The 142,852-nt window shown below is 45.7% G+C and overlaps 9 protein-coding genes, 1 long non-coding RNA gene and 1 other non-coding gene across 11 annotated transcripts; 5 read left to right on the top strand and 6 right to left on the bottom strand.

Moving 5' to 3' along the window:
* The first annotated feature begins 35,131 nt into the window (after nt 1-35,131).
* On the top strand, nt 35,132-39,255 carry LOC104581732. Its single transcript, XR_729853.2, has 3 exons — nt 35,132-35,404; nt 38,278-38,968; nt 39,041-39,255. It is a non-coding gene; the product is annotated as an uncharacterized LOC104581732 (long non-coding RNA).
* Nucleotides 39,256-60,781: 21,526 nt separating this feature from the next.
* On the top strand, nt 60,782-66,165 carry LOC100823502 (succinate dehydrogenase [ubiquinone] flavoprotein subunit, mitochondrial). The gene is made up of 16 exons (XM_003557566.4): nt 60,782-60,979; nt 61,208-61,363; nt 62,202-62,289; nt 62,496-62,642; nt 62,727-62,867; nt 63,419-63,504; nt 63,589-63,681; nt 63,770-63,833; nt 64,010-64,153; nt 64,240-64,427; nt 64,508-64,682; nt 64,768-64,938; nt 65,106-65,175; nt 65,252-65,372; nt 65,465-65,502; nt 65,835-66,165. The coding sequence occupies exons 1-16, from the start codon at nt 60,902-60,904 to the stop codon at nt 65,935-65,937; spliced, it is 1,863 nt and encodes a 620-aa protein (XP_003557614.1). The 5' UTR covers nt 60,782-60,901; the 3' UTR covers nt 65,938-66,165.
* Nucleotides 66,166-66,334: 169 nt separating this feature from the next.
* Nucleotides 66,335-70,359, bottom strand: LOC100824727 (transcription termination factor MTERF2, chloroplastic). Its single transcript, XM_003557570.4, has 6 exons — nt 69,619-70,359; nt 68,825-69,230; nt 68,229-68,444; nt 67,850-67,957; nt 66,954-67,228; nt 66,335-66,833 (listed from the first exon to the last, which is right to left on the bottom strand). The coding sequence occupies exons 1-6, from the start codon at nt 70,170-70,172 to the stop codon at nt 66,566-66,568; spliced, it is 1,827 nt and encodes a 608-aa protein (XP_003557618.1). The 5' UTR covers nt 70,173-70,359; the 3' UTR covers nt 66,335-66,565.
* A 193-nt stretch (nt 70,360-70,552) lies between these two features.
* LOC100824460 (probable LRR receptor-like serine/threonine-protein kinase At2g16250) lies at nt 70,553-75,197 on the bottom strand. Its single transcript, XM_024462071.1, has 4 exons — nt 73,431-75,197; nt 72,230-72,358; nt 71,585-71,607; nt 70,553-71,472 (listed from the first exon to the last, which is right to left on the bottom strand). Exons 1-4 carry the CDS (start codon nt 74,999-75,001, stop codon nt 70,904-70,906), a joined length of 2,292 nt encoding a protein of 763 aa, XP_024317839.1. The 5' UTR covers nt 75,002-75,197; the 3' UTR covers nt 70,553-70,903.
* A 6,324-nt stretch (nt 75,198-81,521) lies between these two features.
* LOC100823805 (leucine-rich repeat receptor-like serine/threonine-protein kinase BAM1) lies at nt 81,522-87,367 on the top strand. Its single transcript, XM_003557567.4, has 5 exons — nt 81,522-84,191; nt 84,566-85,496; nt 85,583-85,740; nt 85,862-85,958; nt 87,014-87,367. The coding sequence occupies exons 1-2, from the start codon at nt 81,605-81,607 to the stop codon at nt 85,036-85,038; spliced, it is 3,060 nt and encodes a 1,019-aa protein (XP_003557615.1). The 5' UTR covers nt 81,522-81,604; the 3' UTR covers nt 85,039-85,496; nt 85,583-85,740; nt 85,862-85,958; nt 87,014-87,367.
* A 1,278-nt stretch (nt 87,368-88,645) lies between these two features.
* Nucleotides 88,646-91,893, bottom strand: LOC112269887. Its single transcript, XM_024457350.1, has 2 exons — nt 91,261-91,893; nt 88,646-89,755 (listed from the first exon to the last, which is right to left on the bottom strand). The coding sequence occupies exons 1-2, from the start codon at nt 91,858-91,860 to the stop codon at nt 89,639-89,641; spliced, it is 717 nt and encodes a 238-aa protein (XP_024313118.1). The 5' UTR covers nt 91,861-91,893; the 3' UTR covers nt 88,646-89,638.
* A 7,761-nt stretch (nt 91,894-99,654) lies between these two features.
* TRNAT-AGU lies at nt 99,655-99,728 on the bottom strand. Its single transcript has one exon. It is a non-coding gene; the product is annotated as a tRNA-Thr (tRNA).
* A 9,615-nt stretch (nt 99,729-109,343) lies between these two features.
* Nucleotides 109,344-113,577, top strand: LOC100824422 (amino acid permease 6). Its single transcript, XM_003557569.4, has 5 exons — nt 109,344-109,828; nt 110,330-110,423; nt 111,166-111,380; nt 111,748-111,890; nt 112,516-113,577. The coding sequence occupies exons 1-5, from the start codon at nt 109,495-109,497 to the stop codon at nt 113,149-113,151; spliced, it is 1,422 nt and encodes a 473-aa protein (XP_003557617.1). The 5' UTR covers nt 109,344-109,494; the 3' UTR covers nt 113,152-113,577.
* Nucleotides 113,578-116,331: 2,754 nt separating this feature from the next.
* Nucleotides 116,332-117,420, bottom strand: LOC104582323. Its single transcript, XM_010231782.1, has one exon. The coding sequence runs from the start codon at nt 117,418-117,420 to the stop codon at nt 116,332-116,334; it is 1,089 nt and encodes a 362-aa protein (XP_010230084.1).
* Nucleotides 117,421-121,888: 4,468 nt separating this feature from the next.
* LOC104582322 (floral homeotic protein GLOBOSA) lies at nt 121,889-123,032 on the bottom strand. Its single transcript, XM_010231781.2, has one exon. The coding sequence runs from the start codon at nt 123,030-123,032 to the stop codon at nt 121,953-121,955; it is 1,080 nt and encodes a 359-aa protein (XP_010230083.1). The 3' UTR covers nt 121,889-121,952.
* Nucleotides 123,033-130,037: 7,005 nt separating this feature from the next.
* On the top strand, nt 130,038-132,140 carry LOC100825031. The gene is made up of 2 exons (XM_003557571.4): nt 130,038-130,855; nt 130,936-132,140. Exons 1-2 carry the CDS (start codon nt 130,200-130,202, stop codon nt 131,669-131,671), a joined length of 1,392 nt encoding a protein of 463 aa, XP_003557619.1. The 5' UTR covers nt 130,038-130,199; the 3' UTR covers nt 131,672-132,140.
* The last annotated feature ends 10,712 nt before the right edge of the window (nt 132,141-142,852 follow it).

Genomic DNA, 142,852 nt, shown 5'->3' with positions numbered 1-142,852 from the left:
CTCTACTTGGCTAGCTAACCCTGTAGTAGTGCCTGAAGCAGAGAATAAGCTTCGCATGTGTGTAGATTTTACTGATCTTAACCGCGCATGCCCCAAAGATCCCTTCCCTGTACCCTGTATCGATCAAATAGTTGATTCTACCGTTGGTTCTGACTTGCTGAGTTTTCTGGATGCTTTCTCTGGCTACCATCAAATCAAGATGGCGGTCGAGGATGAGGAAAAGACAGCGTTCATCACCCCGGTTGGTTGTTATTGTTATACATGCATACCTTTCGGGTTGAAGAACGCGGGCTCCACATTCCAACGCGCCCTGCGTGAATGTTTGCGGCCCCAGCTAGGCCGCAACGCGGAGGCCTACATGGACGACATCGTCATCAAATCGAACCGTGGGGACTCGCTGATTGATGACCTGCGGGAGACGTTTGACAACCTCCGCAGGATCAAGCTCAAACTGAACCCCGATAAGTGCACCTTCGGTGTCAACTCCGGGCAGCTTTTGGGTTTCTTGGTTTCACACAGGGGGATACAGGCCAACCCGAGCAAGATAAAAGCCATCGAGAAGATGGAGGCCTCCTGCAAGGTGAAGGATGTCCAGCGCCTCAACGGCTGTGTTGCGGCGCTGGGACGTTTCATCTCCAGGTTGGGTGAGCATGCCCTGCCTTTCTTCAAGGTGATGAAGAAGAAGGGTCCAGTCGACTGCACTCCCGAGGCCGAGGCTCTGATACCATCTGAAGCGACCGCCCCCGTACACGGGTTCGATCTCTGTGCTTTAGTGCTAGTCCCTGGATCGACTCACTAGCACACACAGTTTCAAGATGTAACATCATAGAACAAAGGTCTGAATATTACAACTGAAGCGATCCTCCCCCTTACTAGGGTTCGATCTCTGTGCTTACTGTGCTAGTCCCTGGATCGACTCGCTAGCACACACAGTTTCAAGATGTAATATCAAGATACAAGGGTCAAAAGTATATTACATCGCATCGATCCAGAATTTAGTAGTAACTCACATATTGCATAACCTCATAGGTTATCTCAAAAGAAAATAAAATCTTGCAGCGGAAGGCAGAAGATATAGGAGTCCCATAACAACTCCACGGTCGAAACATGTTGGAATGTAAACTCGCAACCCTAACAATTCGTACCTCACTCTTCACCTGGTTCACCTGCAACATTTAAACGTTGCAGCCACTAGGGGGTCAATACATTGAATGTATTGGCAAGTTCACAAAATGGTTATAACAGATCCTGTCAATTATATGCAGTATTTGGCTAGGTGGGGTTTGGCTAATTGCATAAAAGCATCAATGTAACATCCTATCATTTTATTAAATAGTTTTATCACTATTGGACACGGGGTAGACACACCCATGCTCCTATTAACCTAGAGCACATTAAAGTGGATTCATCAAGTGCTCCTACCCTGTTCAACCATTCATTTTATTTAAGAAATTGGATTGAGTGAGACTTTCCTTACAGGTCCACATCTAGTTGCTCAAAATGTCCGTTGCCGGGGACACGGCTAAGTACTTAGTTTTGACGCTCTTGAGAGTTTGTACACATTCCCCACAAGAGCGGCGGCGCCCGGGGCAGACGGCGACGCGCGGCTCGGAACGGCTGGAGGCGGCGGGCGGGCCGCCGGCGCGGGAGACAGAGGCAGCACGGGCGGCACGGCTCGCCGGCGAATGGTGCGGTTCACCAAAAACAAATCTAACCGCGTCACTGTGTGCGCATGGAAGAGAGAAGAGAGGGGAGGGGGTCGGCGGCGTGAGGAGCTCGCCGGAGCGGCGGTGATGGCGGAAAAACGGCGGCGGCCGTGTCAAACTTCAGCGAGAAATTAAGTTGAAACCGGGGCGAAATTGAACGTGGGGTTTGGGGGAAGTGGAAGAGGAGTTCGGGGGCTTCGATATGACGTGCGGGGTTTCGGGTTTGGAGTCGTGTGCGCGGAAGAATCGGGATGGAAGCGTGGGCGACTCGGACTGTGCGTGGCCGGGAAACCCGGACTGAGGTTGGAGGTAGGGGACGACTGCGGGGCCCACCGGTCAATGAGAGGGACCGGGCGGTTCGGGCGGGGCCGGTCCGGTACGATCCGGTTTGACTGGTTTTTCCTTTTCTTTTATCTATTTTCTGTTTTCGAACCTCAAAATTGATTCGAAGCTCCAAATCATTCCAAATAAATTGCAACAAAATTTGTAAAATCATATTTTCATATGATCTCACTTTTGAAATAAGAATTTCCTCAAAATAAAATATTTAAAAATACATTTGCCTATAAAATGGCTTTTAAGGCCCTTAGGTTATCAAAATAATTATGTTTCAAAATAGTTTCAAAAGTCAACTTATGGGATAGCTTTATATATGCATTAAATCCCTTTTTAAACCAATACCCCCATGGGTTAAAATGCAAATACTCAAAAGTAAGAATCAAAGACCAAAATCAAATAAAAGCATTTTTTGAACAGGGATTCTCAGGGTAAATTTTAGGGTTTTCATATGTGATTAAATGCAAAGGTGACATGATGCTTATGATATGCAATGCATATGAAGGGTTTTGAAAATTGGGATGTTACAAAGGAGCCCGTGAGTCTCCACGTACTCCGGGCTGCACCACGAGTCCACCAGCGCCTTCCAGGCATTTAAGTGTGAGACACACTAGTGCGAAGGGACCTAAATGAACAAGTACAAGCCCAAACACGAAGAAGTTAAGCGTTAGCCCTTATTAAGCAAGGAAATGCACTTTATTTAACTTTAGCTGCATGTACTGTTCGTGCTCGAGATGCGTCACGATACATTGTGCCTTGTCCAATTTCTCTTTCTTCACTTTGGCATAGTACTTCCTCACGGCGTAGACACACGCGTGATAGAACATCTCGGACAATGCCTTCTTCACACTTGCCTCGAAGTGCCATGCGATTGTTGCATCATCAATGCCTTCCGCCAGCTTGAAGAACCACTGCAATTAGACAAAACGAATCTATTCATGAGTTATATATTTTGCATTACAATTGTTTTGACTAATGTATGCATTGTGCGAAGGCGACTTACCCAAAATTCGCCCTTCACCAGATCGGCTTTGTTCGCATACACCACATTCTCTCTATCTTGAAAGTCCGGTTGGGCCACGTAGTGTGCCCATATCCGGGCTACCTCTGGCTCCTCCTTTCCTTCAAGAAGAACCATGCCAGGGAAGTGGTCCTTGAGGAGGACCCCAAGCACAGCCCTGGGTTGCATCGTAAAACACCCGGGTGCAACAACCACCCAGCCCCTGCACAAGGATAAGACAAGTCAATTGCAGTTAATAAATGAAACAACAATTTGATGTAAAATGAATTCTAGGATCAAGAAAGGTACATCTTGGCTGTTGGACGAATGACCGGCTTCTCAGCTTCACAAGAGGGCCGCTTGGTGGGGAGACGAGTAGGACCACGCTGGTACACTTTGTCTGTACCAGAACTGGAGGCAGCCCCCGCCGAGGCTCCCGTGGAGGTACCAACAGAGTGATCCCACAGCTCGTCCTCACCAAAGTCCCACGCCTCCATCTCCATCTCCCTCACCTCCTCCTGGATCTCCTCCTCCCTGTCATCCTCAGGATCGTACAGTGGATCGAGTGGCGGCGGTGAGGGAGAGGGCTCCCTCCTGGCTTTGCCCTTTGCTTTACGTGCAATGGTCTTCTTCGAGGGTTTTGCCTTCACTTTAGGCGGAGGGTATATTTCTTCGACATGCCTTTGAGAGGTACTACGCCCGCCCACCATGGTTCAATCACCTGCCATGAGGAAAAGTGAATAAGTTAGTATGGATTATACAAGTAGATGTAAATAAATGAAACAACAACTTGATGTAAAAAAATGAAACAACTTGATGGACAATACAAGTAAAATTGAGATTCAACGAACTAACTAATCAAGTAGGACGGATTATACAAGTAGATGTAAACAACTGAAACAACATCTTGATGTAAATAAAAGAAGCACCAACTAAATGTAAACAAATGAAACAACTTGATGCACAATACAGTAAAGTTCGGATTCAACGAACTAACTAATTAAGTAGGGAGGATTACAACTTGATGTAAACAAGAGAAACAACTAAGTATGGGCATGTGGATTGTAGTCTTCGTCATCGGGATCAACTAGAAGAGCCGCATCAAGATCACTCTCAGCATCACTATCAACATTGCCCTGTTCCTCATCATCGTCATCACCATCAACCTCGTCACTTTCACCGTCATTGTCTACTTCTGTGCCCAGAGAATCGGTATACCGTACCACGAAATCACTTGTGTCCCCGCCAGCTTCTTGGAAAAACTCGTCGCCAAGCTCTCGTTGCGGCAGATAATCTTGGTCGTTTGGTTCTGGTAGTTTACCATGTGGCTGCACGTGGTACACGACATCCAAACCCCGAAGGCGAGCCACTTTAGTGCACGGGTACGGGAGGAAATAAACTTGTGTGGCTTGTTGAGCCACAATATATACATCCTCGCATTCGAAGACACTGTCTCGTTTTACTTCGACTAGGCCAATTGTGTCATCCTTGTTAACGTGTTTCGGATCGATCCAACGGCATTTGAATACAACGAACTTCGGAGGTTTGGGGCCGCAGTATTGTAGTTCGTATATCTCCTCAACCCTTCCATAGAAGTCATCTCCACCGCATTCTATGAACACCCCAAAATTTGTTGAGGTTCGATTGGGCCGACTAAGCTCGTACCCTGTTGTATGGAATCGATATCCATTGACGTCGTAGGATTTGAATGAACCGACCTTGACATCAAAACCATTGGCAATTTGTCTCAATTGGGAGCTCATAGACGCATCTTTGTTAGCCTACAAGTTTAAGCAGAAAAGCATCATGTATTAGTCGCACGCAAGGCCTCTAGGTGTTGAAACAACTAGGAGCTAAGAAAGAAAGTACTTGATTTTGGAACCACTCAATGAAACCGGATCCGGGGCCATTTGGACCATCTCTAAGAAGGGCATCATGTTCTAGAGGATCGGGTTGTCTTGTTCGCTTCCAGTTGAGTTGAGTGAATGTGTTGACGCAATGAGAATAAGATGAGTTAGAGACAAACTTGTGATCAATTGCAAAGAGGAATTATTTTAGGCAAAAGGTGGCCTTCCGGGAGGAGACTACCGATAACTGCCATCATCACATCAAACCATTCTCTGCTCAAGTTGAACTGGGTCTTCACAGCCATTATTCTAGCAACAGCATCCAGCTTATTGACCTTTGTGTGAGCATGCAGATCTGTGCTTGCCTCCGCCAGTATATCAAGATAGGCCTTAGAGGTTGCCTCCGGTTCTTCCTCCGTTGGAACGCGTGCTTCCTCCAAGTCATCTAGCATGTCCTGGAACCCCGTATCATAGTCGTCCGTGTGCCTTCGCACGACCTCCTCTCTTCCTCTATCCTCTTGCTCACCATGGTAGCTCCATCAGGTATAGTTTGGCGTGTACCCGTACAACACCAAGTGATTGCCCATCTCATCCTTTGTGTGTCGTGTCTTGTTATTGCAACGACTGCAAGGGCACCAAGCACGCTCTTCTCCTCTAGCAAATGCAACCTCCAAGAAATATGCCGTGTTTTTCATCCAATCATCATCCCTGTCTGTCCGAATACGGCAGCCACTATACATCCACCGACGATCAGCCATTCTCTACTATTTTCGGATACCACATGACACCAAAGGGATACATGGTTTAATAACGCAACTAGCAACACAAGTAATTAGTTTCGTCCAATTAATTACGTCACATATTTTACTTGTTCATTGAAAAGGGCATGTGCCGAACTATTCCACTAATAGGTAAGGATAGGTCCTAATCCCACTCGACGGTGTGTAGAGTGGGCCATTTTCGTGCTCCAGTCTGGTCGGAGACGAAATTTTAGCAGCACCTCCCCGCTGTTCTCCAAATACACGTCTCGACAAAAAGCCAAGAGAATGTGCATCTGGAGAACAACGGGGAGACGCTGCCGAAATCACGTCTCGGACCGGACTAGAGCACGGAAACGAACCCAATCTACACCCTCGGGCTGTCCAAAAAACGTGGACAATCCGAAAGAGTTACTCTTATAGATATGCAAAGACTTGCATATCTATATACGTAACCCTTTTGGACGGGAGACGCATAGGGTTACGCAACTTTGACATTTAAACTACAAGTGTCATTGGCTCGATGGCGGGACAGAGAAAAAGGGGAAGGCGAGATAGAGGGAGATGCTCACCAAGCTAATCGTAGACGAAGTAGTCAAGGTTGAGGTCGATGTCACCTACATGAGCATGAACATTTTATAAGCATTCAAGCATACATGCATGCACATTCGCAAAGAAGCATACATTTTATAAGCATACATTTTATAAGCATGAACATTTTATAAACCCTAAACCCTAAACCCTAACCCAACCCTTAAACCCTAATCCTTGAATGCAGAAAAATTCAAGTGAGTTGAGCCTAGGATAATACGAAAACAGTACAAAACTAGATTCATGTAATTCGGCGTAGACGAACTACATGAATTAATTTAACATGGCTGACACAAACATGAGAAAAACATGAAACTAAAGATGATGTGTAACTAGGAAAGAATTTATGTGTTTGCATTTTCTATCAATATAAGCCAGAACTTCAAATGGGATAAACAACACAATAGCGGACTTACAGCAACTACAATAGGAATAAGCACTATCTTCGATTCACCATTAACATCCAATAGCTGAGTTGCATACCAACAGAAACAATCCCATTAGACTGATTATATAAATATTGTGAAGCTACTGGGATGCACATGAAATATTTCAGCATCAATAAACCATTGAACAGTAGCTCTACAACATGGTTATTGAATTTCACTTTCAACTATATTATTCTAATATTTTAACTTCACAACAAATATGTATTCCTAGACGACCGTTTAAAAAGCTTTTTATCTAATACACGTACAAATGCAGATCATTTTTTATTAGAGGAAAAATGCCACAAAGAAAATCCAAAAAAGAAAAAAAGAAAATTCACCGGCTGGGGAGGAAGGAGGCCGGAGGGGGCGGAGAGGGGAGGCAGGCCGGCAGGGGGAGGAGAGGGGAGGAGGGGGTGGCGCGCCGGCGGGGGAGGAACAAGGGAGGGGGCGTGGCGGGGGGGGGGGGATGGAGGCGGCGGAGGGAGAAGGGGGCGGGAGGCGAGGGAGGGAGAAGGGGGTGGCGGGGGAGGGGGGCCGGCGGGGCGAGGTAGGGGCGGGGGAGGGAGGTGGGTTGGGGCGGCGGAGAGGGAGGCGGGCGGCCGGATCTGAGCGGATCCGGCCGGGGGGCGAGGGGCGGGGGCGACGGTGACGGCGCTCGGGCGAGGGAGAGAGAGTGGGCATGGTGAGAGAGTCAGGGGCGAGAGAGCGAGAGAAAGAGGGGTCCGCGACCCCAAGATGCGCGAGAAACTAAGCACGCATCTGATCCAGACGACACAGGATCTGTACGCCCTGGCGCACAAGTGCGCCACTGCCGAGGAAGGGCGCTTGGTGCCCGAGCTAGCAGCCAAAGCTGCCGCGACCCCTGGCGAGGGTTCGCAGAAAAAGGGTTCCCGCAAACGCAGCGGGAAGCAAGTCCTCGCTGCGGAGTCGGGGGCTGCTGCCGCGAGGCCTGCGAAGAAGGCCTCGCCGGGTGGCGGGCCTGGTGGCAAGCAGGGCGACGCCCCCTGCTGCCCCATCCATAGCAACTCCACCCACGACGCGCAGGACTGCCGCATCCTGCAGGAAATCAAGCAGCGGCGCGAACAGCACCATGAGGAGCGCCGCGCTGCTGGTGCCTGCTTCAACTGCGGTGACATCGGGTATCTCTCCCGAGATTGCCCGAATGACCCCAGAGCGAGGCCGAGGCCTGCCGGCGGCGGCGCCGGCAGGAACGAACCCCATGGGGGACGCGGCCAGGCCCGTGCAGGCAGGGAGCGCCCTCCCCGGGGACGCGACAGCGCCCTCCCCGGGGCGGCGACGAGCCGGGCTTCCAGGAGCCTCGCAGCGTCGCCTGCATCCATGGGGGAGCCTATGCTCTCCCATCCCATGCCGCGGTGAAGCGCCTCACCTGGGATGTGTGCACGCTGTTGCCGAACGCGGAGCCCCAGCAGCCGCTGAGGTGGTCGCACGTGCCGATCACCTTCAGCGCTGATGATCACCCAACGCGGCAGCCGGGTTCAGGGGTAATACCCTTCATTGTCTCACCGATCATCAGCAAGTGGACGGTGACCAAGGTGCTGGTGGACAACGGAGCGGGGCTCAACCTCCTGTCCACCAGGCTGGTGGAGAAACTCCAGCTGCCAGTGGAACAGCTGAAGCCCACCGAGCCGTTCCGGGGAGTAAACCCCGGAATCGTGTGCAACCTGGAGCGCATCACGCTGCCGGTGACCTTCGGGTCCCGAGAAGCGTTTCGAACCGAGCACATAGTGTTCGACGTGGCGCACACCCCGTTACCCTACAACGGGATCGTTGGTCGGCCCGCGCTGATCAAGTTCAAGGCGGCTACGCATTGCGCCTACGGCGTGATGAAGATGCCGTCCAAGTATGGGGTTCTCTCCATCAGGTCCGACCTCAAGGACGCGGCCTGGTGCATCGGCGAGGTCGTCAGGGCCGCCGCTGCAACCAACGCCGGTGACGAAGACGCTGCCGGAAACGAAAGCTCGCCGAGCGACGGCCCTGCAATGAAGAAGGCCCGCGCCACCCCTCAAGAGCTTGCTGGGGGAAGTGCAGGCTTGAGCTCGTGCCCCGGCAAGGGCCAAAAGCTCCGGGAGGAGGCCGCCAAGGTGAAGAAGCTGCCCCTCCAAACCGGCAACAAGGAACGCTTCGTCACTGTCGGTGCGAACCTTACTGCCAATAGGAAAGCGCCCTCATCACCTTCCTCCGGGAGAACCCCGACGTGTTCGCTTGGGAGCCGTCGGATCTTCCCGGAGTCCCTAGGGAGGTGATTGAGCATCAGCTCGCGGTGCGCCCGGACACCCGCCCCATCAAGCAGAAGATTCGGCGGCAAGCACAAGAGCGCAAAGATTTCATCAAACAGGAGGTGGACAAGCTCAAAGCCGCCGGGGCCATCAGGGAAGTTCTATACCCCACTTGGCTAGCGAACCCTGTAGTAGTGCCTGAAGCAAAGAATAAGCTTCGCATGTGTGTAGATTTTACTGATCTTAACCGCGCATGCCCCAAAGATCCCTTCCCTGTACCCTGTATCGATCAAATAGTTGATTCTACCGCTGGTTCTGACTTGCTGAGTTTTCTGGATGCTTTCTCTGGCTACCATCAAATCAAGATGGCGGTCGAGGATGAGGAAAAGACAGCGTTCATCACCCCGGTTGGTTGTTATTGTTATGCATGCATCCCTTTCGGGTTGAAGAACGCGGGCTCCACATTCCAACGCGCCCTGCGTGAATGTTTGGGGCCCCAGCTAGGCCGCAACGCGGAGGCCTACATGGACGACATCGTCATCAAATCGAAGCGCGGGGACTTGCTGATTGATGACCTGCGGGAAATCGGGTTTCCGCAATGTGCATCACAGGACATGCAGTTGCCGGGTTTCCGGCGACGTGCATCACGAGACGTGCAGTTGCCGGGTTTCCCGCGACGTGCATCACGGGACGTGTAGTTGCCGGGCTCCCCGCCACGTGCACCCCGCAACCGTTGTGGCTGGGAAATAGAATGCTCACATCCAAGTTTGGCATCAACCCTTCCGTGCCCGAGGGCTGGGAGGCAGGAGATTACTCGTGTAGCTTTCTGTATTTTCGTGAATTTCGAAAAAAAATTGCAGCACCTCGGGCCTGGTAAGAATCTAATCTGCAGGAAAAGTGGAATCTTGCACGCTGTAATACCCGTGGGCGGCCCACGGGTCACGGCATGCGGTGGTGCCTTGTGGTGCGGAACGACCTAACCACGAGGGACTCACCGCACTCCGAGGCTCTTGACTCAGGAGGGGGCCGCCAAGTGTGCCACAGCAACTTGGCATGCAAAGTGGTGAAAACTGCACCACACTTCAAGGGGAGGGATGCCACGAGTGCTGCGTTGATCCGTCGCGCAAGGTGGCAAGCCCTTCCCCCGCGCCTATAAAAAGCACACCCCAGCCATGGAACGGCTCAGAGCGAAGCCAAGAAAGGGGCTGTTAAGGCAGGCGGTGCCGCGGAGGCGCGATGGCTGCTGTGGGGACGCCTGGCGTCCTCGTCGCTCGCATTCCGCGGTGGTGCCGAGGAAGTCACGGCGTCCCTGCCGCATCCCTCGGAACGAGCTCTTCCAGAGGCAAGGGTTGCCGCGGCGACGCGGCGGTAGCATCGTTGTCGGCGCTTGACGCCGGCGGCGATCCTGCCGCAGCTCCCCTGTCGCATCCCTCTATCAGGCGTTTGCAAAGGCGGCGAACCAGAAGGGCACCTCCGGCGAACGCTTCGGGCGTAGGACTGAACGAAAAGCTAAGTGGTGGCACCTAAATGACAAATGCTCTGAGAACTGAACGTAATTGAACACTGCTTTGCCAAGTGTGGCCTCGGAACCCGCGCGTGGCCGGAGTGTTAAAAGGACGCTTGCGGGGGGAGTGCGCTCTCTGTGTGGCTCCCGGGTCCGTCCCGGGAGGGCATGGCTTGGAGTAGTTACCCCACAAGTGGAGTGGCTCGCCGCTACCGCTTGGCCCCAGGTCGGCACCGCGGGTCCGTCCCGGGTCCCTGGTCCGGTCAAGGATGAGGCGCGCAAGTTCCCAGCAACACAAGGTGCAGCACGCAAAGGCTACGGGAGCCGCCCCGAGAGGCCGCCCCGGGAACAAAGAACAAGAATTGAGCAAATTAAAAAGCTTGATTAACTAAGTGCTGGACGATTACATGAACTAATGGGAGTGTAATTGTTAAAATGGCGCCAAGCGCCACACTTGCAGGAAAGAACAAACAAAAGAAGATACATTCGAAGGTAGCACGGGCTGGCAGGGGGCTGCGGCAACTAGTTGCCTGCATCCTCCTCCACGGGCTCCGGGATTGGCTCGGGGTCCGGCTTCCGCTACATCCACTCGACCACCTCGTCAACGAACTTGCGCACCGCTTGGGGGTGGGTGGGCTCGTCCTCGCTGTCCGACCAGGCGTCCAGCAGGGACTCAAAGGGGAACTCCGGGTCCCGGAGGTGTATCCTCGGGAGGATTGTCCCGGCAACCTCCCGGGCGCAGTTGGCAACCTCGTTGGCACCATATTGGGCGATCCCGACGTCGAGCGCCCCTATCTTCCCCACCAGGTCGGAGAAGAAGGGAATCAACGTGGAGACATCTGTGCCGTTCACTGCCGCGGCCTGCAGCTCAAACCGGGGCAGCACGTCGTGTAGCGCCTGGCGATCTTCAGCAGCATCTCAGTTTCCAATTGCCGCTGCCTGATCAGCGTGCCGTGAAGGAACCGACCGTCATGCGTGGCCTTCTTGGCCTTGCGGAGGCTGCCCTCCATCGCCGCAAGCTCCACGGTCTTGACCGCGATGTCGTTGCCGGCCTTGGCGAGCTCCTCCCGAACGGCGGCCAGTTCGGTATCAAGCCTGGCCGCTCTGTCCTTGGCGGAGCCGAGCTAGATCTCATGCTGGGCCGCTGCCTCCACCGCGCTCTCGGTGGCCTTGACCTGCACCTCCAGCTTGACTTGCAGCCCCTGGATCTTGCCGCGGTAGTTGGCGATCAGGTCACTCTTCTCGTCGAGCCGGGCATGTGCTGTCGCGAGCACCCCGGCGTGCTCCTTCTTGGTTTCCTCGAGGGTTGCCGCCAGCGAGTCCAACTCGCCCTGAAGTTCGGCATGCTGAGCCTCCAGCCGTTGGTAGCGCTCAGTCTCCGGGACGACCGGTTCCTCCGCGTCCTCCAGGGCTTGTCGGGCAAGGCGCTCCTCCTCTCCGGCAAGGCGAGTCTCCTCGCGCAGCCGGGAAAGCTCTTGCCGCTTCCCCTCCACGGCTTCCCGCACCTCGCCAAGTTGCCTCTTGGCGACAGCGTGGTGCCCCCGGCAAGAGCTGTTCCCTGCTGGGCGGCAGGCGAATCCGCGCCAGCCGCGTCAGCTCCCGTGGTCCTCGATGTCGGGGTCAACCATGGTCGCGTCCGCTCCCGATGCGGGCGCATTTGGACCTGCAGCAATAAAGAGTGTAAGAATCAGCGAGCAAAAGGATAACTGGAAACAAGAGGAAGGGGACCAGAGCGAGCAAAATCAGCGAGCAAGGCCGTTGGACATGCGGGGGGAGCCTCCCCCACCTCATTCGTCCCGACGGGAGCCTCTGAGAGGTTTGCCGTGGGCGAAGTACAGTCTGTGGAACGAAAAGGTATGGTTGTGTGATTAACTAACAATTGAAAGTGCAGCAAATGAGACAAGATGGAGCAGTACCTGTTGCCGGCGCCACCTCCATTGGAGTTGGGTCGCCGGCGGGTGCGGTGGCAGCGCTACTAGCCCCAGCGGCCCCGGGGTCGGCAGCACCGCCGGCGTCCCCACGCTCCTTCTTGCTCGGCACGGTGGGTGGGGATTCGCCCCTCCCCCTCTTGCTGGCGCTCACCAGCGAGTCGGTCTTAGGGGGGTTGCGTCGGAGCGCAAAACCCCGGAAGACCCCCCGAGCGGGCGGCGCCGTGGGTGCCCGAGGGGTGCCGTGACCCGCGGCGTCGCGGGAGGGGTCGGCGAGGCTACCGTGGCGCTGGGAGTGCCCCTGGCGTGGGTGCCGCCGCGGCCCCGGCAGCTGCCGCGGGGGCAACCATTGCAGGGCCGCTGGCGGCCGTCACCGGGGTGGCCGCCGCCGTGGCTCCAGCAACCCCCACGGGTGTGGTCGCCGTCGAGGTACCGGCGGACGCCCCAGAGGCGGCTACCCCCGTAGGGCTGGGAGCCGCCGCTGGGGTGGTCGCCGCAGTGGCCCCGGAAACCACAGCGGCTGTTGTCAGCGCTGAGCTGCCAGCGGACGTCCCTGGGGCGGCTGCCGCCGCCACTGGAGCGGACGTCAACGCAGAAGAAGATACCGCCACTGGAGCGGCGGATACCGCTGCTGGAGCGGAGGCGGCCGCTGGGGCGGGAATCGCCGCAGCCACCGATGAGGCAGCCACGGCCCCTGCGTACGCCCTTGATCTCCGCACGATCAGGGCGCGTCATCACTATCGTCGTCCTCGTTGTCCACAGGGATGACTTCCTGGGACACCGCAGGCTGGCCCGCCTCTTTGTCCAAGGACTGGAGGGAGGGCCAGCGGGTCTCAAATTCGCCCCCGCTTTCCTCGAGCACCTGCTTCCCGCGAGGTGCAGGCAGGAGAGCGCGCGGGGCCCGAGTGGGGGTATCGTCCATCAACCCCACTCGTTGCAGGGCAGGAAGGCTGCGATGATGTCGTTGAGCCCCGCGACGCCGGCGTGGATGGAGATGAGCCCCGGCGGGAACCCCGTGGCGGGGAGGTTCTCGCCGGAGATCCCTCTCACCCACACCTTGAGGGATTCCAAGTCCACGCCTTCGCGGCGGAGGCGTGTCCTGTCCTCGGCGCCCGTGTACATCCACGCAGGCCGGGAGCGCAGTTGGAGTGGCACGATGCGCCTGGTGATGAAGGAGCACGCCACGTCCACGTCGGAAAGCCCCGCTAGCCGCAGCGCCTTGATCTTCTCCACGATGGGGAGGAGATCGACGTCGCGGTGGTACCTGTCCTGCCAGCCGTCGTGGGGTTGCGGCAGCTCCGTGGGCGAGAGGATGAACTCTTGGGGGTCTTCCACTCGGACCCAGCACCAGTCGCCCCGCCACTCCTTCTCAATCTTCTTCCTCGACCGGATGATGAACTCGGACTTCATCTGGTCGCGGGCGCGGAACACCACCCCCGACGACATCGCTTTCGCGTTGTCAATTCGGGGGTAGAAATAGTGACGGAAGAGCGCCACCGACGACATCACCCCCACGAACGCTTCACAGAGGAATTGGAAGGTGGCGAGGAGGAACAGCGATGTGGGGTGAAGCTGCGCCACCCGCAGCTGGTATGATTCCATCAGCGCGTGGAGAAACAGCGAGAACAGCGGCACCAGCCCGGGGAGGATGAAGCGCCCGAACACCCGGAAGTCCTTGTCTTGGTGCTCAGCGCCCGCGGGGAAGATCAGGGTCTCCCCGTGCTCGTTGAACTTGGAGGCGACGGCGTGCCGGATCTTGTCCAGCGCCTCGCCGTTGTAGCCAGGCCGGTAGAAGGCGAGCGTGGCCCGCATCTCCCACTTCCTCCAGTCTTTGTCGGCGGCTTATTTGGACAAAAGAACACTACTTACTGGTCTGCAATGAACGCAAACAATGAGTCGTTGGGAAGCACAGACACGCTAAAGCGACAGAATGAACCACCGCTGCAAGCGATGAGCATATGAACCATGCGAGTGAGCTTTTCAGACTTCCACCAATTCCGCTGGCACCACTCGTCGATGTCAATCTCCTGCCAGCAGTAGGGCCCTGAGACCACCCGGTTCCAAGATTTGCAAACCTGGGGAACCACAGTAAGAACCTCCTGAAGTGAGAGGTTGCGAAAGATGAGGCCTAGGCCATCTGGTAATAGCTCCTCCCAACATCTGTACTCATTGCACTCTTCTCCCATCCCTCCAGCTAAGATTGACCTTACAAGTTATATGTAATCCATCTGTTTGAAGAACAATGATAAATTACTCCGGCCTTATACCAGCCGGAGATGCTCGGGCCGCACCGAACAAAGCCGGCCCACCCGACGGCAGCTCAGCCTGACAGGGGCCGGTTGGGCTCGGCGCGACAGCAACCGGTCCATGGAGCGGGCTTGTGGCAACCCTCGACTTCCGCTGTGAAATAAGCTCTTGTCTGCTGATGCCAACAGGTACATAATCAATTATTTTTCTCTGCATTTCATTCAGACACTCCGCTTAGAATCATATTCTCTCCTCTGCTATCTGCTACTCTGTTTCCAGGATATGCCAATACTATAGTACTAGTACTATTTTAACTTGGGTTCACAATTAACAGGGTGTCTAGAAAGTTCAAATTTGACATGTGATTCTCACTACGGCAGAAACCATCGGCAAAGGCCAAAAGCCCGTCGGCATAGCCTTTGCCGTGGCCACAACAACGGCCGTCGGCGAAGTAAAGTAACTTCACGGTTTGGACTTGTGAACGGCGACGCCGTCTCGCTGTGTGGGCCCCGCTCGTCAAGCCTTTTCCAGCAGCCCCGCGAAAAAGCTGCCGGCAAAGAAGGGCCATGTGGCACGAGCACGCGGTGCCGCGCGTCACCCATGCCAGGCCCGCTCGTCAGGGCTTTGCCGGCGGCCCCGAGGAAAGCCGCCGGCAAAGATTCGTCAGGGCTTTAACGGTAGCCACGAGGAAAAGCCGCCGGCAAAGAAGGGCGACGTCTTTGCCAGCGGCCGCGAGGAAAAGCCGTCGCCAAAGATTACTCTCTTTGCCGGTGGCCGTCCATCTAAGTCCGCCGGCAAAGGATCCCCGCTGGCAGCACAGGCAGCCGCCACGTGGCGGCTTTGACGAAGGGTGGCCGCCGGCAAAGAGGGTTAGCCCTTTTTTTTAGTTTATTTTCTGTTTGTCCCAGCAATTAAAATCATATATAACACGACAGCTCATTTCAAATAGCACAGCGCATACAAAGCATAGACATAATACAATTGTTCATATATTACAAGTGTTCGTCTCACAAGATATCAACATAATACAACTGTTCATCCGCCGGCATCATGTCTAATGATACTTCAACAAGTGCAAATGTAGGTCATACATCACATGCTAAACCTGGAAGTAGGTACACTTGCACTTGCACTTAGCTAGAGTGATTAAAAAAGAAAGAAAACAAGCTATATCTAATTCCTTCAAGGCACATTATGCTCATGATAAAACTATTACTCCCCGTTATGTGCCTAGGGTGAATGTTTCACCCTCCGTTTCAACTTGCATGAGACACGTAAAATCTGTCCCAATGTATAAGGAAACTCTCGTCGTGTATCTCAGTACTGGATACCTAAAAGTTTTTTATCTAACCCTAGTACGGAGATCTCGGCATGTGTTTGTTGTTTGTAGGCACTTCGCTTAAGGAAGGGGAACATATGGCTAGTGGACTCCGGTTGTTCTCGTCACATGACAAGTGATAAAAATTGGTTCTCCTCCCTCACACATGCATCTCGGGCTGAATTAAAGTGTAACATATGGAGATGCTTGTACCTCTAATTTTGTGGCAAAAGTTCTCTTATTTGTAATACAGGAACATAGGTTCAGGGGGAGGAAATATTTTTAGAGGTCATACCCTTATTGGTGCACGTTGCTTTTTAAAAACAAACAAAATGAGGATGTTGTTATTTTTCTCAACAAAGCTAGGTTTCAAGCTCCCCCACGCGCATCACATCTACAAGTTGTCAAGTTTTCAGGTATCTACATGGCACCCAATCTTTTGGCATTAGGCTTCTGTTTCCTTTAGTATTACATTGCGTGCATTTTCGGATGCTGAGTTTGGAGGTTGTAGAATTCATAGAAAGAGTACATCTGGTACATGCTTATTTTTGGGTGATTTTTTAGTACTTTGGTCTTCTAAGAAACAAAGTTCTGTTGTACAATCTACTGCTGAAAGTGAATATGTAGCTGCTGCTTGCTGTTGCTCACAGATTTTATGGATAATAGCTACAATGAAACATTATGGGGTTAACTTAGAAAGTGTACCAATTTATTGTGATAACACTAGTGCTATATGTATTGCTAAAAACCCGGTGCAACATTCTAGAACTAAGCACATAGATATAAAATATCATTTTCTTAGAGATCATGTTAAAAAGGAAATGTTGTGCTACCCTTTATAGATACTGAACGTCAATTGGCAGACATTTTTACTAAACCATTGGATTCTTCTCGGTTTGCTTTTCTTCGAGGTGCACTTGGAGTAATCAAACCATACGGGATGGTTTGAGGGGGAGTTTGTTCTTTTGTACGATATGTAAATTATCTTTTCAGTTGCTTCTTTTTCGTTCTTTTATCTTTAATAAATAAATAAAATCTGAAAAAGTAATGAGCATTGTATTCCATCTTGAAATGACATTTTTGCAACCACGTTTATGTTTTGAAGACATTGTCATTTTATATGTATGCTCGTATGAAGTAGTCTATCACATGACTTCTAATACGAATGATAACTTGAACTAAATCTTGTCTTGGTTAAACTTTGTTAGCTATTTTGGTGTTGGATACTTAATTACTAGCAATGATGAAAATATAATGGTATCAAGTTCCAAATATACAAAACACCTGGTGTCACACAATTTTTACTAAATAAATATGCCAATGTCGCACTACATCTTCACGAGACTGTTTATTATTGCACTTTGGTATGAACTTGAAAGTTGCTGTGTTTATTGAAACCTTTGTCTTAAGTTTCTAATTGCTTACCATTTGCCTTAAGCTTCTGATTGGTAATCATTGCACTTTGGACATAGGCTTGGCATGGTCTTTTAAATATAGGCGTGACAAGGTTGAATTGACTTGGCATTTAAATTCAATGAAAATAAATATTATGCTTTTATAAAGTGCTCTATTTAATGTAATGTGCTGCAAGTTATTTTGTATTCAAGTATTGGTGTAGTTGACAGGGGGAGACCATGTCTTGCAATAAATCGTAACAATACTTGATTTTTAGTCATGTGTAGATTACATCATACTTATATACATGTCGAGTACAACTACTTTTTACATGACTTGGATGCACAATTATCATGTTCATGATGTTTCATAATGCTCATTACAACAACAAAAAATGAAATATGACAAAAAAAATCACTTTTAGTTTAAAGAAACATTTTTTGAAGCGGGGGAAAAATATTTTTGTGTGGTTTTGATGAAATCATTGTCAAAGGGGGAGAGATTTCAACACATATACATACCATATTTTACCAATATTTTGTTGTTTATTTGTGTTTCTCCAACATTTTGATGTTTTTCGGTTTTTTTTCAAATCCTTGAAAATCTGAGAGTTAAGTGATTGTGTGTGCCCATCAATGTTCAATGTCTAGTGTTAAGGAGTGTTGCCAATGTTTTCATCAAGGGGGAGATTGTGAAATCATAAGTGATGTGTAACATTGGCAAGTGTTTGACGTGAAACATTGATGTGGATACTTCGGATAATATGGATACTTATATGATGACTTGTATCTTGTTTGGACTTAGTGCTTTGCTAGTAGTGCGTTCATTCATTAGTTTCTTATGTGAAAACATGGCGTGAGTTGTGTGGAACTTACCCTGAGTCAAGTCGTGGACTTGTGCTCGTACTGGTTATTTGTGTGTTCGCTTTCAGGTGTTGCCGGAGCTAGAGGAATGTGGTCGATGACGGGATCGAGGGACGAAGCTTGGGAGGAGCTGAGGTCGATGGATCAAGGTCATGCGGGATGTTCGTGCGAAGGAACAATGGAAATGAAGGCTATGATGATCCGGGAGGGCACCGGTTTGTCGTACGTTGTTTATACCGGAAATGTACGGTATTGGAGATATTCGACACGTGATGGTCGAGTTTTGAAGACATCACAAGAAGAGTTGATGGCATGGAGTGGCACCGACGTGAAGACATGTAGGTCCAGCCGTGGCTGGATGAGAGTTATTTAAAGATGAAACAGTAGCATCATCAAGATGGCGTCCCGTGGAAAAGTGGTCCACATGCAAGTTGTGCGCGTTGTCGAGATGAACAACTTTGCTTTTGGAGTCGTCTCAATCCGAGGTCGTCTGTGTGCCCCACGGGCAGAATAACAACCGGGACAGAGGAGTTCGTGTTGGATTCGGACTCGGTTTAGGGTCGCGAATTTTTCCTTATAAATAGAGGGCATACTAGCTAGGGTTTTAGCAATGACGTGAGGGAACTCAGAGCTTTGGATCTAGATCAATTCTTGGAGAGTTCTTGGATGCATGGTTGCATCTTTTGTAATCGATCGACATCGTTGCAATTAAGAGATTCGTTGGCGGTGTCATCTTTGTTCTTCTTGGATCTTCGTGGATTATTCGTGCTAGATCTTTCTAAAATGAGGGGGTGAGCTCCTTTATAGACTTTGGAAGTTGACAGATTACAATATTGCGCCTAGGAAATTTATGGTCATACCCTCAGTCCTTATGATTGTCTAAGGGAGATTATGTCTTTCCCTTTCTACCTCTAGGGAACATTCCTAGGTATCCTAGGGATGAGGGGGGAAGTACATCTTTGGCTCTTATCTAATTAAAACTATGCCACTCTGGGAAGTAATGTACCGGTGCAATGAATGTTAGATTAATCAAGAGTTGAGTTTGTTTAGAACATGTATGTGTGGTGATGAGCACGTCGTGTCCGAGTCTAGATAGGTTAGTAGTACGTGGCTAATTAGTAGCGATACTAGTAGGTTACGATTGGAGTCCTAGTAGTGTTAGGAGTTGGTTTTGGTGTGCATATATATACATGCACCAGGATCAAGCTTGTACCGTGGGATTTGAGAAGAAATAAAGAGATTAATAGAGGGCACGATACACGCCGTTGGTCAAATAATTGTGTGAACGTTTCTGCATGTGCGTCTTCATGTGATTGATCTTTGGGCAAACCCAACATTTGGTATCAGAGCGAGGTCAAAGATTGAAGACGTGCTTGCCCCGAGGAGGCGATGTGCTAGCACCTTGGGGCGGGCAACAGTGGTGAAGCTGCATCCGCGGATCAAAGCGAGAAATCAGCGGCGGAGCGGTGTCCGCAAATAAGAGCGGGCAAACTGTGGCAGTGCGCAAAGAGGTGTTCAGCAGGTTGGATCGGGCAATCAGTGGCTGTGCAGTGGAGCGACGTTCAGCAGATCAGATAGGACTATCGTCGCAGTGGACCGATCTCCTAGTAACGAGAGATCATCCTGATTGTCGGAAAGTACTCGACATCGGGTCAAGCTGCGTATGTACGTCCATGTCAACGTCTGTAAGTCGTGGTTGTGTCCAAGTGCTTGTCTGTGTGAGACTCTGTTGCAGCGGAAGTGCGTCACAGTCAAAGGGCTGTCCTGTGAGGTGTATCACTTAGGGCGAAGACGTGCGTGCAGACAAGGTGGCGGGTGTCATCTGTGTGTCTCGACGAGAAGACAGAAGCTCAAGCGTATAGTGGGGCGTTGTACCAGTGAAGGTGAGTCTCTTCAATGAGGACATGTCTCTACATGGAGCTATGGGTTTAGCTAGCCGTATTGCGCTAGGTGTGGGCGGTGTAGTCCATGCGGGAGCTAGCGTGACTGGGAGTCTGGATCATACGTTGAGTGTAGTCGACGAGTCGTGAAGCTGCGGATGAGTCAAGATCCGGGGAAGCATAAGGAAGACAACAAGTCTTGATTAAGGGAAGATTGTTAGATTAATCAAGAGTTGAGTTTGTTTAGAACATGTATGTGTGGTGATGAGCATGTCGTGTCCGAGTCTAGGTTACCATTGGAGTCCAAGTACTGTTAGGAGTTGGTTTTGGTGTGCATATATATACATGCACCAGGATCAAGCTTGTACCGTGGGATTTGAGAAGAAACAAAGAGATTAATAGAGGGCACGATACGCGTCGTTGGTCAAATAATTGTGTGAATGTTTCTGCGTATGCGTCTTCATGTGATTGATCTTTGGGCAAACCCAACAATGAGACGATGTGAGACATGGTGTCGTACGAAGCCGGGTGCCAGGACATGACGAGGCCAGACGAGGGGCGCAGAGGTGCATCACTGGTCATTAGGACTTATGAGAGTCCGAATATATTTGCGTCGATTCAGGGTGGGCGTGGACCCGGGCCCCTTCCACAACAAAGACACTTACTATAGAGGATCTAGTAGGGCGTTCCAAGGTGCATGAGGAACGGGTTCGTGCGAGTTTCGGCGACTGAAAGGAAGGTGAGCATCTAATGCTCACAAAAGCGCAGTAGCATAATTTGTCCAAGGAGAAGAAAGGGCAGTTCAGCTGGTGCAACGAGTGGCACTAAGAAGGAGAATACCCGTCCGGCAAAGAAGAAAGAACAAGCTGGGAGAGATGATCAGGCCGTGGTGCCGAAGAGGAAGTTTGACAAGAAGAAAGTCCGCTGTCACACTTGTGGGCTCTATGGGCACTTCTGTAACATCCCAGAATTTTCCAATTCTCGAATGTTAAATAAAATAATTATTTTAATTAAAATATTGGCTTTGGAAATGTTTTGGTTGTGAATTTCTGAAGGATTTGAAATTTTTAGGACTTCTTTAAATTTTTCCACACCATGTTTGAATATTCAACAAAAGAATGGATTAATATGACTATCCAAATTATACAACATGGTTGGGAACATTTATGTAAGTTCAAAGTTATTCTATTTTGGACCCATATGCATCTTATGATTTCCACCGAATTATTTTTTGCATCTAAATAAATCCTATGTTCTTTTTGAAGGATTTACTAGCACACTAAGTTTCCAATTTGGATGCCATGACCATTTGAGAGCATCGTTCGAATACTTAAATCGACTAGAAATGTTCTCCAACATTTATTTAAATGTTAAAGAAAGGGAATAATATGACTTTCCCAAGTATATGGTTGGAAAACATATATAATGATTCACCTATGTTTCTCTCGATATTTGCTTTGTCGTGTTCATTTTGTTTTCGAGAGAAAACTATCAAATATTCGAGAAGAGGATAACGTGACATCCTCATGTGCAAATGTTATTCCAACATTTATTCCGTCGTTGAGAGTGGGATAACTTGCGATGGTTTACATGGTTTGTGATTTGGTGTTATAAAGCCATTTGAGAATTTTATTGAACCGTATAATTATTATGAGATTTTATTTGGAGTTCAACCCAATGATGTATTTAGCTAAGGAAGAGTTTTAGTGCAAAGTATGTGAACCCAATATTTTATTGGAGTTTAAACTAATTTATGAAACAAAGGTTTCATAATAGATTTCAAAATCTATTTTATGTATTACTTATAAAGCCCTAATGACATTTATAGAGAAAAAGTATTTTTACTTATTTTATTTTGAAAGGATTCAAGTCCCAAAAGTTTACACTTTGGAGGATTTGAATTTACAAATTTTCTGGAGTGTATTTGAACTTATTTGGAGTTAGGAATCAATCAAAAAAGGAAGAAAGTATGGCCTATACTACTACTCTATGGATAAAGTTCTCAAATTGATAGAGAAAGCACCGTAAAGATCAATTAGTGAGCGACTTGGTCGATACAACTAAAAAAAACTGCTTACTTATCCCGTGATATGGGGCAAAGTTTAGGAATCTGCTTATGTAATAGAGCTGATCCACTATTCTAGGGGAAGGAACCGCCTATTCCGACCGAGGAGAACAGGCCATTCTACAGGGTGATTCAGAAATTGCAGAAGCTTGGTTTGATCAAGCTGTTGAGTATTGGAAACAAGCTATAGCGCTTACTCCGGGAAATTATATTGAAGCACAGAACTGGTTGAAGATTACGAAGCGCTTTGAATTTGAATAAGACCACGTTCCTTTTTCATATAAATTAGGTCGTAAGATCGAATCAAGAATTTCATAGTTATTAATAAAAACAGAAATGGGAAAAAAAAGGAAAAAAAAAAAAGAGAGCACGAGCTCGTGCTCGTTCTTCCTCCTCTGCACGTAAGGAAATCACTCTCTTCTTTCGATTCCTTTCCTTCCCGCGCGTATTTCTCCTAAAGAAAATCACCCCATCAATTCTCACCATCCAGGGAACCCATTCAGGCAACCAATTTGAAGTTTCCTCTCATTATCGCAGTTTCCAAAAGAGGCGTCCCGAATGTCGGCCGTCGACATCCACGTCCGATCTCCCTCCTCGGCCACTATAAAAGGATTCCATGCGCGTCACTTTGAGCCTTTGCCTCTCCTCTCCCATTCTCATGTAGAAAGTTTGGCCTCAAAACCTCTGTACAGCCGGCTACGTCGACGTCTTCCTCCGTCGGTCACCGCCACCATTGTTGCCGGTGAGATCACCCAGAACCTCCGTTCTTCAATTCCTTTCACCAGTAGACTCATATGACCCTTACCTACCTTTGTGACAAGGTTTTGTGACCTTTTGATGCCGTTGGCCGCGTCGTCCCCGAACCCACGCCAAAACCGTGTCCGGAGCTCCGCCCGTCGCCCTCTTCCACGGCCCCATCGAATCCTACATTGACATCATCGCCTTCCTCCTTCAACTCCGGCGAACTCCGTGTCTTTTCCGGTGAGCAACTTTTCAACCGCACCAGTTTTGATTAGCCATGTTTAGAAGCCCATATCATTTGATCAGTGTATCATCTTTGGCCGAATCTTTCTGTTGTAGTTAGAGCACGTCCACCTCTATAGACCAGACCACATTGTAAACCCCTTCTCCATGATCTGCAGTACGGCATCTTCGTTGGAAATTGCTATTCACAGTATTCTGTTTCTGGATTAGCTACCTTTCGAAATTAATATAAATTGTTCCATTGACCCGTTTGGTTCCAAACCTTCCGTAGATCATCAATTAGATCATTTTCTACACGTTAGTGTACATATTTCACAACTTAGGATTCATCTACAGAGGTGCATCTTCAATCAAAAGTCGTATCTGTTAACACTGTCACATCAGTTAGCTATCTTCCGGAGCCTATATCTTTTGAGCCATCACTTCAAATTAGATGATTCTTTCTGTCATGTCAAGATAATATCCAAATCTACATTGTAGAGCTGCTTTAATACCTTTATAAGTTCATACACACTAGTGCATCGTCATTGCAAAACAGTACCTTCAGCAGTTTCCCACACTTTGCCAATTCTAAGCCTTCAGTTACAGAAATTTTGTTATAGATTAGCCTGTTTTGTAAGCCTGTATCTTTTGACTCACAACTCCTATTTAGGTTAAACCAATGGATTTTGAAATATTTTTAGATTTATTTTAATTCATCCCATTGGCCCTCTGTCTTTTGAAGCCATTAGTACTGGTACATTTTCAGTAGAAGTTAGTATCTTTAATCTGTCAGAATCAGACTAGCCAGTTTTGCAAGCGAGTAGCTAATTCTCTGTAGATCCTTTTGGGATGAGACTTGTTGGGTTAGCAATTGCAATCTTAATACTGTATAGTAGTATACTTTTCATCCCATGTTCTGCCATTTAGCACCATTTCTTAAACAGCCAAAGTATCTAAGTTATAACAGTTCCTATAGACTTAAATTCCAGACTTAGCCACACCAGTCCATGCCCAACCAAACTTTGTATCTGTTAACACTGTCTTATTGATTAGCAATGTTCCAAAGCCCATACATGTTGATGCATATTTTCAAACCAGTTCATTTTTTCTGTTGTGACAAGAGTACACCAAACTCTAATTTCTGGACCACTTTGTACACCTTCCAAAGTTATTCTACAGTAGCCCATGACACATAAAAAATTGTATCTATTAACAGCCCGTAGGTTACCAAATCAATTCCGTTCCAACTCCGCTTTTGTCCCAACCTTGTTCCTACCTCTTAGATCTATGCCTAGGATAGCCTAACAGTAGTTAGGTACTGTTTAATTTAAACTTCGTATAAGTCTTTGGTTCTTTATTTGGAGTTCTCGAATAGTCATTTATTATTGCTTTTCGATCTTCGCGATAGATTATACGGAGTGCGGTAACTGTGAATATCGAAAAGAAGAAGAATACAAAGACACTAATCAGGCAAGTTCACTTTGACCATCATCCTATTATTTTATTATGCACTAGATTTTATTAGTTGCATTGTTAGGATTATTATTGTATCTATGCTAGTTATGATCTGTCCTAGTAGTATAGGATACCCTTTGTCATGACCTTACCATCAATTGCCATCGTACTAGTAAAATGCTATGCTATGAGAACATACGAGGGTGGTATTATTACAATGTGATACTATTGAATTACAATACGATTTTTCCTAGTGTATGGCAAAACAAGTAATTCAATGAATCGTCCTGGGTGGGCTGCTTTGAGTTTTCGAATGTCGTGACGTTAGGTCTATTTCTATGGGGCCCGCTGAGTCGTCTCTCAGTGTGATTCGGGAGCGTCCATGGTCGTCTCCCCATGCGATTCGGGGAGCGCCTGTGTCACAATGTGGGATGCCACCCGGGGTAACCAGAGACTGGACTAGTTTCCTGTTTAGTAGCTTCCAGTACAACCACATGGTATTATGGGCTCTGCCAAGATGGATGTAAGAAATATGAACCCGGATCCGATGTGACATCGGTATGTAGCAGTGTAGGTGGGGGCGCGTTCCTCAGGTGGTCTGGGGATTATGTTCTGAAAATTCCTGTAGTCGATGCCGTTGCTACTCTATCCTGAGGACAGCAAGGGATTAACACGTCGATTTCTTGTGGGTAAAATGTACCACCTCTCGAGAGTGTCAAACTAAGTACTTAGCCGTGTCCCCGGTTACGGACAATTTATGAGCAACTAGATATTGAGGCTGTAATGAAAGTCTCACTCATTTCAATTTCATAATAAAACGAATGGATTGAACTGGGTAGGAGTATTGATGTTTCTACTCAATGTGCCTAGGTTAATAGGAGCATGGGTGTTTTTACCCCGTGTCCAATAGAATTCAAAACTATTTTAGTTAGAAATAATAGGATTAAACATTGACGCTTTTATGCAAATAGCCAAAACTCCACCTTGCCAAATACTGCATGTACTTGATAGGATCTGTTATAACCCTTTGGTGAACTTGCCAATACATTCAATGTATTGACCCCCTAGTGGCTGCAACGTTTAAATGTTGCAGGTGAACTAGGTGAAGAGTGAGGTACGAATTGTTAGGGTTGCGAGTTTACATTCCAACATGTTTCGACTGTGGAGTTGTTATGGGACTCCTGTATCTTCTGCCTTCCGCTGCAAGATTTTATTTTCTTTTGAGATAACCCATGAGGTTATGCAATATGTAAGTTACTACTAAATTCTGGATCAATGCGATGTAATATACTTTTGACCTTTGTATCTTGATATTATATCTTGAAACTGTGTGTGCCAGGGAGTCGATCCAGGGAGTAGTACAGTAAGCACAGAGATCAAACCCTAGTAAGGGGAGGATCGCTTCAACTTCTAATCTGAATCTCGAAAGCTAGTAAAAGAACAAGCCACTGGTAGAACTTTCTGTAGCAGTTTTTGCTAAACAAAAGTGATCCGGAGGTCTTTTGTATTCTAGATAATCAAGGGGAGTTTATTTTCTTAGACCAGTATTAAGCTCCTACGTCTAGTTTCTAAATTGCTGTTTCAGCAACACCCCAAATTAAGTTCTTATGTAGCTACGTTCCTTTTTCGAAAAGAAAAGAAAAACAGCTACGCGGTGATCTGAAATCCGTTCAGAAGCCAAGATGAGCTTGCACCCAAGTGGATCCGCCAGCACGACATCAGCTGCATAGCCGGTGGGCTCAAGCTTTTCGACCACTATATCATCTGTCTCATGACGCATGACTGGGCAAAACGGCATGGAGACACCACTCATGACGGCACCAATGGGTACTATGATTGGGCGCTGGACCGAGACCGGCGCCAGGATTGGCCATCACAGTCGGAGCTCTTCACCGTGGAGAACACCACTCATGACGGCATTCATCCATCAATGATGGATCTCTGAAGAAATCTAAAGCCCTAGGAGAAACAGAGTGCTTGGGTGACTCCTATCTTGTCCCGACGCCTCCGTCTCCTACGCTCTCCAAGTTCATATCCTTCTCTTCTCTCAAATGTACGAACAATACAACTGGCTAGCTTGCAAGCTTCCATTTCCCCTGCCTGTGTTTGTAGCTCTCCAAATCGAGGCCTACGAGAACATAGTTTGACTTATATATACAGCTGACTTGTGAGTTGTGACTGACTTTGTTGGTGAATGTTTAAAGATTTTGATTAAATGCAGGACCGAACGCATTTATCCATTTTTATTGTGCTATTGCCACTTGTCACTCGTACATTCTCGACACACACAGGTAGGATGGAAGACTCCTCTCTCCCATTATGTAATGAAGAAGGTGCGTGCAGCTCATTTTTGTGAAGAACTGGAAGGAGCTAGCAATTCCATTCACTAAGACCGCACTTGGAAGTTCGATAAAAAAAATTCCACCCGGAAACATTTAAGAGCCCAAAAATCTGGGCACCAAATAAACCCCCGAAAATAAAAAAGGAGGTCCCGGTGTGCGTCTTGTTTTACACTCGGATTCAGCGAAACGACGGAAACTTCCAATCCCGACACGACCAAATCGGCCTTTTTCAGCGGGAACGATTATTTTAACCGGGCGTAAGTTACACCGGTATTGGGCCTAAATACGGCAATCCAAGCGGGACCTAAGTGAGAAAAATACTAAAAAAAAAATTCAAAGTGGTCTAAAGGGGGTCATGGATCTGTTTTTTTGAAGCCGGCATTTTATTCTCTTTGTGAAAAAGCACTAAAGTGGATGCTTAGTTTTTTTTTGCGAAAGTACGGTCTTTATTATTTAATATAAACGGGTACAATAGGATCGTTCCATGGCATGGCTCATTAAGCCAAACATTCTCCGCGTCTAACAGCAAGATGGGTCTTTTTTTTTTAGAGCAACGATCTGGCTTTATTGATTAAAGCGAAAAAATACAAAAGATCGATACACAAACGAACACAAAAATAACAAAGATACTCAACAAAACTAAAAACATCATTGTAGTCCTTCGAAGTAAAATTCTTCGCATCTTAATACTTCTTCAAGTATTCGTTGACTAATTGCAGAATACCAGCAAGATGAGTCTCTAAAGGGCCCTCTAAAGCTAATTAAGGATAAATTAGTTGGGCCTGAAACGACTCTTGCATCGAAAGACACCAAAGCAGCCTCGGCTGGGCTCAATCGAAGTGACTCTTGCAGCACTCCTTTCCTCCGTGGGCCATTACGTGGAAACGGGGCCGCAGCCCAACTGAGCCCAGTGACATAACAACACACGTGTATGCTGCACGATTCTCAAAAAAAGAAGTGTATGCTGCACCTGCAGCACGATTCTCGGCCTCCTCCTCTTCGACTCCTCTCCCTTTCTTCCCTTCCTCTCTATGGCCCGATCTCTCTATCTTTGCTCCCTCCGCCGGCGACCGGAGGGCCACTTGGGCATCCGAGGCGAGCTTGCTGCTCTTCCAAGCGCCGGCGGCCTCTCCGGTAAGCGCAGCTGGAACTTTAATTCGGATAGACCTATGCTCTCTGGAAAAATGCCAAACGGTTTAGACCTATAAGCCATGCCCTACGCGCTTATCAGATATTATGTTTTTTAGGGAACTTCTCAGATATTTTAGTTGCTACTCCATTCTTCTTCAGTGGATCGACCACTGAACTCATGACCAGCGTTCTCGATTGAGAGGTGCAGGCGGTGCAGGCATGTATATTGAGATTCAAGAACTACAATGACCGTGTGACCTTCAGTAGTAGCCACTCTGTTTGATGGAATTCTGACCTTATTGTTTCCACTCTGTTATGTGTCATTTTCTTGATTAAGTCTGACAGGGATCAGTCACTTCTTTTCTTTTTCTTTTTTGAAACGGCAACGGTGGGGGAACCCCCTACCTGAAAAGTGACAGTTTTATTGCAACAGCGAGCTACTCCCTGAGATCCTAAATTGTTGCCAGGACGAGCGATCCGAAAGAAGACTTGGACTTTCTGCAAGGCCGAACTAAAAGGAGGAGATCGTCCAGCTCAGCCACCGCAATGGACGAGAGGCTTGGCGGGAGGGGAATGGACAAGGTGCCGTTCGGGAAGGACGTGGAGACGCAGGCGCGTGGGGAGGCAGTGCGAGAACAGGGACAAGTAGTAGTGAAGCTGGTTAGCAGCACAGCTTGACCAAGCAGCAAATCGGCAGCATGTCGTGGCGCTTGGACATGTTTGTTACCTCCCAGTGCCTCCTAATCCTATGATATAAGAAAGACAAGTCTCATCAGATTGCACGTTTGCACAAATTTCCGGGTCCATCTCTTTGGTGATTCCTCTCTACTATGCTGGAGATGGGAAGGTTATGGAGGCCGAGAGTATGAATATATTTTTTGTTGCGTCTCGCTTAACTAGTCAGCTACGTGGTGGAGTTGGCCTTGCTCATGATATGTATATAAAGAAGAACTCAAATGCATAAAGCAACATCGCCATTCATGTGAGTACTGAACGCGATGCAGACCTCACAACTACCACAATACTAGATCATTATAGATCCGAGTTATCGTGGTAACTTCTGTATGAGTGGATTCAAATTCCAGAACACTAGTTTTTGACTATCCAAAGAAATTACCACATATATATCCAAAGAAGCTACCAGGTTGCTTTTTTGGCCCAGATCCGGCTCCGTTTCCCCTGGGCACGTACAGCGGTACAGAGCCGTCATGTACTGAAGAACCGCTACCCGTTTCCACGGCTGGCATGCCTCGCTACGCTGTCGTCCCCGAGGTCCATTTTTTCTCCAGAATCGCCGGCAGCATCCACGCCCTCCTCTCCTGAACGTGGATGCGGCAAAACTCAAACGTGGACGCTCCGGGCTTGTTCTTTTGAGGATGCCTTTTTTTTTAACCCCGGCGGCTTCTCGATCCAGCGTTCGTGGAAAGGCCCGCCCGAACAACCACCGCATACAGCATACTTCTAATCGGCCAAGTTTCGTACTGGCATATGTAACATTTCAGAATGGCCCAGTTCAAGTCTCGAACATGTCCCGGCCCAAGACGTCCAACACTGCGAACAGGAGCTGGTCCAGCTTCACTTGGGCGGCCCTATACGATCCACCGTGCCAAAAGGCTGCGGCCTCACCCGACACATACGCAGCCATGGAGGGCGATGGACGACAGCGATTCCGTGGACACTGGGAACGGGACCCAAAAATCCGTGTTCCACCATTGAAGCTGGGAGGAGAGTGACTGAATGAACCCTATCTTGTCCCGACGCATCCGACTCCTACGCTTATTACGATCATATCCTTCAATTCGCTTCTCCCATTGCCCCATGTGTGTTTGCCTCTCCAAATCGAGCCCTACAAGAACATAGTTTGGCGTGTGTATATATATATAAAGTCATTCCTAGCATAGCAACTTCACATCAGACAATTTAATTGGGGGAAAACCGTATTCCATACACGTCCTCACATAGTAGTAAATAGTATATTGCTTGGGAAATGTTAATCGGAAAATTACTGAAACTTTGCACAAACCTTAAATCCATAATATATGAAATTGGTAGAGATGACACCACAAAGTATATAGTACTACAGAGGAGGTACCATATATCTTTATTCTTATAAAAGAGGCAATTGGTGGCGACGGTCTATCAGCTCCTTCTATTAAAAAAAGTCCTCAACTTTTTAAACGTAAACAATAAATTTATTGCAATAAACTTAGGAAAAAAATGCCGCTTAACATTCATCAAGATGGCCTAAAAATAAGATCGAATAGCCAAACTTCCCCTTGACCGGGGAAATCTTCTTGGACCCATTGTATTTATTCGTAAGCAAATTCCACCAAACCCCATCTTCAGTGAAATAGCTTGAATAGCCCGAATAGCTACACTCATGGTGACATGATGTATCAACCATTGAAATCGATGGAGCTAGTGTCGGAGCTCATCAACTCGCTGGAGATTCCCAGATCTCAAGCTACACAAGCCGAGCACGAGGAACAAAAGTGGTCCAGACCGGAAGCTGGCTGGATCAAAATAAACACCGATAGTGCTGTGGACCTGGGGAAGACAACTGTAGGCACTGGGGTAATTGCTAGAGACCGCTACCCATTTCCACGGAGGAGATCGTTCAGCTCAGCCACCGCAACGGACGAGAGGCTTGGCCGGAGGGGAATGGCAGGGCGCCGTTGGGGAAGGACGTGGAGACGCAGGCGAGTGGGGGAGGCAGTGCGAGAACTGGGACAAGTAGTAGTGAAGCTGATTAGCAGCAGAGTTTTTCAGCAAGCAGCAAATCGGCAGCATGTCGTGGCTGGAGTCGTGGCGCTTGCACATGTTTGTTACCTCCCAATGCCTCCTAATCCTATGATATAAGGAAGACACAAGTCTCATCAGATTGCACGTTTGCACAAATTTCCGGGTCCATCTCTTTGGTGATTCCTCTCTACTATGCTGGAGATGGGAAGGTTATGGAGGCCGAGAGTATGGATATATTTTTTGTTGCAACGACACATGCATCTCGCTTAATTAGTCAGCTACGTGGTGGAGTTGGCTTGCTCATGATATGTATATAAAGAGGAACTCAAATGCATAAAGCAACATCACCATTCATGTGAGTACTGAAGGCGATGCAGACCTCACAACTATCACAATACTAGACCATATAGATTCGTGAGGCATTGCGGCCTAGCTGTGGATAACATTCAATTCTTTTGAGGCACGGAAAAATTTTGTTGCAGAGGTTATATGGCTCGGTTTCCATTGATACGGAGTAGAATTTCAAATGGCCAAGATCCTACTCCTGTAATGGGACCGTGGTGGGGCAGGATCCTGAACTCCCAATGTCTCCTAATCCTATGCTAACGCAAGGAAAACAAGTCTCAGATTGCACGTTTGTACAAATTTTTCGATCCATCTTTTGTTCCTCACTTGGTAATTCCTCACTAGGCTGGAGATGGGAAGACTAGGAGGCCGAGAGTCTGAAACTAACATGTCCTCTCGCATTACTTCTTTTTTTTTCTTTCTAATCAGGCAAATTTCGTACTGGATATGTAACATTTCAGAATGGCCCAGTTCAAGTCTCTAACATGTGCCGGCCCATGACGTCCAACACTGTGAACAGGAGCTGGTCCAGCTTCACTTGGGCGGCCCAATACGATCCACCGTGCCAAAAGCCATTGAGGGCGATGGACGACGAGCGATTCCGTGATCACTAGGAACGGGACCCAAAAATCCATGTCACACCATTGAAGCTGGGAGGAGAGTGACTGAATTAATCCTATCTTGTCCCGACTCATCCGATTCCTACGCTTATTACGATCATATCCTTCAATTCACTTCTCCCATTGCCCCATGTGTGTTTGCCTCTCCAAATCGAGCCCTACAAGAACATAGTTTGGCGTGTGTGTGTGTGTCTCTCTATATAGACACACACACAGTCATTCCTAGCATAGCAACTTCACATCAGACAATTTAATTGGGGGAAACCGTATTCAGGGGCGGAGCCACCGTGTAAGCATTGGTGTCAAATAACATCAATGACTTCTTACTAATCCTTCTTAGAAATAGAGAATTGCTTCTAGTAATATGCAATGACACCAGTGAATTCTAAAGGATGATCCCAATGATGTATTTTTCTGGCTTCGCCCCTGACCGTATTCCATACACGTCCTCACATGGTAAATAGTATATTGCTTGGGAAATGTTAATCGGAAAATTAATGAAACTTTGCACAAACCTTAAATCCATAATATATGAAATTGGTAGAATGACACCACAAAGTACATAGTACTACACAGGAGGTACCATATATCTTTATTCTTATAAAATAGGCAATTGGTGGAGACCGTCTATCAGCTCTTTCTATTACAAAAAAAGTCCTCAACTTTTTAAACGTAAACAATAAATTTATTGCAATAAATTTAGGAAAAAATGCCGCTTAACATTCATCAAGATGGCCCAAAAATAAGATCGAATAGCCAAACTTCCCCTCGACCGGGCAAATATATCTTCTTGGACCAAATGTATTTTTTCGTAAGCAAATTCCACCAAACCCCATCTCAGTGAAATAGCTTGAATAGTTATTTCCAAGGAGGGCAGATATTTTTTGCATCTAGGTCTTGAATCCCTAGGCCGCCCTCTTCCTTGGGCGGACAGCCGGACACCCCATTTTGGAATTATGTCATGGTTCTAAAAACCAGATATATATACGTGAGTAGTACATATATGATGTCTGGGATATATATCCCACTGGTTAGTTCATCGATCATTTGTGAACTTTGCACGGAGAAGTTATTAATTGAAGCTTGGACAAATCATAATAAAAAGAAGCTCATTGTGAACTTTCCACTGGTACGCATATATTCGCTACATAACTAACTTTTTTTGACACAGGACTTCTGTTTTGACAATGTCATCTCACGCTCGGATCAAAACATAAGCTCATTGTCATTGATTTTTTTTTTTGGAGAATAGCTCATTTTCATTGAAAGGACAATCTCCCCGTCTAACAGCGAGATGGGCTCTTCTAAAGCTACTTAAGGACAAAATATTGAGGCCTGAGGACTCTTCCATCGAAAAGCACCAAAGCAGCTCGGTTGGGCTCAACCGAATTGCTCTTGGAGCCCTCCTTTCCTCCATGGCCCATTACGTGGAAACAGGCCGCAGCCCAACCGAGCCCAGTGACTTATAACACATATGTACGCCGCAGCTGCATCCTCCTACCAAATTGCAGAGAACGGATCTCCGGCCATATCTGCAGCAGGCAGGCCCGCTCCCTCTCTGTCTTTCCGTCCAGTGGATGGATGATCGATGCTGGCCGACCGCAGGCGAGATCCAGGAGCGTGGCCGGCGGACGGAGAGGGGGTGGCTTGACGCTGCAGCTAGTGACGATGGGAGACACTAACGCTCCTTCAGACCTAAACATGTCCCGATGCCTCTGAATCCTAGTACGATTGTCTTCTACAACACTCATAGCTTTGCCTCACCAACTCTAATATCCATATTACTACTAGTACATGGGAGAAAGGAAAACAACAAAAACATAAAATGCTGAAATGTCCTGAAATGTCTCTGGTCTCACTTTATGCGCAGCTGCAAGAAGAGAGCTTGCTTGGATGCGTATTCTTTTACTTTTCTTTCTTTTCTACGGATATATACAGCTGGGTTCTTCCAATAGTCTTGTGAGTTGTGACAGAGACCATGTTATTTTTCGAAAAGGCTGGTGACAGCAACACATGTATGTATTCAAGACTTTCATTCAGTTTTGGACAAAATACATTGCACATACATTTATTCTCATCGATCTACTTCCTCCGATTCTAAATTATTGTCGTTTTTTTAGTTGGCACGGTAGATGGTTACTCAACCATTCAGAACTAGAATTTATTTAGAGTAGCATGAAGCCCAGGTCCTGCAAGTCCCATTATATTAATGAAACCTGGTTCGTACAGAGTTCAAAGTAAAAATTGGAAGGTAAAGGTTCACACATGATGCCAATTTAAAGCCACACATCACAGCAAGACACCTGAAACTTGAAGCATCAGACTTGGCGGCAGGTAGCCAAACGACACACCACTTCCTGCAACTTCAGGCGGATGGTGTCAGCAGGCAAGTTCCCAGATGGCTTCCAGCAGGCAGCCAGCGCTGGAGGCCGAAATAGAGAGAGCCGAGCAGCCACCGCGCAGGACATCAGCCGTGCTGGCGCGAAGATCAGGAGTCACAGGCGAGAAGGAAGGGGCGGTGACCAAAGCCAGCGCTTTGTTCATCTCCACAACAGACGAACTGGAGCCTTGAGGAGAACTGTCTTCTCTTGTCCCTTTGCCTCCAATTCCGATGGTTGTTACTCCACAATCATATCTTGTTGCACTCATACTGTTAATTACCACGTGCCAATGTCTTGCACATACTGAAGGCGCGGGAGAGCGTAACAGATTACAATACAAGTTATCAAATGTGCGCTATGAGAGTTTGGCTCCATGGTCCATGTGTGTATATATAGGTACATGGTTTGTGGCTAGCTACTTAATTTACCTTGCACATATAATTACTCCATCCGATTCATATTAATTGTCTTAAATTATCTAAATATGGGTGTATCCATGTCTAAAAAACGTCTACATAAATGTAATATTTCGACAACTAATATGGATAGTAAAGAGTACATATGAAAGTATTTGGTTAAATGTACCAACTGACACATTTGCTCTTCTTCCGCTTAGCTACTGATTGGCGCTCTTGATTGATTTTTCTCTCTGTGCCGCCGCCTCCATAGTCTATTATAACTATGTAAAACGCTTAAGAATGTATTTCCTCCGTCCCAGATTAAATGTTGTCTATTACATGTATCTAGATTCTTTTAAGTATAGATACATTCATATTTGAACAAATTTGAGTCATTAAAATGAGATGGAGTGAGTAATAGTTTTTGCCGAAACCCTTAAAAAAGAACAAGGTGCGGGCCGTTCAAACGCCGAAGAAGATTAGGCTGCATCGGTTTTTCCAGGCCTAATCACCAAAGCAGCTTCGGTTGGGCTCGATCGAAGTGGCTCTTGCCTTTCCTCTGTAGCCCATTACGTGGAAACGGGCCGCAGCCCAATCCGAGCCCAGTGATATCATCTCGGCCGCCTTCTCCCAATGGCCATGCCCAAATCGCAGAGAACGGCGGCGGCCGCGCTCCCATTCTTCCTGCCTCTCTCTTGCGAGACCGGCAGCAGGCAGACCCGATCCCCCTCTTCGTCAAAACTTTCCGTCCAGTGGATGGATGATTGAGGTTTGGCCAACCGCAGGCTAGATCGAGGAGCGTCGCCGGAGGCGGGACGGGGGCGGACGAGGTGCATCGGAGGCGAGCTTGCTGCCCCTTCCAGCTCCGGCGGCGTGCGCGTCGCGGAGCGGGGGAGGCGCCGGCGGCCTCTCGATCGGGTAAGTGCAGCAAGGACCCTTTAGGATGGAAGATTTCTCTCTGCCATTGTCTTATCTACAAATTAAAATTAAAATGATGCAGCGCGCATCCAAAAGACCAAAAACTTCTCCAAATATAGTCTGCTCCGCTGTCTACTCGGGAATCTGTTATGATAGTGCTGGTATTTTAGCTAGGGCATATCAAGAAAGTAGATCTTTTTTTTTCAAATAAACGTTTCGATTCTGATACGAAAAGGTTACAATTGCAAGATTTTGCATCCAGTTCTCATGCACTATATTTGGATGAAGCATATAGGACATGCCCATGAGATATATTCGTGTGAGTAAGCAACAAATTTGTGCTGGGTATAGTTTTTTTTATAAAATTAAGTGATTCATTTTTTCTTGTTTTACATCACATGAATGACCTATTTTTTTGATAAGGCACATCTATTTCATTAGAATAAATTCATAACGTTTGGGAAATGTGGAAGTGACTGATTCAAGAGAAAAACACGAGCAAAACAACATGACAAGCTAAGATGACCGGCCATGCTTTTTATTTCTGATGCCCTCCAGTCCTAAGCTATCCATCAGCCTACTCGATCGCTCATGCATGTTCTGATTCAAATATCAACTATTGCAAATCATATTTATTTTTGAAACTGAAGGTGCATTACAGAATGCATCATAAGATCGATAGACCGATACGAAACTTACATGCTGCAATGCATCGATGCAAGGCCAAGCAGCACGTTTTGAAGATGCAGCCAGGAGTGATGATCCCGTAGCTGAGATTGGACATTTCTTTGCAATTTTACTTCTGATGCCTACGAATCCTAATAAGCTAGGTATAAGTGTTAGCTAGTCCTCGTTGATTTGTTTGTACGCACAAATACAGCTATTGCAATGGATACATATGAGGCCACAAAATCTCTCACGGAGCTAGTGCTAGACACACGTTTTATCTGGTTCAACAGTGAAGCCGGATGATCCAGCATATTATCTTGTCCTGACGCCTCTGACTCCAATTATTAATTATTACTCCATGGTCATAACTTTGAACGACCAATAAAATTTTGACCAGCCAAAAATATATAAGTTTGTATTCTACAGAAACAAGATAGTGGCTAAAAGAGACCATGTAAACATGCACATTTTGCCTTCTTTTTTTTAATTTCTGTGCACAACATGCAGAGTTACATGTTTGTCCAAGAACTTTTTAAGTTTATTACACATGATCAAAAATTTTAAAATATTTTAGTGAACTAATTCACTAAGGAGTAGCACAGGCCAGTGCACCGTACACCCTATATATTATTTACCCTCGAGCCCCTTTACATAGTCTTCCACAACCTGAGCACTTGGTAAGTTGGTAGAGGCGTAGAGCTACTTCTCAATTGCCTCTCTAGCTCGGAGATGCAAAGCATGCAAGTAAGAAATGACAAGATGGAGCGGAAAAGCTACAACTGAGAGCTACATGTACAGTTCAAGACTTATTTATCTGTTGTGTTATGACGTATAACTTGGGATTTAGAGGCATCAGGAGTAAAAAAGCAACGCTGATCTGTGAGTCCTGCATCCGGGGCTAGTGCTACACTGCTACTTTTTTGGGCCAATCTCGCTGCAAGCATTCAGTTCATTTTAGTCGATCACAGCATCTTGCTGCACACATTCAGTTCATTTTAGTCGACCACAGCATCTCTGGAGAAGAGGACACCATATGGTCAGGGGCTCGGGGCCAAGCCTTGGCTCTCTGGAGAAGAACGTTGATCTTTTTAAAAAAATTGACGGGGTCAGGAGATATTTGTTTTTTTGTTGGATGGTGCTCCGCTCTCATGAAATGTGGGTCACCAAATTCCTCAAAGAAAACACGCGGGTGACCAAGTGAATTTTTGGTGGGTTCCTCCATTTATTTCTAATCCAGATTTTGGTATTTTGGTATTCAAGTGATCGCTGAAAGCTTTTTCTGTACATGAAGCGTCTACTAAGACAAAAGAACTGTACTATTATGTAAATATATATGAGGCCAATGAAAACGGATTTACGAACTAACGCATGAAGCAGACAACGTATTCACGAACTGGAGATGTATACCCCACATCGAACTTGACTCATGGCGAATTGTGAATCGCTAACCCGGATCGCGAATTGAGCGAACCATGAATCTGGCAACTATGGTCATATTTTTGCCTCAGCAAAGTAACAGATCAATCAAAAAAAAGTTTACATGTGCAGACACATGATAAAATTGCCTAGCTTTCACTTCCATTACTCGTGTGCTGACCTCTCCAAATAAGAGCTTTTATGTAAATGAAACTAGTTTAGCTGCTTATATTATATTCAACCTGTGTGCATATTAAAGATTTTGGTTAAGCGTATACCAAGGGCATTTAGTCTTTCTGCTTCTGAATAGTACTCTACCTTGTACTATTGGCTATTTAATACTTTTCATTGGCTCTCTCTTTTTTTTCTCTTATTGTTTAGCGTATTACTGTGAAATTGTAATATTGTGGGGCTGTGTGCATCCTCCAATATGAATAGGCTGGCATGGAAGAGTTTTCTCTCCCATCATGTAACGTTTGGGCATGTGGCACATTAAATCTTCTCTTCAAATAGTCTGCTCCTCCACTATCTTCTCGGCAATCTAGTAAAAGCTAGGGTGTGTTTAGAAAGAAGATTTTTTTCACAAAATGTTTCATTCTGCTAGAAAACAGGAACAGTTGCAAGATTTTTTAATCTGGTTCGCATGCATGATATTTTGTTTCTGGCAGTCGGCAGAGAACATGATGAACTTCACAATCATATTTTTATACCATATGCATAATTTTCTTTAGACACAACTCATGCTATTACTACATGAAAAAAAAAACTGATTGTGTTACTTTTTTTAGGGAAGTCGGGAGGGAGGCCCCTACCTAATTTTTTTATAAAAACGGAACCGAAGGAGTTAGCAGTACAAATCCCAGAGGCGGTACTGGGGAGGCTGAGAACTGCCAAAAGAATACAGCAATTAGAGGAGTTACAAAGGAAGAACAGAAAAAAGGAAAAGAAACAAGAGGAAGGAGGAGGAAGCCGATGCTATTACTGCCTCACTATGATGGGATCTCTCCCTTTGCAGTTTTGCACTCTCCATTCATCTTGTTTTTTGTGTGCAATCTAGCCCAGAATTGGTGCATGTGATATCTGTTCTAGATCGTGTAAGCTAGGTGCTTGATGAAATGCTTAGAAAAAGTGAGCAGAGTATCAGTTTCAGGATGAGTGTATTTATGCAGTATGAGACGATCTGACATTCATGTCTTGTAGTGTCAACTTTGATGAGGCTTCCTTCTCATAATCTTCTCCAGATGCAGATCAAATGAGAAAGCTGCACCGGTGGAGAAGCTTGAACTTGCTGTTGCCACGTGAGATCAAATTATTGTCTTGTATGTTTATATATATGCTCGACCCATTCAGTTCAAGGTGAGTGGTGATCTTGGAGCATTTGTTGTAAGAAGTGCTCCAGATTCATTCTTGGATTCACAAGGCAAGAAAGTCTGTCCAAAGAGAGGCGCTACTTCATCTGGATGGTGCTTGCAATTGCAGGTTGTTGTATCAGCATATGCCCCCAGTACAATATGTTTATTAGTTAGAAGATTCATTTCTTTCTTTCCCTAGGTGCCCTCGATGAGAGTCATACAAACTGAAGCCGAATGTGTAGACTAGAAGCCATGAAGCTCGGTCACTCCAAGTCTGACCTCCACGCTCCTAGGATAATTTTGTTGCTATTCTTTCTACAATAGATGAAGGCCTTGGCGTGTACAGATCGAGAGAAAAATGAACCGAAATGTGACCTATAATAGCAACTCTTGATGGAATTCTGGACTTCTGTTCTAAAGTTTTCACTTGAAATGTTGTTGTGAGTCCAGTGCTATGCGTCATTTTCTTGAATAAGTTTGACAGAGTGAAGCTAATCTGACTGGACCAAACGGCATATGCCGTGATGTCGGCCCATGTTTTTGCACTCCCAATGCCTCCTAATCCAATGCTAACCTAAGCAAAACACTTCTCAGATTGTACGTTTGTATATGTTCTCTGGTCCATCATCTCTTTCTTCCTTACTAGGCTGGGGATGGGAAGACTGGGGAGGCGGAAGTCTGAACTAACATTTCCTCTTCCATCAGATACTGTTTATTGCATCTATGAGCTGGAGATGGTGAAGTTGGCTAGCTCATGACATGTATAAAAGTCTTAGATTGTACATAGCAACATCACCATTGATGTGAGTACTGAATGCTATGCAGGCCTCACAACCACCACAAAACTAGGAGTAAAATGATCCGATATCATAGTACCTTCTGTACGAGGAAAAATCACATAGATAAACACATGTCACGGATTCAAATTCCGAAACACTAGTTTGCCTACTGAAAGCAATAACTGTAACGGAGAAGCTTGCGCTGTAACCTCTCAGGCCCATCTCTTCCTCCCGTCTTGTTGCTTGTGCACATCACCATTGATGTGCACAAGCAATAATGTAAAGTAGGAAATCAAAGGAACAGATTAAACCAGACAGAGCACAGAGATGATCGAGCACATATATTAAAAGGGACAAAGTAACATATCAATCAACATTGCTGAAATGTGCCATGAGAGCACATTGGGCTAGCTCTACTCCCATTATCCATGTGCTTGTATCTCAGAACAGATCACATTAAGCTGTGTGCGCGCTAATTTTCACAAAACTACTACTATTGGGGCTAGGATTTCACTTTGGCACACCTCTTGGAGATGTAACACTTCACGTACGATGAAACCCGTACGACAAAATTAAGACGTTCTTTTTTTTTCTCCTCACACAAATACATATGAGTTTCCAATCCAGCCCATTAAAGCCCATGACCAATGTTTGTCCGATATGCCTCCGTCGGCTGCAGCACAAAACGTTCACCTTCCTCCAGAACGCATCTGTCTTCCGCCTCTTCTAAAACTTGCCCAACTCTCTTCTTTATTCTAACCATAATTCTTCCATCTAAATCCCGGCAACCACACTAAAATTCAAGCGCAGTTACAAACAAGGGAAGTGATCTGCAGTACAAGAAATTTCTGAGTTACAAATGAGGGAAGTAATCTGCAGTACAAGAGAATTTGATCTTGATTGCATACAGCGGAAGTGATGCCCGCTTCCCGTTGTTCCCAATAACGTGCTGTTTGATCTCTCTCTTCTATCAATCTAGGCAATAGATGGTAAGATTCCTTCAAATGCAGGACAAGAAGACCGTAATATTTGACGAAGATGATTTTGTGGTGGACTTTGGGAATGATCGGATGAACAAGTAGCAAAGACAACCATGCTATTGGAGAAAAAAACAAAGAAATGTCATTTTTCACTTCATTATGTCTCGGGTGTCACTCTTATTAGCAGAAACGAATTAGCAAACACCACGTGTGAAACTCATCTGCATTGTTTCCTTGCAAGTTTTCATTCATCTGTCTTGGCCTGGGCTTTAGACTAAACATGGGCCATCTTTCAAAACATAGGCTTCTCTACTTGACTAGTGGAGACAGGATCTGCTGGCCGCTGTGGACGTCGTAGCAACGTTGTAACTGTCGTACGCGCCGCAAAAAACGTTGTGTTTTTCACTTGCTAAACAGACTAGAGCAGCCCATGTTTTGTCACTCCCAATGCCTCCTAATCCTATACTAACATCAGAAGAACAAGTCTAAGCCTAAGACTTTACATTTGTATAAATTTCCCGGTCTATCTCTTTCTTCCTCTCTTGGCGACTCCTCTCTCGGCTGGAGATGGAAGACAGAAGAGGACGATCGAAAGTTCGGAACTGACATTTCCTCTTCCATCCTGTTTATTGACACATGAATCTCGCTTCTTCTACATGGTGAAGTTGGCTCATGACATGTATATAAAGAAGAAGTCAAATGCAGAAAAAAAAAATCACCATTCATGTGAGTACTGAATGTGATGCAGACCTCACAACCACCACAAAGCTAGGAGTAAAATTATCCGATTACCATAGTACCTTCTTTATAAGGGAAAAATCACAAGCTTTTTTATGGTATCCCGGTACTCCTCACGAAGAGATGGGCGTACAAGTCAATTCTAACCCTTGGTTTAATATTGTAAACATCTTTCCATGCGACTCCAAAGGTATTCGGAACCTTTTTTATTAACTCCCTGTCCAGATCAAGCGGATCTAAGCACACGCATATTTTGGTTTCAAATTTGGTGAGCCGTGTGCTACCGCCTGGACTATTTATCTCTATCAATTTCATGAATAAATTTCACAAAATTTCACAAAACCCCTCTTTTGGGGGTAGAATTTCACATACATACCACTCTAAGGGTAAATCGACAAGAGTAACTCACATGTAAGAACCTGTATGGCAATTGTTCACTGGCTAAACAGACTACAGTAGCCATGTTTTGTCACTCCCAACGCCTCCTAATCCTATATTAACAAAAGAAGAACAAGTCTAAGTCTAAGGCTTTACGTCTGTATATATAAATTTCCCAGTCCATCTCTTTCTTCCTCTCTTGGCTGGAGATGGAAAGAGACGATCGAAAGTTCGAAACTGACATTTCCTCTTCCATCCTGTCTATTGACACATGAATCTCGCTTATTCTACATGGTGAAGTTGGCCCATGACTTGTATATAAAGAAGAACTCAAATGCAGAAATCAGTATCACCATTCATGTGAGTACCGAATGCGATGCAGACGTCACAACCACCACAAAACCATGAGTAAAACTATCTGATCACCATAGTACTTTCTGTATGAGGGGAAAACCGACAAGACTGGCTCACATGTAAGAACTTGTATGGCAATTTTTGTCTACCTCATTTTTCACCCACAACCGGTGCCAAGCTAAAATAAAAAGATCGACAAAATCCTGACGAGCAGAGTCCAAGAGATGGACAGGGGATGTGACCAGCGGCGAAACGTCAGCGGGGCTCGGCGACATGATGCCATTGATTTCGCTGTGCTTGCTGACAAAATAAAATACAGTGCCGGTAATTTGATTCAGAAGACGCACTCAAAAACATTGTCAAAAATCAATCCAGTTTTTCTTGACATGTTTTCTTGGTGGGCTCGACTGGGGGCGGCCTGGCGGCGGGGGCGATTGGGGTGGCCAGCGCCGGACGGCCGGAGGGAGCGGTGGGACTACTGTGGGCGGCTGCAGGCTGGGCGGCGAGGACGCCGTGACCCTGCCGGAGCTGCTGCTGTGTGCCGGCGGGATCTGGAGAATGCAATCGAGGTGTATATAACCGAGAGACCACCAATAGACAGTAGGTGTTCGTGTGGGAGATCTCGTCGGGCCGCGGAGGACAACGAAGATTTTAAGAACTTCTCCAGGACTACCCATAAAAAGTACTAGTGGTTTTGCAAAATTTACTCCAGATTTTTATAAGAAAACTGCTGCACATGGTATAGTTGTCATTGCAATGTCTGAATCCTGATTACAACCAAAGACGTTGCTCTTGCTCTTGAGGCTAAGGATGCCACTGGTCCTCTCATATTTTTCATCATTAATGATGCTGGAGACGGCTTGTTCCTAGAGCCACTAGAGCCAGTTAGCCGCGGATTTGCTTCGCTTTTGATAATTTGCAGCCGATTCCTGTCTGACACTCCCTAATCAATACTGCCTCCGATTCATAACAAGTGTTGCTGATTTTTGTACTGAATCATCCACATTTATTATGAATCGGAGGGATCAATAGCTTTTACCGCTTTTATAGAGGCCGCCGCCGCAGTCACCATTAATCCTTCATGGGAACGGGATAGGAAGAATGAAACCTAATGGATAAACATTTTTTTAGATCACAAGTGATGGGGTAATAATCCCATGATTACCATTTTGCCCCTAAACTCATAGTACTCCATGATTTTTAAAGGTGGTACTAGTACCAGCTAAATTTTTCATTAGGTAAAAAAGGAGTAAAAAAATGCGGCTCATATTTATTTCAGGGTACCGTAGATTAACTAAAAGTCACATAGATATCGTACACACGTCGCGTATTCAAATACCAAAACACTAGTTTTTCCTCTCCAAAGCAATACCGCATATGTATAGTCTGTGATTAACTATGGACCTTAACCACAGCTGTCCCTAGAAACAAAATACTTCTTCCTTTCCAAAAGAGTAAAATACACCGGAGGTCCTGATTCTTTCGTAAAGGTTCCAAGTTAGTCCCAATTCTTTGAAACTGCATGTTTGAGTCCCAATTGTTTCATAACTGGTTCAACACAGGTCCTAATGTGGCTTGGGCACGTGTTTGCTGCCTACGTGGCAATTTGGGCCCACATGTCAGGTGACACGTTGGACTAAATTTTGCAAAAGAACCCTTCCTCTGTTTCTTCCCTCCCTCGAGCTTCCTTCCCCATCGAACCACCCCTTCTCCTCACACTCCGGCGAGCCGAAACCGCGCCTTCGACCTCTCCTCAGTAACTCGCACGCCTCCCCTGCCCGCCGTGGCCGCATGGACCCGCAGCAGCCGTACGCCAGCACCGGCGCCGGGACAACAGCAGCAGATGGTGGTGGTGGCCAATGAACTCGGTGACGGCGCCGCCAGCGCGTCTGGGTCCATGAGCCTGGACGGCTAGGAGGGCAGGTCGGCGGCGGCAGGCAACCGGTTGCCGCGAGAGGAGACGCTGGTGCCTGGCGCTGCCCAAGATCCGGCCCGACATGGACGCCCTTCCGAGAAGCGGGGCTCAAGGGCCCCCCCGGGAAGAAGTCTCCAGGTAATTCATCAACCAAATGCATCAACCTCACACAGATTAATTCATTACTGTAATTTCGCATCGAATTGTGCATGTTTTAGTTATTGGCCTAGATAGCCTAGATGGGATCTCAGAACTGAGATGTTGTTCTTGTGGCACACACGCCGGCGTGCATGCCACGAGAAAGACTACCCACGATCGAGCACACAGTGGATGGAATCAACTTCTAGTGAATTCTCCAATTTTTCCAGTCTTTTTTTCCTCTCGTTCTTCCCCTTTTTTCCTTCACAATCTGCGTGCATCAGATGCGAGCGCCGCAATAAGCAACAATCCCAATCCCGCAGACACTTAATTAGTCCTTCCATCTGTTTCCTCTCCAGTCTCCACAAAAAGAAATCGTGTCTTTCCCATGAGAGCAACATGCTTAGGCATGTAGATGGCGATGACAGTAAACATAATACTACTACTGACATGCCTATGGATTTGGATCATGTAGAGCTAGGATAGCACGAAGTGATCTGTGAGTGGCTAGGCTAATTAAGCAAGCTGATTATTTGGTTGTGCAGGAGGATTGGGGAGATGGGGGCCTGAAGTGCCGCTTCGGCTCGCCGGAGTGTGAGGAGTCAGGGGCGGCTTGGTGGGGAATGAAGCTCGGGGGCAGGGAAGAACAAAGGAGGGCTGTTTTGCAAAAAGAAGTCCACCTTGTCATCTGACATGTGGGTCCAAGTAGCCACGTAGGCAGCAGACACGCGTACGAGTCACATTAGGACCTGTGTTGGACCACTTATGAAACAATTGGGACTCAAATGTGCAGTTTCAAAGAACTGGGACTCGCTTGCGACTTTTACGAAAGAATTAGGACCTCTAATGCATTTTACTCTTTCCAAAATGTATTTTGCTGGCCGTCAAACTTTTTAAAGTTTGATCAAAGTTAAGCAAAAAATATTAGCATATACAGTATCAAACAAAGATACCGTGAAAATATATTTCACATTGGATCTATGATTTTCATTTGGCACCTCAGATGTTGATTTTTTTTTATAAAGTTGGTCAAAATTTAGAAAGTTTGATTGTCGACAAATTTATACACCCTAAATTTAGAACGGATGGAGTAACAAAGAAGCAATACCAGTAATATTATATCCGTGTGAGTAGGCCAAGGTTTCCCATTTCATATTTCTTTGAAGAAAGCTAATTTCAACTTGTCGGAGTTTTTTTTCTTTTTTAGAAAAGGAGGAAAACCCAACTTGTCAGAGTACAGGGAAATAATGTAGAAATCTGCGAATTACGATGCATGCTACGCTATATGTGTTTTCCTTGCAAGCTAGCTTATCCAAAGTATCGGATATGGTGCAAAATAAGGTTTTGCTCCATAGCTTTTGTAAAGGCTAAGAGCATCTCCACTCGTCTCCCTCATAAATCGTCCTGCACATGGCCATATGGGGGTGCCGGCGCAAGCAATTCGTTTGGAATGAAGCCGGCACCCACACGCACCTCCCAAAATTTGTTTGTTTCACCGATAGTGGTGGCCTGAGTAGGAAGTGGGCTGAGAGCGCCGGCTACATTTTTTAGGCATGCCGGTTACTTTTTGGATTTAGGAGAATGCACTTAGGTGAGTTCTTCAGCACCGGTGCCCCCATTTAACATTTGAGGAGTCTTTATGGGGCGGGCTGGAGATGCTCTAATACTGCTAAGTGTGCGAAGACATCTATGTCACTTTTTCCGTGCCTCCGACTCCTACGTACGGTTGATCCGGACATCTACGCTCATAGCTTGGTTCACTCACTCTAACTGCAACGGAGAATGAAAACGAAGCAACAGAACAGAATACAAAACTAGGCCTCAACGTCCATTACTTGCGCTTGCCTTTGTAGAGCTAGTACACGAAGGGGAGTTTGACTATACGCATATATTATGCACATGCAGTACTCCCTCCGATACATGAGTGCTTCAAATTTAGTATAAAGTTAGTATAAAATTATACTAAATCTAAAACACTTATTATTGGATCGGAGGAGTACGTAGCACGTATGTAAGACAAAATGACTTTGTCTAAGCGTGGGACCTAACACATTTATACCCTTATACTTCAGAGTTTCTGAGTACAACTGGGTTGAATGTTACCAATTCTCCTCTGTTATCTGCTATATATAGAATAGGCTAGTACAGTGTTTTGGCAGTGTATTGTTTAGAATGTGCACATTATTTCACATGTAATGTTTTGATTTTTGCATGGATTGGCCACAAGCAGAAGACTTTAATTTTCATCTGGTTCTGATGCGTGGTACTACAGAGAAATTGTACGCATATAGTCGCTACTTTTTTTCGAAAAGGGAAATGTCTCGGCCTCTGCATAAATTGATGCACACAGCCAATATAGTCATCACATATAAGGCATTCATTTCTTGTGAATTTTACTTTCGGCGTTGTTCTTGAAAAAAAAATGCACCGTAAAAGAACCTAAAATGTTTTTTAATAAAATAGGAGCATACAATCTGACGTCACCACGTGCATACACACCACATTTTCTTGCTGCACCGGCAGCATATCTTGATCTCTTACGGAGACTAAAACGTGAGCTCTTTAAAATCACAATGTCTCGAAATCCATCGTGGCTCTCGAGACCAAAATGAACTGAATGCCTCCTTTTAGCCACTCTTCACTTGTTTTGTACAGGATGCAGACTTATATATGTTTGGCTAATAAAATTTTATAGGTTAAAACTTGATAATAAACTGTATATCTACAAGTTTTTTGTGAATTTTTATAACCATGTGCATGTGCCTGCTAATATAATTTCTTCAGTAAATTACTTCACAAAGTCTGCTCTGAGACCTTGAATCTCAAAACTTAAGTTCTCGCCCTGGTCGATTTTTTTTACAGCTTTCAATATATTAAACAGAAGAGGTACAGAGAATAACGGAGCAATCCGAAATGGCTTACACAAGGAACAACGTCACAATGAAACACACATACATCGCTAGAGGAGCACTCGCTTCTAATGCCATCGAAAGGCCACACGAGCATCTAAGCCAACTCAGCTGCTGTCGTCGCCACGGCCCTGGTCGATTCATTACTTAGCCGGGTCTGTAGCACACTCCGCAGTCAGTCGGCCACATCTTAATCGCTTCATATTATGATCTTTGAAGAAGTAGCTTCGTTTTTTTGTCTGCGTAGAAACAACGCATTCGATCATTGATGTCAACACCAGGCCAGTCAGATGGATGCAAATAAGTCACCCATGATTTCCCTGCTACTTACAATACCGCTACTAGTATTTTGTCCATTTTTCGGAAATTGATATTTGTATGAACAAAGTAGATATGCCTACACTTTGTCAAATAAACAGGAGTAAATTTCACAGAACCACAGGTTTTGAGGCAGATTTCTCACGGAACACTGATAGATGTTAATTTGTCCACAGAACCACAACTTTTGTGTCAAATTGTCTCAGTCCACCCAAACACGGGTTTAAACTCGTTTGACACTATTTCTCACAGATGGGGCCCGCACGTCAGGTGCCACGTCAGCTCAGGCCCACGGCTTCTTCATCATGGAGCGGCTCCGCGACCAGGGCGCCAAGGTGTTCGTCCCAATACCAGGATCCCCACTAGGCCCCCGCCATTGCCGCCACAAGATCAGCGCCTTCGTCCCTGCCGTCCCCGCGGGGTTCCTCTCCCGCGCGGCGCCGCTCGCAGCCTCCCGCCATGGCCTCCTCCTCGTGTGCCTCCTCCCCAATTGCCGCCCGCCGCCGGGGGGGCACTGCCCCTCCCTCCCCGTCTGCCTCACCGTGTGCGACCTCCTCGCCGGCACCTGCCGCAAGCTCCCCACCCGCCATTGGAGCTCCCGCACGGAGCGCTTCTGCTTCAGCGCCGGCGGGTCCTTCTGCCACACCGGCGCCGTCGGAGACAGCACCGCGCACTGGCTGTTCCGTAAAAAGACTCCGGTAACGCCGCAGTGCTACTACCTCTTCACTTACCACCCGGAGGACGGCGGCGGCCGTGTCTCCATGAAGGGGCTGCCCCCCTCCATGAGGAACTACCCTGAGTCCCGTCGCCCGCGCCTCAGCCTCGCCATGGACGGCACGCTCTCTGTTCCTGATGCGCAGCACTACAGATCATGATCCCCACAACGGCGTAATTAGTTACCGAGACAGAGTAGAGATCTAGAGCCAACAACAGGAAGAAGAAGAGAGCGTGGCGGAGGAAGACGACGACGACAGTGATGGAGCTGCTGCTTCTCTGATCTGATGTGGCACCTGACGTGCGGGGCCCACCTGTAAGAAATAGTGTCAAACGAGTTTAAACCCGTGTTTTGGATGGACTGAGACAATTGGACACAAAAGTTGTGGTTCTGTGGACAAATTAGCATCTACCAGTGTTCCATGAGAAGGCTGTCTCAAAACATGTGGTTCTGTGAAATTTACTCAATAAACAGACCCAAAATTACTAATACGAATAACATTTAATGTAACTAGGAGCTCTTTTACAGTAAATTCAGATGGTTCTGGGGCGTCCAGTCCGTCGACCCAACGATCTACTGAATCAATCATGCTACTCAACTGGATGAGCAGTAAAAAAAGATCACATGGCAAGTTTGATGAACAATACTGGTTAAATCTATTGATCTGTAGAATGAGCGGGTTTTTCTTTGAAGAATATCTATGTTCTCTGTCTTTTATCTGATTTCTCAGCAGCGCTGCTGGCCGCACCGTCTCCAGCAAGACGAGGTTAACTGCGGTAGGCATCAAGGAAAATGACCTATTGAGGAAATGCAATTCCCTATTGACTCTCTTCGTCACGTACTACATATATATAGTTCTAGACAGAAGAATTTTCACTTGCCGAATTATGGATGAAGTTTCCTCTCCACGGTCTACATATGTAAAGAGGAACTCAAATCCACAAAGCAGAGTCGCCTTCACGTACGAGGGTATGAATTAATGGCTTAGAGGGTTCGAGGTTATATAACTAGCTAGGACAAAAATAACCACTCTACCTACCAGCCAGCTAGCGAGAGGCTTGTGACATTTTGGCTCCTTTTTACATGAAAGTAGTAATATTTTGGCCGCCTGGATCATTTCTACAGAAAGATTATTATGGTTGCATTTCCAGGATGATGTTGATCAATTAACAAGAGGAGGATCTTAATTTGGAACCATAACTCCAAATTTGGGAGTCCATGGTTACATATATCAGGAAAAGGCGAAACAAAATGGAGCATATACACAAATGCACTATTGGCATCCCAGATCAGGGACTTTAAGCATCGATATTGTGAGGGGAAAGCATCGATATATGGATGTTGCAGCCGAGCAATCTAATATCGAGATTGGGCCAGGTGACTATAATGCATGGACCAGCAAGCACTCACAAGTATTGGGCTCCTGTTAGACCAATATTCATTTGAGGCCGATCTTTTTTTCTTTTGGAGCCGGCATTTTGTTCTCTTTGTGGAAAAGCACTAAAGCATCCTGAGTTGGGCTTAGCTAGCTCAATCCAACTGATTATTGCAGCCCACCTATCATCTGTGACCCATTACGTGGAAACGGGCCGCAACCCAACTGAGCCCAGTGACATAATAACCCACGCGTACGCTGCACCTGCATCGTGGCAGACGGCCGGCCGGCCGGCCGGAGTCCTCCTTGCCCTTTCTTCCTTGCTCTCTCCGGCAATCCGGCTAGATCGGCAGCAGGCAGGCCCGATCTCTCTCCATCTCTCTCTTTTCGTTGGCCAAACGCCAGCATATAAGCTGAAAGCAAATAAGTCACATATGGTTTACGTTCAACAAACAATGTTGCTATATATTCATAGGGAACTTTTACAGTACCCTTGTACTCCAAGGAGGTACCGGGAAGTACCGATTAAATCTGTCCATTGAGATGGAGGGGTATTATAGACTTTTGTGGTGTATTAGTGGGCAGTTTTGTTTAACCTAATGACCATCAATCTGTTAAAGCTGCCGCCGTCGCTGCCGGTACAAATGAATTGGTCATCGCTGGGTTCACAAGCAAAGGACAAGTTTTGGTATCCATGAATAGTGTTCAATCAAACGATACACATAGTAGAATTGATGTTGTATTGACGCGATTAGAAATCCTGGCGTTTTATCGAACCTAATGACTCTTTGATTTCTGAAAGCTGCTGGTGACGGCGGCATGTCCATCGCCGCCTTCGCGTGAAGGGATCTCGAATAAACACCGTTACCATGCAGTAGTCTGCTATATGAAGATCGATCTGGAATCGCTAGCTCTATATAAATTAACAAAATTAAATTTTGTGACGGGCCATTGGATGCTTTATTCAATCTGGTTAAAGCATCAGTAGAACCAACGATCTAGAAGAGAAATCAATCAGGTTAGAGCCCCCTAATTTCAATCTGTTCTCACGAAGAAGACATACAAAGCACCCATGGTCTGTTGGATTACAGTTTTACCCTCAAAATCAAGGTACTCCCTACAATTTTGTGAATTGTGATGGCACTCCTTAACATCTTCCATGGAGTACCAATCAACCTTAACCATTGGATTAGAAAGAATGAAGGATTCATATTTATTTAAGGGTACTGTAAAAGACCTCTATTCGTATTGTGATTCCATTAGGAAAAAAATTAATCCCGTTTATAAAAACGTTAGGCCTAAAAACCATACAAAGTATGGCTTATTCTAAGAAAATCGTACGGAAACCTCAGAAACACCAAGCTACTTGCCTAACAAACCTACATGAGGGAAAAGCTCTCACACAGACCACACCTGCAAGAGCAAAACCTCATCCCGCTCCAAAGACGCCAAAGGTGGAGCAGATCATGATGAGTAACATGCCAACACTTTGCCAAACACGTACACAGCCCCAAAAGTAACTAGCAGCATCCACGAATATCCTCTGTTGAGAATTCCTGGCTAATGGCCATCCTCTGATAGTATCAATTTTTTTCGAGAATGAGCACTCGTTCTACCATGGTGCGGATGTTCTTTCTTCCTGATGCCTCTGACGTCTACTTTTCCCAGGGCTAATGCCCTGACATCCAACACAACTACACAAATGAACGAAATAATGCAATACCTATCCACTCTCTTCTTTGAAAGGGGAACTCAAATCCACAAAAGCAGAGTCGTCATTCACGAGAGTATATATGAATGCGACAAAGGTCCCACAATCACCTCATTATATATAACTAAGAGAAATTGTGACATTTTGGCTCTCCACATGGAAGCTAGTAGTGACATTTTGGCAGCCGGAGCATTTATACAACAAGAACGGTTGTATTTTTGGGAGTTGTTGACCAATTGAAAAGAACATAATCTTAGTTTGGAGGCAAAATTCGAAATTTGGGAGTCCATGTTTACATATCGTGCGGGAAAAGGCAGAACGTAGACAAAAATCATGATCAAAGTGTGGTCGATATCTGACACGTGCAAAGCATTTTATTTATTTATTTATTTGTGATGAAAAAGTATATAATTTTTTTGTGCAAAAGCAACATGGAAATTGAATCAGGTTGTCATCAAGAAAAATTCTGATACTATATGGCACATCACATTAATCTATACCAATATATTAAATTGAAGTTGGTGGTGATGGTACGGTCGTCGCCGTAGGTTAATTTCGTTAAAATTACAACCAATATGCCACTGTTCGTTTTTTTTTCTCCAATTTTTTTCACGATTTCTCCTACTCTGTCTTACAACCGACGCCACCACACCCGCATGCCGACCTCGACGGCGCCATGAGTTGCCTACACAGAAAATAAAAATACATAATTTATGATTTTGTTGACCCGTAGCTCAGGGTGTGCAAAACCGAACCGAAAACCGGAAAAAAATAACTGAAACTGAACCGAAATTTTGGTTTTTCCGGTTTTCGGTTTCGGTTCCGGTTCCAACAAAGCGGAACCGATTCGGATTCGGTTATTTCGGTTAGAAACCGAACGGTTTCGGTTAAACCGAAAAAACTGAATCCATATAAATGATATGGTGCACTAGCCCTAGTGGTCTGTACTGCGCTTGTTGGCTTGTTGGTCGTGAGTTCGAGTGCCTCTGCTTGCAATTTGCGCAAATTGGGCCAGCTAGGCACTGAGACAGTTCAAATTTTTTTTAGGAAGGAAACATGTGTATAAAAATGTACGTGTCGTTCAAAAATTCGCGTCAACTTTGGTTAATTGGTTTATAACCGAAACCGAACCGAAATCAAATGGTTATAACCGAAACAGAACCATATTTTTATACGTAACCGTATTAAACCGAAGTATACAAACCGTATTAACCGAAAAACCGTATAAACCGAACCGAACCGAACCAAAAAACCGAATGCACAAGGTGACCCCTAGCAACGCGCGGGCACACCTGATTTGCTAGTGCAAGATTATTGGTGACGGATCTAGAATTTTATCTTTAGGATGCCACGCTTTACACGCACACATATATATGGACAGCACAAAAACAAACAAGGATAATTTTCTAATGTGGAAAATCAGTTTTCGTCGCTACAATCAAAGTTTATTTTGACAATATTTTGGATACATTTTATAAGTTATTACAGAATTTGTAAATTATCCTAAATTTTGCAGATACATATTTCTTACCTAAAAAATCACCTAAATTTTAGAAACTTATCAGGGAATTTAAGCCAAAAGATAAGTGTTTGCCAGCAGTCGGTCCAGTCGCATAGCCGAGTCAACGAGTGAGAGGTCTAACATTTTGGGGGCTTGCTGTTCTCTGAAACATGGGCGGCGGGAGGAATACATTTGTTATACCAAAAGAAACGCCTATTGAGTTTAGAGTTCGTATGATTAGGTTTTAGACCAGTGGTTTAAAACATGGGCGGCAAATTGATGTCAGCAGTTTTATCATCGTCCCGGAACCGGTAATTCGACAGTCTCCAATGCCGTATGACAATCACTGTTTGTCACCGGAGAGCCTGCTGTCCGTAGTGATGGATGCACCAGCTTCTTGGTGTTACTGAAATTATAGACGAGGAGACGCTGTTGATAACCTCCCAGCTTCCGAGCTACCCGGCGTTGGGAGACACTAACGCATCTTCAGACCAAAACATGTCCCGATGCCTCTGAATCCTACCATTGTTTCCTACAACACTCGTAGCTTAATTTGCCTCACCAACTCTCTAATCTCCATCACAAGGGAGTAAATGAAAGCAACAAAAACATACTAAATGCTGAAATTTCGTGTGCCCGGCCCTGAGGCCACACAGGCGTACGCTGTGTCTGGTCTGGTCTCACTTCAAGAGCTCCTGCAAAAAGAGAGCTTGCTTGGAAGCGTATTCTTTTTTCCCCCCGGATATATACAGCTGAGTTCTTCCAATAATCTTGTGACAGAGATCATGTGATCCGGCTCCCATGACGTGCCCTACTGGTCACTGACGTGTGGTCCCGGTCCCACCTCCCAGTGGTCAAGGCAACACCAGATGCAGAGCTTATAAATCACTGTTAATTGCTGCTTTTACTCCTGGTGTCTCTGAATCCCAAGTTATACATCATAACATAAGAAACAAGAAGTCTTGAACTGTATATATGGCTCTCTGTTGTAACTTCTCCGGTCCATCATGTTCTTAATTCCTTACTTTACATGCTTTGCCTCTCCGAGGTACATAGGGTACTGAAGTGGCTCTGTCAACTGCTCAGAGTGTGAAAGACTGCGTAAAGGGTCCTCGAGGGTAAATTAATGATGTAGGGTGTATTGACCTAAAAATTCAAAAAGACAAGCTCCTGTAGAGGCTATCTTTAGTGTTGTATTGAGTGAGTACTGCAGACAAGAGTTGTCTAGACTGCTGCACATGCCCTAAAGGAAAATGACCTATTGGGGATCCAGGCAAATGGACATCCTCTCTAACAACTCCTGAATAATCTGGGTTTGTTGTATCACAATGTGGATGTTCTTTGTTCCAATGCCTCCAACTTCTATATGGTTCTTTAACATCAACACAAGTGCACGGATGAATGAAATAATGCAATTCCTCTTGATGCGGATCTCCGTGTCCCCAACCGACCGCTCGATCTATCTCTGATTCGTCCACCTGCCCCCTCTGACAGCTTGGAGTCTGATCATCCTGGCTTTGACGATGATCGCTGGCTGAGCTTGGGTCCCTCGCCTCGTTGTCGGGCTCTCCCCGGCATCTCTTTCCGCAGCCCCTCTCCTGCGGATCTGGAACCTGTGCAACAGCGCCATGTGCCAATTGCGGAAGCTATGGGTTTGAACTCGGATTTTGATCAGCACTTATAGCTAGCTCTTCTCGATCAGATTGACAATGCTCAGCAGTCACAACATTTGATCCGTCTGATCCCAAGGGAAAGAAGATCATCATTGCTCACCCACCACCTTCCACCTCTGCGCCTGCTTCTGGGCGTATCCTGGGGCAACCTGATCAGCCGGATGTGTCGGCTGCTCCCTGGCCGGCTGCTCCATGGCCGGCTTCTTTGGGTAGAATCCCAGGCCTCACTCCTCATGGTGTGCCGATCGTCTCATCTGCTCAGCGCTTGGATAACTCTGCTCCTCTTGCCAGCAACATCTTGCAGCTGATCATACAGAATGATGAACAAACCTTACAGCAAATTGCCCCCACATCTGTGAAGAAGAGGCTGCTCACCCGGTACCTGGAGAGTTGGATTGAGCGTGAGGAATCGTCGGATTTGGGCAGCAAGGATCCCCTACCTGAGCAATCGGCTTTCTCCCCTATTCGCCACACTAATCTTCATCAGTCTGGTGCTCTCAGTGACATCAACAAGGGGGCATCTCAAGACAGGACAACACCCAATCCAGCAGGGCCAGAAGCTTTGACAAGTTTTACACTCAACGCAACAAGAAGAGATGTTTGGATGGGGAGGACCAGACCTCTCGCCGAAATGTTAGTCAAGATCTTCCACAGGATCTTCAGCAGCATCTCCAGAACTCTGATGTTGCTCCGATCCCCATGCAGATCATCCAAGACACTGGCATCAACTTCTGTGGCCTCGCTCCTGTAGAGTTGGAGGCTGACAAGCTGAACGAGGATCATTCAGTTCCCCATGATGACACAACCGACGCTTAGAGAGGCCCGGTGGCTCTTCCTCACCAGATGCTGGCAGGGTGTGCTGTGGTGGCTGTACCTTGTTCATTTATCTTTTGTTAACTGTATGATTGTGCTTTGCTGTAAACTTTTATTTTGTGGTCTGCTCGAGGCTGCGTCTTGGGCAGGGTGGTGTGCGTCTAAGACTGGTGTTTATGGATAGTACAACTTCGAATTCTCGGGCCTGGAACTTTCTTTGTTGGAATGTTCGCGGTCTCAATGTGTCGGTTAAGCATGATGCGGTTCGTGCTCGTGTGCTGGAGGGTGACTGTTCTGTGGTCCGTCTCCAGGAAACGAAAAAAGTGTCTTTTGATTTGCAGATTGTCAAGAAATTTGTTCCCCGCCGTCTTGGCCACTTTGCCTTTGTGCCGGCAGATGGTTTAGTGGGGAACTCGGGTGGGATCATCACCATTTGGGATGGAATTCTCTTCTCTCGAACTGTCATTGAAGCCCTTCCCTTTGCGCTGCATGTGGAGCTAGGTTCTAACCTCTCGGCCGATTGCTTTCACGTCGTCAACATTTATGGGCCGTGCGTTGAACCTGCCAGAACGGAATTCCTTGACTGGCTTTGCGCGTTGGACATTGGCAAAGATGATGACTAGATCTTCATGGGGGATTTCAACTTCTACAGGTCTCTGGAGAATCGTAATCGTCCTGGTGGCAATATCCAAGACATTCTCAACTTCAACAACACAATTGCCTCGCTTGAGCTCAATGAACTCCTCCTTCAGGGCCGGTCCTTCACTTGGAGCAACATGCAGGAGGAGCCTCTGCTTGAACGGCTTGACAGGTTCTTCACATCCAACGCCTGGGTCATCAACCATCCCAACACCACGGTCAAATCTTTGGTCCGTGCTACTTCGGACCATGTTCCTTGTGTGGTGACTATCGCCTCTTCTATCCCAAAACCTGCGGTGTTTCGCTTCCAGAATTATTGGATCCACATGCCGGGTTTTTTTGAGGTTGTGGCTACCTTCTGGAATCTGCCGGTCCGTGCTAACTCTTCTGCTAGCTGTCTGGTGGCCAAGCTTAAAGCTGTTAGAAGAGGACTTAAAATGTGGAGCAAACTCTCTCCTCGATTGGACGTTTGGATTTGTAACAATGAATTGGTGGTTCTTGAGCTTGATCACCTGGAGGAAGTCAGACCCCTGGTCAGGCATGAACGCAACTTTCGATTGCTGTTAAAAACCCACATTGCCAAGCTCAGAGGCCTCAAGAGGATGATTTGGCAACAACGCTGCTCGATCAGATGGACCAAGCTGAGCGATGAGTGTACGAAGTTCTTCCACGCCTGGGCCACCAAGGCCCATCGTCACAATGCCATTCTGCAGCTTCGTGGCCTCGATGGTGTGGTGGCCGACTCGCACCAGGCTAAGGCCCATGCCCCTCTGGATCACCTTCTGCGCCAGATTGGGCCAGGCCGAACCACGGGCTTTGCTTCCCGATCTGGCCTCACTCATCCCACGGTGCGTGGGCCTGGAATCGTTGTCGATCCCCTTCTCTTGCTCAGAAATTGATGATACCGTTAAGTGCCTGCCGTCTGATCGAGCTCCTGGGCCGGATGGGTTCAACGGCCTCTTCTTCAAAAGCTGCTGGCACATTATCAAGAACGAGGTTTATGCGCTCTGTAACGACTTCTTCAACAACAATGTCAATCTCCGCTGCCTCAACACCTCTTTCATCACGCTCATTCCCAAGATCCTGGCCCCGGAGTCTGTCAACGACTTTAGACCCATCTCACTCCTGAACTCATGTCTCAAGCTGATTACCAAGCTGCTTTCGATCAGATTACAACGCATTATCCTGAAACTTGTTCATGCCAATCAATATGGCTTTCTCAAGAGCCGGACTATCCAAGATTGCTTGGCTTGGACACTTGAATATATTCATCAGTGCAAGCACTCCAGGAAGGAGATAGTGGTCATCAAGCTTGATTTTGAGAAAGCCTTCGATCTCATTGAACACTCTGCCATCCTTGCCATTCTTCAACAAATGGGTTTTGACAGAAAATGGACAGGTTGGATTGAGAACTTGCTCTCCTCGGGATCTTCTTCTGTGCTCTTAAATGGTGTCCCGGGCAAACAGATTCAGTGCCTTCGGGGTGTTCGTCAAAGGGGACCCTCTCTCGCCTTTGCTATTCGTCCTGGCTGCTGATCTCCTGTAAGTCATCATCAACAGAGCCTTCCAACTTAACCTGCTGAGTCTACCAATTCCTAATGGTGACGAGTTCTTCCCTATTGTGCAATACGCCGATGATACCCTCATTATTATGCAAGCTTCCAGTATCCAATTGGTTTGCCTAAAAGCTCTTCTTGAATCGTTTGCACAAGCTACTGGTCTGAGGGTCAACTTTGCCAAGTCCTGCCTCATCCCCTTCAACATCTCTGACCAACGTGCTGAGGTTCTTGCTGGCACTCTTGGCTGTGCGATTGGCACCTTCCCCTTCACATACTTGAGCCTGCCTGTTGGTACTACTAGACCCAATCAAGGATCTCATGCCCATTATTGACCGCATCGACAGACGTTTAGCTTCCTGTTCCTCCTTCCTGTCATTTGGAGGCCGCATCCAGGTGGTTAAGTTTGTCTTCTCCTCCCTTCCTGCCTATGCCCTCAATGTCTTCAAGGTTCAGGAAGGCTTCAAGGAGGTTGTGGACAAGCGCAGAAGGATTGCACTTTGGAACAGGTCTGAAATCATAGGAAAATGCAAAGCTCTGGCAGCTTGGGATAGAGTCTGTAAGCCCAAGAATAGAGGTGGTATCGGAATCCTTGACCTCTCTGTCTTCAACGACGCTCAGATGATCAAGTTTCTCTATAAATTCTTCAACCGCTTTGATGCTCCGTGGGTCAAGCTTGTTTGGTCTGCCTACTACACTGACGCAGTCCCTACAGCTGATGATAGGGGGGCCTCATTTTGGTGGAGAGATTTGGCTAAACTAATCCCTGCCTTCAAAGCCTCTTCTAAGGGAATGCCAGGCAATGGGGAGTCCTTCTCCTTCTGGCAAAATGTCTGGGCTGGTGAGCCCCTCTGTAGCCGTTTCCCCAGGGCATTCTCCTTTGCCATTGATAAGAACATTTCCCTCTCCAACTTTGCTCTGGCCAGAGATCACTTGGACCACTTCGCTTTACCCCTTTCCAATTTGGCCTTTCAGGAATTCCTGCAAATCGAGGCCTGCGTGGCTCATACTCACCTTGAGCCTCAGGAAACAGATTTATGGCTTTGTCAATGGGGCAATGGAATTTTCACTTCGAAGCTTTACTATCAGCACCACTTCCCCTGAATCCACACTGACTCTCAATTTACCTGTATTTGGAAGAATCGTTGTGTTCCTAAAATCAAAGGCTTCATGTGGCTTCTCTCTTATGATCGGCTCAACACCAGGGACCTGATGGATCGTCGCCATTGCAACAGAGACGGGATCCTTACCTGTGCCTACTGTAACAGGAATGCTAGAAAAACCAGAGATCACCTCTTCTTCGGTTGTGACCTCAGTATAAATTGCTGGCACATGATTGGCCTGGACTGGACTAGCCTAGGGCCGGATCCCTCCTTCATGGCTTACATTCGACACTCCAAGAACTGTCTGCACAGGGATCTTTACAAGGAGATTTTCCTTTCTGCTGCGTGGGAACTTTGGAAATGTAGAAATGACCTCATCTTTAATAATGTCACCCCTACTGTTCAGGTTTGGCTCTTAAAGCTCAAAATCTCTCTTAAGAATCAGAGTTGTAGGTTTAAAGAGCACGCCAGAGAGGCGCTAAGGGACTAGCTCATCTCTGTTGCTTATATATATATTATCGGAGCTTCTCCTACAGTTTTCGGTCAAAAAAAATTCCTCTTGATGCTGAAACAGAAGAATGTGCACTTCCCGAGTTGGGTAAAATTTTCTCTCGATGCTCTATTACATACTCCCTCCGTTCACATGGCTTTGAACTAGTTCTAGTTTAAATCCGTGTCAATCTTTATGGAACGGAGGGAGTATGTAAAGAGAAACAAAAATCCGCAAAACAGAGTACCCATTCGTACTATGAAAGTATGAATTAATGCGACAAAGGTCCCACGATCACCACATTATATAACTAGGAGAAAAATAACTGCTCTTCGGACCAGCCAGAACGCTGCCCGGAAATTGCGAAATTTTGGCTCCTCTTTATATTGTAGTGGTGACATTCTGGCCGCCTTGATCATTTCTACAACAAGAATATGGCTGTGTTTTCCGGAGATGTTGATCAATTGGCAAGAAGAGGATGTTAATTTGGAAGCAACATTTCGAATCCTGGGAGTCCATGGTTACATACATAGACGTATATCAGGAAAAAGCGAAACAAAATGGAGCATACACACAAATACGCAACTGGCATCTCAGGTCAGCACTTTAATAAGCATCGATATAAATAGCAAAACCGATTTTTATTTTGTGGGGAAAGCATCGATATATTGGGATTGGGGCAGGTGAGTATATTGGGCCGGCGAGCACTGACAAGTATTGGGCTCCAATTGGACCAATATTCATTTGAGGCCGACCCATGGCCTTGATATTTTGGGCCGGGCAGATTCATCCTTTCACGGAGTAATTCTGTACCAAGAAAACCCTCATGGAGTAAGCAGAAATATTATTTCTTCCTCAAAAAAAAATTCTGAAGAAAAAAAAAACGTCTCAGAAGAGAGATGCCTTGCCCTCAAAAAAAAAACAGAAATTCCAAAAAGGAAGAATAAGAAGAAAGCAATAGCAACAAGATAGCAGCAGGGGGGAAAGAAATCTTATAGAAATGGCATCTCATAATCACGTTGTTATCCTTAAATCAAAATGATGGCGACGGCAGTTGCCCAATCCCAATGCATGTTAATTTAGTTTGCTCGATGGAGGATGCGCCGCGTGTCATTTCCCTTGGCCGTATTCGTGGCCATGGCGCGCTCCACTTGAACTCGGACAGTGGAGTTCTCCTCCACGACACGACAAATCAGGAATCACCCTGCCCCTTTTTAGTTGTCAGATTACGGATTCGCCCTCCACGCTCAGAATCAGCTCTATCCAAATTCTCTTCTTCTCCTGCGTGCATAGCTACAAGGTTTCTATTAGCCCTGTGAACTCACGTTTTCCACCAAACCAAACACCGGCATCCGACATTTTATCTTCAAGCTTGATCCCTTTGTATATACCTAAAATTCAAGTCGTAGGCCGTCATCACGCTTCATCGATCGCCTCATTTATCGTTTTGACTCCATTTTGTTTTTCAAAAAAGTTATTTGTTATTCTTCATTTTGAAACTGAACACAAATCACAAGAAGTGTCAGACGAGTAGAAAAAGTGGGTCTAGGTGAATAATATGAAGTCAACTTTAAAATAGCAAAACCCTGTTTTTATCTTTGCTATGTTGAGATGAAATGTTATGCCATGTCCTGATACAATAATCAGAACCGATCAAAAAAAATTCTCTTAATTGAAAGAATATATAAAAAAATCATCCTAAAATTTATCTTTAGTAATGAATAAATATTTTTACAAAGATTCCCAAAAGAATAGGAAATGGGAAAAGTGAAAGAATCGGCAGTGGCAAAATCCTAAAAGGCTACCCAGCCAGAGGGGCAAAACCGTCCCATCTAAACCCCTGCATAAACGACCTTCCCTTCTGTCTTCTTCTCCACCGCCACCGCTCCTTCTCCAGACTCCACCCTCCGGCTGCGCCCGCCAGCGCCACCCGGCCGGAATCCCCAACTCGACCACGCCCTGATCCAACTTCGAGATGTGGCGCAGCTTCGTCTCGCGCGGCCTGTCCAAGGGCAAGGCCTCCGCCTCCAGGCTCTTCTCCACGACGACCTCGGTACTCTCGATCCCCTCACCAATTCCTCTCCACTTCATCTGATCGACGCACTCTTTCATCTCCCCGAATTTTCATATCTGATCGCGTGCTTGGCGGTTTCTAGATGGGAAATTTTGCATGTTTGTTCGAGCAATTTTGGTTTCCTCTGCTTTGTGTGATGGGATGGGTTTCGTGTTCCGAGGAATGCCCAGCGATTGATTCTTCTTTTGCTGCCATGGGAATTTGCAGTCGTCCTACACGCTGGTGGACCACTCGTACGACGCGGTGGTGGTGGGCGCCGGCGGCGCGGGGCTCCGGGCGGCCATCGGGCTCTCCGAGCACGGCTTCAACACCGCCTGCATCACCAAGCTCTTCCCCACGCGCTCGCACACCGTCGCGGCGCAGGTATGATTGTCGTGTCTGTTTATGCAGTTTCTGTTAGAAATGAAATTCGCTGCACCAAGTTCAGAATTGTGAGTTGTGAGATAGAAACAGTTTTTTTTTATGTGTGTGGTTTGGTGATAACTTATGTGGGTTGGTTACTTTTGGGATAGGGTGTTCTGGGTGCTGAGGAATTACCATTTGTTTCTTGTATGTCCTATGGCACGCTTTCTGTAGTATGTTAGTTGGGTGAGTAGAAGAATGAAAGTCGGTTAGGTGGTGCTGAACTGCTAGCCTGAATACTAGGTTGGATCCTTGGAATTTGCAAGGAGGCAGGCATGGGGCATCTGTTCTTCAATTGAGCTCTTCCCAAGGAAGGAAACATGATTTCTGGGTTGCATAATTGAAGTTGGGTGCATAAAGTTCTGTATAGAGTAAACAGAACTACTTGTAATTACGCCTGATTGATACTTGGCTTACAAATCTGCAACTTTTCTATAGATCTTTTGTTAATCTTTTGAAGTAGGTATAATATTTCCTACAATGAATTTTTCATGTTACAGAAGATATTCTATTTGCTGTGCTTGCTTCACTTGTAATGTTACCCTGTTAAGAAATATGCATACTGATGTGGTACCATGATATCAGTTTGTATCATAGCTAAAGATTTTATGAACTAGTGTGACATCGAGCCACTTTCTTAACTTTTAGTGTTGCATTGTCAATGTAGGTGTAAGGTCACATTCAGGCATGGTGTCTTTTGTTCTATTAATCGGCTTGCTAGATTTTTCTGTTAGTTATGTTAAAGTGTGTAAGGTTTTATTGTCTTTTGATGTGTGTTAACGTGCAACAACGCATGCAGGGAGGCATAAATGCTGCTCTTGGAAACATGAGCGAAGATGACTGGAGGTGGCATATGTATGATACTGTCAAGGGAAGCGATTGGCTTGGTGAGTTACTCGACAGTTTTTATGTGTTAAGGGGAAAACCTAGGCATTCTAATCGTTTGGTTTGAAGAGTTAATGTGAAATTACATCTTTCTAACCAGCTTCTAGTGCTTGATGGTTTTGTTAACAAGGGGAAACCCACATCATTTTTTTAACTGAAGCAACTAAAGCGTCAATGAAATCTCTTTATAATTTTCATCCATTTTCAGGTGATCAAGATTCTATTCAGTATATGTGCAGAGAAGCACCCAAAGCTGTCATAGAACTTGAAAACTATGGACTGCCATTTTCGAGAACTGAAGATGGGAAGATATACCAACGTGCCTTTGGAGGCCAGAGCTTAGATTTTGGGAAAGGTCGTAACTTTATAATTTAAGTGTGAGGAAGGCAACCTTCATATGTATCTTATTCCTCATCCTATCACTATCTGATATCCTCAGGTGGACAGGCCTACAGATGTGCATGTGCTGCAGACAGAACAGGACATGCTATGCTACACACACTATATGGTCAAGCTATGAAGCATAACACCCAGTTTTTTGTAGAATATTTTGCACTAGACCTTCTGATGGACAACGAAGGTAAGATAACTGCATGTTTAAGATTGCCATGTTCCTTCGTAGCTCATATCTGGTAGTACGCAAGACTGAAGTTGAATTAAATAAAACTATCTTGAACCGAAATGATATGCTCCTTGGATTGACTTTTCTGCTCGTGGTAACGTACGGCAGAGACGTTTTCTCAGACTGAAGGACAGATCGATATTCAGTCCCCCAGCACTTGAACGAAATAAATGACTATATCAATCTGTTTATCTCTGCTGGCTAATAAAATTCCATAGCATGCACACCACAAAACCAAACAGAGCAAGTTCCAACTCACGTATTGCCCTTGCAGCCACACATCCCAGATTTCAAAATGTGGGACAGGCGCATCTAGTAAACATCATTTCTGTGTTTCGAATTGTTTCTACTGATGTAATAAAATAGCCCCACTTTTCATGTAGACATACCGAGGCACTTCATATTACCCTTCCTGCAGCTTCTTGAGTTCTTGTATTTGGGAGTAATTAAGATTGCTTCCAGCTGTCCATGGTTGCAATCCTATTAATCAACACGCAATGATATTTCAGGCAACTGCCAGGGAGTCATTGCCTTAAACATGGAAGATGGCACCCTTCACCGCTTTCGTGCTACAAATACAATTCTAGCTACAGGAGTAAGATCTCTTGTAATTTGTATATATGAAATGATTGTCCTTGCTTACTTTATCTATGAAACTAACTTAGGGTTATGGAAGTAGGGTTATGGTAGGGCCTACTTCTCAGCAACCTCAGCTCACACATGTACTGGAGATGGCAATGCTATGGTTGCACGTGCTGGTTTACCTCTTCAAGTTAGTCTTTTTTTTATCTAGTGCTACTTTTTTAACTTGCTTGTTCATGATCCTGTCTGATTATGCTTGTATGATATATGCATTGCAGGATCTTGAGTTCGTCCAGTTCCATCCTACAGGCATTTATGGTGCTGGATGCCTCATTACTGAAGGTTGTATATATTCAACTATTTCTTTTTGTTGTTAGCTTAGGAAAACCCACTTGTTTATAAACTCCCTAGTTTATCGAGGATGTACTTCTGCAGTTAATTTTGTCCTTATCTGTCAAGCCATTTTTTTCCCTTTCTCCTACAGCTTCTTTACCTAGTTTATCTCACACGATTCTCAGGATCCCGTGGCGAGGGTGGTATCCTTAGGAACAGTGAAGGTGAGCGTTTCATGGAACGATATGCTCCTACTGCAAAGGATCTTGCTTCTCGTGATGTTGTTTCAAGATCAATGACAATGGAAATTAGAGAAGGACGTGGTGTTGGTAAGTTTTTAGTCCTCCCTTATGCAAGTTGCCAAATCTGCGTGGCTTTGTCACATGAACCTTGTTTCTTTGTCTGGTTACCTCAGGGCCACTGAAGGATCACATCTATTTGCATCTTAACCATCTGCCTCCTGAAGTTCTCAAGGAAAGGCTTCCTGGTATATCTGAAACTGCTGCTATTTTCGCCGGTGTTGACGTCACCAAGGAGCCCATTCCAGTTTTGCCTACTGTGCACTACAACATGGGTGGGATCCCTACAAATTACCATGGGGAGGTTTGTCTTGGATAAGCAGTAAACATAGTTATGGATCGCAGTTGCTGTTCTTCTAATGCAAGTCTGTTTTTACATATTAGGTTGTGGATATCAAGGGTGATAATCCAGATACTGTAATTCATGGTTTAATGGCTGCTGGAGAAGCAGCGTGTGCGTCTGTCCATGGTGCAAATCGTCTGGGTGCAAATTCACTTCTTGATATAGTTGTGTTTGGCAGAGCTTGTGCAAACAGGGTAGCTGAGATTTCTAGACCAGGCAAGTTACTATATTTTGTTTCGTAACTCGTTTCTTGATTTGCTCTCCCTGATACACATGATGACAATGACACAATATATTTCAGGTGACAAGCAGAAACCTCTCGAAAAAGGTGCAGGAGAAAAGACTATAGCATGGTTGGACAAGCTGAGAAATGCAAATGGGTCATTGCCAACTTCCAAGATCCGTCTCAACACACAACGTATTATGCAAAATAATGCTGCTGTGTTCCGTACACAAGAAACGCTTGAAGAAGGTATGTTAAACGTATCCTAGAGTTCATCGCTATGTGTGTTGTCAATATCTGTTTTCTGTTCACCATAGACCATTGAGAACCTAGGGAAATTATGAGAGCTGTTGACAGTACTAGGTGGATAGTAGTATCATTTTATTAACGAATTCCTATCGTCTTGTGCTTATTAGGTTGTCAACTGATTAGCAAAGCATGGGAAAGTTTTCATGATGTGAAGATCAGTGATCGAAGTCTCATATGGTATGATATTCCTGAAAATCATTGAATTGTTATTTTGCTTGCATTAATTACCCATCTCCACCATTTGTTTCTGCAGGAATTCCGACTTAATAGAGACCATAGAGCTGGAAAATCTGTTGATAAATGCATGCATAACTATGTATTCAGCAGAGGCTCGCAAAGAAAGCAGAGGAGCTCACGCTCGTGAAGATTTCACGGTTGGTTGCTTCTCTTGTTTGTTTTTACTCTCTTCCTTGCACCCACATGCTTCACTGTTGTAACTATTGTTGTTTCACCTCTTTGTTTACAGACAAGAGACGATGAGCGTTGGATGAAGCACTCAATGGGGCAAGTATCTTTGGCCGTCTTTTCTTCATTAAGCTTTATTGGATAACACCAACAATTTTTTTTTGGTATTGATGAAAAGACATGTTGGAACACAAAGTAATTAAAACTGATTGGTGAGACAAATTATAAAAGTGTATAATAATCCGACGTAAACCGACTTATGAAATAACTGGCAATACATGACATGCACCAATAGGTCTCGAAACTGGCTGGCACGATATAAATCCAGTAATTTGTACCTATGGAAGTATTATCTGCATCGCGCTTTGATGAACTGATCATTTAACAGTCTGGTCCTGAATTCCTGCCATCAAATTTTAATTGTTATACAGGTACTGGGAGAACGAGAAGGTACGATTGGCATACAGGCCGGTCCATATGAACACGTTGGATGACGAAATCGAGTCGTTCCCACCAAAAGCACGAGTCTATTGATTGATTTGGGCCACATAGCTCAGTAATCAGAGTAAAGGTTGTTAATAAAGCAATTCGGGAGATTGGTCTGAATTTCACCGTCCTCTTTTCTTTTAATGTGTATTCTGTGTAACTCGTGAGAAAATAAAGAAAACAAATGCTAATGCCTAACCTGGTCCCTTTGATCTGGTGACCTGATGTAAATGAAATTTTATATGAGTTGTGATAATGATGTGCTTGGTCTTAAAATGGGTACTCTATTTCGGCACACCCTGCGGCCCTTCTGCAAAGATTACGAATGTCAATGCAACATCAGTTACGCAATGCAAAAGTCAGTGACGTGAAGAAAGATTTGAGTTGAATATCCAAATGAGGCCAAATCAAAAGGCATATAACAATGGTAACATGACACCAGATATCAACAGAGTGATGGCGCTGGTCAAATCTTTATTTCAAGTTTCAACCAATCAACATACGCCCTATAATTTCCAACGCAGAGAGTACAATATAGAACATCAGTAGCCCCAGAACTCAGAGTCAGTATCAGTAGCTTCTTTTTATCCCTCTTTCCACGAATATATACACACACGACAAGGGCATTTTTTAACTCATTTTTAAAAGATTTACAAACGTACTGTCAGTTTATCCATTAGTCCACCATGTTGTTTTCACATACTGCTGCATCTGCATCTATTGCTACACCAGCGTCGTCACTGGGTTTCTCCGTTGCACCTGATGACTCCAGAGTATACTCTCCAGCTTCGAATCTCGCTCGCTTCTCGACAGCCTCTCGCACCCTCTGCGCAAACTCCTCATCGGAACACGGCAGCATGTACCGCAGCTTCATGTTGATCATGTTCTCCACCAGAATCCGGTGCCGAGGCTCTATCCTGTGCTCCAAGGAGTAACTGAAGAACCTGGGAACAAGGCACAGCACAAGCATCAAGTTGCAAGTGCGAGAATCGTCAGCAGCTACGATCTGCGCTTGGTGTTTCTCAGAAGAGGAATATGTATGAGCGCGCATGAGATGGACTCACCGGGGGAACTCGATGAGATCTTTCAGCGGCCGCACCATGACGCGCCTCAGGTACTGGTATTTTGGCCTTAGGACCTCCGAATTGTATCGGAGAAGTGTCGGGAAGTCGGCAATCATCTGACCAAGTACAAAGTGGTAGATGCCTAGTGACCGGAAGTACTTGACACTGACTTCTAGTTTGTGCACGATGCTGCAGCCCAAGAGTTGTGGATCCAAGGCAATGACCTTCCCGATGTCTTCCTGTGTTACTCCACCTTTCGTCCTCAGGAATATGACCTGCAGTTTGGATAAACATAAGCCGAGTGGAGCAGAACAAGTTACCCAACAGTATGTATAAGTAAAAAATGAAAACAAATACAGAAATCTACATTTGGATGAACTATGTTCCCTGTTTGTCTGCTTATCCAACAGCACCACTAGTGTTCTTAGAAAAGGAACTGCAGGTCACCAGGCCAGTATAAGCAAATTCATCACTGCTGACTTGTGCATTGGTAGGTTCACCCTTTTATACATTTGACTAGCTAACTGAAAGTTGATGTTCAAATGACTGCCTGTGTCTTTACTCATCATGGTTAACTAATATTGGAAGTAACAAAACTGTCTGGTGTATTTCAGTTATTTTTGCACTTAGCTCTAAGGCTGGACAAACATGAAAGGTTGAACACCCGATGTCATATGGTTTAGTTGTCCCAAGGATAACGTTTGTGACGTTTTAGTACTTTCAAATGAAGGCTTTCTGATTAACCAACTGCATGTATATGCTGTATCTACATTCATCCGAATGAATGCATTCTAAAACAGAAGTAGAGAACAGAATAAATGAATAAATAAATAAGAAAAAGGCTGGTCAACATTAATAAGAACTAACAACAATAGCAAAATGGTACAAGAACAAACCACTGGGCGTAATTTCCTGTACAGGCTATAAGTTAGTACAGGCGGGAACTTCACAAGCACATTGCCAAGTGCATCATTCCTCACACCAATATCTTGTAGAAATTGTACCTGAAACAATTGACCGGAAAGAAGTGAAAAGAGTTACACTGTCCAAAATGCATATATCAGCACATTCGGAGCTAGAAATCTAATTTGTACACTTTGCTCAAATAAAAAAGGTAGTTACTCTTATCCAAGTATTAAAGAACATGTTTAACAAATCATAACATATTTATGAAGAGGTTAACAAATCAGAATGCCTTGCTGTGACTAATGCATAAAAAAGTGTCCAAGTAGCATGAAACTATGCATACATATTTCAAAACGATCAAGGGAGCACCTTTGGTGCAATCACTGTCTCCAGATCAAGACAGAAAATAGTAGGTTGGACCGTCAACATACGCTTCATACCATCCCGTGAAATGTTTAGGTGATACAGGTACTTCACAAGTGGCTTCCACCTTTCCTCAATGCTGCAGGCCATGAGCTGTGGCTTGAAAGCCAGCAACTTCCCAACCTCTTCAGTGCTCAAACCAAACTCTTTAAGATATTGAACCTGCGAGCAAGAATGTCATTATCTTCAACAAAGTTTTGTTCACAACATCTCCCAGAAGTACAAGACAGATTACTTTCACTGATAGATCATCAGTTCAAAATTAGATGGTTATAAGCATATGGAACTCAATGGACCCATCAGCTAATTGATGCATATAAAAAAAGGGGCAATTGTGACTTAAGTTTTATTCATTCCAATGTTCTTCTTTCAAGTAGCAAACTAAATAATAGATTAGATTAGATTAGATTGACTCTTACATGTGCGTACTCAATAGTAAGAAAAAGGAAGTAACTGCAGAAACGGAATGGTGTCAAATAATCTTCGAGTGGGCAAGGTGCAGCAAAAAAGAAACATAGAGAAACTTAATGCACAACAAACACCTTACTATTCATCTCTTCTAGGCTGAAATATCCAAGAACTTTTGGATAATCGTAGACCATAGTGCCAAAGTCATGCTCATTCATCCCCATATCTGTATAAAATCGCACCCTTGTCTCTAGCTCATCCAAGGACAAATTCATTAGCTGTGGACATCTACTGATCACATGGCCAATCCAGTCTCTCCTAACACCACAGCTTTCCACATAGCCAATAATCTCTTCCAGTTCTTCAAACGTGCGATTCAGAATGGATTCACCCCTTGCAAGCACACGTCCCAAATATTCTCCTTTAACATAATTTGATCTCAACCACTTTATCATCCTCCTCACTCTCTCCAGATCACCAGAACAGGAGCAAACTACTTTGGCAATTTGTGGATATGTCAACGAGTTGTGCTTGAACCACCTGAAACATGGAATGCACGGTTTCAATGCTATTGAGGAAAAACTACATGAGTTTGTGCAGGAGTTTACAATTACTTATGTTGTCAATTTGAATGTCTAAATATGAAAATTGCGCAGTATTAAAATATATAAATACAGCTTACCCGACTTAAATTGAAAATATAGATATAACACGGCTTGTTGAGTCAGGGGAGCTAATAACTAAGCTTGTGCACAAGCTAAATAACAATTCTTATACATCTCTAGCTTTTCCTCACACCAAAATTGCATTCGCATAGCATGATTTCAAATGCTTATGGTAGTTGCATTGTCCCAGCTCATGTGCGCAGTGAACAATTAACAATAGAAGAATCGAACAAGAAAAGAAAACGGGAAGCACCGAGGTTTACCTGACCAGCTCGACCACGCCGGTTTCCTGGATGTAGGCCCTCGCCCGGGCGTTGAAGGACTGGTGCGCGAGGTCGGGGCGGTCGCGGCGCATGGCGGCGGCGCCGACGACGACGCGGTCGACGAAGGCGCCCATCCGGGCCGTGAGGCTCTTGACGTAGGTCATCCCCCCGACCTTCCCGCCGGCGAGCACGGCCACGAGCGCCTCGGCGGCCACCGCGCGGCGCACCTGGAGGGCCCGGCGCAGGACGTCGTCGTCGGCCGGGATGGCGTCGAGGTCCGGGTCCGGGGGCAGCGGAGGCGCGACAGAGCCCGGGAAGCGGTGGGTGCGGGGCGAGTCCAGGGAGGTCTGCTCGGCGGCGAGGAGAGCCGGGGATGGGGAGGGCGGGAGGAGGGGGTAGCGGGTGGTGGTGGTGGTTGTGGGGTTCTGGAGGCGCGATGAGGTTGCGGAGGAGGGGAGGAGAAGACGGCGGCGGCGGCGGGGAGGACAGGGGTTGGGTGAGTGCAGCGGGAGGCGGAGGCGGAGATGGCAGTGGGGGAGAGTGGTGGCCGCCATTGGAGACGAATGGAAGGTGGAGCAGAGGAAGCAGGGGTTTAGCTCTATCCTGTTTGACAGTTAAAACTGCCGCTATCCACCCAAGTAAAAGTAAAACCGTCGTGACACAAACTCTCCTGTAAAATGACAACAATTTAGGATCGGAGGTAGAAGTATCAAAAAAGAAAGAAAAAAACTGTAAAATTGTACTCCCGTTTTCATATTGCAAGGTGCAGATCTTTCCAAACATGACTGTATATATCAACGTCCGACTGAATCTCAGTCGGGGCCTTCCGACAGCGTTGCAATGCTCTTTGCCAAATTAGTACTCCATTTGAGCAGATGAGTATATTATATTAACCTTATACTGCTTGCCAAACTACTTACCAGATAAAACTTGATTACACAGGTTCATGCATCTGTTCATCTTAAAAACATGTCCCTTTCGGCGGCCCAAAGTAAAGTTTATCTGTCCTGTCAGATTAGGTATTACAGATCATGTCAAACTTAATGTCATTTGGTCAACAAAAGGAATTCCATATGTCAGGCTGATTGTTGCCCTCTATGTGCACTCTGAAAACACCACGGACCATGTCCCCAACGAGAAGAAAGAAAACCACGACCCTCTTTATGCACAGTTTTTCTCACGTTTGAGAAACCCAAGCCATGCACATCAGATGACGATTATACACAGGTAACAAAGAATTCAGGAATGCCTGAAACGAATCCCAGATGAATGTTTTCTATTCTTCCTATAAAGCAACTTCCTCTTCCACCACTTGCGGGTCCGAAGGGATCTCCCGCACAGCTCTCTTGAAGGACGAGGAAGCCTCTCCCCCGCTGACATGCGATCTGACTGAACCTCTGCGGTCCAGCATTCGCCCTGACGGCGACATGGCTTCGTAGCTCTGGTACCGATTTCCCTGCAGAAAAGCAGACTGCCAGGAGCTTCGGGATGATGAGCTCCTGAGCCTTGCGGAGTTTGAACGGGAACCCGCTCGCACCACCCTTAGCGGGTTCTCCAGGGCTTTCAGAACATAGCGAGCAGAGGGTCGCCTCGATGGTTTTGAGTTTAGGCATGTCTTTGCGACAATCGACACTGCCCATACTTCTTCAAGATGGTCCTCATCGACGATGAGCAAAGGATCAATGATATTTGTAATGCTATCCTTGTCATTTATGTTGATGCGATTTATGATGTTGGCCAACCACTCCTCGGAGCCAGAATTGTTAGATCCACTCACACCAAAATTGCCAGTTACTAACTCAAGCATCACCTTCCCAAAGCAGTAAACATCGTAGGAGCAAGTTGCTGGTGGGCCTGTGACATAAGAAAGAACACAAATAATTTTAAACATTGAAAAAATTGATTACTTGTTTATGGAGTATGAAAGTAGCATGGAAGCAAATAGCCATGTGAAAAATTTATGCACCTGATGTGTTCTTGTCAAGGGACCTGCCACAAGAAAGCGCCAGTTAAGAACTTTAATTCAGAACAGCCTAGAAGCTTTAAAAACTTGGTTTGTTTCAAGTAGACAAGATTGGAACTTTCTAAACTAAAGACAACAGGAGGGCAGTAGGCACCTGACCAAACAATGAACTACCAATCATCAACCAATCAAAATATGCGAGAAATAAGACTGATTATTCTCTTATATTTCTGCAATCAACGACTTGAAATCATAGGAACTGATAGTCAAGTCAATAGCACCAAAATACTTTGCTGATATGCCGTTACTTGTGTGCCAACTTAGCCAAAAATTAAAAAGAAAGAAAAGAAGTCACTTGACACCAGAACTCATCGCTATTAACACAATGTAGTATGCTTCAGTTAGTACTAATAAAATCAGCAAGGATTGGGGCAAAGAAATTGCAATTGCAGTGCAGTCAAGTGAAACCACAAAAACTATGTAGGTTAGGGTCTCTAGGTTCAGTTCTATGCATAGGATCATCGATGATCTATCAACGATGTTGCTTTACCTTCCATTCTTTTGCATACTTACGTTGCTCACAAATACATATTAATAAGGCTCGGCATGCAAATCGTAGAAAGAACAGACAAAGAGAAATAATCTTACTTTGATGATCTCAGTATTCGAGAGAAAACATTCTGGCTTCCCGCACTTTGCTGAGCGCATATGCTGCTCATGCTTCCGAGTCGCACTTCAAATTTATCATCAAGAAGCACACTGCTAGCTTGGATATCTCTACAATTACAATAAAGGAATCAGAGTCCATAACAGAATAAATCAAATGTCAACAAGGCCATCAAAGAAGACTGACACATCGAGTAACAAGCACCAGTGTGAAGAAAAGGCTTGTAAACTTATAATACTTGATCTCACCTACTGGCAGGTGACAACATTGCCCAGTCAAAGTGATATAAGATGGCAACAAATGATAAAGCAATCAGAACAGGCAGGTGGAACAAAGATGACTACTACCAATTAAGTCAAAAGTACAATATTGGAATGATGATGACATCTTCAAGGTAGGGAAATTATCAAATGCATATGCCAGGCTACAATAAGGACTTGAGGGTTTGGTAAAGTTTTTCAAGTAAAAAGAATTATTATCACATATCAAATTTATATTTATTGTGTAAACTCCTTGTCAGTTTTACATTCATGCAGCATATATGATTTGTAGAGAAACCACTTGCAGATTGGATAGTACCTAACTGAATTCTCCTCACAAAAAAAAGTACCTAACTGAATTCAGACACACATGCAAGTTAAACTTTTTACCAAACAAAGTAACCAGAAAACGACAAGCATCTCAAACAGTAGTTTCATATTGTGTCAATTCTGCTAACAATATACAAAGACAAATCATATTCTTCCCATTCTTGGTTCACACTTGGGAGTAATTGGTCAACAAAAGTTTCAAATGTATAATATTTGTCTCTTTAGCTTGTGCCCAGATAAGTATGAAACGCATCGGTGTGTACACAAACACCAAAAGCAAAACTGCCACGTAGAGGACCCCAGTCATAACTAAGTCATAAATTTATACCATAAGATTAGATACTTCTGCTCGTTCACTATCCCTATCTCATTTCTTTCCCTCAGAATAACTTTCATCATTAATTTGCCTACAACTTGCTGGAGCAGAAGACATCAACTATGATGTTAGTTGTCACAACCAAATTAGATCAGGGCGCTGACAATAATTTTTAAGATACAGCTGGAGCAACCAATACTGGAACAGCATATCACATAGATACAAACCGACAGGTGAATCAAGAAGATGTCTGGAGCATATAAAAGACTGAAATACCTGTGAACTAGAGGGGGGCTACACTCGTCATGAAGGAAGCACATGGCCTCAGCCACACCGATAGCAATCTTCAGTCTAGTTATCCAATCCAATGAGGGCAAGCCATCTTCGGTGTCCACAGGAGGTTTCTTGTGCAACGCATCTGTCAAGTCCGCCTTTGGCATATACTTGTAGGCCAGAAATTCCTCGTCATCCTTGGCCAAATGGCTTAGCAACGGAACAATCCTCTCATGCGAGTACCTCGAATAGAAGTCCAATTCGTTCTTGGTGATACTCTTTGCACCAGTCTTCTTGACGACGAGGTGTGAGCTGTTCTCCAAGACACCATGGTAGATATCTCCTGAATGCCCATGCTTGAGGAGGTTGCCGTCACTAAATCCCCCGGTAGCGTGGACCAGCTGCTCATAGGTCAGCTCGCCAAAAACGGCAACCTCGTCTTTATGAGTATTGTCAGCTCTCGGGGACACTGCTACCGGAGATGACGCCACCGGATTTACGCTGCTGTCCCTCCTACGCGTTCCACGTGCGCCTTCCTCGTTTGTATCCACTCCTCTCCTGCCAACTCTTTGCTTCCTCCTTCTCATAAAACAGAACAGCAATGCAGCCAGAAAAATAGCCACCAACCCTGCCGCGCCTGCAATAACCCCAATCAGTACATTCTTGGAGATCCTCCGACTAGTCTTCTTCTCCGGTGATGGCTGTGGAGAAGGTAAGGGGACTGGAACATTGGAAAGCTCCACCCCTTGCCTCCTATAGAACTCCTCGCAATCAGCCCTGCTGCGCTGACCAGGCACACCAGAGAAGCAATTCATGCTGACATCCACTGTTGCATCGGATCCATCCCAAATTCCATCGAGGTAGTTGTTGGACACATCGACCACCTGAAACCTTCTCTTGAGCACCCCAATGGCATCGCCGGCAAGACCATACAAAGAATTCCCCGAAACGTTAAAGAACCCTCCTGCTCCACCAGTCCCGGCGGCGGCGGCGACCGAGACGTTGGGCGGCAGCAGCAGCTCCCCGGTGAAATTGTTCCCGGAGAGGTCAAGGACGCGGAGGCCTCTGACGGAGAGCAGCGACGGAGGAACCGGGCCGGCGAGGCGGTTCCCGGAGAGGAGCAAGCCGGTGAGGTTCCCGGACGCGCCGAGATCGGCGGGGAGGGTCCCATTGATGCTCGCCGAGCGGAGGTCGAGCACGGCGAGCGAGGGCGGCAGGGCGGCGCCGAACCATGCCGGCACGGGACCCGGGAGCGGGAACCCGGATGCGTTGAAGCGCTCGAGCGCGGTGAGCTCGCGGAGCCCGTCGGCCGCGAAAGCCGGCGCGCGGCTGGCGAGGCGGGTGCGGCGGAACCCGGCGACGGTGACACCCACGACGCGGCCCCCGCGGCAGGCGACGCCCGCCCAGGCCGCGCACGGGTCGGCCTTCGCCGGCCACTCCCGCGCCCGCAGCCCCAGGGTGGCCCGCAGGGAGTACAGCGCCGCCAAGTCCTCCCGCGACGCCCGCGGCTGCGGCTGCTGCTGCGCCGCCGCCAGAACGGCCAGGAACAGGAGGAGGAGGAGGAGGCGGCGCATGGTATGGAACGGTAGTAGGACCCCCACGCGGCAGGGGAAGCAACTGTATGGCGCCGACTACTAGTCTCCACCGGCTATCTAGGGCGCGTGGGGGCGGCCATGGATGGGGATGGGGGAGATGGAAACAGAGGCGTGCGCGAGAGGTGTTTGCGGAAATGGTTGCGAGAGTTGACCTGGCGCAGGTGGCAGCCAAAGCCGGCGAGACAAGAGACGAAACCGGCAGCGAGAGAACTGAAGAGAGGTGGTGGGGCCCGGCGTCCCAGCCGTCCCGGGTCGCTTTCACGTGGAGTCCCGGATCGCTCGCTCGCAAGCTCACGGGGCCCGGCTTCAATGCCCTCCCGGGCCGGAAGCGGCGGCCGGCCCAGCCCATGGAATTTGTGTGACTGCCATGTGGGGGACCTTGTGGGGACCACCAGACACCCGTGGGACTTGCAGCTGGCCGGGCCCACCGGGCAGGGTGGGGGGTGGTTTGGAGGCGGGCAGGTGGGGTCAGGTGTTTTGCTAGGAATGTTCGTCGGCTGACCTGATGATGGATGCATCCATCTGCTTTGTCTGGATCAGGAGTTATGTTTGCTTCTTCATTTGCACTGTTGACTACTGGTGATGTGTGATAAAGGTAACGGATGTGTGTTCCCAAACTTCCCATGTGATGTACTTGGGCTTGTGGTTGGCGATATGTTTCACTGGTCCTGTGGTCATGTTTTTATCAAAAAAAACAGTGTCGCTGATTTAGTACGGTTTTGTACTAGGTGACAAAAACAAGAATCTTCACGTAAACGTCAAATTTGGAGAATCTCAGAACTGCCTTGTAAACGTCGAATTTGGAGAAACCAAGGTCCTCCTCTTGGCCTTGTCAGTGACAAGTCTGGCTCGCGGAGTAAGATCCGGTGGGCCTGGTGCAACCCATCCTCCTGTCCCAATGAGAAATGCGGCACAAAGATATTACGATTGAAATTTACGGCCCATTTCATCTAGAGCGGAGAAAGAGATTGACCAAAGGGAGTCGAGAGGAGTGGAGAAGAGAGGGAGACTTCATGGAGGGGTGGGTAGGACATGCGTAGAGTGGCGTGGAAGGGAGGAGAGGGAGACTGGCGTGGAACGGAGAGGAAGGTTAAAACAATTACCAAAACATGTCCAACAATTAAAACATGGCTAAAGCGTGTGATGCACTGATGCTTTGATTTTTATTTTTCCCAAGCAATAACTTCACTGTATAAATTAAAACTAGGCATGCGGGGGGAAGAAACCCTAGGTATCATTTGAGAGAATAAGATCTTCTTCTCACATAGGACTAGAAAATATCCAAACCTCATGTCACACCAATACACAGCGACAACGCAGCACCACGTGAGATCAAAACCTCCCTTAGACCTATGTTTTGGTATGGGACAGACGATGTGATTTTTTTGATTTTTTAAATTTCACCGTATTAATTAGCAAAAGATATGCGGGCCTGATTATTCTGCCTCCATCCACCTCATGAAAAATCCATTTCTCTATATATAATTGCAGCATGGGCAAGGGATGAAAACATTATTGCCCTACTAAAGAAATTCTCCAAGAATCCTTCTGGTTCTTCCTACGCATAAATTTTGTGCATCCCCAACAATGGAACAGTGAGAAGAAGAAAAAAAAAACGGATGAGGAAGACTGTACGTGGCGGTCCACAACTTCCAGTTAATCAACAAAAACGTCATCCTCCAGAGAACAATATTTCGGCGTCAAGCATACGACCGTATATATGTCATTTTCATTTCAGATATACACACGTATACATCCAGTTTTGGTTCTTCTGCACCGAGAAAGGTATGTATCTATGGTACTAGCAAAACGTGACTGATAAGCTTAACTCACAGTAAACTTAGACTAGTAATTTAGCTGACTTCTCTTTCTTTATACGCATCTACACAACTTTGTGGGTTATCAGGTGGGGAGCGATCACCAGCGGCTATACATGACCGATTAAGCCAGCTGACATTTTCTAAACACCAAAGAAATGTAAACAAGTAAACGAAGAAGGCTGTAGATCAGGTTAACAATTTGATCAGGTCACCGTCCAGGTTCAGATATACTACTAATTATTCATAGGAGATGTGATTAACAACTTGATCAAGTCGTGGAGAGATTGCGTGTGTTAGTCGGTGACACGAACTGTGATCAACGGCCGTGATCTCCCCGGGAGTGGAACGGACGGCTGGATAGAGCTTAGGGGAATAAAAAGAGGGGGGCCTACCTTTGAATTGTGTGAGGTGGAGTATGTGTTCAACCAAAGCTAGTGTGTGCCGCTGTTATTGGGTAGAAGAAGCAGACAAAATTGACAAGTTCAACGGTGATATCATGTGCTAGTTATGTCACCATCCTCAAAACAGAAACCGGAAAAATGTTAAAAGTTATGGTCAAAGTGATTAGTGTATTATCTATGAGGGAACTTTTCAGAGTGAGTGCTCACCTGGAATTTGGATACGTAAGATGGATTTGACTGATTTTAAAATATCGTACTATGTCTTTGGTCAACAATTGCGTTCTTATTATGTAAGCAATCATAATACATAAATCTGATGTCATTAAATATCTATTCAAAAATAGGATTATGTTATTTTAATCACATAAGCCATATATATTTGTATAGTACTTGTTCGTCAAAACTTTGCACGGGGAGGCCTGATCTGGTCGAAGTGGCGGCAACGGTTAGGCTTGTTGCGGGCACACAATGGAGAGAAAAAAGATGTAGTGGATGAGGAGGAGCTACTGCGGCGTGTGCCTTCGTTGGCACACATCTCCCACAACATGTCGAAGATGCCCTGCTCCCACGCTTTCGGCGAGTTGCATCTTCGACTACCTCCGGACCAGCCACCTTCGTCAAAACTTCGAGAGAACGCAAACGGGATCCCATGAACGATCCGATTCTAGTTCAATTCACAAATATTCAATTCAATTTTTGGTTTAAAATTTGAATACTTCTTCTGTCCAACAAAAGATCTCTCAACTTTGACTAAATTTGAATGCATCTATATACACTAAGTTATGTCTAGATACATCCAAATTTTTACAAACTTGAAACATTTTTTGTTGGATGGAGGGAGTAGAAGATTTAGGAAATTGAAAGTTAGAAGAAATAAAATAACTTAGCAAGGAGAATTGACGATGTTTTTTTTTCTAAATACAAATTGACGATGTTTAGAAGCAGTAGTAAGCAGAGTAGAGCCGTCCGATCTGTTTTGTGCGGTGGATATGGAGCTATAGGTAAGTTAGTGCCGTGCCGTTATTCTGCAGAAGGCGCGAGCGGACAAATTAAGTTGACCTGCACCGTTGAACGATAATCATGTGCTATGGTTATGTGGTCAAAGCGATTAGTATATGATTTATGAAAGAACTTTCCGAAGTGGATACTAGCTCCCTTTGGAATTTGGATACAGTATATCGGATCAATATTTGACTAGTTAAAAAAGCATACATCTTTGACCAAACAATTGATTCACTTTTTGTCTGCACAATGATGAGTCTACGACGAGAGGGCAAGAGCAAAAACGCACGTGTGTGTTTTGAAGGAACGTGTCTGTGATGTTTGTAGCGCTTGTCTCTCGTGGTTTAAGAGTGCAGGCCCACTGTCAAGCCCAACTACAGAACACGAAGGCCGCTGACACCTCTAGCCGACAGCCGTAGAGCAATTTTTGTTAGAGGAATGACCGAAGCTTATTAGATAAAAAAAGGTCTAGCCCAACTATAGAACACGAAGGCCGCGGACACCTGCAACCAGCCGGCCTACCGGTGACTCGGTGTTGGCTTCGTGACGTTCATGACCAAGGTCGTATTCTCCTGTAGCTGTAAATTACAAAAAACCGCCACATTAACGGTTGGGTTGCACATTGATACCGATCTATATTCTTTTTTACTAAAAACCATCAAATTACGCTAAGTATCTGGTTCCTAGCAAATAACCCAAAAACTGACAAGACGGGTGCACAGGTCAGGTTGACGTGGCATGCCAGCGTGGCAACTCTCTCTTCTTCCTCACTCTCTATTCCCCATCTAGGAGCTGCAGCCGGCCATCGTCTTGCTACCCTATCCAGGAGCTGCTGCGGGCCGAGTTCGTTGCCATGGCCGCGGAGAGCAGCGCGGCAAACAGCGGCGCGCTGCTGCGAGCAGCTGCGAGCACGGTGGGCCGGGGTGCACGAGACGAGCAGCAGCGCGCGGCCGCGAGCACGACGGGCCGGGGCACGCGCGACGGGCAGCAGGGCGCGCAACGGGTGGGGAGCAAGAAAAGAGACCACGCTGGAGGCCAAGCTGGCAAGACACGCTGGCCCGACAATGGGCCATAATTGTCTGAAACAGGCTTAAACGCTAGCGAGCGAGGGTTTACGCTAATCCGATGGTTTTTTGCAACTAAAACGGAAACTGATACCTATATGAAACTCTAACTCCTAATGCGATGATTTTTTGTAATTTACTTTTCGCCGAAATCCGAGGATAGTCGCAGAGCAGATTGACTCAGAATTCTACAAGTAGGGGAATGAGAAACGAACCGAAAGACAGGTTCAGTATATATGTTTTTTTGGAACAAAGATAGGTTCAGTCAGGCCCATCTTTATCCTTATGCTACAAAGAGTAAGACGTAGTAGTACTGTTTAGTGGGCCAGTAGCCTATGAGGCCGAGGCCGGAAATGGCCCATTCCGTCTGTTTGTTAACTAGAGGCCCAACAGTCCCACAAATTCGGCCCAACTGTGCATGCATCCTTTTTTATTAGTACACTGCTGTTTCGTTGGCAATTCTCTCGATGTATACACACACGTACGTCCGTACGTACGCCATGGCTCCAGCTAGAGGAATGCCAGCGTACGTACGTGCAGGCTGAATTTGATGCATGCATGCATGGCTGGATTATTAATGGCTGGTATATATAGATGCATGCGTACTTAATTAGTCAAATCGCCAGATCGAGGCTGATCGAAGACGTGCGAAAGAGTATTGCACGGTCGAACAGAGGATCGAGTTAAGGAGTCCAACGAGATCACCGCCTGTCAGGTCGATCAGGCAGCTAGCTGGTACGTCGATCATTGCATGCTAGCTAGCTAGCTGGATCAGCCGTACCAAATCGAGATCTAGCTAGCTAGCTCCTCTCCAGCCAGGCTGCAAATAAATAATTGCATGCATCTTCGTACGTGCATGCATGCACGAGGAAGCTCACAGTACTAAGATGATATGGATTCACTTATCACTTTTGTCTTTTAATTTTTTTTGCGGCGACACTTGCGACGTACTGAATGAAGTGATTTAAATTTGTCCAAATATAAATGTATCTATATTTAAAAACATTTACAGTATCTATATCTAAAAACATTTACATGTATGTAATGTTTCATCAGTTATTATGAAATGGAGGAAATACATGCGCTAATCTCTAGTTAGGTATGATATTTACATGTGCAAAGCTTCTAGATTCTCGAACGAAAATTAACCATATATAGTTGCCACATTATATGCTGCATGGCCATTACGGAATACATTCCAACAGAATGTGTAATTACAACATGCTACGTACGTACGGTACATGGACACGTACATATAGCTAGGTACGTACGGTGCGAAGAGATGGATCGATGCACATTAACTGATCGAAAGTGCTGTGCGTGTGGTATATATATCGTAGATTGTACGTTTAATTTGCTGGTTGGCAGGCAACTTCAGTAATGTGTACTGTATGTCGCTGTTGCAGGCTTGCAGCATGTCCTTGCTATAGTTCTGCATCGATCTTAAATCTTAATTAGTTGCCCTATGCAAAACGTGGTGCTAGCAAATAATGATCGGGAAATATAACGAGCAAAACTTTGATCCATCCTCAAGTACAGACAAGAGCTGATATCGAGCCTGCAAAAGAAGAGCCGCTGCATGCTGCCGGGTTCTCACGAGTAACACGATTTGGTTCTCTTGGAATACAGAAAAGAAGAAGACTCTGCAGTTTGGACTATGCTTTCTTTTGGGCCGCTACAACTTTTGACCTGCCTGTGACTGTGAGAGATAAGCACTTTTGGAATCTCGAAAGAGAACGTCAGGCTTCTCTCTCTAGATATCAGCTCTTGTCTCTGCGAACCTAGTTGATATAGTTATGTAAATGTGAACTTTTTTGTTGTATTTTCAGAAAATCTTTTTTTTCTTCTCCTTCTGAACCGATAAAGCAGTGTCTACCATTTTGATGCCAGACAAGGAAACAAGAAGTGGAAAACTTTTCTCTCTATTAGAAAACATTTTGGCAAATCAAGTGCACTCGAACTAAGAAAAAGGTCCACGCTTGCTCAATTAACTAGGACACTAGTGAACAGCCAAAATTCCTAAACCCCCAAAAATAGCCAAATCAAAAGAAGAAGAAGTGAAAAAAACAACATCAAAAGAACAGTAGGAAAAAAATGAAGAAAGAAATCCCTAAAATCCAAAAAAGAATCACATGTTCTGCCAGTAAATTACAAGCCACTTGGAGTGAGCAGGCAGGAGTCCAGGAATGAAATTGACCACGAGCAAAGCTAAAGCTAGCTCTTCTTCTTCTCAGTCACACACTCCCCAGTCTCCACTCCCGGAGCCGGAGGCAACACCACCACCAACAACCAACAATGCTCCTCCCCCTCGTCCTCCTCCTCGCGGCGCTCGCCGCCATCGACCCCGCATCCGGCAGCGACGCGGACGCGCTGCTAGCGGCGAAGGCCGCCCTCGACGACCCCACGGGCGCGCTCGCCTCCTGGACCTCCACCTCCCCCAACCCCTGCGCGTGGTCCGGCGTCTCCTGCGCCGCCGGCTCCAACTCCGTGGTCTCCCTCGACCTCTCCGGCCGCAACCTCTCGGGCCGCATCCCGCCGTCGCTCTCCTCGCTCCCAGCCCTCATCCTTCTCGACCTCGCCGCCAACGCCCTCTCGGGCCCCATCCCGGCGCAGCTCTCCCGCCTCCGCCGTCTCGCCAGCCTCAACCTCTCCAGCAACGCCCTCTCGGGCTCCTTCCCACCCCAGCTCTCCCGCCGCCTCCGTGCACTCAAGGTGCTCGACCTCTACAACAACAACCTCACGGGCCCGCTCCCGGTCGAGATCGCCGCGGGCACCATGCCCGAGCTCAGCCACGTCCACCTCGGCGGAAACTTCTTCTCCGGGGCGATCCCAGCCGCGTATGGGCGGTTGGGGAAGAATCTGCGGTACCTCGCCGTCTCCGGCAACGAGCTCTCCGGGAACCTGCCCCCCGAATTGGGGAATTTGACCAGCCTCAGGGAGCTTTATATTGGGTATTATAATAGTTACTCTGGCGGGATTCCGAAGGAGTTTGGGAACATGACGGAGCTCGTCCGATTTGATGCCGCTAATTGTGGGCTCTCTGGCGAGATCCCCCCGGAGCTCGGGAGGCTCGCGAAGCTCGACACGCTGTTCTTGCAGGTGAATGGGCTCACTGACGCTATCCCGATGGAGTTGGGGAACCTCGGGAGCCTCAGCTCGCTCGACTTGTCCAATAACGAGCTTTCCGGCGAGATTCCGCCGAGCTTCGCGGAGCTCAAGAACCTCACCCTGTTCAACCTATTCCGGAACAAGCTCAGGGGTAACATTCCAGAGTTCGTAGGCGACCTGCCTGGCCTTGAGGTGCTGCAGCTGTGGGAGAACAACTTTACTGGAGGCATCCCGCGGCATCTCGGCCGCAATGGCCGATTCCAGCTGCTAGACCTTTCGTCGAACAGGCTCACGGGCACACTCCCGCCGGAGCTCTGCGCGGGAGGCAAGCTGCACACGCTCATCGCGCTCGGTAACTCCCTCTTCGGCGCGATCCCGGAGTCCCTCGGCGAATGCCGGTCTCTGGCACGCGTCCGCCTCGGCGAGAATTTCTTGAATGGTTCGATACCTGAAGGTCTCTTCCAGTTGCCGAATCTGACGCAGGTGGAGCTGCAGGGTAACCTCCTCTCCGGAGGCTTCCCGGCCATGGCAGGCGCGTCGAATCTTGGGGGGATTATCCTCTCTAACAACCAGCTCACCGGCGCATTGCCAGCGTCGATTGGGAGCTTCTCTGGGTTGCAAAAGCTGCTTCTTGATCAGAATGCGTTCAGCGGCCCGATACCGCCCGAGATTGGGCGCCTCCAGCAGCTCTCCAAGGCTGACCTTAGCGGCAATTCATTTGACGGTGGCGTGCCGCCCGAGATAGGGAAATGCCGGTTGCTCACCTACCTTGATGTAAGTCGGAACAACCTGTCTGCAGAGATACCACCGGCTATCTCCGGCATGCGGATACTGAACTATCTGAACCTGTCCAGGAACCATCTTGAAGGAGAGATACCTGCAACCATTGCTGCAATGCAGAGCCTCACTGCTGTAGACTTCTCATACAACAACTTATCTGGGCTTGTGCCGGCGACAGGGCAGTTCAGCTACTTCAATGCCACTTCCTTCCTAGGCAACCCAGGCTTGTGCGGGCCGTACCTTGGTCCATGCCACTCTGGTAGTGCCGGAGCAGACCATGGTGGACGCACCCATGGTGGGCTGTCCAGCACCCTTAAGCTGATCATCGTCCTTGTCTTGCTTGCTTTCTCCATTGTGTTTGCTGCTATGGCAATCCTGAAGGCCCGGTCACTGAAGAAAGCCAGTGAGGCACGTGCTTGGAAGCTCACCGCATTCCAGCGCCTCGAATTCACCTGTGACGACGTGCTCGATAGTCTGAAGGAGGAGAACATCATCGGCAAAGGTGGAGCCGGGACTGTGTACAAGGGGACGATGCGAGATGGTGAGCATGTTGCAGTGAAGAGGCTTTCGACCATGAGCCGTGGCTCGTCGCATGACCATGGTTTCTCTGCAGAGATACAGACGCTTGGGAGCATCCGGCACCGCTACATCGTGCGTCTGCTCGGCTTCTGCTCGAACAACGAGACGAATCTCCTGGTGTATGAATATATGCCAAATGGCAGCCTAGGAGAGCTACTCCATGGCAAGAAGGGTTGCCACCTGCACTGGGACACCCGGTACAAGATTGCCGTTGAGGCTGCCAAGGGGCTGTGCTACCTGCACCATGATTGCTCACCACCAATCCTGCATCGTGATGTCAAATCGAACAATATTCTTCTCGACTCTGATTTTGAAGCACATGTTGCTGATTTCGGGCTTGCCAAGTTCTTGCAGGACTCTGGCACATCAGAGTGTATGTCAGCCATTGCTGGTTCTTATGGCTATATTGCTCCAGGTGAAAGATCTATGCTTATTACAGTTTGCAAATGCCTATAAGCTATACATAGTACAGTCTGAAAATTATCCATGTGCAGTTCATAGATGAATTTAGATCGCTTCTTGATTTCTGATGCTTTAGCACTGGTTTTACACCTTGAATATGTTCTTTGATTTTTCAAGTCTCTGTTGCCTAACCTTTCCTGCTTATTTATCTGATATTGCATTCCAATTCATGTTATTAGACTGAGTTACACAACTATCATTGTATGAAATTTTGTTCTCTAGGTTTAACTTCACTAGCATTTGAGATTTCTATAAAAGCAGAGTGGTGGTTCTTTCCTTCTTCAATACATTAATCTTACATTGAATCTTCACTTCGTGTGTTTGCAGAGTATGCATATACTCTCAAGGTCGACGAAAAGAGTGATGTTTACAGCTTTGGTGTGGTGCTTCTTGAGTTGATCACTGGAAAGAAACCAGTAGGGGAGTTTGGGGATGGCGTCGATATTGTTCAGTGGATCAAGATGATGACGGACTCGAGCAAGGAACGGGTGATCAAGATAATGGACCCCAGGCTCTCAACTGTGCCGGTACACGAGGTCATGCACGTCTTCTATGTCGCATTGCTATGTGTTGAGGAGCAGAGTGTGCAGCGACCTACAATGCGGGAGGTGGTGCAAATCCTCAGTGAGCCACCGAAGCTGATTCCCAAGCAAGGAGAGGAGCTTCCTGGTAGTGGTGAAGGTGATGAGTTGGATCCTGCCATACCAGCTGAAACTGTGGAGTCAGTGAGCAATGAAGCCCAAGAGCAGCAGCAACTGAGCCCGAAGTCGTCACTACCTCCCAATCTCATCAGCATATGAAAAACTGTCAAGCTAAATTGTTGCCCTTCTTTTTTCAAATCTAAGTATTTAATTCTTGTAGACTTAAGAGTTTTTGGTATGCAGTACTCTGCATTTAGGGCGTGGAACGTAGGTATCCGAAGTTACAGTGTGGTATGTTATCTTAGGTATCTATGTTGTAAATATTAAGCTTCTTAAGTATCTAGTTTCCAGTTACGATCAGCCAACTGCTTGCGGAGTTAAGAGCTTAGGTATCTTGGAGCTATCCAGCTTCCATTCTGTAATGTAGGTACAAATAATTTAAGTCCTTTCTCCATCCAGTGTGGCATCATAGCCTTGACTCTGGAAATCAAGATATTTTCGAAGTGCTCTGTACTTTATGTGTGGCCTATTGAAAGTGAGCAGGTGTTTAATTCAGATGTTGCACTACCTTTCCCTCAAATCTGAAGGCAAAGAAGAAAAGCGCTTCTAAACATCTGGTGAACAAATGTCATCCACCATTTTGCTTGTGGTCAGTCTTTGTCTTATTATTATAAAGAAATTGACAGGTGGTTAGTTAATGCAGGCCATTCCTTGCCCCACAATATATAGGATGCTGCTACACAGGTGCCTGAAGGTATGCTGTCCTCAAATGCTTGCTTGCCTTGGCTAAGTTTACTGAAGATTATCACAGATAGGCCCATTTGGAACACACGAGTTTCGTCGGAACCTGGAAACTGGAAGGTAACTGTATAATTTCCATAAGGTTTCCTTACTTCTGAAAGGGGATAAAAATTGCACTACCTGTAAGCAGGTGACTGTTGTTCATTTGTTCAGTGACAAGAACCAATATCTCTGGTTGCAGATCAAGATCTGATCAGCAGAAGTAGTTGACTTTGACTGGTAGTGCAACCTAGCTTTGGAGTGAAGTGAAAGCAAGGAAAGGATTCCATTCCTCCAAGGTAAGGATGACTAGGGCAATCTCTTACCTGCCCAATATTTCTGTTAGGAGGTCAAAATTGTGTGATCCACGAGCTTGACACGGGTTACAAACTGCATCAGATCTGCCCGGTCCCAATGCTAGGAAGCATCACCATGTGTTAGCTCGTACTGGCGTTATTCATCATCCTCAATGATTCAGAACCCAGTTATGTATACAGACCAACTGGAGGGACCTCTTGCTAAGTGGGTCCCTTAGATCTGTAGTTATACACTGATCATACTCTCTAGTCCTTAGTTCTGTAGTTATACTATACAATGAGTATAGTCTTTTTCAATCTGGTGTTGAACTGTTGATGTCTGTCCTCCTATGAAGCAAGCCTCACACTCCTACTGCAACTCTGACGAGTAGATCTAAACAACCAGAGAGCATATGGATTATGCTGGTCAGTATTTAGTATTTACCATCTAAAAACTACTAATCCAATGCTACTCTCCTTTGCTGGAGGGATCGGTTGTCCGAAATCTATCTATTTTGTGTTTCTTTCTTATTCTGTGACTGTGAGAGTCAACATAAGTGTTGTATCTTGTATGAAAGCACCTCTTCTGTCTTTTGGAGCATTTCCTTGTTATTGTTTTAGCATTTCTTGATCAGCAGATATGGTGTCTCTAAACAGCATCATGCTGGTGACCCAGACCAACCATGCTTCTGGGTAGTCAACATCACCCACGATTTATATGTCTTTTGTGCTGTCAAAACCCTAGAGGTGCCTTTGTGAGACCAAAGATACCCAGATACCAATCCAAATGACTTGATGGTAATTAAGTGTGTGTTTTGGACTGATTGAGTTGAAAAGAAGACTTTTCTTCTGTGGTCCAGAACTGCAGGTCGTGTCTTTTGCGTTGGATCCACACTCACATGGTAGAGCCCTAAATATTTGCTCCATTTTTTATGGGTAATGATGCACATAGATACTGTAAAAAGGGGGACATACCAATGGTATTAGACTAATCATTCGCATGTGCAGTGACCTGATCCAATCTTGTCCTTTCCATCATCCTCTTCTCTTGTTTGCAGAGTGGATGGGGTGGAAAAGAAGCAGTTTCTGAATCATGTTTCAGAAAGGAATGAATAGTGTTTTTCAGAAGCTCCCAGCTGCAGAGCAATGCTTGCATGCATGCTACATGTGCAGTCAGTCAGCCAAAGAAAAGTAAAAGCTAGCTCAGTTGTTTCAGACTCCAGTAGACGGATCACACAGTTGCTGTGCTTGTACCGGTCTTGCCAGTGTCTGCAGCATGACATGTAAATCCAGTAAGGTTCAGTGAGCACGAGAGAAGATAAATTGTTTCCACCTGTAGTTTATCACTGAAACCCAAATGTAAGCTGTGATTGGCTAGCTAACGAGCATGCTCGGCTCGACTCTTAAATGCTCGTTATGCTTGTTAACTTTAACGATCTTCAAAAATCTGATCGGCTCTGTTCGTTTACTGTTGGCGAACGCTCGTTAAAACTCGTTCAGTGGAAAAAAAAAGAGCAGGAACAAATAATTACAAGAACACTTGCGACATGGCAAATCCCAAATACAAATCATACTGGAAATCGAAGAACTACCGAAAGAAAAAGAAATTGGGATGAAGAACTAGCAAGCAAACAAATGCTTCCCATCGATGTGCTTGCTTAGCTCTTTGAGCCCGTGCGAGGTGGGTTTTCTTGAACCTACTCGCCGAGTCCCGCGGCTGGATCGGGAAGACCGAAGGAGACGAGACTGTCTGTTGAGTGTTGGCTCGAGCTTTTTACTGGATCGAAGACGGAATTGCGCTAGGTGCCAGCAAACGGGCTAACGGACCAACTTGAGCCCGGTTCCTGGCGGGCCTCCCTGGCCGCTTCCTCCACCCAGTCGTGGCGAGCCTCCTGGGCCGGCTACTGGCGGGCCTCACAAACCGGCTCGACCACCCCGTAGGCCGCCGAGGCACGGTCCGAGCACAGCCCTGGCCAAGGCCGTGGGCGCCGCCGCCACGTGCGTCGCGTCGCGCGCGCTGCCGCTGACCTCCCCGATGGTGGGTTGCTTCTTCTTCTTCCCCCTCTGCCAAGGGCAGACAGTGATTGAGAAAGGAAGGAGAGAATAGCAGGGCAGGGCAGTAACTTTTTTTTTCCTTTTTCTTTTGAGAGAATAGCAGGGCAGTAGCTTTTTTTTTTCCTTTTTCTTTTGCGAGAATAGCAGGGCAGCAGCTGCTAGCTGTAGCCTTTTAGGGCGTTTGGATTTAGCATTTTGCACTGTTGTGCATATATACTGTATATACTAGCCAGCTCAAAGAGTTTTCTCCGAATACTTGTGTGAGCATATATGCAATTCCCCTTGTTAGCTCCACCTCGATGAGAAACTCACTCAGGGAGTCTGGATGTTAATCGTAATCTTGAACCTACTAAATCCAAATTCGGTCGGAGATTCGGAATTCAAAGCCAACAATGTACCGCCTAATGTTGAGCAGGGTTGATCAACATGAAGAGCTAGACAGACGGTAGTAGCTCACGCCAAGAAATTAATTGACCTTTCCTAACATGTAAGCAAGCATAGGAAAAAATAAATGTTGGGAATGTCTTACACATCACAATCCATGTAAATTTTTCATAAGGTTTCGCTTAATGCTATGAAGTTTATGACCAATTAGGTCAATTTAGACATACTCCTTATGAATCTACCATCTCCATTCCTGTGAAATTAATGTTACAGATAAGAAAAAAAAATCCCGCAAACCGAATGATACACATGAGGAAGCTCCGGGGTCCTCCTTTATTTTAATACAATCAGGGTTTCAATTGTATATTTTACACCGACACTCCGTTCAAAGTAGTAGTAGGAAATTAAGTGTATGGACCAATTAAACGCGCCAGCACTGCGCGCCGTCGCCGTGGAAGACGGCAGGGTTTCGCTTCGGCGGGGGGAACCATAGCCAGCAGTCGTACTTGTAGAAGAAGACCTCATCCACAAACCACACCTTGTACCTGAGCATCAGATTAGGCCCGGACATTTTACTCGGTATTCGGAGAGTAGCTCGACTCGTTTGGTACTCGGCTCGTTAAGAGTTCGGCTCGTTAGACTAAAGCATTGAGTAGAGCACCTCTTCAAACTCGTTAACACCAAAGAGCTTAACGACCCGAACTAGCAAGACTCGCGAGCATGCTTGTTACCTCGTTATCTGGCGTCTGGTGATCGAACCAAACACAGTAACCCACGACTTGTTAGGCCCAGCACACCCTCCCGAACAGCCCAATTGCCTGAATGCGGCCCAAGCCCAAGATTCGTTAGGTCAGTCAGGTCTCCAGTCTCCTCATCTCGTACTCTCGTCAAACTAATATTAGTCTTATGAGTGCTTCTGTATTGTACTGTATGAGGACACCGATGCTGTGTAATTTCTGCTAGTCTTATGAGTATTTGTGTTGTAGTCTGTAATGGTTATTAGTCTTATTTGTTATGGACTTATTATATGATGTTGTACACATGCTTTGCTTGTCATTTTTTCTGCATAGATGCTACCCATTTTTTTCACCGCTACCGAGCTTAACGAGCGCCCGACGAGCGCTCGCAAGCAATAAACGAACCGAGCCGAACAGGCTTTGATGTTCGTTAAGGTTAACGAGCATAACGAGCCGAATTCTTAACGAGCGAGCTCTTAACGAGTCGAGCATGCTCGTTAACCAGGCCTACATCAGATCCAAGGTGACCCTAACGTGCACCATCCCCGCGGCCCGCTCCCTCTCTAGCTCAGCCACCACGCTAGAGTCCACGGCCACCACGCCCCTGAACACGGGGTGAAGAACCTGCATATTCGTTAATTAATACTCCTTCCTTCTCATAAATGTTGACGTATTTGATTTCATTAAGGAAAGCTTTGCATAAATTATTATTTTTAATATGTGTTTCTTAAGCTATGAAATTGGTATCAATAAATTTGTTTTCAAAAGTTATTACCGATAATTATGATTCCCAAACATATAAATTACATAATGATAAAGTATTATCGGTCAAACTCTTGTATTAACAAAACCAAATTCATAAACTTTGTGAAAAGGAGGGAGTACAGTCCCCTGTTGATATGTTTCGATGACTTTTTTTTTCTGCCAGAAGTTACCAGGTTATGACCACATGTTTACCATGTTAATAGGAGGCGTATCCGGTGAAAACCACTCTTATGGTGCAAAATTCAAAAAATCCACAAAACTCGTGTTTAAATATTGTTCTAAAAAATTCCTACAAAAATTTCATATCTTGAAGGTGTAATGAAAGGTGCAAAAATTAAAGTATAAACTGAAATAAATTTGGAAGGAATTAAAAAGAGAAATATACAAATGAATAGCGCCAAACAACCACTATTCATGCTGAATTTGCTTTTTGGCTGCTACTTAACGCAATTAAGTTTGGATTTCAAATTTTTACACGTATATAAAACATTACTACTCTAACATATGTAATTATTTTGGGATTTTTTTTGAACTTTTTACAATGGAGTGCACAGTTTGGACCGTAAGAGCGGTTTTCACCGGATACGTCACTATGTTAATATCACTTTATTATCAGGTTATTGTCACTTGTTTACCATGTTAATATCCTTTAGGTGGCATCTTTTATTTGTTGAAAAAAATTCAATACTCACGCTCTAATTATTAAGATTTCATAACATTGCAATGTTTAAGTAATTTTTTATTTGGCAGTGGTATCTTCTATATCTAAGTAGGAGAAATCCACTACATGATTTCTCTCAACATGCAAGCATGCCACATCATCACATCATTAATATGTTCACACCTATTTAGCGAGAAACTCAGATTTGTTGCACATGCATGCATGATATTTTCCATCATGCTATCCTCATTATGTGAAAAATCTATCATACAATTTAATTCTATGTTTTGAGTTTTGGATACTCTTTCGTTTCTACTCACCTATATCTAAGTAGGAAAAACCCACTACATGATTTCTCTCAACATGCAAGTATGCCACATCATCACATCATTAATATGTTCACACCTATTGAGCGAGAACCTCAGATTTGTTGCACATGCATGCATGATATTTTCCATCATGCTATGCTCACTATGTGAAGAATCTATCATACAATTTCATTCTATGTTTTGAGTTTTGGATACTTTTTCGTTGCTACTCAATTTCACCCATGCATGTATTTCCGTAACAACGTGCGGGACATCATCTAGTATTTATTATTAATGGTTGTAACCGTTAACAACTAATATTATAAACAAACAACTCCTTGGTCAATCAAAATAAGGGCCGGCCCGGGGTTAAGTAAAGTAAAGTAGGTAGGTACGGTTGTGTTCTTTGGTCCCTGGCGGAAGGAGGTCGGGAAGTAGTTGTCGGCGGGGCCGAGCTTGGTGCCGTTGTAGAAGGCGGCGGCGCCGACGTCGAGGTACCGGATGCCAAGCCGGCGATGGGAGTTCCGGAAGCTGATATCCACGGACATGTCGTACCGGATCATCCTGCTGCCATTATCGGCATCACCGAGGACGTCGAGGCGCGCGAGGACGCCGCCGTCCATACGAGGGTGGAAGCGGTCGGGGCGGTAGAGGAACCAGACGAGGAAGACGGTGACGCTGAGCGGCGTCCAGAACTGAAGGCAGTGGCACGCGAAGGTGGCGACATGCTTGGCGCCGTCGACGTACCTGCGCTCCACGAGGCTCCACACGCAGTGGAAGGGGTGGCAGAGGCAGGTACAGCACAGGCAAAGCCCCGAGTCAAAGCACAGCTGCTGGCACCATAGCCCGCGGTAGGTCGCGGAGGAGGCGAGTGCGTCGCACACGCGCTTCCACAGCCTCGTCAGGCACGCGCGCCGGCGCCGCTCCAGCCTTTCCCGTTGCGCCTCTACCAACGCGTCCAGGCGCTTCCCTATACACGCGCATATGCATGCCATTTACTTTCCCCACTGAATTTGTTTGTTTTTCTGCAGCATATATATGCCTGTGTGCATATGCAGGGCTTGCTTAAATAGTCCTCCTTCCTGGATGGATGAAATCAGCTCCGGGTAGAGATGGAGGGGGAATTGGAATCGAGTCAGCTGGGGTTCATCCCTAAACTATCTCACAAGTCAATTATCTGATTCATCCGTAACTACCAGGCTGGCTGTCCGCCAAGCTGTAGCTTACATGTACAAATCACTGCCGGAGCTAGAATCAAAGGTCCTAGAAGTTTTCAGAACCTTCCGGAAGCTGCAAGCTAATTAATGGGCAAAGCCTGCATGATTTATGGGCCCATAAGACCACCGCGGAAGACCCGGGGCGAAAAGACATCCAAGTGTTGGGGCTGGGCGCGGGGCTAAGGTCCCCTAAATGCCCCGGCCCTAGATGGCCTCCTCAAAGGCAACCCCGTTGTAGAAAGGAGGGCACATTTCTAGAGGGCACCATGAGCCTGTGCCCCCCAAACCCTCAACCTCTGCCTCCCTCAAGTTCTACATTGGAGATTGGATCTAGATTAGTTCCTCTTTCTCTACTCTTTTTTTCCGGTAGTTGTTCGTGCTGCTGTCGAACAACTATTTCCGTCAAAATTTCGGGACGCGTGGATACGTAGGAGGGATCGTCTACTTTGACCCAGAGCGCGAGAAATTCTTGCGGCTCAGATGTATTACCTAGCTATGGAAATCTGCAATAGGCCTAACCAACATCTACTTTTTCTACATTGTTGGTGAGATTGATTGCTTATTACATCTTCATACATGATACTGGGTTGTTTGTACGGTAGCAAAATTTTGAATTATCAAGCACATTCCCCTATTGGAATTCCCCGGCTGCTTCACCTATCGATCGATGCACGCAATCATTTTTGTTGCAGTGCAGAGAGAGGTAGCAAATGGGGCCCCATGGTCCGCTCCATTATGGGGGGCGACCATACGTTGGCATGGCTCAGCCAAAGATGCCGCTCCACCAAAACCACAAAGATTACTAAAGGGGACACTAGGAGATCGCTCTCCGATCCCCATCGGGTTGTAGCAAGTCAAGGAGGCTGGCGCATGACACCAAGAAGTGACCTTCAGCGAGGCGGCATGACACGGGGGTGAGTTGGAGGCAGCGGTGCGGCGGCCAGAAAACGAGAGCCTCCTTGTCAGCGGGCGAAGCGTGCCGCGCGCGCGCCCACAGAGAGAGAGAGAGAGATGAGACCAAGATCCAGCAGATAGAGGGAGTGCAGAGAGAGAAGAGGAGAGAGATGAGAGAGCGCAACAGATCTGACGGTCGGGATCATGCCCCGCAGAGTGGTCACCCGAATCGGTGACGTGGAATTGTTTTTGCTGAAGGATAGGCCTTCGACAAAGCCAATTTTTGTTGTTAATTTTGCCGAATTTAAAGTATTTTTGGCTTCTAATTTCTATGCCAAGCGTATATACCCATAATGACACCATTCAAAAAAAATTGTACATAAAAGAGCTCTAGAAAATGATGAGTAATTATCTGTACATAAAATGTGGTGATTTAAATTCAATTCCTCGTCATTAATGCCAAATTAAATCACAGAAAAAATGCCAAATAACTAATGGGAGGAATTATTGCAAAACTTGGTTCGTGAAGCATGTACCACTTTAATTTTGTGTATTGACTTTTAATTTTATTTTCCAAGTTCACATATACATATAACACCGTGCCAAATATTTTACATTTTTTATTTTGTTTTGGTACAATTTCATTTTGTTTCCTATTAAACGGATCAAGGAAATGATAAATACTTAATTTACATAAAACTGGTGATTTTGATTCATTTTACTCATCATTAAAGCTAAATGAAAGCATGGTAAAAAAAATAAGGTTTGAGTGCTAAGTTCGGGAACTTCTTTCAGGAAAGTGCATTTTGTGAAGCATTTACCATTTTAATTTTATTTATTTATTTGTAATTTTATCCCTATTATATGCCCATAAAATGTCACCATGCCGAAAAAATTGTTGATTTTTGACAAATTTTTTAGTATTATTTCATTTTCGTTATTAATGGTTCTAAAAAATGATAAGTAATTATTTTTACATAAAAAGTTGTGATTTTATTCATATACTGACCAATAATGCCAAATGAAACTATAGTAAAAACTTCAACTCAAAAAGGAAATAAATTATTGCAATACTTGTTTTCTGATTTAGAGCTTCATTGTCGAGATTGTGCATTTTGTGAAGCATGTAACAATTCCATTTGCTCTATTTATTTGTACTTTTAATCCCAAGCTTATATACCTATAACATGTCACAAAGCAAAATTTTGTTAATTTTTTACAAACGTTAGTATTATTTTATTTTGTTTCCTATTAAACGGCTCTAGAAAATGATAAATAATAATAATTTTTTACGTAACAGTGATTATTTTAATTCCCATTACTCATCACTATTTCCAGATGAGACCCAGGTAAAAGTTTCAATGAAAAAACTGGTGGTTAACATCATAATTTGAACCAAGAGAGAAATGGGGAAGAAGAGATAAAATAGTGAAACAAAATCTTCATTGAAGGCCTTGCCTTGGGCAAAGATTTTGAACACAGCGCACGCGGCCCATATTTGGTGGGCGTGGGCCGAAAGATCAAAACCTCTTTCCGAAGGTTTGGCCTTTGGCAAAGTTTCTTTTGTTCTCCGCGACGGGCGAGTCCACGTTGCAACCTTCTTTGCCGAGGCTTTCTTTTCGGCCTACGGCGAATCTAGGTTTTGCGGAGGGCCCGAGAAAATGCCTTCAGAAAAGATCGATCTTGGCTTGCCCCATGCATGCGTTCTGGCATGTGAAGCATTGAACTGTTCTTCCAAACTTGCATGGTATCGTGCAACGAGTCAAGCAGGACGAAAAGTCGACCGACATCATATATATAGTCTCGATGGATGTCTTCAATTATGACATATATAGGAGTAGAGGATGTTCCCCCTTTGCTGTTGTAATTGGAGATTTGGAGCTTCACTTTTGAGATTGTGCGTCTTGTGAAGTACATACCAGTTCCATTTTGTGTATATTGACTTGTAGTTTTTATCCCAAGCTTACATACCCATAACATGGCACATGCTGACAAAGGTTTAGAATTATTTCATTTTTTTTCTTATTAAACGGCTCTAGAAAATGATAAATGATTATTTTACATAAAAGTGATGATTTTAATTCACATTACTCATCATTAATTCCAAATGAAACCCATGTAAAAAATTTCAATGAAAAAACTTGTGGCCGGTTTACATCATAATTTTAATCAACAGAGGTTCAATTTTTACCTGAGGACAATATGAATATTACACCTCTAGTAGCGCCTCTTTGGTCTTGGGTTCGACTCTCACTGGGGGAGCGAATTTTCAGGCTAAGGTTAAAAAAATCCACTTGTCTGTCCCACGCCAAAGCATAGGTCTAAGGTTTGGCCTGGTCTCAAAGGGGAACAGGGGTTCAGGGATTTTGAAGACTTGCGTGAGAAGTTTTTCTTCTTAATTAAAATATTCGGGGGCTGTCTGCTCCATGCTAGTCTTTTTTTTAATATTACACCTTGTTCCAGAAATGGGGAAAGGACAAAATAGTGAAAAAAAAACCTTCAACTAAGGTCTAGCCTTGGGTAAAGATTTTAAACACAGCGCGCACCGCCCATATTTGGTGGGCGCGGGCCAGAAAAATCGGAAACTCTTTCCAAAGGCTTGGTCTTCACCCTTCGGCAAAGTTTCCTCCCTTTCCCGCGGTGGGCGGGAGTCTACGTTGCAAACCTTCTTTTCATAAGGCTTTTCTATCCTTTGTTGAAGGCTTTTTTTTTTAGGCTTTCTTTTCGTCCTACAGCGAATCTAGGTCTCTGCCGTAGGCGGTAGGCCTGAGGAAATGCCTTGGGCAAATAACGTTTTTCCGGTAGCGAACAGATCTTGCCTAGCTACCTGATGCGTTTCTGTGAAGCAGCAACGAACCGTCCTGCAAAAATTGATATGTCTCCAAAGTATCATATCCCTTACTTCATTCCTTTCCTTTCTTGCTGCCGTTACCACCGCATCTATAGCATCCGCTTCGACCACCTCACGGCCGGGCTATACTACAAGAACGGCACTACCAAGCTCGGCAGCGATGGTGGCGGCACGCCATCGCTGCCGAGCAGCTTCACGCAGAGGGCACGCAGGCATCGGACCGTGCGGCCGGTGCTGCGCGGACGGGTGAGCAACTTCAGGGCTGCCGTGGCAGAGGAGTTCGCCTGGGAGAAAGCAAGGGGGTCCTTCACCGTGGACGTCGTCGTCAGGACGACGCTCACGTACCAGTTCTGGCCGGCACGGGCGGTCTACTACTACGAGTAATCCGCGGCTGCTGCTGCCGGACCCGGCCAACAAGGCCAGGCGCAACAACGACGGCACGCTGCCGGTCATCCGCGGCGGCAAGCGCGGCGTCGCCAAATGACTTTGTGAATTGTTACATTTTTTCATCACATATTTGTATAATTTAATTTGTGAGTGTGTGACGCTGTTTCTACCACATTTTACCTCAAGTGTGACAGTGTCTTATTTTAAGGAGCATATTGTCTTGTACCATATTTTACCTCATGTTTGTAATAGAGTGAGAGTTTCTACCTCATTTAACTAATCTTTCTGGTTTCAAGTAGTCTACATGATTGGCCTTGTACCCAGTCGGAGACGGGGCGACAAGGTAGCACAACTGTTACTCGCCGCACTCTCTGTTTTGACTTAGACATTAGATAGACGACTTTAGATGCAGATTTTTCCTCTTTGTAATTCAGCTATACATAACCTCATTTATTTATAAAATTCACAATAGGTCATTGACCTATTGTTTTACCAAAAAAATTATATGTGTTTGAGATTAAAAAAGACAAATTCTCCCGTACCTAATACTCCACCCATCCTCGAGGAGTATTAGGGAAGGGCATATCTGACATTTCACATTTTAGCATCAGTAAAAAGTTAAAAAAAAAGTTTTGCTCAGTTTTCCCCCGAACACTCTCCTCAGCAGAGCGCCGCCGCCCTCCGCTCTCTTCCCGCCGGCACCCTCGACCCAGCTCGGCCTCCGCCCTCTCCCTCCTCCAGCCGGCCTCAACTCCCTTCTCGCAGCGCGCCGCCACATTCTTCACTCCTAACAGCACGCCGCCGTCTCCTCCCAGCCCGCGCCGCCGTCCGCCCCGCCCAGGCCGCCGTCTTCTCCCAGCCCGCGCCGCCTTCCCCCAGCCCAGGCCGCCGTCTCCTCCCAGCCCGCGCCGCCGTCCGCCCCGCCCAGGCCGCCGTCTTCTCCCAGCCCGCGCCGCCTTCCCCCAGCCCAGGCCGCCGTCTCCTCCCAGCCCGCGCCGCCGTCCACCCAGCCCAGGCCGCCGTCTCCTCCCAGCCCACGCCGCCGACCTCGACGCCCTTCTCGCAGCGCACCGCCGCATTCCTCCCTCCGCACAGCACGCCGCCGCCGTCCACCCAGCCCGCGCGGCCGCTTTCTCCTGTCCTCACAGCTTGAATGAGGTGGTCTGCAGCAGCGGCGGTGGAAAACCCTCGTCTTCGCATCGACAGAGAACGGGGGAGATGGGGAAACGGGGGAGTTGGCGGATGGGGGAGGGGCAAAATGCGGCGGCGCGGCGGAAATCCCTGTATTCGCATCGACGGGGAACGAGGGAGAAGGCCAGGATTTCATTTTTCTTCGACCGTGGTTGGATTATGATTTTGCCCCCGTCTTCGGATACTCCTTCCGGATGCTCCACACATCTAGACCGGAGCATCAGGAGTATCAACTAATTTGAACTGTTAGATTAAAAAAATGGACGATCCAAATTAATTCTCTTAAAGAAAAAACTGTGCAAGCTTTACACTACGTGCTGTGATCTGTAGTTTTTTTTTTTTACTGGAGCTGTGATCTGTAGATTTCCCTTTTGAGAGACTGCGCAGATTGGTGTGGGCCTGTAGATAAGCTGTGCTTGAGATCCAGAACTGTCCAAGATTTACTACTATGATCAAAGCACAGGCCCAGCGACCATTTTATTGATGGGCCTGCTGACCAATAACTTTCAGCCTATAAACACACACAAAGATACACTCATAACAGTCTTTGCACTTGTAAAGATTCAAGTTGGTGGTTGTCAATTCATCCAAGACTACTATGTACTTTGTTAGATGATCGTCACTTGATTGTCACCCATGATCTTTTGATGGTTTGTTGCAGTACTTTTGGGATAATTATTTCTTAAATAAATATTTTGAGAATTCTTGTTTAGCATAAAATTAGAAAACACGATCTCATGAATATTTAAAGTAACGCATACATGTAATATATATTTTAATTCCGTAGCAACGCACGTGCATTTAGCTAGTATTAGAAAAAACACAGGAGCTGCAAAGCATGGAAAATACAGTGTGAAGGTGGAGAACTAGACAATCATAAATAATATCAACACATGCTACATGACGACTAATTATATTCTTCGTTAGTTAACAATCAATAAAGCACATTTTATTTCGTTTTTACTAGTTTTCTGTAAGTTAATCGGGCAACAGAACTCGCCTTCTTTCGTAATAAACAGAAGGAGGCAAAACTTTTGACCCTGGTTCCTAATTTTTGTAATCCTGATCCCGTGTAGTCATTTCCGATAGGTTTCCTGAATGCAGAAACGTGCGTAAAGCCTGAATGTGTTGACAGATTTCAGCAGCAGGTTTTGGTCAGCCGACAGAGGAATCCAATCCCACTAACGAACATCTCACTCACTGATGGTCTGATGCAATTGCTACTTTGCTAGTCACTGCATCGTCAAAAGAAGTCAGCAAGCAACCAAGCCAGAGCAGCGCCCATCTCTCAAGGCACAAAACACATTACACTCTTGCAGCTGAGCAAGTCCAATTTGAAGTGATCTAATGTCCTCCTGCGAGACAAGCTGTCAGGTTTCCATCTCAGTGAGAACCATCTTTCCTACCAACCAACAATGCACAAAAGGCAGATAAATAACAAAACATGACACCACCATATGGTCATATTCGGTGCACATTTCTTTCTTACATTGGTCAACGTCTGAATGTTTTACATGTCAAAACGAGGGATGATGATTGGATCATTCTATTAATTTTCGTTTTTTTCCTTTTGACTCTGTTTGTTGTTGTTGGGCGGCTGGAACCACTTTGCAGAGCAGCACTCTGACTTGTCCAAAACTGACTAACTGAAACAAACTTTACAGAGCAGTGGGCATGGATCCGTTGGAAAGAAGAGCACGCAGGTACAGATGGAGAAATAGAAATCAAACTAATAAGCCATCTTTATTTATTTGCACGCCTGCATTTCCTTGCCAAGTGCGACTGTGTGTCATCCATGACACATGGAAGTATGGAACTTGAGAGGAAGGAAACTAAGATTACGCATTTCGCAAACTGGTCAGAAACGATCATAATGTCGAGATCGTATAGTTTGGGAGGATGCAAGAAGCAATGCAGCATCTAAAAAACATGGAAACAGAGGGATGCTTTCGTTGAGAGTTGAACTCAAGACATCCAGCTTATTTTGCACGGTTGCATTTCCTTGCCAAGTGCGACCGTGTGTCATCCATGACATGGAACTTGAGAGGAAGGAAAGTAAAATTACGCATTTCCGCAAACTGGTCAAAAAAACAATCATAATGTCGGGATCACGTAGTTTGGGAGGATGCAATTATGCAGGGGAGGGAAAAAAGAAGTGAAGAACAATGACCAAATCCTACCTACGGATACAGTAGATGTGTAAGAAGCAAATGCAAATGCAAAAAAAGATAAAAAAAATGAACGTTGGATGCTTTCGTTGAGAGTTGAACTCAAGACCTCCCGCTTACTAAACGGGTGCTCTAACCAACTGAGCTACGAAAGCATTTTTGGCTGGAACTATTTTATTACTTATATTACATAGAAGCAGAGGTAAAAAGAGGTATACAATGTGTGGTCTAGACACGTTTGCTCTAGCTGCTGGAGGTAGGTAGCCACACGCACACGCCGTGCACCGGCAGATACCAAATGCGAGCATCGAGATCGCTAGCTAGGGGACCAAAACTTAAAAAGGTATAACAAGCCGATGGATCCTCCCGGTCGCCAGGGCGCGCGGCGGCTTCTGGTCGGCGCCAAGAGCCAGGGACGCAGCTAGATCTCACCGCACGATATATACATACATGCAGCTGCCTGTACACGCCTTGGCAAGCCTCACGAGCCACGGATGCACAGAGAATTCCATTGAGCATCGAGCACACGGAGCACACGATCGACTGTGCTGCAGCTTAGCTTTTCGATCGATCCCCCCCTCCGGTCACCATCACAGTGCTCCCACCAGCCTAGCACAGAGATCTATCTGCTTGACTGCTTCATGGCCGAGATCCATCCATCTCATGTGCCTTCTTCGCTCTCGCAGTCTCTGTCGACGTCTGATAGATCGTCGCCTTTTGCAGAGGAGATAGATACGCCACTACCCAATTCACTGCCAAAGATAAGGGGCGCATACTGTACTATATCTGGCTATAGCCATGCATGCCATCAAAGGCCAGATATGATGCCACACCACCCACTTCATTGTGCTATGAGCCATATAGCTCATGTGCGTTGCAACTTAATTACAATCACAAAAGCTTTTTCCAGGATTCATTCTAGGCCACCCACGAGATATTGATTTGTGTCCTAAATTTGTGACGTTGGAGTTCAGACGTCGGCGTGCCGTGGCATCTCTAGTCTATCGGTCCGACGCGTGCCAAGTGGCAGACTTACAGCTGGGTCCAAATTTTCAGGGAAATTTCATCGATTTTCGCACGTTTTGACGATGAAGTGGCCATTTTTGCATGGTTCTACGTCGTCATCAGAGCTCGACGAATTGAAGGCCATCGTCTCTCTCTTTTACGTACGTTCCTGTCCACCAGTGCGTATGGTAAGCACGCGCAAGTCAAACACAGCTCCTAGGTACATATAGAGTAGATGGATAGTTTGGACAATGACAGGACGCCGACGAGCAATTAACGATCGGCCTACTGTCGGTAAAAAAGCATGCATGCACAGCAAAGCACCCTCAGCTGGCATGTACGTTCAGGGCAGGCCTTTAGTTTCCCGTATATGTGTGTGTACTCACTCCGTTCCTAAATATTTATCGTGGTTTTAGTACAAATTTGCACTAAAATTTGAAATAATCTTCAGAATCTTTGAAGTAATCCCGGCCTCTTCTCAACGTACGATGCGATCGATGTAATTAATCTGCTTGACAAATATATGCATCCTCCTTTTAAAAAAAGTTGGCGTACGTGTTTTCGTTAAGATAATGCTTTGACAAGGTATTACTTCACTGCTATGTTTTTTAAAGACATTTAATTAATCAAGACCAATGAATTCATCTCCAAAAGTTTTACTAATAGTCGTGCTTTCCTGTCATGTAAAGTTTTGTCTTAACGAAACCGAATACGCCAACCTTTGTAAGAATGAGAAAGCGTATAGCAACCGGCCGGGCCGGTTTCGGGTATCATCAATATTTTTGAGGTCGACCAATGCTGTTCTGGTCAAAAAAGGCCGACGTGGCCAGCAATTTAATTAACTACTCCCTCTGATGCTAAATTCTTGACTCAAATTTGCCCAAATATGAATATATATATATTTTTAAAAGCGTCTAGATACATATAATATTTCGATAACAATTTAGAATTGGAGGGAGTACTAATTATCAATGCTACTCTACTCTACTTGAACACCTAATTACTAAACAAATTCAGAGTGCATATGCATGCTTGGATGCTTGGGTATATAGCTAGTGCGACACATGATGACGACGATAATAATCATTTCCTGTCCGGCCGGACACACTAACGATGGACCGTGTTGAGTGAAAAAATTCCATGGCAGCCGTCCGTCCTGCGTGATTGGAAATTCCATTCTATTCGATTCTACACCATTCGATCTACTCCATTCTATTCCATTCCATTGATTCCAGCTCCTTTGATAATTCCGACGTGGCCACTACTCCCAGCTGCATGCGATCGCCGGCCATTCTCAGCCTCTCATCATGGGGAGATCCGATTTGAATCTCGCGCTCCTCGCCGTCCACGTGTCCCGTCCTAGGGTTCCACTTGCATGCATGCATGCCCACGGTTTTGCTTGGACTTTTCTTGCATGCAGTTTCTGGCTTCTCTTTAAGTTGTGGCCACCAATCGTGTGTTCAATCTGGTCGGGTTCCATTTCCGGTGGCCGTTCGTTGGTTCCTTCTCGGTTGTTCTTCTTCTAACGTACATGGACAGCTTGGAGATTCGTGCTGTGGGTCCCGACGGTCAAAAGAGGGCTTTTGTTGGGAGGGTCGTACTGCCAAGGTCCATGGAGTATCATCAGTGGTAAACAGACTTGTTAGAGAATTTAATCGGCATATCGAATCCAAATGATTACTGATTTCATCAGCTCTTAATGTGGAGGCGGGTTAATTAATATGGTCAAAGAGAACTAAAAAATACTACTACCCCTGTTTCATAATTCCTATAGATACATTCATTTTTGGACAAATTTGAGACAAAAATTATGAAACGTAGGGAGCAGGAGATATGCCGCTAGAGAAATTTCTGCCGAGAAACCTAAAATTGTGATTTGGACATTTTTCACGGAGACCCAATATACATTATCCTTCGATTCTCCAATCCTAATCATAGGGTACACGTACACAAGACGTAGTACTACCACCTTTAGATATGTGGTTTTGCCTTCATCATGCATGTTGGTGCGTGTCTAGCTAGCTACAACTGGTGTCATAAGAGATTCTTGATAGTACAGATTCTTGCCAAACAAAAAATTAACCAAGGGACAAGGGTAGCTCTCGAAACCGGCCCAAAGTCATTAATTTCCTATATATGTGGCAGTTTCATAGCTCGCGAGTAAATATACTCGAGACAGACAGATGTCGTAAAAAGCTCGAGCGCGACGCTGATACGATGGATGTTAACCCTACTCCCTGTCTCGTTGCTGTTTGTACCGGCATTGCCGTTGCATCATATAGCTAAGGTTAAGTTGCTATCCAGGAGAGACGGAAAGAAGAGATGGACCGGCTTTGCGAAAATTGATCTGGACCAGGCGTTGTTGGTTTTTTTCGAAAAGGAGGAAAGTCCCCGGGCTCTGCATCGATCGATGCATACATCCATATATTATTAAAATCATTCATCATCCAAAATCATCCAAAGAACAAGTAGCCGGATACCAAAGGAAAATTACATAGAGTGAAAGGAAAACATCAAAATCCTTCCAGCCTAAGACCTGTGCGCCATCCAAACCGGCTGAATAACTCCTGTGCGACCGTCTCCAAACGGTTGCACCCAAAATTCATACATTCCTAAGCCTCCGTCCGAATCAATATGGACCACATACGGAGCCAATGGGACGCTCGAAAAACGACCTGCAAGAAGTTAGCCACTCTCTTGTTATGAAAAACCAAATCATTTCTGCAATTCCATATAAACCAACATATCGCACACGTCCCTACAAGGATGAGCGAGGCAAAAAATTTCTCAACACACCTAAGCCACCGCCCAAACATATTAGTAACACAAGATGGCGGGGGTAAATTAAATGTCACAAAGACGGTTCGCCACACCAAACGCGCCATCGGACACTGGAAAAAAGGATGTTGAATGGTCTCATCTTGATCACAGAAAACACACTCTTGATACCACCCCAATTCCTTTTGGCCAAATTATCCTTAGTAAGCACCACCCCCCGACATAAATACCAAGCAAATTTTTTTATTTTAAGAGAAACTTTAAGTTTCCAAATAACCTTATGACGAAATTGGCAATCATTATCAATAAGCGAGTTGTACAGCGACTTCACCAAATATGACCCAGAAGAATTCAGTCTCCAGGTAAAAAAATCCGCTTAATTCACAAGATTTACAGACTCGAGTTTATGACACAACTCCAACCAATCCACCAAACGATCCCCAACAATTGCTCTACGAAATGCAATATTAGGAGGATCCGTCCCCAACACTTCAGCAACCGAAGCCTTATGGTTAAGAACAATCCTATAAAGAGATGGAAACTGACGTCTAAGAGGAGAGTCACCAAACCATGTATCTTCTCAAAAACAAACATCGGCTCCACAATTAACCGAAAAAGAAATATGAGGAAAGAAAAACTGACGAATCCGCAGCAATCCCTTCCAAAAAGGTGAACCATAAGCCTTCATTCGAACTTGGGACAAAGAGCTTGCGTAGAGATATTTATTCCGCAATAACTCCACCCACAACCCCTCACCCGAAAGAATCTTATAGAGCCACTTACTCAGCAAACAAATATTTTTAATCTCGAAATTCTCAATCCCCAAACCTCCTTGATCACGAGGCCGGCATAGGATATCCCACTTAGCCAATCTGTATTTTCTTTTTTGTTCATCGCATTGCCAAAAGAATCTCGAACGATAGAAATCCAATCTTTTAACGACCCCTTTTGGAATTTCAAAGAAGGACATCATGAACATAGGCAAACTAGTTAAGACCGAATTAATAAGCGTAAGACGGCCACCACTAGACAGAAGCCTTTCTTTCCAATAGCTTAGCTTCTTCTCAAAACGATCCTCGACACCTTTCTATTCTTTATTCATCAACTTACGGTAATGTATCGGAATTCCTAGATAACGAAAAGGAAACGAACCCATCCCGCACCCAAATAATTGAGTACACGGGTCCTCACACTCCTTCGCTTGGCCAAAACAAAATAATTCGCTTTTATGAAAATTAATCTTAAGACCCGACAGCTGCTCAAAAACGCACAAGAGCAACTTTAAAAATTTAGCTTGTTGGAGATCATGCTCAAGAAAGATCAATGTATCATTAGCGTACTGGAGTATTGACACACCTCCATCTACAAGATGCGGAATAACTCCATTAAATGACCAATACCCTTAGCCCTCTCTACCAGCACTGCCAACATATCCGCCACAATGTTAAAAAGCACTGGAGACAACGGATCCCCTGCCTAACGCCCTTCATAGTCTGAAAATAATGCCCAATCTTGTCATTCACTTTGACACCAACACTCCCTCCCTTCACAAAATCATCAATCCAAGCACACCACTGCTCATCAAAACCTTTCATCCTAAGAGCCTGTTGAAGAAAGGACCATCTAACCTTATCGTAAGCCTTTTCAAAATCAATTTTTAAAATTAGCCCATCTAATTTTCTGGTATGCAACTCATGAACCGTTTCATGTAACACGACCACACCCTCCAGAATGTGCCGCTCAAACATGAAGGCAGACTGCGTAGGTTTAATAACCGAACTAGCCACAACATTAATTCGGTTAGTACAAACTTTCGTGAAAATTTTATAGCAAACATTTAACAGACAGATAGGCCTATATTGCTGAATCTGAGAAGCATCCTCTTTCTTAGGCAACAAGGTGATTATCCCAAAATTTAAACGAAAAATTGGGAGAAATCCAGCATGAAAGTCAGCAAAAAGAGCCATCAAATCATCCTTAATCACCGCCCAAAACTTTTGATAAAACTCAGCCAGGAGACCATCAGGACCCGGAGCCTTATTGGGCTTCATCTAAAAGACCGCTCTTCCTCCTCCGAAAACGACGCAGTAAGAATGGTATTCTCCTCCGGACTAACACGCTCAAGGTCAGCCAACATTGATTCACCCATAGAAACTGCACTAGCCTCTGATGGACCAAACAATTGCTTGTAATAATTGGTGATATACAGTCTCAACTGTTCATCACCAACAATCGTACCTTCCGACTGCTCAAGCTGAAAAATTTGCTTCTTACGATGCTTCCCATTAGCAACCAAATGAAAGTAATGCATATTATTATCACCATTACGGGCACTAATAAATTTCGCCCTCTGTGACCATTTAGACTCATCATCACGATACAAAGCCGCTAACTGATCATCAGCGAGGCGCTTAGCCGCCCAATCATCACAGGACAAGGGACCAAGCTCAGCCCACACATCTAATTCTTCTACCAATCGCAAAAGGCGATCCCTCTCAAGCTTAAAAACACTGCTAAGATTTTTAGCCCAACCCCTTAAAAATTGTCTAATATGTCTAATATGATTTTGCCAACGTTCAATAGCAGACCGACCCCGAGAAACCCCCCTCCACTCAGCTGCAATAGTCTCGAAAAAGCCTTCTTTCGACAACCAAGATAATTCGAAACTAAAACAAGCCTGATTACCAAGGTGAGCAGCATCTCCAGAATCTAACAACAAGGGAAAATGGTCAGAAAGAGACCGCTGCAAAGCATGCACCGAGACAAGCGGAAATTTAGCCTCCCATTACGTACTCATTAAAACCCGATCTAATTTCTCGTAAGTCGGGATGGGGAGATTATTAGCCCAAGTAAATTGCCTACCCGAAAGTTCAATCTCACGGAGGTTCAAACTCTCAATGATCGCATTGAAAAGAAAGGGCCAACGTTCCTGAAAGGCATCGGAACTCTTCTCTTCCTGTCTATGGATAATATTAAAATCACCGTCCACCAACAAAGGAAGAGTCTCAGATGAGCAGAACTGGACCAACTCAGTCAAAAAATCAGATTTAAACTGAGGTTGAGCAGCCCCATAAACCGCCACCAACACCCATCTAAAACCGTCAGACTTCGATTTGAGGCTAAACTTAACACAGAAGTCGCCCGCATCGACAGACAGCACCTCCAGTGAATTCGCATTTAACCCCAACAACATACCTCCTGAACGACCCTTCGGTGGGAGACAGTGCCAAATAAAATCTAATCCACCCGCGATATGATTAAGAAAGCCAGTTGAGAAGTATGATCGTCCCGTTTCCATGAGGACAATAAAATCAAGATTATGCTCTCGAACAACACCCGCCAAAAAACCGTGCTTAGCCAAGTCACGAAGACCTCTGCTATTTCAGAACATTCCTTTCATGAGGTAACAACTTGTTTTTTAATTTTTAAAGCACTACCACGTGGACGTCCCACCTTGGTCTGCTTTTTTCCAACAACAACCCCTCGAGAGCGAGAAGGAAGAGACTCACACAGGACCTCTTCCTCCTCCTCATCAGACAAGTCGCGACATAACTGTTCTGCCGAATCTAACAAAAGACAATTAGAAGTATCTGAAAACCTCTCAATTTTCTTGGCACACAGAACATGTAAATTAGCCGCTAACCGGTCAATTTCATTATTTTTAATCAAATGAATAGTCCTAGAAATTTCTTTAGCACCCGTACCTAAAGAAACCCCTAAACTAGACATGTCTGAAGCAATATCATCATCAGAAATAGAAAGAATAGAATTTTCAAACTCCACATTCATACCTGTTTGAGCTTCAAGATTCCGGATTTTAGCAAGTCGCATTGACTTGTTAATCATCGCCTCATCAGAGTCAGCTTGGGCCGCTAGACGCGCACTGAAGAAGGCGGCGGGTACTCGCGACGCCTTCCTCGCGCTAGCGGGAACCGCACCCTCCTGAGGTGCAGCCAACACCTCGTCATCGGGACAGTAAACTCCAAGCTCGACTCCAACACAGACCGCGGCAGCACGGACGACGGAGACGGCGACCGACGAAACGGGGACTCGGCTCGCGGACCCACGAACTATGGTACACCGGCCGAACCGTTAGGAGCAACCGAGCAAGTGCATGTTGACATCGACAAAGGCAATTAGCTTTTTCTGGTCTTCCTGGTCTGGACCAGTGTGGCACTTATCGTGTAGGTGTTAACTTTGGTCTGTGAAAATTCTTCTTCGTACGTGCAACCACTAGTACGTGTCACCAGGGATCCAAACATAGCCACATATATAGGTAGGTAGGTAGGTAGGTAGGTAGGAGTACTTTTTTGGTCAGGGATCGAAGGTTTTTTAATTTCTTTCTTGGATGTGGTTAATAGTCTGGTGTGTGGGAATATATACTTTGTCATAATTGTTTTGACCAGCGCAAGTAATGTTGATCTAGTGCTCACATCTCAATAAACAAGTTTATTACTTCACCATACGTGCGTAGCTAGTCGATTATGCATACTCCGTAGAGCAATTGGAAAAGGTTGAGCTATATTGACTATGGTTGTATTGGTTCGTCGGAAGAACGGACGGCTCACCACTTTTCTTTTCTTTTTGTGCGCTGGGCTCACCACTTTTTAATTGGCAAATTCTCCCCTACCTGTTACTCCAACAGGATTAAACGGAGTATTACACATGGACATTTTTGTCTTTTCATATTTTCGCATGAATAAAAATAAATTTAGAATTATTTCCTTCGTCTCTCTCGTAGTCTCCATGCGCGTGGCCGCCGCCTTCCATGCGGCGGTCGCCGTCGTCCTTGCCCGGCGCGCCGCCGTCTTCCCTGCGTGCCGACGGCCGCCACCGTCCTTGCCCGGCGCGCTGCCGCCTTCCCTGTGCGCGGCCGCCGTCGTCGTCGCCTTCACGGCTCCCCGTTCCATCCTTGCAGCCCGCGCCTTCGATGCCGCGCGCGACGCCTTCCCGGCCTACGGCCACCTCTTCTCCTGACAGATGCTGCCGTCGTCCTCAACCAGCTCTCGCCCAGCATGCGCCACCGTCCTCGACCAGCCCTCGCCCAACATGCGCCGCCGCCTTCCCTGCGCGCGGCAGCTGCCCTCCTTGCCCGGCACGCCGCCGTGCGCGACCGCCGCCCTCCTTGCCCGGCGCGCCGCCGCCTTCCCTGCGCCGCCGCCGTCGCGTTTACGGCTCCCCGTTCCATCCTTGCAGCCCGCGCCTTTGACGCCGCGCGCGACGCCTTCCCGGCCTACGTTCACCTCTCCTCCTGATAGATGCCGCCGCCGTCCTCGACCAGCCCTCGCCCAGCATGCGCCGCCGCCTCCGCCCTCCACTCCCTTGCCATGAGAGCTTCCGGTGTCAGTCTTGGTGTGTTTTGGGTTTTTTTTTCTTTGACGAAATTTCGTCTTTGGTCTTGATTCTGATTACTCCATCCTACTACTCCACACTTCACAATTGGAGTATCAGGAAGTAGTAACAAATCTGAGCCCTTAGATCTAAAAAATGGACGGTCCAAATTAATTCTAGGATACGGTAGAAAATCTCTTTTAATTAGTGCGCATTCTGAAAAACCAAAATACTTTTTTTTATACTAATATGCATGGGACGGAGCCACGGAGGGAGTACATCAAACTTAGCCCGATGCCTTGTTTACTGTTTCTGCCCCTTGTTTGGCAAAGGCAAGCAAGTACCAGTAGCAAAAAAAACATGTTGGTGGTTACATGATCAGTCAGCCCCATGCACATGGTGTCATAAAGAACGGACGGCAGATGCCGAGCTCCACTCCAATCTTGCAAACATTATTTTCCTTTACATCTAAAAAAAAAGGAAATCTAGCACGCAACTAATCAAGCTATAGGCCAGGGCAGAAGTAGTCTAGCAGCACAGGGCAAGGAGGCCCGCGCCAAACCCCGACCGCTCGTCTGAAATCAAAGCCAAAACTAAACCGCACACACTCCCCCCGGCCCCACTCCCCAGTCCCCTATAGCTAGCTAGCCAAGCCACTCCACTCTTCTTCTTCTTCCTCCTCCGTCCAGCCGCCTCCGAGAGAGCTTACATAAACCCCCTCCCCCCTCCTTCAATCCCCTGCCACCACACACCAAACACACCACAGCCCCTCTCTCCCTCTAGCTGCTCCCTCTCTCGATCTCATCAATGGTGATGGAGAAGGCGGCCATGGCGTCGTTCGGCGTGGCGGAGGCGGGCCTGGTGGGCCGGGCGGACGTGGACGACGACGGGAGGGAGCGGCGGACGGGGACGCTGGTGACGGCGAGCGCGCACATCATCACGGCCGTCATCGGGTCCGGGGTGCTCTCGCTGGCGTGGGCCATCGCGCAGCTGGGCTGGGTTATTGGGCCGGCCGTGCTCCTCGCCTTCTCCGTCATCACCTGGTTCTGCTCCAGCCTCCTCGCCGACTGCTACCGCTCCCCGGACCCCGTTCATGGGAAGCGGAATTACACCTACGGCCAGGCCGTCAGGGCAAACCTCGGTACTGATATGACCACTGTGTACTTAGTACTCTATAGCTAGTTACTGCGTACAGTCCTGTCTTATACATATACATACATCCATGCATCCACAGACAAACACTCTGACTCAAGTGATTAACATCTTCATCCCTGTTTTTTGTTGTTGTTGCTAATTCTTGAAAGTCTGAATTTTGTAAAATCTCGGTCGCTTAAAAATGCACGTACTCTTGGAAGTTTGCAATTTTAGGGTGCATCTTTTAGTCTATATGTATGTTTTGAATGAAGCAAGGTGAAATACTCCTATATGAGAACATGCATGCATGGTTGGATTCTTATTCAAAGAATTTAAAAGGTGGTTGAGATGTCCAAAAGAATAACAGAAAATCCCGGGCCCAATCATTTTGTATTACCTTTTATATTTATATATGCATGCATGAACTAAATGACTAATTTATCTTTTTTGTCTGATTTTGTGTGGTGGTTAATTAACTAATGTCTAATAATAAATTTCAATTTTGCAGGAGTTGGCAAGTACAGGCTCTGCTCTCTGGCCCAGTACATCAACCTGGTTGGGGTCACCATCGGCTACACCATAACCACCGCCATCAGCATGGGGTAAGCATGCATCCATGCAATGCAATGTTTAATTGTCTCAAACACTCCAACCAAACACCAATTCATGCACTGAGCTCACTTTGTATTCTAGAAAAAAAAAATGCACTAGAGCTCACACACCATGCGTGTTCTTAACTAAACGCGTTCTCTTTCTAGCTAATTCTCTCCAAACACACAAACTATATGTGAAAAATGAAAAAACTTGGTCACATCGAGCTTTGTGTATAATTTGTCTCGTCTGTTTTGTGTGTGCCAAAAGAAATATATGCTGTTTTGGTTTGTTTAAAAAGCAGAGTATTTCTAATACGTCTGCAATATAAATGACAGTCAAAAGTGAGAGTCTTTTTTATAGGATCCAACCAACTGAGGAAAAGGTTGGCCAGATGATAACATGTACAAGTTGACAGTTCAAAAGTAGCTGGAAAAAAAATGATCCGATGCCTGTACTACCTTTTTCCCATGACAGGTCTTTGTGAAAAGGAGCGGCCTATACATATTGCCATGGTTTCAAGAATCTTTTGGTTTTCAGAAAAGGAAAGGAATCTTATTCTTGAGAAGCATCTAGCTAGCTACTTGGAGTGTAGCACCACTGGCAAATGATTTGTTTAGGGGGTCATTAATTGACAAATGATTGATTAACATATTTGAGAAAGCATCCAAAAAAAGAATGGTTTCTATTTGTTTGCTTTCTTATAAGTTTCCTCTAAACATGGAGTATATCATCAACTCTGCATGCACGCAGGGCGATCGGACGGTCCAATTGCTTCCATCGCAACGGACACGATGCGAATTGTGAGGCATCCAACACCACCAACATGATCATATTCGCGGCCATCCAGGTCATGCTCTCGCAGCTCCCGAACTTCCACAAGATCTGGTGGCTCTCCATCGTCGCCGCCGTCATGTCCCTCGCCTACTCGAGCATTGGCCTCGGCCTGTCCATAGCAAGAATCGTAGGTAAATAATTAAACACCTTAATGCAGATTCTAATGGTTTTCCATTATATTCTGCACACTAAGTCTCTCGTATAAAATAAGGCCCTAGAATGGAATTTCGCAAACACCCAATTTTTTTTGTAGATAATGTAGTTGATATATATGCCTGTTTATGACTTGAAAATGTGATCGCAAACCACAAGAATAGAACAAAAGAGATATCTCATGCATGATTCGATATTCTTGGTGGTGTTGCAAAAGGACATTTGACATGTTGACGCATGAATGGCGATGCACCATCTATAATTTTTGTTGGTATCATCCATGTTGGCTCCATGATGCAATGTATATAAATGCATGTTGGTGGTTGATCTTGAACTTGTATGTAGGTGGGGCGCATGCCAAGACAACGCTAACAGGGGTGACTGTTGGAGTGGATGTGTCCTCCAGTGAGAAGATTTGGAGGACGTTTCAGTCCCTTGGAGACATTGCCTTTGCTTACTCCTACTCCAATGTCCTAATTGAAATTCAGGTAATTTATCATATGTATTTTTATATATGTCGCCCTAATAAGTCATGAAGAAAATATACATCGTTTGTTATTTGGAAAGAAAAATATCTCTCGGAGCCCCCCTACACACATGCATGCCCGTGATCTTTGTTGAATCTGGCAAGAGGACGAATTCTGTACGGTATGGGTGAACCCTATCAAGACGACAAACTTTGCAGTCCATGTTTCCTGCTACTCTCTAGCTAGCTACTACTGCTAGATCACACAGAAAACATAAATGAATTCTTCCAAAGAAAATGGTCAACAAAAGGTCTCTGCTCTCCATTGAACCGTGTACCAACCGATGCAGAGTGTAGGCTCTGCATGCGTCAGTCAATTAGCCAAAGGTATCCGAGGCAAATACTGTCTCCGGTTCATAATTCTTGTCTCGAAATTTGCCTAAAATTGGATGTATGTATTTCTAAAAAACGTATAGATACATGTAATATTTCGATAAGGATTATGGAACAAAGGGAGTATTTGCCTGATAACTCTACATCAAACTTGAAAACAAAAATAGCAAAAACAAAATAGCATTTCCCAATTAGTCAATGGTAACAAATTGAAGCCCATTTTCTGAACAATCGGATGGACATGGTATTTGCAGGACACGCTGCGTTCGAACCCAGCGGAGAACAAGGTGATGAAGAAGGCGTCTCTAATCGGGGTCTCAACCACGACAACCTTCTACATGCTCTGCGGCGTCCTGGGCTACGCGGCCTTCGGCAGCGGGGCCCCAGGAAACTTCTTAACGGGCTTCGGGTTCTACGAGCCCTTCTGGCTCGTGGACATCGGCAACGCCTGCATCGTGGTCCACCTCGTGGGGGCCTACCAGGTCTTCTGCCAGCCCATCTACCAGTTCGTCGAGTCCTGGGCCAGGGCCCGTTGGCCCGACTCGGCCTTCCTCCACGCCGAGTTCCCCCTCGGCCCAGTCCACGTCAGCCCGTTCCGGCTGACCTGGCGCACGGCTTACGTGGCGCTGACTGCCGTCGTGGCAATGCTGTTCCCGTTTTTTAATGATTTTCTGGGGCTGATTGGGGCTGTGTCCTTCTGGCCGCTGACGGTGTACTTCCCCGTGGAGATGTACATGGCGCAGGCCAAGGTGCGTCGCTTCTCGCCGACGTGGACGTGGATGAACGTGCTCAGCGCCGCCTGCCTCGTCGTCTCCCTCCTCGCCGCCGCCGGTTCCGTGCAGGGGCTCATCAAGGCTGTTTCTGGGTACAAGCCATTCAAGGCCTCCTGATTCTAGTTAAGAGGAAGAGGAAGAGGAAGAGGAAGCGGAAGGAGAAGAAGCAATGGAATCAACAATTAATCAGAGGAATTAAGGGTCAAATGCAGCTAGTAAAATCTCAGCATGCATGATTTAATAGTGATGATACATGCGTACGCACTAATGTTGTTGTTATATAGGTAAAGAAGAAGGGTCCAGGTTATTAATTCGAGAGTCCATTGTTAATCTAAGTGGGGGGAAATTTAGATTTGGATTATTAGTATCGAAATGAATTACAAGTAAGGTTTGGGCTTGAGGTGAAATGTAATTAAGTAGCTAATTTTCAGAAGCTTAGTCGGTCGATCTGGGCAGCTAGCAATAAGAAATTGAGTCAACAAATCTGTTGACTCCATGCTAAGGTAATCAAGTTAATATATTCTCCGCCGATTAAGAAGTTTATCGATGGGGGGAAGAAGTTTACGATGTTTTGGAAACATGTTCGTGACTTCGAAAAATGTTCATGACGTAAAAAAAGTTTCATATACTCAAGTTAAAATACAATTATTTCGTAAACTAAAAAGTAAAGAAGACAAATAAGATAAAAAATAAAAACAAAAGCAAAGTGGAAAATGAAATAAACTAAAAAATCATAAACGAAAAGCGAGAAAGGAAAAAACAGGGATTAAATAAAGAGAGAAAAAACAAGAAGACAACAGTTTTTTTTTTTGAGAGGAGGACAAGAAGACAACAGTTGGGCTACCTCAATGGCAAACCTTTTGCGGCTGGATTCCCTACACGAAGCATCGGTGGTCATGTTGTTCTGTTCCCGTTCTTAACTGCTTTATTGGGCCTCATTGGGCCACGCATGTAGTTTGGGCCGCTCACCAAAAAGGAAGTAACAATTTCACCCAAAAAAAAGAGGTGCTGACATGGCGGTTTGGTCTAGGACCGAACGGTTTCATCTCCCTGCCGTGCGGGAGTGAGGAGTCGCCGTCTCGCCGGACGCCGGAGTTGGCTGTTGGTGAGGTGACCTGCGCGCTAATCTCTCTTTGTTTCCTCCAAACGTAGTTTGATTTCAATCAGTGTTTGTTTGTGTGATATGCCGCTGTTCCAATCTTGGCTTGTCTTGGCATGCTGCTGCTGCCCGTCGGCGTTTGCTCCCCAGCCTCGCCATTAGCGCTCCTCAGGCTGTCGATGGTGTACAACACTTAGCACGATCGAAGGGCGTTAATTCGTGGGATGGTTGATGCTGCTAGGGATGAACCCGATGGTGGATTGTAGAAAAATCCTTCATCAAGGAATTTTTAGAGAGGTTTTGGGGTACTTCAGAACAGAGACTGGTGTTTGCAAGATAAATACCGCTTAGGCCCTGTTCGGTTCAACCATTTCCCCACAAAACCAAGGGGATTGGTAGGAATTGAGGGGAATTTTAGTTCATATTTCCCTTAATCCCTCCCAATCACTCTCAGTCCACGGGAAACTTGCTGAAAACGAACGAGCCCTTAGGGGAGATTTAATCTGGTTTTGTTAAATCGAGGGTGAAAATCGGTCCAAATTTGAGTTCAGGGTGAAATCGGTCCATTAGACTACATTTCAGGGTGAAATCTATACTTCTTTCTCTACAATTTCCCATGGAGATGTTACATGGCCCACTACAACAGAACAGATATACGTGAGGGGGTGAAATTGTTGCAGAGCGGCCATAAATCTTATGGGTTACTCCTTTGTGACATTTCACCGGCATCGTCATGGATGACACGGATTTGGCATAGCGACGGACGTGCAAAAATTGCCACGGATTATGGACGCGCCTTGTCGAAAAAGGAGAATGGGTGTAGCAGTCGAACCATCTAGCCGTCACTGACACCGCTAACTAGATTATTGAGAAGTTGGCGACTGGAGACCAGATTGTTGAGCAGTTAGCGATTGGAGACCAGATCGTTGAGCTCGGCGAGCTCGACCGGGCGCCTAGTGACTTGAGCTTCTCGCTGAACGCGTTGCCTTGCACAATGGTGCAGATGTCCAAATCAAAATGGAGGATCCAAGCTAGCCTCCATATGTGCCTTTCATGAAGGGCTCTCCAGAGTCCAGAACAAAATAAGTAGTGGTGTCTGGAGAAATACGGGTGTAAATCCACTGCAAAATATTTAAGCAGCAGTAGAGGTTGTTAGGCTTAAGCTTGATTTGTATCTAGATGTTTATTTTCGTTTCCATGTAGTTTAGCTCATAGGAGTTGTAGGCCATTGGAGCTTCGATCGAGCGCATATGAGGCGAGATGCTTAGGATGGTCGTGAGATGCGGCTGAAGGTGAGATGCTGAGAAGGTGCTGTGAGATGAGGCGCCGTGCGTGAGGTTGGAGCCATGGCATGCAGGCCCGAGAGATTCGGTCAAGGAGATGCCATGGGGTGGAGTTGTTAGATCGTTGGAGAGAATTCAGAGGTTGAAGACTCGGTTAGCATATTAGTTGAGGTATGGGGTGAGTTTAGGAGCTAATGGCCTGAGATTGGCTATTATATAAGGCATGTAATCCCGTTGGTTTTTAGTAATAAGAAAGAGGAATAGAAGGAGAGAAAAGCTCGGCTGTGAGAGGAAGCTCGAGGCCCAAAATCTTGCTTTCCTTTTCTGTTCGTGTGTTGCCGAAAGAGAGAGGGGGTTGGCTGGAGGAGTGGAGGTAGAGGAAGAAGTCCTGCCGCGCCAGCCTCGCGGCAGGAAGATGACTGGCGGCAGGAGGGAGTTCTGCCGTGGCAGCTACGCGGCAGAGCGTAGAAGAGGAGCAGCAGCGGCTAGCAGCTCCAACAGAGGTCATTGTCAAGCTTTAAGAAGTTTGAAATAGGACAAAGTTAGGACTTCTTATATTTAGCAAAGGAGGTAGTATATGTTTGACTAACAGTAGATAGTCTATTAGGACGTATTTGTGAACACAAATTCCTGTTTTCACATACTCAGGATACAAAACACCTCTTCGTTTTCAACCAAATTAAGGTACGAACTATTCTGTATATAAGATAGAAATCAGTAGCAATGTAGATATCATGACTCATGACCCAAAACATACATGCATGCATACTGCATCTTCAAGCAGGTTTAGCAAAATAGCCTAAATGATAAAAAAATCTTTAACTAATGGAGAGAATAACTCGATATTTCTGTGATATAGTTTCGAAATGGGAGGTTAATGCCACCTAGCGAAATCCTCCACACAATGTGCCAAGATTAATTAACATCTCCCCTGCCGGAAGAAGGTTCTGGTGGCTCATTGACCCATCCACCATTTCCCATCTCAGCTTGGCCTACATCAGTACCAGCCATCTCTAGAAAACTACTGACTTGCGGCTGATCAGAGAGAGTAAAACGCCAGTGTTCATTTCCAAACGGGTCATCGATATCAAAGTTATTACCACCAGTGTAGACCAACAATGGTGAAGCCAACTCACTGTGCTCGAAGGTGGAGTTAGGAACTGCGTTGTTCTGGGGTGGCTCCACTGTGTTGATACGACTTGTGTAGTTCTGAAGACGAGACTGGAATGCTGAAGGTAGATCTTGTAACAGATTAGGAATCTGTTGCGACATAGCGGGCAGCGTGGGCTGCAATATTTCTGGTACCTGCACAGGAAAATTTGGTGCCATCATATGTTGTGGCGCCAATGGTATCGCAGCTGCAGGACACAATGGTTGCTGCCGAAGTATATCGGGTGATGATGACTGCGGTGGCAAAGGACCCCATGATGGAACTCGTGGCGGTGGATGAATTGTTGACATGCTTGCTCCATTCTGTCCAGGAACACGATGCAATGGAGGTACACGGCGAGCAATGTTTTGCTGGACGCGAGAGAATTCATTGAACAACCTGATCAGATCTGCAAGACAGAGATCTTCTTGCCTGGAGAAGAGAAGGTTTGCCACCATGCCCGGGTTCTCATCTTGGATCTCCTTGATAACCTGGGTGGAGAGTTTTGTTTTTTTCTCCTCCACCGTGTTCTCCATGTCCAAACGAGCCAACTCGCTCTGCAGGAATGCGATCCTGGCACTCGTTGCCTGGTCGGTCAGCGGTCCAATTGGTGGAACTCCTGACAAAAAAGCATCAACAATACGCTCAGCCAACGGAGTTCCAAATGAGTGCATTTTTCCATTTTCTGGAGTCTCCAGAATGACAGCAACCCTCGCGCCTGTGAGGACGGAGAGGTCAGCAGCGCTCTTGAAGAGACCGCCACGGCGCTTGTAGAAGGTGATATCACGCTCTCTGTTATCCCTGATATACTGCACACCAAACCGCCTTTCCCTCCTAGGCACACCCCTTGGCATGACTCAAGACAAACAACTAGCTTGTTACGAAGGTCTATGGAAACTACAGATTTACCACCACCACAGGCTAACCAAGAAATCAATATGAGATTTGGGTGTGCTCGGTGAGAAGCAGGAGGGGTCTCTCTTATATAGAGTGAAAAGGCAACAGATATCACGCCAAGGAGTCTACACCTCATCTATTTTTTTTCCAAAAGAATTACTGATTATGACCAAAATTCACTGACAGGAGGGCCCTTCTTTGTGTACAGAACTATAAGTCCATTTGTCAGAGACAATTACGTAACGACGTGTGTCTAACTTGCGTCGTTCACATAATACATTTCGTGGGGGATATAATTGGAAGTTCAAGTTCATCCTTATCTATACACCAAAATTGAATGGTGATTAATGCTTACGTACGTTTAACTGGATTCAAATCTTTCAAGTCTTTAATGGCAATAAGACATGTAGTTATCAACTAGCCAAATTATGCAATATTTTAATTGTTAGTCAAATATGTGATATGTACAAAGCCATTGATTTAAGGATGGACTTAATTGTCAGCAAACATATACAAGAGGTGATAAGTTTTGGTCATCTCATGTTTCAAATGGAATAAACGTGTTTGACAAGGTTTTATTTTACGCGTATTCGTACATATAGAGACGCTAAAAGATTGACTCAATATCTGGGTCCTCTACTAGAAAGACCTATACATATCAAGATCTGGGTCCTCTACTAGAAAGACCATACATATAGATAACATTAGAATTAGTTTTGTACTCTAAAAAACGATATCTTTAGATGTTCATTCCTCAAGCCTTGCAAACATGTCAACTAAAATAGGTTCAACACCGTAGTCTTACATTTTTCATGTGAGTACGTCCACATCCTTATATGAAATTATTCATATATAATGTCTACAAATGTACATTCACGTCCTTGTTTAAAATAGTTAACGAATTGATATGTGGGTACATCCACGGCGTTATTTGGAATTGTTCATTATCCAAAAACTTTGGTGTAGATCGATGCATGACAGGATGCTTATTCAACTTCCTATACTGATCACAGAGCTTATCTATATCCGTTGGCAAATATTTCCATACAAATCCTTTAGTGATCACATTGATTATATCCAAATCCTTAGGAGCCCTGTGATCTATTCATAATACGCTCGTACTAGCAAACTTGCTTTCGGGCTTTGTTGCTTCTAGAAGACTAAAGAATAATTGAAACATTTCTTGGAACTGTGCGGTGACATTTTTGTTGGGTGTAGTGTATATGTCAGCACTTTTTTGTATACTAGCTAAGTCACTTCATGTAGAAGGTAAAATGTATATTTCAACCGCTGCTTGAGTATTAGCAACATGAAGAATGACTACCTTGGAACGAGGCAATGGAACTTTATATTTAAGGGGAAAAGCGCAATAACCTATCAAGGTTAAGGGAGATGCTAACTAAAGAATTGAACAGATATGTGTAAGGCGATGACAATTTTGACAAGACCTGAAAGTTGTCAGGCTGACTGCTGCTTACCGCTTTAAGAACTTCCAGCTAAAGATCTAAGAGTTTTCAACTATACCTGAAGAACTTTCAACCAAAGACACATAGATTCAACCATTTCCTGAGAGGTTTCCAAACAAATTTAACAAACTTTGAACATAGTTTTTTAAACTTCACCTACCAGATTTCAGGAACTTCAATCCAAAAATTGAACCAAAACTTAGGACCTCCCAACTAGAGTGGAGAAATTTTCCAACTGAAATCAAATGTGATGGCTAGAGATAAATAGGAAAAGCAAGACATGTTGACCCCACATTGGAATGGATGTTTCGGGGTGAGGAAACCTGTTAGTTACAAGTTTTTTGCCTAAACACCTGGTGCAGTCAATCGATCATAAGTGTTAAAGTGAGTAATCTATCCAACTTAAGATGATTGGGGACATTTATTTCCTATTTTTGGTTGTTCTCTAAAGGTATTGAAACTCATGCGAACAGGAAACAAAGATTTTGTGTTGCGAAAGGGTTCGACTTTGTGTCCTTCTCTGATCCTTTCATTCAAAGAAATTTTGATTGTGGCTTGCACCAACTGTGCCCATAAAATTTGTGCCATCCCACGTCTCGGACCATGGTTATGTTATGCACACATTACATGACTCCTACATGCACTGCCAGCACATGACGTTTGCGCATGCGATGATACATGAAGTGACAAAATAGAAAAGAAAACAAACTAACTAAATCCATCTCAACAAGGCTAAGCATAGAGTTTCTATTTTTTGCAGGTTATCTATCTCACCACACACTGGATCTGTACTTGCTTCCCATTGCAGCGAGCGGAGCTGCTGGTTTTCACGGCTATTGGGTACAAGCGGTTGGAGATGGTAGCTCGGGGATTGAACGGGTGGCTGATTGATTCATAATAGGTCATGCGGAACAAGAGGTCTATCTGTGTCCTATTTGTTAAGCTCGCAATAGGTTATGTGATGACGCGTGAGTGTATCGGAGATCTTTGATGTGTCTTGATTTAATGACGTGATACTAAGTAATAACATACGGTTGTGTGAATTATTGATGCAGAGGCCGGGTTTATTCCTCCTTTTTAAAAATGATGTCCACAGCTCCTGGAAGTTGACACAGGCTGACTTCGTCAAGATGTCACAAAGTACATTGGTCTTCTGTGTATTGGTGTAGTGGATGTCAATGTAGCTGCCATCGACACACTGCCTGATGAAGTGGTAGAGTGTCTGCCTATTCTTTCTCTCATCATGGACAACCAGCCTCTTGCACAGGGCGATGGCAGACTTGTTGTTGACACACAACACGGTGGCGTCGTCCTTCTGCCTGAGACGATCAGCAACATTAAGAAGGCGCTTGAGCTAGATGCCCTAGCAAACGGCAGCGATGTACTCATACTCTCATAAGGAGAAAGCCATAACCTACTATTGGAGGATTGCGAGGTCATCAGGTATTGACCTAATAGGTAGGGCAGCCTGTGGTGCCCTTCCGATTATTGACGAATTAGAATGTTCAAATTTATTTCAAACACTTACAATAGTTACAGCTTTTACTAGGTGAATAAATACAAAAAGTTAAATATTATATGTGAAACTAGAAATACGGAATGAACTTGTAATTTCATTTTTCGAGAACTTCCATATAAATAACTTAAATAGTCCAATTTTAGGATAAATTCTATTTTATGTATAACGTTTGAAATAAAGGTACACATGAAAAATAGTAATTTTACACGGAGCTCCGCATCTGAATTTCGATATCAGTTCTATCATATTTTTACAAATGGATTTTGAGAGTACAACTATGTTTTATGTATGAAAATTGAAGTAGTAAAAGATGAAAATTGATAATTTCCATGAATAGCCGCATTGGGTATAAATCGTTAATCATATGCACAATTATGCCGCATTTTATCCAAGTAGCTGTAGAGGTTCGGAGTAGACGGATGGAGAACATGAAGTAGTTTGAGACTTTTAGGGGGTATGTATTTACATTGACACCATGGTACTCAGGTTTATGGCCCCTCTAAATGGTGAAGGCCTTGTGTCATGGTCATCTACTTATTATCCCGAGGGACTGATTGTGTGGTAATATTTTTTTTTTGAAGGTGTGAAAGACTGTAGACAAAAATGCCTACAGTCATATATTGATAAAAAAAACTGTACAGGAAACTAGATTACAAATCTATCTGAAATTAGCAAGCCAAGTGGCAAAAGCATGATTGTGTGGTGGTTAAACTAGCCTAAATCTACTAACTCGATTGGTGGTCTCTCTTAGCAATTTGCTTCCGCTTCAATATAATTTGTGTTCCTGAGACCGCATAGGGCCCTTTAATTTTTACAGGTTACGTACGTACCCTTGCTGAAATTGGACATGTTGATCGAGTCTCAGAGTGGTGTGTTCGTAATGCAGACCAGTCTGCCATGAAAAACATATTTGGAGTTGGACTCGTACATACTTTAGATTTGCACATATTGATCGATGCATGTATTCCGGACTCTGTCCGGATTGTGCTGAGGCAGGGTGGCTCATAGTTGTACCTATGCTCTAGCCAGACTCCATCTCTCGCTTACAAACGTAGGTGACTGGATCATATTATCGATGCATTAATTTTCAAATATATATACCATCAAATTCTATGATCAACAGATGAAATAATTTAATCTATGTGGACTATAGGATAACAGTACGATTTTTAATCTCTACGGTCAAATTATTTTCCTCTTATTTTAACAATAGCTAGGTTCATAGGACATTTTTGCGAACACATGTTTTTGTTTTCACATCCACGAGATACAAAACGCCTTTTCTTTTCAACAAAATGAAGGAACTGAGTATTCAATTCTAACGGAAGAACCAGGTTCACCCCTGAAGGGAATTATTACAGAAATTAATTGCAACATCCTAGCTAGCTCAAACGAGCACAAAACATCAGGATAAAAAACAAGCCTATAACATCCTAGCCGAAATGACAAAACACTAGTAATGGATAACTTGATATTGCTGTCGACATAGCTTCAAAATGGCAGATCACGAAGTTTTCCTATCAGAAGAATTACTAGCATCTCCCCTATCAGAAGAAGATTCTGGCGGCGCATTGACCCATCCACCATTCCCCATCTCAGCTTGGCCTACATCAGTACCAAATGTCTCTAGAAAACTAGTGTAGTACGGCAGATCGGAAAGAGCATAAGACCAGTGTTCATAGCCAAACGGGTCATCAATACCAAAGTTATCACCACCAGTGTAGTCCAACAATGGTGAAGCCTCCTCAATGGGTTCGAAGGTGGAGTCAGGATTTATGTTGTTCTGAGGTGGCTCCACTACGTTGTCAGGACTTGCTTGGATCTGAAGATGAGATTGTAATGGTGAAGGTAGCTCTTGTACCTGATTAAGAATCGGTGGCGACATAGCAGGTGGCACGGGCTGCAATGTTTCTGGTACCTGCACAGGAAAATTTGGTGCCAACACATGATCCATCAATAGATCAGATGAGGATGAATGCAGTGACGAAGGAAGGGTCGCCATGAGACCCCATGATGGAACTTGTGGATGGTATGTTGACATGCTTGGCCCATTCTGTTCATGAACACGATGCAGTGGGGGCACACGACGAGCAATGTTTTGCTCGACGCATGAGAGTTCATTGAACAACTTGGTCAGATCTTCGAGATTGAGATCTTCTTTCCTGGCCAAGAGAAGGTTTACACCCATGCCCGGGTTCTCATCTTGGATCTCCTTGACACGCTTGGTGGTGAGTTTTGCTTTACTGACCTCCATCGTGTTCTCCATGTCCAAACGAGCCACCTCACTCTGCAGCAGTGTGATCCTGTCAGTCGTTGCCTGGTCGGTCAACGGCTCTATTGGTGGATCTCGTGACAAGAAAGCATCAACAATTGGATCAGCAAACGGAGTTCCAAATGAGTGCATTCTTCCGTTGTCTGTCTCCAGGATGACAGCAACCCTCGCGTTTGTGAGGGAGTGCAAGTCAGTAGCGCTCTTGAATAGACCGCTACGCCGCTTGTAGAAAGTGATATCGCGCGCTCTATTATCCCCTATATACTGCACACCCAACCGTCTTTCCCTCCTAGGTACACGCCCCCTTAGCATGACTCACACAAACAACTAGTTTGCTACAAAGGTCTATGGAAACTACAGATTTACCACCTACCACTGGCTAACCATATGAGATATGGATGTGTTTGGCAAGAAACAGGAGGGGGACTCTCTTATATAGAAAAACGGGTATTAAATGCAAACAACATGATAAGAGTCTATACCGAAACATAATTAGTAATTACAACAAATCACTGACGGATGGGCCCTTCTTTGTATAGGAATTCTAGGTCCATTTGTCAGAGACAATTACGAAACAACGTATGTGTAAGTTGTGTTCAAATAATACTTTTTTAAGGGGTGGGGGATATAAATGGAAGTTTTGGTTCATCCTTATCTATACACCCAAATTGAATGGTGATTAAAGATTACCTCCGTTGCTCTTTGACTAGGCTCATATCCTTGAAGTCTTTAATGGGCAATAAGATATGTAGTAATCAACTACCACATTATGCAAGTCGATAAACGTTGGTCGAATACTTTGGAACGAATGAATAACACAATGCTTATCCAACTTCCTGTACAGGTCATAATGGTAATCTAAATTCACTGGCGATTTATTCACATTGATTACATCCAAATCATTAGGAGCCATTCCATCGATCTATCTGTAATACGCTCGTAGATGGTGTGAACTTACTTGTCATTGGTGCTTCTAGAAGACTAAAGAATAAATTAAACATTCTTGGTCATTGGTGCTTCTAGAAGACTAAAGAAAATTAAACATTCTTGGAACCGTACGGAGACCTCTTTGGGTGTAGTGTATATGTCTGTTATTTCATATACTTAGTCACTTCATAGGTACTAGATAAAATGTCTTCTTTCGACCACTAATTCGTACATGTATGTGTTGGCTCGACTATAGTATTAGCAACATGAAGAATGCCTCCCATGGAACGAGGCAATGGAACTTCATGAGTTAATTAAGGGGAAAAGCACGAAGCCTATCAAGGTGAAGGCCAGTGCTAACTAAGGCATTGCACGGATACGTACGTGTAAGGCACCGTCAATTTTGACAACAGCCAACTATTTTATTTTATTTTTTGCGAAGAGACAACAGCCAACTGTTGTTTCCCGCTTTAAGAATTTTGATTCACTTCCACCATCTCTGTCTCAACCGGCACTGGCAAGCAAGGAAAAACTTTCAGCTAAAGATTTAAGATTTTTCAACTAGAGAACTTTCAACCAAAAGCCAAATACCACCAACTATTTTGTAAGAGGTTTTCGAACAAACTTAACAAATTTTGAACATAATTTTACTTGATTTTAGGAACTTCTATCCAAACTCTATAAAAATTTTAACGAAAACTTAGGACCTCCCAGCTAGAGTGGAGGAAAGTACCAACCGAATTCATCAAATATGAAGGACTAATAAAATCAACTTCCAATTATACCTAAAATTCCTAGATCTATAATTTTTTTTACAACTTCACTACCTGCTCTGGTTACTGCTCCCCTACAAACTCAGGGTTGTCTTGGCCACAGATCAACATAGCTAGCGGACGCGCTGTTGATCCGAGCCATAAAATTTCCACAAGTACTATATTTAGTACTCCAAACATATTCTCCTGGTTCCATCAAACATTTAGTACTCCAAACATATTCTCCTGGTTCCATCAAACATTTAATATTCGCATAGGCAATCCATGCTCTCATACAAAATACACTTATGAAGGCCTAAAATCTTCCCCCAAGAGATGGATGAGATAAAGTGCCGGAGTTCTCTTCCAGAAAACCGGAGAGTAAGTATACCTTCGTGAAGGTCAGATGATAAGATCCCCAACTTAAATTTTCATTTGTTCTGTCACGACCTCATTTCACGTATTGATGGAGGGACTGACAATGTGTATAGGCAAACCCTGTGATGTTCCAAACCCGGCCCAGTAACCCTTCCCTTGGCGTACAATAAAGGGACTTGGTGTTACTGCGTTAGAGAGTGCATGTAATAACCTCACTCTCGAGTGCTAATTCGAAAATGCTTATAGCTAGCCGCTAAAATCGAACCAGGTGCTCAGTCCATCTCCTCCTTGTGTCAGCACGATCTCATCAAACATTGACGATGTGCTGAGACAAATAAATAAATAAAACATAGGGTAACCCAGCCCACCAGAATAAATAAAACATAGGGTAACCCAGCCCACCAGAATAAATAAAGCATAGGGTAACCCAGCCCACCAGGGAGATCAAATGGGCCGGCAGATTAGCCGTCATATGGCTTGTGGAACTGAATTGTCGTTTCAGTGAGAAGTGACGTGCCTGTCAATCACAAAGTGTTGATGGTGATTTCATCAAATCTCAAGGCAGCTTCCACGTCTCTGGTTTTCTGTAAATGTTGTGTAAGTACGTTCTTATGATGGTGTACAGTACAGGTGTCTCTGCATTGTAATCCATGTCTTAAAAAAAAGGTCACGTGGCTAGCTGGATTTTTTAATGCTTCTCCTGTCGCAGCAACGACCACACCTGGCCAGTCAAACTACTCCCCTGGATGCAGCAGGTTATATAAACTCTGGCTAACTGTGGTTCAGTGAGTTTAACAGGTTCCATTTGTACTCTTGCTCTGCGCCTGCAAGCTAGCTAGCTGTAGTGATTAAAAAAACTGCAAGCTCGTTCGGCGAGGCTATATTGCTTGTTTCGTCGTGTACTTCCAGTTAAAACGTGCAGGTGGAATCCTATGTTGTACTCCAGTAGTATATGAATCATTAGATACTCTCTCCCCAATCTTAAATTGTCATCGTTAACTAAAACAGCGACAAAAATTTAGGATCAGAATAAGTACTATATGTGTATATACATCAATCTTGTCGTTGTAGAGTTGTCTTGCTATGCTTCGTTGTGTCCGTAAAATGTAATTGCTCTCGCTCGAGCGCTAGATCCCGGAACAATAGGTTCAATAAAAGTTGCTTCAGTATGTCAAAAGATATACACCACAAATGCTTGGACATGTAAATAATCAAACAAAGGATGTAATTAAGGTGCTATATATGCTAGCAAACAACTGACGATGCACTTTTGAATTATGAAAGTGGTACCACCAAGAATGCACTTTTCGAAGAGGAGAACTATATTGTATGCCTGCGCTGGTCTAAGCCAAGCTTCAAAGGTAATTTAAGCTAGGCTGGAGTGCACGGATCGTGATAAAGAAACCGTAACCAACCGCTGTCAGGACCCAATCAAACAAAATTAAGACGTGCAGCACTAGTTAAATAAACGCTAATTAGGATGTACTGCCAACTGGGACACTCCAGGACAGAACAGATAGGGAGACACAGAAAGAGATTAGCCTCAGGCCCTTGCAGCAGCAGCAAGTGAAGAAACATTCAAAGCTGCTGTTTAGATAGGGCGATTGAATTCAAATTCACAAAGTTCAATTGAATTCTAACTGAAACCAAACATCTTGACATTTTCATCTAAGAGAAAAGGTTGTTCGGTAAGAAAGGAAAAACATGTTGCATAGCCGAAAGATTATTCATACTTTTGAGTTGATATAAAAGTGTAATCTCACTCTCGAATGCTAAGTCAGCTTAGAGCTGCTTAATCGAACCAGGTGCTGAAATTAACCATCTTCTGGTCATCACGATATCTATCTGATCAAACATACATAATCTCCTCGCATCACAAGAAAAGAAATCATACAAGAAATGCTGGTGGCAGGCAGGCTTTTAACGGTTCTCCTGTCATGGCCGGCAGCGTAGATCACACCTGGCCGGTCAAACTGCTGATCACCTGGATGCAGCAGGTTATGTATATATAAGTTCTGACTAACTGTGGTTTAGAGAGTTTATAATAGGCCGGCTCCGGCAAGTTGGGGGTTAAAAAATACTGCAAACTCCTTCGATCGGCGAGGTTAATTATATATATTGCATAATTGTTTAGTGGTGTGTACTTGTAATTAAAAAGTACAAAATGCAGGTGGATCGAATCCTATGTTGTGTGGTAGTATTACGAATCATGATACCCTATAGGAGTACATGTATTGGATGCTTATTAATCATTAAACTCTGGAAATCTGGTAGCCGTATTTATATACATATCCGTCTTGTCCTTTGCACAGTAGCCCTCCAATGCTAGCTTCTGTATCTTTTTTTTTGAAAGAATTAATTATTTTTTTTGAAAGAAGCTAGCTTCTGTATCCAAGAGCGGTAAAAACAACAGACTCGATCGAGAAAACAAAATTGTAAATGTCAAGAGATATTAAAAGGTTTACCTATGTTTTCTTTTTCTTTCGGAGGCAAGTTCATTTATGGGGAAAATGAGCATTTTTGTCCCGATCGAACTGAAAACAAAAGCCACATTCAGAACAATGTTTTGATTCAGTAAACTTATGGTCCAATGTCAACGAGGTAGCAATAGAGAATACAGTGCTATGGTATACTAGGCAGCAAACAGCTAACGATGCACTTTTCAATTACGAAAGTCGTACCACACCAAGAATATACTTTTTCGAAGAGGAGAACTATATACATGCATGCGCTGGTCTAAGGGTAAGCCAAGCTTCAAAGGCAATTTAAGCTAGGCTGGAGCGCGCACACAGCTCTTGATAAAGAAGACATATATGACCAACCGCTGTCAGCCACTAATTAAACAAAAAGAAGAAGGCACTAAAGAAACCCTAATCGAGACGTAGTAGTACCAACTGGGACAGTGTAGGACAGAGCAGAGAGAGGTTAGCCAAGCCAAAATCCAGCTAGCTAGCTGCAGCCCCAGTTAAAGGCCAAGAAACATTCATCAAATTAAGTTGCTACAGCTGTTTAGAAAATGCCCATGCAAATGAATTCAAGCTGAACTGAATTCGAATCCAAATGGCAGGCGAGAGAGGCAAATCCATGGCCCAGCTCTGTGTCACTGTTGTGTAGTTATACGCCCTCACGTGTACTAGTACGAGCCATTGTTTTATTTTGTACAGTACAGGGCAGCAGCAGATTGTACGTACGTTCTGGGCGCCGCTTGTTATCTTGTTAATCTCTGTTCTTTGCTGCATTGTCCCACTTCCATGTGCAGATGTGCAGATAGGGGAGGCCAGTCAAGCGAGACACAGTGTAATCATCGTAAATGTCAAGATTTAGGTGGCTTTGTTTCCTAGCCTGCATAGGGTTGCAACATGTGATCCTCAGGGTACCCTTTGACACTTTTTAGTTCAAACAAATGAACTAATTTTTAAAAAATCATTTCAATTTGGTTGAAGTAAAAATGGTCAAAAGGTATCCTAAGAGTCACAATTTTGCATCTCTCCCTGCACTGCACAGTCCTGAGTTACTCACTTTTATTATGATTCGCACGACTTCGTCCTCGTCTTCTTCCTCTTAATTCTCAGATCGAAGATCGACGACGATCACCAGTGTTTTCCTTCCTTTGCATCTGATTACATCACCCCCCAGCTTTGAATTAATTCCGAGCACGTTAGGACTGCTTCTTCTGAATTTTCTGATCAGAGAGAGACTCAAGTTGGTTTAAAAAAAAAGAGAGAGAGAGACTCAAGTTGGGCTAATTTGTACAGCGTGTCGTACGTGCAGCAGTTGGCCCATGCATTGCAGCAGATAGCTCGAGCTCACAGCTGGCGCCACGCACGGCGGGCCAGCCAAAACCCTCATCCAGCCAACTAAGGGATGGGCCCACTCGTTTCAATTAAATACACAAAAAATTTGTGAACCTGACTTTCCAGTTTTAAAAAATGGATAACAACACCCCCAGATTAGGACGCCAAAACCATTTGCCCTGCCCGTCGTGACTCGCGACAGCCTGTTCACAGCTGGACTCCAACAAACGCCCCAGCCCTGGCCGCTCGCATTTTCTCACATTCTTTTATGTTTTCCTAGAATTTTCTAGTGCTGAAAATGTCAGTAGTACGATCTCAGTGAAAAAAGGGTATTCAAACCTTGTGCCGTGCTGCGAGCACGGCGAGGAATCAATCCGATCACCCCCCATTATTGCGCCCGTGCGTGTAAAAAATATCATTGTTATCTCTCCGGCAATATTTTTTACAGGTAAGGCCGAAATCGGCAATCCATCCGGTCTTGTCCGTTTTTCAGGCTCGAGATTCCCTATCGCGTGGAGTTTTATCTAAACTGCCCTTTTTCTTTATCCGTAGCAGCATGTGCGGCAGCATTTTGTCACGGCGACTGTTCACTGTAGCACGCGATTCAAATACAGAATGAACAGTGCAGAACGAATGAATCTGCACTCCATCCACTCCCACGCCGTTTGTTTATACTCATTCGTTCTACCAATAACATTCGTGTGTACTCTACGGTCCAAACAAAAATGTAACATACGTACTTCTCGTAGCCCAATCATGCATGTATGCTAGTACGTCAGGAGGGATTAGACTTGCAGAAGCACTGTAAAGTTGTGTTTTACTCCAAGTATCCTGCAGTAGAATCTGTATCTACTGAAGCCAGCTCCTGACAGTTATTTTTTCACTGCCGTTAGTCCCGGGAGCTCGGCTCATCTTCATCTGTTGCTACTCTACTACTCTCTTTTGCGTAGAACACGCTGCATTGTTTCCGTTACATTTGTCCAATGGTCCGGGCAAACAAACAAACCCCACGAGAACCGTTGCAGAAGATAGTGTAGTCGAACGTGCCTGCTGCCACTGGCAGTGGGACCGGCCAAACACCCAAGACCCCACTGAGCCATCATGACCAGGGCTCACCGACGCCGCGGGCCCTTCCCCGGCCCGCTTTCCCTCCCTCTTTTTTCACCGCACCGCCGAAGTGAAAGTGAAACCAGCGAAGGGAAGGATTTCTTCAGTAACCGCGAGGGAGGGAAGCCGGTGAAGTGGGCCCCGCCAGCTGCCCGGGATCCGGTGCGGCCGCAGCTGCTCCTCTCGCCCCCGCACGCATTGTCCAACAGAGACACCCGCGCTACCTGATACCTCTGTCAGTGACCTGTGGACCGGTTATACGAGGACCCACCTGTCTGTGCATGGGCTGGGAAAGGACTGACTATAGGAGGTTCACAGGAGGGATCCAGGCTGGCGACGCCCAAAGGCGGCCTTTATACCGCTATGATCCCTCGTCACCACACCTTGCCCATCCGCCTCCACCCAAAAGCTTCCTTCCCCCTTCTTCCTCCTCCGCCATCGCCATTGTTGCACCACAACGGAGAGGACCGGTGATTTTCATTCATAAACCTTGAGGCTGTGTGTGTCTGAGAGAGAGATCCATGGACCCGTGCCCGTACGTGCGGGTGCTGGTCGGCAACCTGGCGCTCAAAATGCCGGTGGCGCCGCGGCCTGCGGGGGCGGGAGCCGGCGTGCACCCGACCACCTCGCCCTGCTACTGCCGGATCCGCCTCAACAAGCTCCCTCTCCAGACGGCCGCCGCGCCGCTCCTCCCTTCCGACGACGCCTCCCAGGGCCAGGGTCCCGCCACGACGGGCGCGCTCGCCGCCGCCTTCCACCTCTCCAAGGCCGACCTGGACCGCGCCACGGCGAAGCCCTCCCTCTTCGGCACCCGCTCCGCCAGGCTGAAAGTGGCCGTGTACGCGGGCCGGCGCGGCGTCACCTGCGGCGTCAACTCCGGCCGGCTGCTCGGGAAGGTCGTCATCCCGCTCGACCTCAAGTCCGCGGCGGGGAAGCCCGTCGTCTTCCACAGCGGCTGGCTCTGCATCCCCAAGCGCGGCGCCTCCGGGCGGAAATCTGGGGTGGCGCAGGCGCAGCTGAACCTGACGGTCCGCGCGGAGCCCGACCCGCGGTTCGTGTTCGAGTTCGACGGCGAGCCCGAGTGCAGCCCGCAGGTGCTCCAGGTGCAGGGCGCCATGAAGCAGCCCATGTTCACCTGCAAGTTCTCCTGCCGCACCAACTCCGACCTCCGTTCCCGGTAAATATTCCTTTTCCTCGTCTCAATTCCAATTGTAGCTTCGATGTCGCATTGTTCTGACTGGATTCGTGAAATTCCAGGTCAATGCACTCGGATCCTGGGACGAGGAACTGGCTAACCTCGTTCGGGTCGGACAGAGAGCGCTTGGGGAAGGAGAGGAAAGGGTGGTCGGTGACAGTCCACGACCTCTCAGGCTCCCCGGTGGCGCTGGCATCCATGGTGACGCCATTCGTGGCAATCCCAGGCTCCGACAGGGTCAGCCGCTCAAACCCCGGCGCATGGCTGGTGCTCCGGCCGGGCGACGGGACATGGAAGCCATGGGGCCGTCTGGAATGCTGGCGGGAGCGCGGCGCGAGCGCGGCCGGCGGCGACAGCCTGGGGTACCGCTTCGAGCTCCTCCTCCCGGACCACCCGACGGGCATGGGCACCGGCGTCTCCGTGGCGGAGTCCGCCATCCCGTCGTCCCGCGGGGGCAGGTTCGCGATCGACCTCACGGCGGCGCAGCCGTTCGGGCGGAGCGGGTCGCCGGCGTGCAGCCCGAGGGGGAGCGGGGACCTGACGGGGTACGCGGCGGCGGCGCTCGGGAGCTGCTGCCACGGCCGCGGCGGGTTCGTGATGTCGGCGGCGGTGCAGGGGGAAGGGCGGTGCAGCCGGCCCACGGTGGAGGTCGGGGTGGCGCACGTCGGGTGCGCCGAGGACGCGGCCGCGTTCGTGGCGCTGGCGGCGGCGGTGGATCTGAGCATGGACGCGTGCAGGCTCTTCTCGCACCGCCTCCGCCGCGAGCTCTCCAGCACCCGCTCCGACTCGCTCCGGTAACGTACCGGAAGATTTGAGCATGGATGGTTGAGCTTCACTGCCTGAGACGAATCGAAGGAGAGGTGTTTTGGGATCTGATTTGCGAAGAATGCGGCCACAAAATGTACAGGGAGATAGTGGCCGGATTGATCGAGAGAGAAAGGGGGATCCGGGATCGTGATTGTGCGTCTGTTGGGGTTCTGGTCTCTGTTTTTTCGAGAGGGATCAGAATCAGATCATCAGGCGGTTTTTTTGTTTCGTTTGTTCTAAGATCACAACTCGTGATTTTTGGTGCGTGCGGTGTGATCAAGTTTCTGTTCCGTGTGTCATTTGCAGTAGTTTGTGTTTTAGTCTTCTAGGTGCTTTTTAAAGTCTAGAAGAAGTAAAAGTAGGAGCGAGTTCATGTCTTTGTGCGTGTGTTTTGTGTGTCCATGTCCAAGTTTTAATTCCAGTGTTTCTTTTCTTCGGCCGTGATGGATCTGAATAGCCATTGTGGTCGTGTTCGGTGTGCTATCAAAATGTTTCTTGCGGCCGACAAATCAACGGAGGAATGTTTCGAAACTTAAATTTTGAGGGAAAACTTGTGGAAGAGCTCTTCTAATCCAAATTTTTACGGCACTTGAAGCGGCATTTGAAGCTGGAGTACTAGTACGATGGTGGCCATGGGGAAGGGACCGTACTAGTCTAGCTCGGCGTTCTCCGAGCTGGAAAGAAGCAGGAGCACGGGCACGGCTGCAGCGGGCGTTGGGACCCGGTGGCACATGGGATGTCCATTCACTCCGTCGTCGTTGCTTTTGGTACGTACGTACGGCACCTCGTTTGTTTTTTGCCACCACTCGTTCCCCATTTCCTTCCTTCTTTCCCGCTTCGCCGCGCGCGCAAGCGCATGGCGGCAGCGTGGCATGGTTGGGCCAGGGAGGTGTCAGCGAGTGAGCTGCAGCTAGTGCTGCTGGGTGGGAGCGTCGTGGAGTGGAGTGCAGGCGAGGAGAGGAGGGGAAAAAGGCTTTTCCGTTCCTTGTTTTAGGCAAGCGGTGGTTGGGATTGGCGCTGTTTGTGCGGCCAGCCTGTGCCGCAGCAGCTGCTGTTGAAGCTGAAGCTCCTTTTGACTGACGAGAAGGCCAGCCAGGGACCAGGGTGGGTCGTTTGAGCTGTCTCTGGCTTGGCTCCTCGGCCTGCGCAGCCACGAACGCTGCCGCCGAGCTCTTTTCACGGCATGCAAAATGCTAGTACTCCATCCGTTCAAAAACACGTGGTGGCCGCCACAGTGCGCGCCCTGGGTTAAAAGGTAAAAAAAAAATCATAACATCACTATGCTACAAATATTAGGAAAAATATTATACTCCGTATATATATATATATATAACTACCATTCCATTCCAGGTTCATAGCCAACCACAAGTTTGTACTTGCTCATGAAAATTTTGACTTAGATCAATCATTCTCTTTTCAAGATTTTCTTCCGAGGGGAACTAATTTTTACAAACTACTATGAACTCCAAATTTGAAGGCCAAATGTTGAAATCCGAGCGTCTTGTTTGTCCGGTCAACCAAACTTGTGGGTCTAAAATATTAGTGAAAACTTCAAACCTAACCATCTGATCTCTAATAAATGGATCGGACAAAAGGTGGAATAGCTAACATTTAATTTATTAGAGGTTTCGCTTTTCATTTGATCCGTTTAGTTCACATCTAATGGGGATGATTTAAAATTTTCAAGTTCTTATTGAATACTACCTCCGTTCCATAATTCTTGTCTCAAATTTGTTCAAAAATGAATGTATCTATTCCTAAAAATATCTAGATACATGTAATATTTTGACAAAAATTATGAAACGAAGGGAGTAGGAGTTTATACCTTTGCTCCCCTATTTGAAATGCGGTTACGAGTTACGACAAGCTGAGCCGGAGATTTGGGATACCACATACAACCGCCCAGAGTGGCAGTTATGTGATTTATAAGAGTTTTACTCAATAAAAATGAAACGGCACATGCTCTAAACGAGGATCCAACGCCAAGCTTGCTGAACGGTCTGGCAAGCGGCACCGTGGGGGTTCAGGTGATCGAACTTTCCTCCGATATCAGGGCATCTCCAACAGTTGTATGCTAGACGCTGGTCATTCCACATTAAATGAAAAAAAAGAAATATTATACTTCCTCATGTTAGGGTGATCTTCACCGTGTGGGCCCAAGGCCCACCGGCCCAAGATCTAACGTGCCCAGATCGAGGGCGCCCAACCCACTATGGTTGGCGGGCCCCTGTCGCGCTGCGCAATATAAAGAGGTGAGGGGACCAGGACACAAGTTACGAGTTTCGACTGCATAGCCAAAACCCCCCACCGACAACCCCAAGACCGATCTAGGGTTTGCGCAGAAGCGACGGGAAGCTTCGCCACCGCCGTCGCTCCCCACCGTCTCTCCCTCACCGTCAACATGGCCGCTCCGTCAAGCTCCTCGTCGTCCCAAGGCAAAGGTACACATCTCTCTATCCTTCTCTCTCTCTCTCTCTCTAGCCCCATACTCGAATGCCATGTTGATTCATAGAACAACAATCTACCGATGGATTTACACCTAGATGATCCTAGAGACTTAACATTGGTATCAGAGCCACTTTAGGCTTGTAGATCCGTCGGATAAGAGAAAGAAAAAGAAGAAAGAAAAGCAAATCAAAAGAAAAAGGGCAAACCCTAAAAGACTAAAAGAGAGGCTTACCCGAAACGGACAGCCGCCTCCCGCCGCCGGTCGTCGGCCGCTAGTCCCTTGACGGCGACGCGCGCGCCGGCATGGAACCGATGACGACGCCACGCCTCAACGCCGGAGAGAACGCCGGTGCCAGAAAGAGAAAAGAGAGGGCGGCGGGAGGGGCGTGGGCTCGCCGTCGCCGAGTAGGCGGTCGTCGGCGGGCGGCCGAAGGGTACCCTGCCGCCGCCATCAAGAGGAAGCAGGAATAGCTAGGGTTTATTCCACGTTAGGGTTTTCTGGCCGGCGGCTGTTTTATGCAGTCGATTTTCACGGACAGTCGTCCGAAGCAAATCAGCGGTCGAGATTGACCCTGGCGTGAGCCGTGGGCCGCGTGAGCAAAAGAGGCCATGGGCCGTGTGCCAGGCCGCAAGCAGGTCAAGTTGCGGGCCGCAAGAGCAGCCACAGAGCCGCGGGCTGCGCACGTCGAGTGGGCCGCGTCTGCAGGGCGGCGGCCGTGGGCCGCGTGTGCGTGGCAGGCCTCGGGCCAGGGTGCATTATAGTTCATTTGCTAATTAATAGAAGTATTCTTTTACTGTTTTAAGTTCAGTTTTGCTGTATTTGGTCTCATTTTTTATCCTATTCAAACTGAACCAACGAGATGTTTGTTTTAGGAAATAGTAAGTGCAAAATGATGCTTCTGAAAAGTATAAAGTTATAATTTTTGTTCATAGTTTCCGCTGCAAATAGTTTAAAAGTGTTGTTTAGATATGCAAAGAACATGATTAAAAGTGTTTTATGTTAATTGTGATGCTGTTATTTTTTCTTGACCAACGTCATTAATAGCATGATCATGATTAATGGTTAAAGTGTGCATTTAATTCTATTTTCTGCACAACGGTGATATAGATTAAATTGCACAAATAGTTGTATGAATTAATTTTGACCAACGTTGGATTAACGCATGCAATTGTTGTTATCTTCTCATGTCATTATGGTTTTAGGAGGGTACTACTTGATGGGATGCCTCAAGGACGTACCAACCCTCAGGGGTGACAACTACATTGAGTGGAGAAAGAAAATTGATCTGGCTTTTGTTTGTGCCGAGGTGGACTGGGTGGTTGCACTCCACAGCCACCAAAGCCTACAGAACCAGTCAGGGATGTAAAAGATGATGATGTTGCTTGGGAGAAAAAGAAGAGGGAGTATGCTCCATTGGAGATGTCATACAGCCTCGAGAACAAAAAGTGGCTCACCGCAACAAAACTGCATGGCTTTTATGAAGAACACAATTAAGCATGCTATTGTGGGCTCAATTGAAGAGTGTGCTTCCGTAGGGGAGTATCTTGAAAAGATAAAGACCCAGCTCACTAGTTCTTCAAAATATATGCTACCCAGCTGCTGAAGCAGCTGGTGACAGAAAAGTACACAGGAGGAGGACATGGCATAAGAGAGCATATCTTCAGGATGAGCAACATGGCTTCTAAGTTGAAACCCATGAATGCTGATCTAGAGATTAAGCCTGCAATGCTTGTTCATTTGGTTATGGCTTCATTGCCAAAAGAGTTTGACACTTTTGTTGTCAACTATAATATGCAACCAGAGCGGTGGGATATTGAAAAAACTATAGCCATGTGTGTGCAAGAAGAGGACATAATTAAATCCTCATATGGTGATTCCCTGAACGATGTGAGGGATAATAAGAAAAAGAACTTCGCTCAAGGCAATCAAAGTTCTACTTCAAAGCCACATGGTAAAGCTCCCATGCAACATCAGCAGCAGCAAAAGTCTTTTCCAGTGGACAAAGATACATGTCTGCACTGCAAGAAGACCGGGCATTACAAGAAAAATTGCCTGGATTGGCTAAAGTCAATCATGGCAAAGAATGGCATAAACTCAATTTACTTTGTAAATAAATCCTTGTATACACAGTTTTCGAAATCTACTTGGTGGATTGACTCTGGTGCAACTGTTCATGTTGCAAATTCTTTACAGGGATTTCTTTCGACGCGGACTACGCAAAGAAACGAAAGATGCATTGAAGTTGCAAATGGAGTCCAAGCGGACGTAGAAGCTGTCGGCGACATCTCCTTGGAACTTCCCGATGGATTCACGATCCTGCTTAGAGATGTGTTTTATGTTCCTTCATTACACAGAAACTTGATTAGTGTATCACGTTTGGACAAAGTTGATTATGAATGTCATTTTGGACATGGCAAGTGTGCCATATGGTTTAATAATGATTGTGTGGGTGTAGCCTTCCTTCACAATGAGCTTTATTTATTATCCATGCGTGAAAATGTACATTTTGTGTGTAAAGTGAATGAACACGTTGCCGCGTCGGAAAAAGTACAAAAGAAAAGGAAGAGGACTAATGAATCATCAAAATTATGGCACTGTCGTTTGGGCCATATTTCGAGGGAAAGAATAGAAAGATTTGTTAAAACAGAAATTCTTCCTCCATTAGAGTTCTCAGAAATAGAGCAATGCGTAGATTGCATTAACGAAAAGTATGTAAAAGGTGCAATACGTAGCACCAACACATTTGAAATTATTCACACTGGCATTTGTGGACCATTTCCTGTGAAAAGTGTGGATGGTTATGATTTGTTCATAACATTCACAGACGTCTACTCCCGTTACGGTTACATTTATCCAATAAAAGAAAGGTCAAAAACGTTGGATAAATTTAAAATATTCAAGGCTGAAGTTGAAAATCAGCATGACAAAAAGATAAAGATAGTAAGATCCGACCGTGGGGGGAGTACTACGGTCGGCACACCCCATATGGCCAAGTCCTTGGACCTTTTGCAAGGTTCCTACAGGAGACTGGAATAGTTGCCCAATATTCAATGCTGGCCGAGCCTCAGTAAAATGGAGTAGCTGAAAGGCGTAACCTATACTCTTATGGATATGGTGCGCAGTATGATGAGTTATTTCACATTATCATTGGGATTGTGGATGGAGGCATTAAAAACCACCATTCACATTCTCAATAGAGTGCCAAGAAAGTCGGTGCCCAAAACACCATACGAGCTGTGGACAGGAAGACTGTCCTCTCTACAACACCCGCGGATGTTGGTAAGCCCAGCTGAGGCCAAAGTATTTAAGCCAAATATTGCAAAATTGGATACCAAGACACTGAGTTGCCATTTAATTGGCTACCCGGAAAGATCAAAAGGTTTTCGTTTCTACTGTCCAGACAGATACACAAAGTTTGTGGAAACGAGATACGCCGTCTTCTTACGGGACGAAATGATGAGGGGGAGCACGGTAGCTCAGAAAGTTGATCTTGAGGAGAAGAGGGTGCATGCACCTAATCCGATGACTGAGGAGCCATTCTTTTCACTACCTGTTGTTGACGCACCGACAATCCCTGAGATTGTGGTGCCGACACCTGTTGCAACTCCACACATGACAACAATGAGTGAAGGTCCGGAACCTGTTCGTCAGGAGCCGACTCAACCCATTGCTGCACATGAAAGGGAGGTGCAGCAGCCTGAACATGCGCCACATGTAGAGACACAAAACGTGCCAGAAATTGAGCCCCCTAGAAGGTCTCAAGGAGTTAAAATGTCAGCCATTCCAAAAGATTATAAAGTTTATAATACAGAAAGAGTTCATATGAAGAATGATCCCATTTCATATGAAGAAGCCATGAGTAGTTCTCACTCATCGAAGTGGCTGGAGGCCATGGAAGATGAGATGAGATCGATGAGTTCTAACGAAGCTTGGGACTTAGAAGAAATTCCTAAAAGAGCCAAAATGATAGGCTGTAAATGGGTCTAAGAAACCAAATATGACTGTAGAGAGAATACAGAAAAGTACAAAGCACGACTCGTGGCAAAAGGATTTACACAAAGAGAAGGAATAGATTACAATGAGACATTTTCACCAGTCCTCATGGAAAGATTCCTTCAGAATAATAATGGCACTAGTGGCACATTTTGATTTAGAGCTACATCAGATGGATGTAAGGACGGCATTTCTAAATGGGGATTTAGAAGAAAAGGTCTACATGAAACAACCCAAGGGTTTTTATCATGGAAGGCAAGGAAAACGTGGGATGCCGCCTAACGAAATCCATTTATGAATTAAAGCAAGACTCAAGATAGTGGTATCTAAAGTTTAATGAAACTATTAAGAAATTTGGGTTTAAAGAGAATGTTGAGGATAACTGCGTTTATGCAAAGTTTAAAAGTGGAAAATATATTTTCCTAATCTTGTATGCGGATGATATCTTGCTTGCTAGCAGTGATGTCAGTCTACTACTAGAAACAAAGAAGCTTTTGTTCTCAAATTTTGATATGAAAGATCTTGATGAAGCGTCATATGTCTTGGGCATAGAAATTCATCGAGATAGGAAAAATGGGGTTCTAGGACTATCGCAAAAGGCATATTTAGAAAAGATTCTAAAAAAATACAATATGCATGCGAGCAATGCCACACTTGCTCCTATAGTCAAGGGCGACAGTTTCGGGAAATTTTAATGTCCCAAAAGTCAATATGAGATCGATCTGGTTCCATATGCTTCGGCCATTGGAAGCCTATAGTATGCACAAGTGTGCACTCGCGCTGACTTAGCTTTTATCACCGGGATACTTGGTAGATACCAAGAAAATCCAGGCATAGAGCACTGGAAAATGATAAAGAAAGCATTGCGTTATGCGCAAGGCACAAAAGACCTCATGCTAACATATAGAAGATCTGATTCCCTAGAGATAAGAGGGTATTCAGATGTAGATTTTGCGGGAGACAGAGATGATAGAAAATCCACGTCAGGATATGTATTCACTCTTGCAGGCGAGGCTATTTCGTGGAGAAGCTCCAAACAGTCAATAGTTGCATCATCCATGATGTATGCAGAATTTATAGCATGTTATGAGGTCACGGGGCAGGCGATATGGTTAAAGAAATTTATGCCTGACTTGAAAGTGGTGGATTGTATCGACAAACCACTAAAGATGTATTGCGATAATCAGCCCGCAGTATTCTATACTCACAACAACAAGTCGAGTAATGCTATCAAATCAATAGAGATAAAGTTTTATGTTGTGAAAGATAAAATCCAGGATCACACTATAAGTTTCGAGCATATAAGGACAAAAAATATGCTTGCGGATCCACTTACGAAAGGCCTACCACCCAGTATGTTCAAGGAACACTTAGCCGGCTTGGGTTTAAGGGAAAGCCTATGATTCCTGGATAAAGATTGGCCCGAAAATAAACTGAATTTGTTTCAACACAGAAAGGCACGTTGTAGCTATCTGATTCTATCAGCAATTGAGCTGAGACGATGAAACATGCTCTACGTACTAATCGGTGGTGGAACGAGTAAAGTAAAAAGTATACAGTTAAAAGAAAAGTTGAGATCAACGGGGAGAATGTTAGGGTGATCTCCATCGTGTGGGCCCAACGGCCCACCGGGTCCTTGATCTAACGCGCCCAGATCGGGGGCGTCCAACCCACTATGGTTGGCGGGCCCCTGTCGCGCAGCGCAATATAAAGAGGTGAGGGGGGCCGGGCACAAGTTACGAGGTTCGACTGCGTAACCAAAACCCCTCACCGACAACCCCAAGACCGATCTAGGGTTTGCGCAAAAGCGACGGGAAGGTCCGCCGCCGCCTTCGCTCCCCGCCGTCTCTCCCTCACCGTTGACATGGCCGCTCCGTCAAGCTCCTTGTCGTCCCAAGGCGAAGGTACAAATCCCTCTATCCTTCTCTCTCTCTCTCTCTAGCCCCATACCCGAATGCATGTTGATTCACAGAACAGCAATCTACCGATGGATTTACACCTAGATGATCCTATAGACTTAACACCCCCATCCACAAAAAACGTCTCAACTTTGACTAAATTTGAATGCACCTATACACTAAATTATGTCTAAATATATCCAAATTTTGACAATTTTGAGACATCTTTTATTGAACGGAGTGAGTATGTAGATTAACATACAACCCATGCACAAGCCCTAAGGCAAGATGAGAGAATAACCATGCATATTTTCTCGCCTCTGATTATATAACTAACATGCAACCTATTGAAGTGGTTACATGATGATGTATTGTATAAAGATGCCAATTTTTCCTACTGGAGATGCCGATAGACCTTACTTCATCACCTACATCATCTCTCCCTCATCTGCTCTGCTTCGCATTCCACCACAAAATGCTCCTATGAGTAGACTGACGTTGACGGCGATCTGATCGACCTAAAAAGAAAACGCAAGCGATTGGCTGCCTAAAATGACAGAAGCAGCAAAATATTGCGCCAGAGGTTCAGGTACCTTGCCGGTTCCTTGTCCAACAACCAGCAAGCCGTCCATGGAGATGGAGCCCGGCCGGCCGGGGTGCTGTTGGGGTTAGCTAGTCAGGGGCTTTCAGCCAGCCTGAACCCCATCCAAATCCAACCCCAACCAACAGCTAGCTAGCTCCAATCACTGCCCTTTCCTTCCAGCCGCAGTTGGTTTCCTTTTCTAAACAAAGTGCCCGTATTGTCACGGCAGGTGCCTTCTTCAATTCACATTCTACATAGGAGTATACATATTAACCTTATTTTTCTGCGGGAAATCTTCTTGATTGCTTGCCAGGAAATGTAGTACTTAATTTTAATTTCTCTGTTCAACAAAAGATGTCTCAACTTTAACTAAATTTGAATGTATTTATATATATCCAAATGTTAACAAATTTAAGATATCTTTTGTTGGACGGAGAAAACGGCAGTAGTTGCATTGCCATGGGTTAGTTTTCAGCTAAATGCTCTGTATCGATCCTTTGGTCAATGGAAGAGTTCAAGTAATATAATGAAACTGTCTGTACCCCCAAAGGGAAATAATTGGTTGACTTTGTATGAAAGTTTCCAAAATTTCCGACGCAAAGAAGAGATACGTATTTATATGACCACAAATTAATCGAGATGTGCAGCATGCATGTACGGTGATCTAGGCACGTAGGAGTATCTGATTATATATAAGTACAGTGAAGAGACGGCAGTTGCCCACGGTTTTCAGCAGGTTCTAGACGAATTTGTCAAGACACAGAGTGGCATCACGTACGTGCACTGCATCTTAGCAGCAATCTAGCCATCCAGGTTATAATAAACGTACTGGAGTAGTATTATTTATCTGTTTATATGGTTTGCTAGATCCAAACCCTGTCTGATGGCGACTAGAAGCAGTGCTTCTCCTTCAGATCGACGGATGCTGCTATTACGAAGCATTATCGAAAGCCAAGTCATGATCGATTAGCTAGCTGTACCTTAATTTAATTAGCTTCCAGTCAAATCAGTGCTCATACTGGAGAGCCTCCAAATCATGCATGTTTTGATCCAAAGTTCGGTTCCAGACGATCGATCTGGATCTTGTGCTTGTTCTTTTCTTTTCGTTTTCCAGGACCAGTTGGGTACATTTACGTACGTACGAACTGGCGAACGAACGTGTGCTGTGGTTTTCAGGACCAGCTGTTGCTCACCAGAAATGCAATTAAGCACAACAGGCTAAGCTGTGTTCGTCCGTTCGTTCTTTGGTTGGTTCTATCTTCTGTGCGAGACGTCTCACATACCGACGTGCGTACGTCTGAGCCGTGCGCTTTATGTATATCTGTATGATTAAATCTTGTATGTACCACCAAATCCAGGAGCATATTAATACGATCGATCCGTCCAAAATTTCGTTCCGTACTATACGTACACGTACGTACTGCACGAGTGTCGCGATTATTAACAGCTTCCAGCTCGTGCGTGAGTGTAGGTGTATAATTCAAGGCTACAATTTGTATGCTTAGAATTTAATTTCTCGGGGTGGTCCGAGTTTCTGTTAATCGTTAACACACGGCCCAAATATATAGATCGGCGCTACTGTATATACATGCATGCATTGAGTGATCCAAAGTTTTGGGATCTACAGACAATGCGGTATATGCGTACTCTATGCTCATGGATCCACTTGAACACACTTGGAACAGAGCAAGCAACATCAAATATTCAAATTAATAAATTAATTCATAGACTAATTTAGAGAATTTTTCCGGTACCCCAGTACTCCTGGTCGAGAGGATGGAGTACCATTTAAATCTGACCTTCCATTCATAAGGGTAGTTTAGTCTTTTCTTTTAATTGATTTTTTTCTCAGTTGATCGTTAGCTGAAGAACATCCGATCGATCCCAATCTGCGCATGTCGTCGGCGCTGGCGCTTTCGTCCTGATCGGCGTCATCACGACGCTGGCCGCGCGTCGTGCCCGTCAAGACTCAAGAACCTGCCTCTGCAACCTCCTCCTCCTCAAACCCGAACCGCCGATCCTCACCTCTGCGCATCCTGTGCCCCCTTGTCCTCCACATCACGGCCGCGCCTTCTTCTCCATTAACCCAAACACACGTGCGCCTCTCCAGCATCCTTCTCGAATCGCATGTACTACAGCCGCCTCGTCCCCGTTCTAATTTTTGTTGTTACCAGTCGATGAACTTCCAGCCAGCATGTTGAGATGTACAAATCTGCTATGCATTTGACTTGTACGATTTAAATCCTCTC

The sequence above is a fragment of the Brachypodium distachyon genome, chromosome 1 (genome assembly GCF_000005505.3).
Source record: "Brachypodium distachyon strain Bd21 chromosome 1, Brachypodium_distachyon_v3.0, whole genome shotgun sequence".
Taxonomy (NCBI): Eukaryota; Viridiplantae; Streptophyta; class Magnoliopsida; order Poales; family Poaceae; genus Brachypodium; species Brachypodium distachyon.
Note: the sequence above shows the minus strand (reverse complement) of the source record. Positions and strands in the feature narration are given on the sequence as shown.

Coding starts and splice junctions, on each gene's coding strand:
- LOC100823805 (XM_003557567.4), top strand. CDS start 81,605: ATGCTCCTCCCCCTCGTCCTCCTCCTCGCGGCGCTCGCCGCCATCGAC. Junction 84,192..84,565: donor TTATGGCTATATTGCTCCAG/GTGAAAGATCTA, acceptor GTGTGTTTGCAG/AGTATGCATATACTCTCAAG.
- LOC104582323 (XM_010231782.1), bottom strand. CDS start 117,420: ATGCCAAGGGGTGTGCCTAGGAGGGAAAGGCGGTTTGGTGTGCAGTAT.
- LOC100824460 (XM_024462071.1), bottom strand. CDS start 75,001: ATGCGCCGCCTCCTCCTCCTCCTCCTGTTCCTGGCCGTTCTGGCGGCG. Junction 72,359..73,430: donor AGCCCCCCTCTAGTTCACAG/GTATTTCAGTCT, acceptor TTGTAATTGTAG/AGATATCCAAGCTAGCAGTG. Junction 71,608..72,229: donor CGAATACTGAGATCATCAAA/GTAAGATTATTT, acceptor TTCTTGTGGCAG/GTCCCTTGACAAGAACACAT.
- LOC100825031 (XM_003557571.4), top strand. CDS start 130,200: ATGGACCCGTGCCCGTACGTGCGGGTGCTGGTCGGCAACCTGGCGCTC. Junction 130,856..130,935: donor AACTCCGACCTCCGTTCCCG/GTAAATATTCCT, acceptor GTGAAATTCCAG/GTCAATGCACTCGGATCCTG.
- LOC104582322 (XM_010231781.2), bottom strand. CDS start 123,032: ATGCTAAGGGGGCGTGTACCTAGGAGGGAAAGACGGTTGGGTGTGCAG.
- LOC112269887 (XM_024457350.1), bottom strand. CDS start 91,860: ATGGCATGCATATGCGCGTGTATAGGGAAGCGCCTGGACGCGTTGGTA. Junction 89,756..91,260: donor AGGGACCAAAGAACACAACC/GTACCTACCTAC, acceptor ACGAATATGCAG/GTTCTTCACCCCGTGTTCAG.
- LOC100824422 (XM_003557569.4), top strand. CDS start 109,495: ATGGTGATGGAGAAGGCGGCCATGGCGTCGTTCGGCGTGGCGGAGGCG. Junction 109,829..110,329: donor GGCCGTCAGGGCAAACCTCG/GTACTGATATGA, acceptor TCAATTTTGCAG/GAGTTGGCAAGTACAGGCTC. Junction 111,381..111,747: donor GTCCATAGCAAGAATCGTAG/GTAAATAATTAA, acceptor ACTTGTATGTAG/GTGGGGCGCATGCCAAGACA.
- LOC100824727 (XM_003557570.4), bottom strand. CDS start 70,172: ATGGCGGCCACCACTCTCCCCCACTGCCATCTCCGCCTCCGCCTCCCG. Junction 67,229..67,849: donor ACAGGAAATTACGCCCAGTG/GTTTGTTCTTGT, acceptor TCCAAACTGCAG/GTCATATTCCTGAGGACGAA. Junction 66,834..66,953: donor GATCTCATCGAGTTCCCCCG/GTGAGTCCATCT, acceptor CCTTGTTCCCAG/GTTCTTCAGTTACTCCTTGG.
- LOC100823502 (XM_003557566.4), top strand. CDS start 60,902: ATGTGGCGCAGCTTCGTCTCGCGCGGCCTGTCCAAGGGCAAGGCCTCC. Junction 61,364..62,201: donor CGCACACCGTCGCGGCGCAG/GTATGATTGTCG, acceptor CAACGCATGCAG/GGAGGCATAAATGCTGCTCT. Junction 62,643..62,726: donor GAGCTTAGATTTTGGGAAAG/GTCGTAACTTTA, acceptor TGATATCCTCAG/GTGGACAGGCCTACAGATGT.